Source organism: Clarias gariepinus, chromosome 5 (assembly GCF_024256425.1).
Source record: "Clarias gariepinus isolate MV-2021 ecotype Netherlands chromosome 5, CGAR_prim_01v2, whole genome shotgun sequence".
NCBI classification, from domain to species: Eukaryota; Metazoa; Chordata; class Actinopteri; order Siluriformes; family Clariidae; genus Clarias; species Clarias gariepinus.
This window is the reverse complement of record NC_071104.1, coordinates 14300171-14427940: the sequence shown is the minus strand read 5'-3', so window position 1 is coordinate 14427940 and position 127770 is coordinate 14300171. Positions and strand designations below refer to the sequence as shown.

The window sequence follows — 127770 nt, the reverse complement described above, 5'->3', positions numbered from 1 at the left end:
AAGTTTGTTTAACAAGATCTTGGAGAGTGAGAGGAATGGAGGAGAAGTGTATTGGTGCCAATTTTTAAGAACAAGGGAGATGTGCAAAGCTGTGGCAATTATAGAGGTATAAAGCTAATGAGCCAGACAATGGCTCTAATGGATCCAAGATGGCGGCGCGGCAGTAGCACGCAGCGGCCGCTCCGGAGCCAAAATGGTGCTACTTTGTTTACGTTTTGTGTGTAGCGCGTTTATTTTACTATGTGTATGGATATCGTCGCAACTGGTGTCCGTACATACAACAGCCAGACACTTTTCAACCTAAATAACCCGGTTAATGTTATCCGCGATGAGCTGCGGGAAAAGCTACGCGACCTCGGCTTGCTGCGTGAACCAGGCCTCGAAGCCTCGGCGTTGCCTGATGCAGGAGGCCGGAGGAAGGGTCATCGGAAGCGGTGCGCGAGGAAGCGGAAGCGCGGCAAGCGGGCGGGAGTCTGTGCTAGGCTAAAAACAAACCCTAGCCGGCCGGCTCTCCCGTCCATCATCTTATCCAACGTCTGCTCTCTGGACAATAAACTGGACTACATCCGACTCCAGCAGGCTACACAGCGTGAGGTTAGAGACTGCTGTGTCTTTGTTTTCACGGAGACATGGCTCAGCGACAGAGTACCGGACGCCGCTATTCAGCTAGACGGGCTAGCCTCGTTTCGCGCCGACAGGAATACAGCTCTGTGCGGTAAGACTCGCGGTGGCGGCTTATGTGTTTACATCAACACGAAATGGTGCAAGAACTCTGTGCTAGTTTCTAGTTATTGCTCATTGCTAGTGGAGTTTGTGATTGTTAGATGCAGACCTTTTTATTTACCACGAGAATTCACCACTGTTTTCATTATCGGAGTGTACATTCCACCTAGCGCTAATGCTAAGGAAGCGCTATGGGAATTGTATACTAAGATCAGTGAACTGCAAAATACACACCCGGATGGACTGTTTATTGTTGCTGGAGATTTCAACCATGCAAATCTCAAGTCAGTGCTTCCTAGATTCCATCAGTATGTGGATTTTGCAACGAGAGGGAAAAACACGCTGGATCTTGTTTACACAAACATCCCCGGCGCATATCGGGCAGAGCCCCGCCCCCACCTCGGCTACTCAGACCACATCTCTGTTATGCTAATTCCAGCATACAGACCACTCGTCAGGCGCTCAAAACCGGTTCTGAAGCAGGTGAGAACCTGGCCGGCAGGAGCCATCTCTGCTCTTCAGGACTGTTTCGAGTGCACTGACTGGAACATGTTTAGGGAGGCTGCAACTTACGGCGACTTCACTGACTTGGAGGAGTACACGTCATCAGTGACCAGCTACATCAACAAGTGCACCGATGACGTTACTGTCTCCAAGAGCATCATCTCACGACCCAACCAGAAACCGTGGATTACTGCGGAAGTGCGTGCACTTCTGAGGACCAGAGACTCTGCCTTCAAAGCGGGAGACAAGGTGGCCCTCAGAACAGCAAGGGCCAAACTTTCTCGGGCCATCAGAGAGGCAAAGCGCGCACACGCCCAGAAAATCCACAATCACTTCAGGGACAGCGGTGACACACGGCGCATGTGGCAGGGCTTACAAGCCATCACAAACTACAGGGCGACATCACCTGCCTGTGACAGTGACGGCTCCCTCCCAGATGCGCTGAACAACTTTTATGCTCGGTTTGACAGGCAGAACAACGTAGCGGCGAGGAAGACCACCCCTCCTCCGAACGACCAGGTGCTGTGTCTCACTACAGCTGAGGTGAGGAAAACTCTACGCAGAGTCAACCCACGTAAAGCTGCTGGACCAGACAACATCCCAGGCAGAGTGCTCAGAGAATGTGCTGAACAGCTGGCAGATGTTCTCACCGACATCTTTAACATCTCTCTGAGCAGCGCCGTCGTTCCCACGTGCTTCAAGGCCACCACCATCGTCCCCGTGCCCAAGAAGTCTACTGTGTCCTGTCTCAATGACTACCGTCCCGTTGCACTCACACCCACCATCATGAAGTGCTTCGAGCGGCTCGTCATGAGACACATAAAGTCCCTGCTGCCCTCCTCACTGGACCCACTGCAATTTGCGTACCGTCCTAACCGCTCAACGGACGACGCAATCTCCACTACACTCCATCTTGCCCTCACACACCTTGACAAGAAGGACACATATGTTCGAATGCTGTACATAGATTTCAGCTCAGCATTCAACACTATCATCCCCCAACAACTGATTGGGAAGCTGAACCTGTTGGGCCTGAACACCTCCCTCTGCAACTGGATCCTGGACTTTCTGACCGGTAGGCCTCAGTCAGTACGGATCGGGAACTGCACCTCCAGCACCACCACACTGAGCACTGGGGCCCCACAAGGCTGTGTGCTTAGTCCCCTGCTGTTCACACTGCTGACTCACGACTGTGTAGCAACACACAGTTCGAACCACATCATTAAGTTCGCTGATGACACGACCGTGGTGGGTCTCATTAGCAAGAACGACGAGTCAGCGTACAGAGAGGAAGTGCAGAGGCTAACAGACTGGTGTAAAGACAACAACCTGTCTCTAAATGTTGACAAGACAAAGGAGATGGTTGTTGACTTTAGGAGGACACGAGGCGACCATTCTCCGCTGAGCATCAACGGCTCCTCTGTGGGAATTGTCGAAAGCACCAAATTCCTGGGTGTCCACCTAGAGAAGGACCTCAGCTGGTCCCTCAACACCAGCTCCCTACAGAAGAAAGCCCAACAGCGTCTCTTCTTTCTGAGAAGACTGAGGAAGGCCCAGCTTCCACCACCGATCCTGACCACCTTCTATAGAGGAACTATCGAGAGCATCCTGAGCGGCTGCATCACTGTCTGGTTTGGGAATTGTGCCATATCGGATCGCAAAACCCTACAACGGATAGTGAGGACAGCGGAGAAGATCATCGGGGCCTCTCTCCCCTCTATTGAAGACATCTACACCACACGCTGCATCCGCAAAGCCACCAGCATTGTGGCTGATCGGACACACCCCTCTCACACACACTTTACACTCCTGCCATCTGGAAAAAGGTACCGAAGCATTCGGGCACACACATCCAGGCTGTGCAACAGCTTTTTTCCACAAGCCATCCGTCTCCTCAACAAAAAGGGACTGGACTGATAAACACAAACACACTCACACACACACAAACACAAACATTATCACACAGCTTAACTCAACTACCTCAAAATATTGAGACTGGACTGACTAATCAACACAAGTGCAGACACACTGACCTACACCACCAAATTATCGTACACACCAACCTGTAAATGCTTCACTGTTTTTAACAATCTTTTTGCACAATGATCATTACTGGACTACATTTTTGCACTAATTCCTCAAATCTTGCTGCTGTTTTAAGGAATGTTTACGTTTACCCACTACCTCAACACCATATTTTATGTTCTGTTATGTCGTGGTTGCGCACTGTCACTTTGTTGTTGCTCTTGTTTGCACATTTGCACGTGCACTTTATGTTGTCTGTAAAAATGTTACTTAGCTAGTTAGTTTTTGTTAATTTATGTTGTAATTTATGTTAGATCTCTCTGTCCTGTCTCTGCTAGCCAGTTAACTAGGCCTCTTGGTTAGCTAGTTTAGTGTCTCTGTTAATTTATGTTGTAAGTTTATGTTGCATGTAGCACCTTGGTCCTGGAGGAACGTTGTTTCGTTTCACTGTGTACTAACTGTATATGGTTGTAATGACAATAAAGCCTACTTGAACTTGAACTTGAACTTGATGAAGCTGTGGGAAAGAGTAGTGGAAGCTAGGTTAAGGGCAGAGGTGAGCATTTGTGAGCAGCAATATGGTTTTATGCCTAGAAAGAGTACATCAGATGCAGTATTTGCTTTGAGGATGCTGGCGGAGAAGTACAGAGAAAGTAACAGGGAGTTGCATTGTGTCTTTTTCGATGTAGAGAAAGCGTATGACAGGGTGCCAAGAGAGGAGCTGTGGTATTGTATGAGGAAGTCTGGAGTGGCAGAGAAGTATGTTAGAGTGGTGCAGGACATGTATGAGAGCTATAAGACAGTGGTAAGATGTGCTGTAGGTGTGACAGAAGAGTTTAAGGTGGAGGTGGGTCTGCATCAAGGATCAGCTCTAAGCCCCTTTTTGTTTGCTCTGGTGATGGACAGGATGACAGATGAGGTAAGACAGGAGTCCTCATGGACTATGATGTTTGCAGATGACATTGTGCTCTGTAGCGAGAGCAGGGAACAGGTGGAGGAAAATTTGGAGAGGTGGAGGTATGCCCTGGAAAGCAGAGGAATGAAGGTTAGCCGCAGCAAGACGGAATACATGTGTGTAAATGAGAGTGACCCAGGAGGATCGGTGAGGCTACAGGGAGCAGAGGTAAAGAAGGTGCAGGATTTTAAGTACTTGGGGTCAACGGTCCAGAGCAACGGGGAGTGTTCAAAGGAGGTGAAGAGGCGGGTACAGGCAGGTTGGAATGGGTGGAGAAAAGTGTCAGGTGTGTTGTGCGATAAAAGAGTATCAGCGAGAATGAAAGGAAAGGTGTACAGGACAGTGGTGAGACCAGCGATGCTCTACGGCTTAGAGACAGTGGCGATGAAGAAAAGACAGGAGGCAGAGTTGGAGGTAGCAGAGCTAAAGATGTTGAGGTTCTCTTTGGGAGTGACAAGGATGGATAGGATTAAGAATGAGTTTATCAGAGGGACAACCCACGTTAGATGTTTTGGAGATAAAGTCAGAGAGGCCAGATTGAGGTGGTTTGGGCATGTTCAGAGGAGAGATTGTGAATATATCGGTAGAAGGATGCTGAGGTTGGAACTGCCAGGCAGGAGGTCTAGAGGAAGACCAAAGAGGAGATTTATGGATGCAGTGAGAGAGGACATGAAGTTAGTTGGTGTGAGAGAAGAGGATGCAGAGGATAGGGTTAGATGGAGGCAGATGATTCGCTGTGGTGACCCCTGAAAGGGAACAGCCGAAAGACAAAGATCTTATGCTTATCTTAATTCCCAGAGGACATCGGGTCGAAGACTAGGAATCACGGTGGTCTATATGGATATTATATTATCTATTAAAAGCAGCTGTCATTATTGTCTTTTTACAGATTTGAGCTAAACTTATTCAAGCTTGGCCGTTTTCACACAATGTTGTGTGGAGTGCTTTATCGTCCACCCAAGTATAATAAAGACTTTTTAATTGACTTCTGGCCAAAGACTTTTTAAGCTTAATCGATTCGTTTGGTTTTGAGCAGTCAGTCTGGCCCCACACAGGAGCAAGGGCACACCACTGATCTGGTTTTATCTTACGGATTATCTGTTTCTAATATTAAAGTCTGAGATCCAGTATTTTCTGATCATATGCCAGTTTTGTTTGGTTCGTTTAATGCAATTCTTAATGGTCCCCAATTGTTAGTTTCAACAGCTTTAATGCAGTGTGTGAACTTTCTCTAGTTTTTTATTGATAAGGTTTCTTCTACAAGAGTGCTTATTACTGTACATCTCCTGCATGTGACACATCAATCTCAATTTCTGTCTCTAGCTGTTTTTTTTAGCCTATTTCTCTTTCTTTTCTGTCAAAGATTGTTGATATTATAAATCCTGCAGGTTCTCCTGCTGATCAAGTTCCTCCACATCTTTTTAAAGAGTTGGCTCCCATTCTAGGTCGTATAGTTTTAAATATTATAAATAGCAGCTTGGGATCTGGGGTGGTACCCAGAAATTTGTTAAAGAAACCTAATCTTGACCCTGAATAAATTTCGCTATGATCGTATAGTGGTTAGTACTTGGCGTTGTCGGCAGCATTCAGGTTTGAGGAAGGCATTGGAGAATCTCATTGATAAAACATTTTCTGTTAGCCTTGAAGATCTAGAGTCCTCATCAGCTCCTCTGACATATGGGGACCCACAGGGTTCCATCCTTGCACCCCTTCTTTACTTATTGTATTTGTTTCCGCTCGGCTATATCCTGATAAAACATGGCATCTCCTTTCACTGCTATGCAGATGATAGTCAGCTTTATCTCCTTCAGTACTCTATCAAGGCTCATAAAGACAGTTAGCCATGATTTGTTAAATTTTGATGATAAAAAGAGGTTTTGGTGTTTATCCTGGTTGCCAGGGGTAAAGTTCCACCTCTGGATTTGGAAACTTTGGAGCAATATGTTAAACACACAGCATCAAATTTAGGTGTTGGGCTAATAGTTTGACCTTTCTAAAATAGTGAATTTTTTTTGACCAGTCATTGTATTCTCTGTTATTATTATTATTATTATTATTATTATTATTAATTAATTTATTTATTTCCCTGAAACACATGAAGGCTACTTTCTACCATTCAGCCAGGAGGGCCAAGGGCTATCATGTGTTTCCTCCGAACCACATGACACCGTTGGGGCGGCATAACACACTCGGAGGACAGTGCTATCCGCTCCTTCCACGTGCACAAGCTCACAGATGCCCCGAATGGGGTAGAGCCGTGATTAATGTGGGAGCACTAAGTACCTCTCATCCCTCCCCAATTCAATTGGGTGAAGGGACCCAATTAATCAGGGCTAGAGTTTATGAGAAACAGTTTTCAGGGGAATATCTTGGACGGAGAGCGTGACTCTCTGCCCCACCCTGTACTTAGGGGCCTGAGAGCGCCTGCCGTCTGCTTGTTCCTTGTACCTCTTGCCGACCTGCAATTGCGTTTTTCTTGCTTGCAGCCAGGTCTTTTTTCAGTGTTGGTTGAAGTCTTGGACAGATGGGATGTTGAACTTCTCATCCTAGGATGGAAAAAAAAATGGCTGAAAACCTAAACAGTACTGGAAGGGTGACAGGCCGGTTGATGACGAGACCTGGGAGTTGACCATGATGCAGGCGTGACCGTTAGACGCGGGTAACCCTGTGACGAAGTCCTAAGCAATGTTGAACCATCGGTGGTGTGGAATAGGCAGGGTAGAGCCATGTTGGCATGTTTGGACCTCACACAGATGCACGTACCACCACAAATTTGAAAACGTTATCCTTGAGTGTGGGCCACTAAATCCGCTGCTGGGTCTGCGCGAGAGTGCGGGTCGCGCCAGGGTGACAGGAGAGTTTAGAGATGTGGGACTACCCCAGGACCTAATGATTCATTGGGAGAGGAACGATGAGGAGGAGCATTGCTAGGCCCCAGCACATGGGTCAGGACTCGCTTAACCTTTGTGTTGAAAGATCGTCTGGCTTGGAGTTTTTGGATCCTGGGCAATGGGAGACAGTGAAGTCAAATCTACTTAAGAACAAGGGGCATCAAGCCTGGCAGCCATTGAGCGGGAGTGGGCCAGCATGCGACAGCTTGGAGCTTGGTAGGTTCCATCTTGATGCCTTTGGGGCCAATAAAAAAACCCAAGGAACGTGGTAGACGTGGTGTGGAACTCGCATTTCTCTGCTTTTATGAACAGATTGTTCTCCAGCAGTCTCTGCAGCACCTGCCGAACGTGGTGTTGGTGTTTCTCTAGGTCCCGAGAAAAGATCAAAATGTCATCAAGGTAAACAACAACTGAGAAATCGAGGAAGTCCCTGAGGACATTGTTAATAAGGGCCTGGAAGACATTAGTCGGGCATTAGTCAGGCCAAAGGGGACCACCAGGTATTCATATGTCCAGTTGGAGTGTTGAAGACCGTCTTCCATTCATTTCCCTCTCAAATGCGGACGAGGAAATACATGTGGTTTAAATCCAGTTGTGAATCCAGAGTCAAATCCAGAGTGAAAATCTTGGCTCCCTGGAGGAGTTCAAAGGCAGTGGCTACAGTATTAATGGGAGAGGGTATCGGTTCTTAACTGTGATGTCATTCATGTCCATATAATATATGCAAGGATGAAGGGAACCATCTTTTTTGCCCAAGAAGAACCCAGGCCTCCGCTGGGGAGGAGAAAGGGCGAATGATCTCTGCTGCGAGAGACTTCATGATGTATTGGTTCATTGCCTCATGTTTCATGGGTGACAGTTATTCAGGTTACAGTCCAAGCCTGAGTCAACCCATACCTGCACCGGGTGGGGGCACTGTTCATGAATAAGAAAGATAGGGAGCAGGCAGCATTGGTCTGGAAGCCTTCTTACATTTACATTTACATTTAGGCATTTGGCAGATGCTCTTATCCAGAGCGACTTACAAAAAGTGCTTTAATGTTTACAACATTGGATACATACTTACACTGGGTTAACTAGGTTAATAACTAAGTACCATTAGTCCAACACATCTGAGAAGGGGGGGGGGGGGTTAGTCCAAGTACTGGAGAAACAGATGCGTCTTGAGTCGTCGTTTAAAGATAGTCAAAGTCTCTGATGTACGGACATCTAGAGGAAGTTCATTCCACCACCTAGGTGCCAGAACAGAAAAGAGCCTGGATGAATGCCGCCCTCGATCCCTGAGAGATGGTGGGATGAGGCGAGCAGTGCTGGAGGATCGGAGGGAACGTGGTGCAGTGCGTGGTGTAATTAGCGCAGAGAGGTAAGTGGGTGCTGGGCCATTTTTAGCTTTGTAGGCAAGCATCAGTGTTTTGAATTTGATGCGGGCAGCTACAGGAAGCCAGTGCAGGGAGCGGAGGAGTTGGGTGGTGTGGGAGAACTTGGGAAGGTTAAAAACGAGTCGTGCTGCTGCATTCTGGATCAGTTGCAGAGGACGAATCGTGGACAAGGGCAGGCCTGCCAGGAGTGAGTTGCAGTAGTCCAGTCTTGAAATAACAAGGGACTGAACAAGCACCTGAGTAGCCTGTGAAGAAAGAAATGGGCGAATTCTTCTGATATTGTAAAGAAGAAATCGACAAGAGCGAGTAAGGTTAGCGATGTGTGGGGAAAATGACAGATGATTGTCCACGGTTACCCCAAGATTGCGGGCAGTGGTTGAGGGAGTGATTTGGTTGTTGTCCATGGATATCACAAGGTCTTGACCTGGAGATGAGTCACAAGGGATAAACAACAGTTCGGTTTTACTGAGATTGAGCTTCAGCTGATGAGCAGCCATCCAAAATGAGATGTCTGCCAGACATGCTGAGATCCGGGTGGAAACCTGAGTGTCAGAGGGAGGAAAGGAGAGAACAAGTTGGGTGTCGTCTGCATAACAGTGGTATGAGAATCCATGCGTGCGATGATATGACCTTACCAAGAGACCGGGTATAGAGAGAGAACAGAAGAGGACCAAGTACTGAGCCCTGCGGGACACCAGTAGAGAGTCTACGTGGGGCAGATGTAGATCCCCTCCATGTTACCTCATATGACCTATCTTTTAGGTAAGAAGCAAACCATTGCCACGCTGTTCCACAAATTCCAAGGCTTGTAAGAATAGATAATAAAATCTTGTGGTTTACGGTGTCAAATGCAGCTGACAGGTCCAGGAGGATGAGGACAGATGAAAGTTTAGCAGATCTAGCAGCATGGAGCTTCTCAGTGACTGACAGAAGGGCAGTCTCTGTGGAATGTGCCACTTTGAATCCAGATTGGTTTGGGTCATTAAGGTTGTTCTGTGAGAGATAAAGAGACATTTGATTATAAACCGTTCTTTTAAGAATTTTGGAAATAAAAGAGAGCAGTGATACCGGGCGATAGTTGTTAACTTCTGATGGGTCCAGGCAGGGTTTCTTGAGGATGGGAATAACCCTCGCCTTATTAAAAGCGGCAGGAACATGACCAGATGATATGGATTGGTTGATGATGGCTGTGGTGAAGGGAAGGAGGTCTCGTGAGATGGCCTGGAGCATTGTGGAAGGGATTGGGTCTAATGAACAGGTGGTGGGGTTAGATGACGAGATGATCTGTTGAATCTCGTCAGATGACAAGTTGGAAAATTCTGCTAAAGGAGGGAAGGAAAGGTCCTGAGGTTCTGCCGTAGGAGTTTGGTTGAGAGCGAAGGACTGGCGAGGGAGACTGAAGAGGACTGAAGAGGGAGAAGGAAAGAGGATTGGAGTTTATCAGATGGAAGGTTGAAATCTCCTAGAACAGTGAGAGGAGTGTTAGCAGAAGGAAAAAGACTAAGAAGTATGTCCATTTCATCTAGAAAGTTTCCTAGAGAGCCAGGAGGACAGTAAATAACTAAGATGTGGAGGTTAATTGGAGAGGTTACCTTAACTGCATGAAATTCAAATGATGAAAAACTGAGATGAGACAGGGTGATGGGCGAGAAGGACCATCTCTTGGACAAGAGGAGACCCGTACCACCACCTCTGCCAGTTTCTCGTGGAGTGTGAGAAAATACATAGGCAGAGGATAGGCAGCCGGTGTAGCTGAGTTCTGAGAAGATATCCAGGTCTCAGTTAGTGCCAGAAAGTCAAAAGAGTAATGAGTAGCTAGGGCAGAGATAAAGTCTGCTTTCTTTACAGCAGATTGGCAGTTCCAGAGCCCACCTACCACCAGTGCAGGACAATGAGACAGTACTGGAGGGTAGATGAGGTTTCTGGGAGATCTGCCTCTGCTGTGTGAGTAAAAGCATCTTGGTCTGTGAGAACTGACAGAGATAGGTTGAAGACACATGCTAGACTGAGGTAACTGTCTTAAACTCTTGTTTGCCAAGAAGTTACAAGTTTTTATAATCAATTCTCTGTGCACTACCTTTGTTGCAGGATATTCTTATTAACCGCTACAGACACAAGCGGAGACACCTTCAATATATGTAGCTAAGCCCTGCCCACAATTCACACCTTAAGGAAGCCTGAAACTACTCTTGATTAATTACCTGAGAACTAATTGCTTTAGACCTACTTCAATCACACTGCAATCAACACTACCAAACAGCAAAAACTAGGTACAGTATACAGTATGAACTAATTGTGTTTTCAAAAACAGTACAAAAGTTAAAAACCTACCTTACCAGTGGAGAAGAATCCAATTTAGAAAACTAAAGCACACACTTCTTGGAGTCACGCCCTCTAGTGCTCCCGGCTGAACTAGAGGGCGCCTCCTTTTACTAGACAGTCTTTAAGTACTGTGGGTGATTTCCCGGACTAAAAACAGGCCCCTTCAACTTGACGGTGTCATCGCTCCTCCGGGGAGATGCGGGTTCTGTCTAGTTGCATGAGTTCATCTTGAAGGTCAGCTAGTGGAGAGGAGGGTCAAGGCAAACAAATCCGAATCGAGAGACTGAAGGCGGACAAACAAGTAACAAAGCGAGCTTGGCAACGTGAGCATAAAGAAATGAAAATGTGGTACAATACACACAATAATCCAGCAGTTTCAATATCCGGGGTTAAACAGGAAGGGGTAAGCAAACTCAAGAGCATCCTTATTAAGAATTTCGAAGGAGAGTCATCCGGTGTGCTACCGTAACGGAATGACAGACTCGACAGACTAGATTGAGAAAAAACCCGAACGGGCATTTTATTAGCAGTTTTAAAAAATGGAAGAATGGAAATGAGAAACCGGGTTGGCTTAGCTGTGAGGTTGAAGCTGGTGGACGAGATGACAAACAGGGGAGACACAGAACGAGGAGCAGACACTGGACTGTAGACAAGACAGACAACACAGAATGGTGGTGTGTAAAATAACCCTGGTGGTGAGGAAGGTGAAGAGAACAAAGGCAGAGCAGAGGACAAAGTGGTGGAAGCTAAAAAAGAATTAATGTTGTGTAGTCTTTAGGGTGGAGTTGAGACAGGCTATGGGTGGTCAGGAGGTGCTTTCAGTTGACTGAACAACTACAGCCAATGTGATCAGGCAGACAGGTAGAAGGGCACTTGGTGTATCATCAGGTAAGGGGAAAGTGGACAAGGAGACTTGGTGGTGAAATGAGGAAGTCCAGGAGTCTATACAGGAAAAGAGGCTAGCTAAGAAGAAGTGGGATACTGAGAGGACTGAAGAGAGTAGACAGGAGTACAGGGAAATGTACAGTAAGGTAAAGGTAGAGGTGGCAAAGGCCAAACAAAGAGCATATGAGGACTTGTATGCTAGGCTAGACAGTAAGGAGGGAGAGGTGGATCTGTACAGGTTGGCAAGGCAGAGAAATAGAGATGGGAATGATGTGCAGCAGGTTAGAGTGATTAAAGATAAAGATGGAAATGAGGGTGATGGGAAGATGGAAGGAGTACTTGGGAGTTGATGAATGAAAAAAACAAAAGAGAACAAATAGTAGAAGAGGTGACTTGTGGAACAGGGAGTAGCAAATATTAGTAGTGAGGTGAGAAGGGCGTTGAAGAGGATGAAGAGTGGAAAGGCTGTTGGTCCTGATGACATACCTGTGGAGGTATGGAAGTGCTTAGGAAAGGTGGCAGTAGAGTTTCTGACTAGTTTGTTTAACAATATTTTGGAGAGTGAGAGGATTCCAGAGGAATGGAGGAGAAGTGTATTGGTGCCAATTTTTAAGAACAAGGGAGATGGGCAAAGCTGTGGCAATTATAGAGGTATAAAGCTAATGAGCCAGACAATGAAGCTGGGGGAAAGAGTAGTGGAAGCTAGGTTAAGGGCAGATGTGAGCATTTGTGAGCAGCAATATGGTTTTATGCCTATAAAGAGTACATCAGATGCAGTATTTGCTTTGAGGATGCTGGCGGAGAAGTACAGAGAAGGTAACAGGGAGTTGCATTGTGTCCTTTTAGATTTAGAGAAAGCGTACGACAGGGTGCCAAGAGAGGAGCTGTGGTATTGTATGAGAAGGTCTGGAGTGGCAGATAAGTATGTTAGAGTTCTGCAGGATATGTATGAGAGCTGTAAGACAGTGGTGAGATGTGCTTTAGGGGTGACAGAAGAGTTCAAGGTGGGTCTGCATCAAGGATCGGCTCTAAGCCCCTTTTTGTTTGCTCTGATGATAGACAGGATGACAGATGAGGTAAGACAGGAGTCTCCATGGACTATAATGTTTGCAGATGACATTGTGCTTTGTAGCGAGAGCAGGGAACAGGTGGAGGAAAATTTGGAAAGGTGGAGGTATGCTCTGGAAAGCAGAGGAATGAAGGTTAGCTGCAGCAAGACAGAATACATGTGTGTAAATGAGAGGGAACCAAGAGGATCGGTGAGGCTACAGGGAGCAGAGGTAAAAAAGGTGCAGGATTTTAAGTACTTGGGGTCAATGGTCCAGAGCAACGGAGAGTGTTCAAAGGAGGTGAAGAGGCAGGTACAGGCAGGTTGGAATGGGTGAAGAAAAGTGTCAGGAGTGTTGCGCGATAAAAGAGTATCAGCAAAGGAAAGGAAAGGTGTACAGGACAGTGTTGAGACCAGCAATGTTCTACGGCTTAGAGACAGTGGCGCTGAAGAAAAGACAGGAGGCAGAGTTGGAGGTAGCAGAGCTGAAGATGTTGAGGTTCTCTTTCGAAGTGACAAGGATGGATGGGATCAAGAATGAATTCATCAGAGGGACAACCCACGTTAGATGTTTTGGAGATAAAGTCAGAGAGGCCAGATTGAGGTGGTTTGGACATGTTCAGAGGAGAGATTGTGAATATATTGGTAGAAGGATGCTGAGGTTGGAACTGCCAGGCAGGAGGTCCAGAGGAAGACCAAAGAGGAGATTTGTTGGTGTGTTTGTGTATGTGCGTGTAGCTAAAGTAAGAGGAGACTCTTACTTTCAGCCCTCCCATCTCCCCCTTCTCATCTTACACAGTGAACCCTTCTCCTCTCCTATTTGAATTTCACACACACACACACACACACACACACACACACTACATATATATTATATATATATATATATATATATATATATATATATATATATATATATATTCCTTAATGTTTTGTAGATAGTGTACAATAAAAGTAATGTAACCAGTATAAGGTGCCAAGGTGCCATATAGGGTTTAAGCAGTTAGTAGTATAACCTATATGTATGTGTGACTGTTTCATATAAGTGTATGCAAGTGTTTTATGTATGTGCATGAGTAAAGTTTGATCCACACAAATTCTGATTAGCCATAACATTAAAATCCCTAAAGCTTGCTCAGTTTTGCCTGTGCTTGATGGGTTTCCTCCTGTTAATCCTGTTTTCTCCCATGGTCCAAAAACATGCCAATTCGGCTAACTGAAATTTTACAAATTGCCCATAGTGTGTAAGTGAGTGTGTGAATGAATCTGGGCTTGTGCCCCCATCCATGGTGTATTCTGTCTATAAATTAATGTGGTTTGCTTCTTTTCAGCATTAGATGTCATCAGGTATAGGCGACAACTTTGTCTACGTCTATTGCAAGAAAGTGACCTTTTATGATTCTATTTCTAGTTATAAGTTACCTTACCTGATCCTGTAACAGTACAGTATATATGTACAGTTCCAGTCAAAAGTATGGACATGCCTTCAATGTTTTTGCTTTGTGATTTACTTTGTACAATATAGAACAATAGGGGATATTTCAAAACATCTATTATTAGGGAATTAAGTAACAACAACATTCTAAAATTGTTCTTAGTAGCCCTATAAATAGTATTTTAATAGTATTTATTTATTTATGAATAATTTTTTTATACACACTTCAGAAAATAATATATTATAATCAGTGCCGGCTAGCGCAAAATGTTTTTTTGGGGAGGGTGCAAGCTAAATTAAATTTTAACTTTTAATAATCACCTGTAAAAAGCCATAGGAAGTGCTGGAAAAGCACAGAGTGTAAGCTCGGCCGCGATTCACTTAACTGCTGCTTAATTAGAAGATCAGGTCGATCTGGTCCAAGCTCTTTAACTTTTTTTCTTTCCTCGTCCAAACACCTTGCGAATGGGTATTTTAGCAAAAAAATGACAGAATTTTCTCTCATATTTACGTGCCTACATAGACAATAGAGTTGAGAAACCTGGATCTATTTGCGGATTTTGAATCTCTCGAGGCCCTACTTGAGTCAGTAGTGATTCTGACTGCTTTTCCGAATCCACAAAATACTTGGACTCATGAATCACACACTGAGTCCCTCGATTTCGGCTGTTTCACTACGTGCTACGAGTCACCTATAGTACCTGTATAGCATTTTGAGTCTCTTTGGTTTCTGACCATAAAAACATAAATGACAAAGAATCAAGAATTATCAATGCCAGATGTTTAATGACAAATTCAGAAATAGGAAATTAGTTTAGACAACAAATAACAAACTGCAAAAAGTACAAATAATTCAGAATTTGGCCTGTAGGCTAATGTGGATATGTCAAATATGACAAAAATTGCCTTTTATTTTAAACAAATGTAAAAAAGCTTTTAAAATAAAATATGATGATATGCATATTGTAAAATTTTATTTAAATGTATATGAAAATATGAAAATAAGAAAAAGGACTAATTAACTATATACACAGACTGATATGCAAGCCTGGTGTGCTTTATTCAGTGTGTTGGTCACAGGTTTGCATTCAGGAAGCTTAGCACCCGCACTGTAGAAGGGTTAAAAGTGCTAGTCCTGTTAGCAACAATCTGGTCTGCTTTAGAAAAGATTCTTTTACATGCAAAAGACGTGGCCACAATGCACAGCCTAGTCTTCATAACGGTGTCTAATTTTTTGTACATAAGGGCTCGAAATCTCCATTATTCCAATAGGTCAGCGGTGCGAGGGATCAGCTGTTCAGCCAAGAAGACCTTGACCTCCAGCATAGCCTCAGTGATGGGATTTTAGGTCCTTGGTCAAAAACCTGTGACACTCTCTTCAAAACCTGCCCACACTTGAGGCACAGGTTCACTTGGAGCAGCTCCACTTTCTTCTTACTCTTCTTCTGTGTTTTGTCCTCTGGGGTGTCTGTCTGTGTAGCTGCACTCACCACTCTTGCAATGGCATCCTCTGCATTTCTATCATTTACAAATACATGCTTTTTAAAACAAGGAACGGTTACTCTCTCCACTGCCCCAAACCGTTTGTCCAAATCAGCATCCAGAAAATCAACCATCTTACAGACAGTTCCATAGGTAGAGGGGTTTCTTTGTCTGTGGGCAATAATTCTTTGGAGCAATGATACTATATATGACAACCAACACAGCATGTATTTTTAAGGAAACGTACTGTATTTGACAATCACACACTCATCTCCAGTGTGACCTCCTCAAAAGGATTTAGGATTTTTCAGGTCTTCCTCACAATGTCCCATTTATTTAATGATAATGTTGCCAGCTGAGGATTAACCAGTGGGAGTGTAGAGAAGAGGGGTTCTTTGATCTCAAGAAAGTACTGTAGCATGTAAAATGTAGAGTTCCAGTGTGTTGCTACAGTACATCCTGTTTAGGCTTCAACTGGGCCTGTCCCATTTATTGTTGTATATCCTGGAGCTTTTCTGAGGCCACTGTCCTTGTCGAACATATTCAATAATTGTTTTTCACTTTCTAAATAATTAACTGAATGTCAGGTAACTGTAATGAATTTTTTACAGTTAGGTTCAGCAAGTGTGCGAAGCATCTGATGTGAGTTCACCTGAGATTTTCACTCACAGCCATTACTATATTCCTAGCATTGTCTGTGACACAAGCTTCAATTTTGTTTCTGATACCTCACTCCTTTTACAACTCTAAAATGTCAGAGGTGTGCTGCTTTGTGACCACAAAGCAGTCCAACAAATTTGACGTCAGTAACATAATGACATGTCACTGACATAGTGTCTGGTCCAGATGTCTGTTGTGAGGCATATCGCAAAATACGGATTCTTCCTTGTTTTCCCATGGTCCCTCCACTGGGGGCACTAAATGAATTCTTAAAAACCATCGAAACCTTACGGTGGCCCTAAAGTGCGAAACAAATTAACAAAATAACAAAACCCAAAACAAAATAACAAATTCAAAACCAAATTAACAAAATGGAAAATAAAATAACTAATATCAGACTGGCCGAAAAGTGCAATACAATTAACAAAACGGAAAACAAATTAACAAATTCAAAACCAAATAACAAAACCCAAAACTTTTTTTTTGGGGGGGGGGGAAGGCAGTCTGATACAAACCGGAAAAGGTAGGTATAGTTTGCGAATGGACGAGACATCTGTCACTCAAGATATACATGAATTACTGTAGTAGCGGTAGATTCGTGTGTGTATGAATGTGCAAACATTATTGTGGTTTCAAATATGGCGTTCTTACGGTGGCCCTGAAGTCAGTTTTGTTAATTTGTTTTGCACTTTACGGCCATCATAGTTTAAACTGAAACAGAACCCACAAGAAACAAAGATAGAGAAACAAGTTCCTACTTATATCTTGAGTGTCTTTTATGTTAGTTCGGTTACTATAACCGTTGAGCTAAAGTATCAATCACACGAATCTGAATTAATTACTCATTGAAAACTTTATTTCAAGCCATTATTAACTCCATCACAAAAATGTCCAGTTACTGAAATAGGTTTGCCAGGAGTAAACTGCATTAATGTTATTTACAACATAACAGTCCAAAATGTAACAAATATTTTTTTTGTTAATAAAGGCAGATTATAAAGTGCTCTACAATATTCTGCCTTGTTTTGCCATGGTCCCTCCTCTAGGGGCACTAAATAAATTTAGAAACCACCGAATCCTTGGACCCAACATGAGTCCCTCGGATTTGGATGTTTCACTCCGTATTGCGAGTCTGACGGCTCGCTGAACCCCTTCCGGTTTATACGAATCAGTACTCGCGATTTTGAGTCTTTAATGTTTCTGACCATGTAGGAAGTTTTCTAAACAACTTTGTCATCTCCCTCCCCCGCCCACAGTTACTAGCTAACAACCAAAAAACAACTGAATGGTGTAATATATAATCTGTATTTTTTTTTTTAGCAACAAGCTAACTTATGACTCAATTGATCCGCAAAATGAAAAGTAGGATTCAGAAATCATGACTCATATAAAGGATCAGGTTATTTAACTGGGATGAATCTGGATTCGCTTATCTCTAATAGACACTCGTTTGTCCAGAAAACCGCATACACGAACACTAATGAACGTTTTTTTTTCTTTTTTTTCTTGTAAATAAATTATATAACGAAATACACTGGAATATTGTGACTAAATGACTTTATTTTATTATTAAAATAAAAGAAAATATTATGTTAAATAATCACATGTTAAAGTAGCATTCTTCTCTGCCTAACTTTAAGGTGGTGGCGCCCTAACGCCCCTTATTGACAGGTGTTATGCTCTAAAGTGCCCCCCCCCTGCCACGGATTGCCCCCCTACATAATCTCTTTTAAGTATTACATAAGAACAAATTCATAGGTTTATGGTTCACAAGTTACACGAAACGAATTTGATTATAAAAAAAGCACTATAAAAAACATATTGTATAGGGGACAAATCTGTCTGTATACAATACAATATAATATATAGTAAAAGCGTGCAAGTCCCAGAAATTAAATATATAAAATAGTTTAGCTGAGTGATCACTGCCATCTACTGTGCAGAAACCCATACAGACTGGATGTTCTGGATGCCACAGAGGGTGGAGTTTCTCAAAAGTCAGTATTAAAGTGAATGCACTGTTCAGGTATTTTAAAACTACATAAGAGTCTCCTACTCCACTTTGGAACTGTAGACAGCAGTTTTAAATTAAGATGGCAGGAGTAACAAGTAGAGGAATACTTTTAAGCTCTGTAAGTACTTATGGGCTTCAACTAGGCTAAACTATAACCAACTATCTTAAATAAAATTTTAAAATAACATGTGAATAGGTTTCACAGGTCTAATTTTTTGGCTATAGTTTGTTTATTGATTACAATCTTCAGCACTTTGACATCAAGATAATATACTTGAGCTAATTAATGATAAATGAGCAGCTTTCATGAAGTGAAATTGTTTGGTACCTGTTTCATTTCCCTGAATTCTATTACTTTGTTTTAACTGTAAGATAACTTTCACTTTCATTTAATCATTACTGAGAGTGTGGTTGTTGTTCAGACAGGGTAGGCTTTTAATGTCTAGAAGCAGGATTTATACAATGTAATCTGCAGTGTAGCCCTACCCCAGATCATCTAGGGCTTCTTTGTACCTACAAACATCTGAGCCACAGATTTTTAATTTTTTTTATTTTAGTTGAGATGTGAAACAGATAACTGTCTGATCTTAGCTTTTTTTATGTACAATTTTTTTTTTATTGTTCTGAGGTAACGCTGCTTTCATTAACTGCAGAGATTTGCTTTTAAAAGTTTAGCTTTTTGTTTGAAATTAATGTTCTAAGTCTGAATTCCAACCGGCACAAAAAGAGTGTGCCAGGCGGTTTAAATTTATGAGATTAAAAATAAAGATGTTACAGTCAGCGTATGGTGCTTGGAAGTCTCTCTTCTGTCAATTAGAAGAACAGACATTAGCTCATCATGGACATACTGTGTAGTATGTTAGAAAATGAGAGACCACACATTTTTTTTGTGAATTTTTTTTAATGATGTTCTAGGATTCTAGAACTTGAATGTTTTTGACATCCAAAATGACATTTGCAACTACCTTCCTTACACCATCTCTCATATGATTAGAAAGTGGGTGAGATTGGTAGAAAAAAAATAACTTGCTTTTGAAATTATTGTGTCAGTCTTTTTTTTTTGCCAATTTAGTTTATATGTTCTTCTCAGAACATTGTATTGATTTATTGATTTAGATATTGAGTTACTGATTGCCCTTTCATGTATCACAGTACTTGTTTTTCATATTGTTTTCCCCCTAAAGCTTAGTCCACAATATCTGCACTCAAACTCCACTAGCCACACCTGGCCCTTTAGTGCTATAGCAGAACTGATCGGTAAGTCAATACTGCTTCTTATTTTTATTTGGCTTTCATGGCACTGTATACTGGAGAATTTTCCCTAAGAACAGTTAAAATCTTTTACATTCTAAACTTTACACAATAATTTAACTGCCTAAAAAAAAACTGTTCTAGATTAACCCTTATAAATCACACACACCTACACACAGACCCAGGCCAAAGAAGGAAATATATGAAAATGATGCCTTCTAATTACAGTTCAGCATTCAACACTATACTTTTTTTAAACTCACCAGCAAGTTAAGGCTCTGGGACTTCCTGTTTCTGTGTCAGGGGTCCAAGTTTCAGGCAAACCACAAGCATTATGGGCTGGCAGACTCACCCTTCTTCAATCTCAGCACCGCAGAGCGGTACCTTGGTGTTAAAATTATACAGGTCCTTTCCTGGTCTTGTTACAATAATGCAACGGTGAAGAAAACACCATTAGTGTCCTTACTGCTTTAGGTGTTTGAAGGACTTTAAACTATTATTTAAGATGCTAAGAAACTTCTATGTCTGGACCCTAGAGATCTTCCAGGATAAAACTATGCATCTGCCACTACCCTTGACCAGAATAAAGAGGTTACTACTGTGCATATTAAATGGATTCTTTTTTTTCTACAGGCTACCTGAGGTTTTTTTTTTTTTTTTTTTTAGCTGACTAAGAATGTAAACACTCCTAAAAAACATGAAACATTCAAATGTATGATCAGATTTTTCCCCCTGTATTTTCCTAATGACAGATAATGCTTATGACCCTGATGTCAGTGCAAAACAGTTCTGGATTAATAAAACAGTATTCAAAGAACAGGACTGCCTCATCTTTATGGATAATGGAAAAGGCATGGATTATGACAAGATGCACAAAATGCTCAGGTATGGGTGTGTTAATGCATTGAGGGTGCAATTTGATCATCCAAATCATCTCTCTCTCTCTCTCTCTCCCCCAGTTTTGGATTCAGTGATAAGCAAACAATAAGAGGCCATGTTCCAGTGGGTCTTTATGGTAATGGCTTTAAGTCAGGCTCAATGCGCTTGGGGAAGGATGCCATTGTGTTCTCCAAGAAAGCCAGCACCATGTGTGTCGGTCTCCTGTCACAGACTTACCTTGAGAAGATTGGAGCACAGAATATCATGGTGCCTATTGTCATGTTTACCAAGACAGGACAGACTGATATCCTTTACCTAGACACAAAGAGATTAACTTAATAGGAATGTTGATTAGAAATATAAAATATAAAAATATAAAATATAAGAAGATATAATAGAAAAAATTACTATATATATATATATATATATATATATATATATATATATACAGGTCCTTCTCAAAAAATTAGCATATTGTGATAAAGTTCATTATTTTCTGTAATGTACTGATAAACATTAGACTTTCATATATTTTAGATTCATTACACACAACTGAAGTAGTTCAAGCCTTTTAATTATTTTAATATTGATGATTTTGGCATACAGCTCATGAAAACCCAAAATTCCTATCTAAAAAAATTAGCATATCATGAAAAGGTTCTCTAAACGAGCTATTAACCTAATCATCTGAATCAACTAATTAACTCTAAACACCTGCAAAAGATTCCTGAGGCTTTTAAAAACTCCCAGCCTGGTTCATTACTCAAAACCGCAATCATGGGTAAGACTGCCGACCTGACTGCTGTCCAGAAGGCCATCTATGACACCCTCAAGCAAGAGGGTGAGACACAGAAAGAAATTTCTGAACGAATAGGCTGTTCCCAGAGTGCTGTATCAAGGCACCTCAATGGGAAGTCTGTGGGAAGGAAAAAGTGTGGCAGAAAACGCTGCACAACGAGAAGAGGTGACCGGACCCTGAGGAAGATTGTGGAGAAGGACCGATTCCAGACCTTGGGGGATCTGCGGAAGCAGTGGACTGAGTCTGGAGTAGAAACATCCAGAGCCACCGTGTACAGGTGTGTGCAGGAAATGGGCTACAGGTGCCGCATTCCCCAGGTCAAGCCACTTTTGAACCAGAAACAGCGGCAGAAGCACCTGACCTGGGCTACAGAGAAGCAGCACTGGACTGTTGCTCAGTGGTCCAAAGTACTTTTTTCGGATGAAAGCAAATTTTGCATGTCATTCGGAAATCAAGGTGCCAGAGTCTGGAGGAAGACTGGGGAGAGGGAAATGCCAAAATGCCTGAAGTCCAGTGTCAGGTACCCACAGTCAGTGATGGTCTGGGGTGCCATGTCAGCTGCTGGTGTTGGTCCACTGTGTTTTATCAAGGGCAGGGTCAATGCAGCTAGCTATCAGGAGATTTTGGGGCACTTCATGCTTTCATCTGCTGAAAAGCTTTATGGAGATGAAGATTTCATTTTTCAGCACGACCTGGCACCTGCTCACAGTGCCAAAACCACTGGTAAATGGTTTACTGACCATGGTATTACTGTGCTCAATTGGCCTGCCAACTCTCCTGAAATGAACCCCATAGATAATCTGTGAGATATTGTGCAGAGAAAGTTGAGAGACGCAAGACCCAACACCCTGGATGAGCTTAAGGCCGCTATCGAAGCATCCTGACCTTAATCATCCTCCATAACACCTCAGCAGTGCCACAGGCTGATTGCCTCCATGCCACGCCGCATTGAAGCAGTCATTTCTGCAAAAGGATTCCCGACCAAGTATTGAGTGCATAACTGAACATAATTATTTGAAGGTTGACTTTTTTTGTATTAAAAACACTTTTCTTTTATTGGTCGGATGAAATATGCTAATTTTTTGAGATAGGAATTTCGGGTTTTTATGAGCTGTATGCCAAAATCATCAATATTAAAACAATTAAAAGGCTTGAACTACTTCAGTTGTGTGTAATGAATCTGAAATATATGAAAGTCTAATGTTTATCAGTACATTACAGAAAATAATGAACTTTATCACAATATGCTAATTTTTTGAGAAGGACCTGTATATATATATATATATATATATATATATATATATATATATATATATATATATATATACTGTAAATGTTATAGAAATTAGCAAGTGACCCCAAACTTTTAAACAGTTGTATATAATTAGGTTATTATGTAACAACAAAAAGAAACAACAGTTGGTTGTTATTTTAAGAAACAGAGGTCTGTAATAGTTCTTGCAAGAACAGTATTGTCAAGTGCATTTGCAAAATCCGTCAAGCACCATAATGAAACTGGCTCTCATGAAGGCCATCCCAGGAGGGCGAGACCAAAACCTACCTCTGCTGCAGACGAGAAGTTCATTTAGAGTTATCAGCCTGAAAAATGACCAATTAACAGCACCTCAGATTAGAGGTGTTATGATGTTTTTACAGAGCATAAGTAGCAGACACATCTCACCATTAACTGTTCAAAGGAGATTAATGCATTTTTTGGATGCTTTCAGCATTCCTTTACAATGTAAAAAGAAGAAATAAAAATGAGGAATGATCATGGAGTTAGAAACCCAAACTTTTGAACGGTAGTGTATATATATACAGTATATATATATATATATATATATATATATATATATATATATATATATATATATATATAATACAAGCCTTAGCTAACCACCACTTACACATAGTTCTCTAGTTTATTCATATATTTATGTATATTAAGTAAATACTATGAATAATTTAGTTTATATACTTAAACTGATAGGAATATGCGTTATGGAATAAGGTCTGAAGCTGTGTATAATAAATGTGCTGTGTCTGCCAGTGAGAAGAGAGCTAGATATATGTTTGGTCCTTAAGTTCAGTGTTTACTCAGTGCTGCACCGGAGCATGCAGAAAGTCTTTATGATATCCTGACACACTCTCTTTTTAACACCAAGGAAGAACTGATTTCAGAGTTTAGTGTCATTGATAGGTTTTGCACCAGCCCAAGTGGAACCCGCATCATCATCTGGAACCTACAGAGGTGAGCATGCAGAGTTTGATTACAGTTTTATATGGGAGCTCGGTTTAGATTAATGGTGTGATGGAATATGGTTCGACATTTTAATATTAGGGAAGTATCATATACAGTAGTTAATACTGTAAATGTTATGTTATTATGTAATAGCATTATGATTAATAATATAAACACGAAATGCCACTGGACATTTTTTAGACAGGGTAACTTACCTAACTAAATGGCTCAACAAGAGCAATATTGTAAACATTGAAATGTAAAAAATGATAAAATTCTACCTTTAACTGTTTTACTTCAGAACACCTTCAGGAGAATTGGAATATAACTTCAGGGACCCCAACGACATCCAGCTCCCTGTTGATGTGTACAAGGGCTCCAGGGAGAAGTTCAGGCGGCAGGCATGGGGTGGCATGTCAGTGCCTGAGAGTGAATATTCACTGCGAGTGAGAATTTACCCTACAAATATTATATGAATATTGAATTGTTGGAGCACTGGTGGAGTCACTGAGGTTTTCATTTTAGAAAACAAAGTTTCATTACAAATACAATAACCCGATTGCATGAGTGCATACCCTTTTAGAAATGAGCATTTTACAGTGCTCAGAATGAACCAATCCTATTTAAACTCGTAAAATAAAAAAAATTATTATCATACAATGTAGTCAATTAAGTAATTCCGACTAAATTTGAGATAACATTTTTTTGGTTTAATTTGACTTAAGGTGCATAATAAGTCATTACCTGTATGTACAGACAGCTTACGAGACATATATGGGTTATGAAATTGCATTGATCAGGAGAAGGGTATAAAACAATTTTTTAAACATTAGCTGTATCATAAAACACTGTCATCAATAAGAAAATGGGTCACAGCAGTTACATTAGTAATAACCATATGTAAATCCAAATGAGATGCAAAATGATTCAGATAGGCTACAGATAAATCCACAAAAACATGACCTTTCATACAGGAAAATGTGGAAAACACAGATCAAAGGTAGAGTTTTGGGCATAATTTTAAAGGACATTTTTAAACAAGACAATTTTGACCTTAATCATCCTTTGGGAGTGTTTCTCTTCAACTGGAATTGAAGGTGTATCTAAGGTAATAATTGAGCTATCAAACAAAGAAGCTATATTGGTAGCTATATCAGATTGCTTAGGATAAAAGTAGTAGTAGTAGTAGTAGTAGTAGTAGTAGTTTTTTAAGTAAAAAAAAATAAAAAACTTGTTCCTCCAGCTGAACTTAAACTAGATAAATTGTGAAGTAGTCCAATTAGTCTGTGTTGGTTTTCCTTAGCCAAATGTTAAAAATGATTTTTTTTTCAGGCCATATTTTTGATTGCCATGATTTTTTACCCAAACTGTTTTCCAATTTGATAAAAAAAATGAGTTAGCTAGGACCCAGGAGCAAAGTGGTTTGACACAGGTACCAAACAGATCCTCATAACTTAGAATGCCTAGACACAGTAAAAAGTTTTATATAAATTCTGGTGGGGATGCATGCCAAATTGATGGTTATATGACCTGCCTACACTCAAAGTAAAAAAAACAATACATTTGTAAAAACCATGAGTTAGATTCCCTAGAAAAGTTCCCCAATCCCTCCACTGTTCTAACCCACATTAATTTCCAAAGTTTTTTACAGCTCCAAGTCAACAAGGGGACATTTTGCAATGAACCAGTCAAACTCCAAGCCTAATGTCTATCAAAAACCTGTGGAATTATTTAAAGAGGGCAACGCCTCCACATTTTGTTAGATTAGAAACATTTTTGCAATGAACAGGGGAAATAGTTGCAAAATAAAGTTGGTAGACTCTTATCCAAAATGACTGATTGCTGCTTTACAAGTAGAAAGTGTTTTAACAATGTATTAATACAGCGTGTGCAAAATTAGGTTACTGGTTATGGTCACACTTATTTTTATAAAACTTAGTTTTTTTTTATATTAAATTAAAGGTGAAAATGGGAAGGTATAAGTAGACTTTCCAAATATATTTTACACAACGATATACAGTACAGTAGTGAGACATGCACGCATGATTCAATATGCAGCTACGGAACAATATCTGAATCAAATTAAATTAAGGTTTGGCAACAGCTCTTCCTGAAATCCTTAGGTGCAGTTTAACTAAGGAGTCAAGATTAAATTACCACTGATATAGACTGTTTGTTTATTTGTCTCTTTATTTAGGCATACTGTAGTATCCTGTACCTGAAGCCACGAATGCAGATTATACTTCAAGGACTGAAGGTGGAAACTCAGTATGTTGAAAAAACTCTAGCAAAAGTCTTTACTGACACATACAAACCTGTTTGTCTTACTTCCATTGTATCCTTTCGCAAAAATGGCAGAACAGGATGTAAAAATATAGCTATTGATGCATAAGAGCTATGTTTTTAAATGATTCAAATATTTTCTTTTAAGATCCTTAAGCCTTTGTTTTAGAAAAAAGCAATAACGATCACATTTGGCTACAACACAAAGAGTAAAGAGCACTACGGATTGATGATGTACCACAAAAATCGCCTCATTAAAGCCTATGAGCGTGTTGCCTGTCAGCGTGGGGTAAGAATCATCCAATTTATTTTATGTTTAATTTCTGTTTTTTTTTCCAGTCCTCTCTGTACAGAAACAAAGAAGGGAATAAGATTTTTTCATTTATTTACAATTGGAACAAAACAAAAGGTTATAGAACATTTTAAAACAAAGAAAATAAATGTTAAATTTAGAAGATTCAATACTCAAATTCCCTTTTTTCAAATTTTCATGTCCCCTTTTTAAAATGCAAACAAACATAAGCATTTATGGCTGAGGGCTCGATTACCTCCTTGGGTCTGTGTGAGTGAGAGTTTGCACATTCTCTCTGTGCTTGCTGGGTTTCTTCCCACAGTCCAAAAACAAGCAGAGTAGGCTAATTGGCATTTCCAAATTTCCACTTTCCTGACCCTGTGTAGGATAAGCAGGAGAGAGTAAGTTTTATTTTCTGCAACTGTTAATGCAGAGTTACATTATATAAGATAAATGTCAAAAACAGAAAAAAAATATTTTGTTGCATAGTAGTATTTTAGTAAGGTAATAATCCTGAACTGAATTGCAAAAATTATATGCATTCAGTCAACTGGACCTAAAGCTTTGCACACATCTTGTGGTACCATTTGACCTCATATCACATATTCTTTCTTTTGACAAGCTATTTATCTGCTACAATGAAAATACATATTCTGCTACCCTCGCTAAGCAGAAAGTGCCCCAATGCACAAACTGCTATCCATTTCGCCCAAATGAGAATGGGCTGCCTGTTGAGTCTGGTTCCTCTCAAGGTTTCTTCTTATTACCATCTCAGGGAGTCTTTCCTTGCCACTGTCGTCCTTGACTTGCTCATCAGGGTCTTATCATTGTGATTCATACACATTCACATCTTATACAAACTTAAATAGTTCTTTTGATTGTGTAAAGCTGCTTTTACAACAATGTCAATTGGTAAAAGTGCTATACAAATAAAATTTCATTGAATTAAACATACTAGAAGTAAGAAGCTTTTGTGGTGGTGTTTTTCACTTATAAGCCTTTTTCATTCAATGGATTTGAAACGTTACTGGCTTAATCAATCCACAAAAATATGTCTTTCTGTCATTCAGACATATCTTACATTTATGTAAATGTTTCTCATGGCTTCATGCAGACATGTGCATTACCATGGGGGACAAAGTAAGAAAATGCATGCAATATTTGCCATTCTCATGAGATTCTACAGTACATCAAATCACATATAACATAACCCAGGTTTGCCAGATCAAATTCACAACATTCATCCAGGTAATAATGAAACCTGAACAGTTTCTTTAAAAAAAGAAAATTAACCAAATCTGGAAAAAAACTTGTTGAAGCATTCTGAAAGGCCAATCTAATGCAATATCTTCTTTAATGAAATAAGTGCATTCAGGCATAAAGCCAATCACATAAAATGCCCTGAGATTTATGGGAAAATGTTTATGTCCAAAAAAAGGCTATAACAGACTTAACTTGGGCCCACCCAGGTATCTTAATAGCTGGCTACCCAATTTTTATTATTACATGGTAAATATACAGGTGTGCTTCAGTCAAATTAGGTCTTTTGATTCACCAAGCAGAAGGTGGTTCATTGGTGATTATTGGTAAATATCAGGACACAGTTATAATAGTAATTCAGTTACTTGTCACTTGTAACTTAAAGCACAGTGAAAATATTTTTTCGCAATTCCCAGTTACCACTACCCTGGAGTAAAACCTACCTTTATTTCTCTTTAAAATGACCTGCAATAACGCCCATTTTTCTGCAATTTTCATCATGCAAGAGATTACATAATCCGATTCTGTACATGGGTAAGATTATAAAATAAATAATCCAAAAATGTGTTTTGTTCATAGTTTTTATAGTGTTTGTTCTCTTACTAGGGAAACAACAGGGGAGAAGGAATTATTGGGGTGATAGTGTGTAACCACCTCACACCAATTCACAACAAGCAGGACTTTGAGAAAAATGAAGAATACTGGTATGTTTAAGTAACATCAACTTTTAGTATTAAATAGTACAGTATACAGTCTGCATTATTTACATTCAGTCCCAAACCATTTTGTGTCTGTGCAGGAGAACCATGTCTAGTGTAGGAAAAAAGCTTGAGGAATATTGGAAGCAAGTCCATTTTATACATGACACAAAATGCAATGGACGTTTGGAGGATACCGTGTAAGTTTAAAAGTGCCCCCTTCATTCTCTCTCTCTCTCTCTCTCTCTCCCACACACAAATTAACATAGGAGTATATTGACCTACACATTCATACATGATTTTTTGGACTTACAGGGAACAACCAGATCAACAGTGGGTTCAGTGTGATGCCTGTCTAAAGTGGCGAAAACTTCCAGATGGCGTTGATCCTAAAAAGCTTCCTAAAAGGTGGCTCTGCCTCATGAACCCTGACCCAAAATACAGGTGTGTTTGTTCCTCTTTCTGTTTGTGCGTGTGCATGCCTGTGTATGTTTATGTTTGTGTGTTATTTTTTTTTTGTGTGTGTGTGTGTGTGTGTGTGTGTGTGCGTGCGTGTGTGTGTGTGTGCGCGTGCATTGATATGAAAGCTTGTTTCTCTCAGGAGTTGTACAGATGAAGAAGAACCTGAGGATTCTAATGATGGACAACACAGATACCAGAAAACCTATAAACAGCAGTGAGCAATAAATCTTGTCATTTTCAATCAATATTTACTTTAACATAATTTTTTTTTGTGTTATACAGCAAGGTCCAAACATTTTGCATGCTGACAAAGTTACTGTGATTATAGCTGAATATTACAATATGTTAGAGGTGAATTTAGGTAATGATTATATGTCTTAAGTAAGTGTTGACTGTCTTAGCCAGGTATATATACCAATACAATTTTTGCAGTTGATTTCAAATGTGGCATCTGAATTTTGAATCTGCTGCTTTTATATCTCGCTATGAAATCCAAAGAGCTATGACAGCCAGAGATGTAAGCCATCATTAGCCTGAAAAATAAAAACAAACCTATCAAAGCATATTTACAGAAATAAAAGAAAAATTAGAAAAATGCAAGGAAAAATGTGTAAATAAGTATAAATTTGTCCTTGATAAGCCAGGCAGGGGTGACGTGCAAGGAAAAACTCTGGAAGATGACTGGAAGAAACATATTAGGCACATGCAAGACAAACAACAGCATATAATTGTTTTTGCAATTGTTTATTTAACAGAAATGACCAAAAAAGATCAAACATGGGCAATACTAAGTACCTCCATGATTCAATAGGTTCCCCATTTGCCAGTAATAACTTGAAGTAATTGTTTCCTGTGTGATCAGTCTTTCACATCATTACAGACTATCACATGGTTAATTAAAAATTCTATATGCTGTGGTGGATTGCTTATATTAATATTAATAATAATAATAATAATAATAATAATAACAACAATAACAATAATAATAATTATAATAATAATAATTATTATTATTATTTTTATTATTATAACAATCACTGTTTAAATATGTCAGAAAATTGGACAATTTGGACCAGACAGCATATAAAATCTTGTGTTTGGTCTTACAAACAGTGAGCAAGCCCAGAAGTTCCAGCAGAGACAGCAGGAAAAGAGACAGCAGGTAAGGTGAATGCTTTCCAAGTCAGTTCCCAGTGGTCAGTTGATTAATATTGTAATGAACGTAGTAATATTAAATACAGTTAAATATTAAAGTGACTGTCATTGTGTAAACAGAATGTGGAATGTGAGAGAAAGGGATGTTAGAAATGTACTTTGACACTTTTTATGCAGAAACATAAGCAGACAGTGTTTTCCTTCATTTTTTTTCTCTCAGCAAAGCACACTTTCATCCATTCAAACTACATTCCACCATTCTGGTAATACCTCAGCGAACACTCTTCACTCCTCTGTCTTAACTGTCCCTAAAAGGTACTATCATCACTCCATCATTACAATGGCATTGTGTTAAGAACACCTGAATGAGTTTATTTCACTTTTAATTCAGGAAGAAGAAAGCCTTGGACTTGGGTTGTGAAAACCCAGAGAAAAAGAAAGCCAGAAGAAAAGGGTTTGATGAAAGCATCCCAGATTTATCTACTTGTTTACCTCTTATGTTCAACGATGATAGTGATGCTAGTGAGTTGGAAAGTAACAATATTAAAACAGCACTGACAGATGAGGGTGTTGAGGTGATTAAGAGCATGGAGAAGAAGGAGGAGAGCAATCAAATGCCTCAGACCAGCTCTGAGGACCAGCAGGACTACAAAATGCTGTACTTGCAGGTCATACAGGCAATAAAGCATAATAAGCTTATAGAGCTCAAAAAAGATTTAAACAAAGAGGTGAGTGTCTAAATTGTCTATTTTTGGGTTGGGAAAAGTTTAGGGTAAACATTTATGAATGCTAGAGAATAAATAAATAATGGAATAAATTGCATTAATAATTATGTAATAAGCATGTCATATTACTGTAATTCCCATATTGTCTTTTACCTTATTCACAAAGGGAGTGGACACAAAGATGAACAGTCTAGAATATGAGAAGTGCAGGTTGTCAACCTGCCATGAGAGCCTGCAAAAAGATCTAGAAAAAATAAATACAAAAAGTAAAAACATGGAGCTCAGTGCAAAAGATTGTGCAGCACCTTCAACACAAGTCTCCAAACCAGGAGGTGAAAGATACTTACAACTTCAAATATGTGAAGATGAGACACAGGACAAATCAGGGAGTGAGAAAGGACACACAGAGATAAAAATGCCATCACAGTAAGAGCTCTACTACTGAAATCTAGTTTGAGTCACAAAAATCAGACATGATCAGTTTAATATGTAATATGATAGTTTGTAAAGTTTATAAAATACTGTAAATAACATACTATACATTATAAAAGTTATAGTCATGACATGCTTTGCAACTTGATAACATAAATGTAGTGTCACCTATGATTTTATTTTATTTTTTTTTACTTTTTAGCCTCAGGTTAATAGAATTAAGGCAAAGAGTGGATCATCTCTTGGTCAACTTCATTCCAGCTGTAGACCGTAAGCAGGTCACTGATGACCTTTTCAACCAGTTTATAGATGTGATCTCCCCTGAAGTGGAAGTGATGTTGACAAAAGAAACAGAAATTCAAGAGGCACATTTACCATCAGGTTGGTAAATTGAATAACCTCTTAATAAGCTGATATATTACTGTTTTGAACCTTTTAATTGAAGATATGGAAAGTCTGGTATGTTCTACTGCATTTAAGTACAAAAAACATTCAAATGTAAAGTTAAAGCAACGATTTCCACATTGGGAAATTTTTTATATTTCCCAATTATTCCTTATTAGCAATATTTACTTTTGATTAATTTTTGTGTGTTCGTTTTGTTGACACCATCTTGTCTGACTTGTTTTTTGGGGTCCCATCAGATCTCATTTCACAATTATTCTTTATTTTCCTGTGAAAATATTTATTACATTTTCTATTGATTATTGAAACACTAAGCTTGCATATTTTAGATATTTTATATTTATAGTCCAGTAATTTTTTTTCTCACACTCCATTCAAGCACTTTTAGCTTTGATTACAGCACACAATATGGTGATCTGGTGATATGTGTAAAAATTATTCCTCATGCTCCCAGAATCACTCTTAACATTGCCTCTGAAGGCTTGTAAATGGCATATACCGTTTACAGTATGCTTGCTTGCAAATTGAAGCCTTCTCCTGATTAGCCTCACTAACAAGTCTCTTAAGACTACACAAATGTTTAGTCCCAATCCTGTGAGTTTAGTTTCAATCATTGTGTGCATATGGAAATGCTCTTACTTTCACTATTAAACATACAGTATTTATGGGTTTTAATGTTGATTTTTCACCATGCAACTTCAACAAGTGTTTATGTAATCTTCATTCATGATTCTTCTTGTTGATGATTCTGATGTTGATGGTTTAGCACTATCATTCCAGGTTTTTGATAATGTGTCTTAACCTAGGTCCAATAATTTTAAATCCCTTTAGTTGCTTTCTTAGCTTGACGCAGCACAATAATCTTAAATTTTTTGAATAGTGACCTTTTTTTGGTCAGGCAATGTATAATGTAAAACAAAATTAGAAGTTATGTTTGAAGTCTACATAAAAATTTTGTGTCAACTACAATTAATTACAAAATAATTATGCTTAAACAATTTATGCCATTTGTTGGTCACCTTTATTGCATGACAGCTACCAGCCAGGAAGGGTATAGGCTATTACATTTTTAAACTGAGGAAACCAGAGGAAACCCACATATACACAGGAAGAAGATAGAAGATGACAAAAACACATAGTGTAACCCAAGCTCATGATAAAATATGTTTCTGTGTTTTGTTTTTCTTTGTATGTCGATTTTTATAGAAAGTAAAGAAGACGACAACTTCTCAATATCTACTCAACCCTCTTACACCAGACATGTAAGAAATGTTCACAATGACAGTGAGGACACATAATATCCCATAATTAAAGTTAATAGTGTCAGCATAAAGTTTTTAAATATTGATACTTGTTATTTTGATTCATAACCTATATTTTCTGATATTTTATGTACAGTTGAAGCCAGAATATTATGTATACAGAGGATAAGGATATTTACATTTGGCAGACGCTTTTATCCAGAGTGACTTACATTTTTTTTTTTTTTATATATCTCATTACACATCTGAGCAGTTGATGGTTAAGGGCCCTGCTCAAGGGCCCAACAGTGGCAACTTGGTGGTTGTGGGGTTTGAACCTGGGATCTTCCGAACCACAGTCCAATGCCTTAACCACTGAGCTACCCCTGGCCCCCTTGAGATATTCAATCTCAGTTTTTCATACAGTGCAGTACATGTCACAATGATTTTATTAGGGTATCTGTTTTTTTACTTCTAAGATCAAATTAATACATTGGACACAGGTCAATTTTTATTTACTATTGCAAAATTTAGTTGTTGTTTTTTTATGTTTATACACCCCAAGCTGTAAGAAATTAATTGGTGGCATCTGGGACTCTTAAAGGAACTTCCCTTAACATTTTCTTTTTGAAACCATGGACAATCATAGCAAAAAGAAGTCCAGTTCCTCCATAGTTGCAATTTTCAAACAAATGAAAGGACCATGACACCAAGGTCAAGGGTTCTGTTATTGCCTTGGGTCTTTGTGAGTGGAGATTGCATGTTCTCCCTGTGCTTGGCAGGTTTCCTTCAACAGTGCAAAGACATGCAGATTAGTGATGCGCGGGTCGGGTATTTTTCCAACCCGCGGGTCCCACTTTCATAAAATTATTGGGCCCGCCCCAGCCCGCACCGCACCACTGTTTCTATTTTTACAACCCGCCCCGCACCCGGGACCATTAAATAGACATACTAGGCATTGTAATTCAAATAAAAACAGCCTGTTTTTCAGCCTGAAAGTGCTTGGAAACATCGCCCTGTAAACTGGCAACGAACGATAAATCAGGTCATATTAATAACAAGATAATGATACACATTTTAAACATTTACAAAGCAGTGTTTGTAATCTAGACTATAGGGCAGGCCTACAGTTTACAGCCTGCGCTAAATAACCAGACTTTTTTTTTTTCATTTATCACACGGAAATGTTTATTTAGCGTTTTTACGTTCGCTATGCAAAAAAAGAATGCTAAAACATTTTATATTTAGCAGCCTGACCTTTTTTTCTTTAATGATGTAAAGTCCCGACCTCAATTTCTCCGGCACCTCGTCTTCCATCTTCACTTTTATTTCTTTGTTTTTGTTGTGACTGGCAGCGGTAGCTGCTTAGCGCTTTTGTGACTTGTCACGTCACGTAACCTTATCAAAGAACTTAATAAAATATGAAAATAGATATTCCCAAATATTTAATATAGGCTATAGGGAATTGCACGCAACATACATGGATTTTTTATTTAATTTTGTTTTTAATGACCCGCCCCAACCCGAGGGTCCACGGGTTACCAGACGACCCGCCCATCACTAATGCAGATTAGGCTAACCAACAAAATTCCACGTTTGTGTGTGTGATTGTGTGCCGTGCCATTGATTGTCTCTGCATCCAGGGTGTAACCCACTTACTGCCCTAAGTTCCTGGGATAAGCTTCTCAAAACGCTGTACAGGATAAGCAGTATAGAGAACGAGTAAGAGGTTGAGTAAATGTAGCACAAAAATCAATGCAAATAATAACACATAACAACATGTACCGTTAACAAATTAATAGCAATTATACTGTATACCAGTAAACTGGTAGTAGGATGACCAAAGGATAGCCTATTCATTCTGATCCCACAGAAAGGTGTAAAATAGTCATTTGCTTACCATAAAAGAAAAAAACACCAGAACACTCACAACACGCAGGCCGCCACGTAAAGGGCACAGCAGGCAAAGTGCCCAAGGCTGCCGACCCGGCATCTAAACTTTCCGATTCTGATTGAGCAGCCATGGGAAGAGGTGGGTAACCTGTTTCCCCAGGTTAGAAGTCAAGTTTTTAAGTCCTGATATGTCTGGCTGTTTTGACACTGTATTATAAAGCAGTTTTTTTGCACTGGGTGTAAGCAAATCATTCTTTGTATACTTTGGGGCCAATGATGTTCATCCTCTTCTGTTGTAGCATTGTAAACACAACACATTTTACAGTGTGTGGTCATGTGACCACAGTAAATGTGGTTATTGTTATTGTGGTTGATTGGTGAAACACAGTCATTTGGTAGATCCACTGGCTGCATTTCTCTGGCAAAAATGAAGAATATCTAATGTATAGAGTAAATTGTTAGAAAAGTAATGAGTCGTGTGTAGCCAAATAGAGAGGAGTAAGAGTAGCGTTTCTTCTTCGCAAATCTATTTAAGAGAAAGTAGAATGTATGGTGCAAAAAGTTACTTAAATTAATGTAACAGAGTAAATTTTACTCATTACTACCCACCTCTTGCCATTGGATGCACTGGGCAAACAAGTTAGACCAATGGCGACACCACCCCACAACCCTCAGCATCCAAAGAATCCAAGAATGTTTTAATGTCATGACCGATCAGTGTACAGTATATGCTAATATACAAATCATAGGTTGAAGTTTGACTGACACTTGTAGGTGATCACCAGAGTATTAAAGCATGTTCTGGTCACACAAGAATTACTGTTTGGCAGTAAAAAATAACACTGTATATGAAATAATATAGGTAAGACTTTTAAAACAAATAATACAATAATTTTTAAGAAACATGGAGTGGGCCATATCATGTTGTGAGGTGTTTTCTGGAAATTATAGTAATACAATAATTGACTTAACATATGAAATGTTTAGTTTAAATGTATTTAGCCTACATTAATAATGTACATTTGGTCTCTACTGTACTATAATTGAGTCCTCACATATTCAGGCCCACTGACTGCAACAAATAATTTTTTATTTGTGTTCTTTAACCTTCTGCAATATTCTTGTAAATAGATGCTGCAATGCAGATTTCTTGTGTGTTTCTTCTCTTTAATAGCACTCAGCAGATGTATTCATTCCAGAACCAGTTAAACAGAGTGCCAACAGCGGTGCATATAGGTATCACATGTGCTTATTTTTTGCTGTTCGTTACAAAAAAAAATCGCGCCAGATTTTCTTGTGGTCACTGTCCTTTATGTCTTTTGTGTGACAGGTTTCTGTGCTCTCATACTGGGCAGTTTCACTGTAAATTAACCAACCTTATATTTGAGATGAAAGGTAGTGGAGAAGTGACCTATACAGTAGTGCCTTGGGATAAGAGTCAGCTGCAGGTCATGGGCCAGTTCCAGCCTGCAGGACCCCTGTACAACATCAAGTGCTCTAAAGATTCAATTCTTCATCTGCACATCCCACACTGCGAGATAGCTACTGGTAAGGTTTAGGTTAATGTTTTATGATTATAATAAGCCTAAGGCATACGCTTACACAGACCTCTAAAAAAGATCTGTGGCATTTGACATCAAAATGTCAGTAAGTGATACTTTAAATCTTGTCAGCTATAAGAATCTTGTCAGTAAATCTAATTACAGTATACAGTATACAGTACCAAGTCAAACCAGGACATTTGCAAAATAAAAGAACACAGCTGTGGGAGTAAAAATTACTTTTATTTCTCTATATAATCCCCTGCTACATTCATGTACTTATCCCAGCATTTCACTAGCGCTTGAATACTATTATGGCAAAAAGTTTTTTTTAATTACACTGTAGCCATGATCAGATTGCCTGCTTTACATCTGAAATGTTGGCCTCCCAGGAATCTTCATGTAGTGGCCCAAACATGTGGAAATGTTTTGGAGGGAGGTCAGGACTATAGGGGGGATTTGTCAAGTTCTTGCAAGTGGTGTTAATGTTAATGATTGTGTGTACACTACAGACAGATATGTCAATTCCATAAGTTATCCATCACTTTTTAAGGATCAGGCATTCTCCTCTCTAAATGGTTAGGCAATGACTTTAGTAGTCTATGAGCCTTCCCGACCAGGATTATCATTCACGAGCGTATGGGATTCTTTAAAACATTTGCACTATTCGAATGTTTTTCCGTGGCCAACAGTCTAATCACCATACCGTGCTTAACATCTTCTGTAAATGCCAACTGGTTTTATGCCTTTATTCACAAGAAATTTCATCACATGTCCTGGTTTGGCTTGAACGCCTCTCGTAATTGTGAAAAGTACCACTACTAAGCACTACTGCATATATTCCAGATAACAACCAGATTGAACTGGCTGTGGCACATTTTGGTGAGGATAATGTGGAGATCCTTCAGCCACTGAAAATAAAAAACACACATGTGATCTTAAAATTTCAAGGACTCTCCATATTTGGCTTGTTAAAAAAATGGATGTTTGTTGAAAGACCCATCAGTGCCCAAGTCCTTCTTTTCTACAAAGAAATAATTGAAAACCAACGAATGAGAACGCTGCACATTCACTTGTTGCCAGGAAATGTGCCAGTTGAAGAGGTAATCTACTAATCTATATTAATCAGTTTATTTAAAATAGCATTTTAATTACTGTACTATCAATTATGGAATTTTTTACCTTATTATAATTTTTCAAATATTCTTCACTTGACCATGAAGGTGCAGAAACAACATCAGGGAAGCACATATCTTCAGTGCAGCTCCATAGGTCCACTGACCCCTGGTAAAAAATACAAACCACTCTGTGAGCCTCATGTATTCCAGCCAAAGGTAAACCACAGTTTCATGTGGAAAGTAGATTTATGAAATATTAAAATAGTGTATTTAATTATTCTTGTTGTTTTTGTTTTTTAGGTTGAGGCATTTGGCTGTGACTTTGGCCCCTACTATTACTCCACATTTAAGGTGATCCTTAATACAGAGGTTGAAGACCTCACATTGGGGCTTTTGGATGAAACTGGCCAGGTGGTGTGGGAGCCTCGTCAGGTCTCTCTTATAGGTAGCCAAGAGTTAATTTTTGTATTCCTATTTTACAGAAACTATTGGTGTAACTTTAAGCCTATCATAGCAAACCCAGAACTCCAAGCATTTATAGTTCACACTTACATACACCACTGATTTATAAGTTTTGAAATGCTCACATACTGTACATAAGTTTAAGGTTAGTTCTGTATAATATTAGTTGGGGCCAAAATATAGTTTCATAGCACTGAATCTTGGTTTCTGTCTTATTGCCTTAGCTGATAAGGAAGCAATTCCATCTGAAACAGATTAAGGTAAGCCTTTCTAACTGGAATAAAATGTAAATAATAATAATAATAATAATAATAATAATAATAATGTCCCTGCATCTTTTTGTGTATTCTATATTTTTTAAACTCTTATAAATATTATAACAAACTTTTTAAATATTGTGTAAAATATGGTTACAAATAAAAACCATTTCCAGTGCATGATACTGGCATTTAAATAAAACATTTTGATTTGAAATTCTTTTGAGTCCAGCGGTGCACACTGATATAATTTAAGGTTTATCTACAGTGGTGTGAAAAACTATTTGCCCCCTTCCTAATTTCTTATTCTTTTGCATGTTTGTCACACAAAATGTTTCTTATCATTAAACACATTTAACTATTAGTCAAAGATAACACAAGTAAACACAAAATGCATTTTTTAAATCATGGTTTTTATTATTTAGGGAGAAAAAAAATTCAAACCCACATGGCCCTGTGTGAAAAAGTAATTGCCCCCTGAACCTAATAACTGGTTGGGCCACCCTTAGCAGCAATAACTGCAATCAAGCGTTTGCGATAACTTGCAACAAGTCTTTTACAGCGCTTTGGAGGAATTTTGGCCCACTTATCTTTGCAGAATTGTTGTAATTCAGCTTTATTTGAGGGTTTTCCAGCATTAACCGCCTTTTTAAGGTCATGCCACAACATCTCAATAGGATTCAGGTCAGGACTTTGACTAGGCCACTCCAAAGTCTTCATTTTGTTTTTCTTCAGCCATTCAGAGGTGGATTTGCTGGTGTGTTTCAGCTGGAGTTGACGAACAGATGGCCGGACATTCTCCTTCAGGATTTTTTGGTAGACAGTAGAATTCATGGTTCCATCTATCACAGCAAGCCTTCCAGGTCCTGAAGCAACAAAACAACCCCAGACCATCACACTACCACCACCATATTTTACTGTTGGTATGATGTTCTTTTTCTGAAATGCTGTGTTACTTTTACGCCAGATGTAACGGGACACGCACCTTCCAAAAGGTTCAACTTTTGTCTCGTCGGTCCACAAGGTATTTTCCCAAAAGTCTTGGCAATCATTGAGATGTTTTTTAGCTAAATTGAGACGAGCCTTAATGTTCTTTTTGCTTAAAAATGGTTTGCGCCTTGGAAATCTGCCTTGCAGGCCGTTTTTGCCCAGTCTCTTTCTTATGGTGGAGTCGTGAACACTGACCTTAATTGAGGCAAGTGAGGTCTGCAGTTCTTTAGATGTTGTCCTGGGGTCTTTTGTGGCCTCTCGGATGAGTTATCTCTGCGCTCTTGGGGTAATTTTGGTCGGCCGGCCACTCCTGGGAAGGTTCACCACTGTTCCATGTTTTTGCCATTTGTGGATAATGGCTCTCACTGTGGTTCGCTGGAGTCCCAAAGCTTTAGAAATGGCTTTATAACCTTTACCAGACTAATAGATCTCAATTACTTTTGTTCTCATTTGTTCCTGAATTTCTTTGGATCTTGGCATGATGTCTAGCTTTTGAGGTGCTTTTGGTCTACTTCTCTGTGTCAGGTAGCTCCTATTTAAGTGATTTCTTGATTGAAACAGGTGTGGCAGTAATCAGGCCTGGGGGTGATTACAGAAATTGCACTCAGGTGTGATAAACCACAGATAGGTTATTTTTTAACAAGGGGGGCAATCACTTTTTCACATAGGGCCATGTAGATTTGGAGTTTTTTTTTCTCCCTTAATAACGTAAACCTTCATTTAAAAACTGCATTTTGTGTTCAATTATGTTATCTTTGACTAATAGTTAACGGTTTTTAATGAGAAACATTTAAGTGTGACAAACATGCAAAAGAATAAGAAATCAGGAAGGGGGCAAATAGTTTTTCACACCACTGTATATTTTAGGTCCTGGATTTGTGTATAAACACACAGACAAAATCCTACAGAGTTTCATCAGTAACAGAAAGAACAGATACTAAACTAAATTCAACTGGATACAAATTTCTCAACTCAGAAGGAAGAAAAGTAAAAACAGAAATATATAATGTATATTTAATATACTGTATATATAAGTTCTTAAGAAGAACTCTCAAAGGAGATTTTAACACACAATAAAATCTAAGTAAAGATTAATAGAAGCACATAATTTCATAGATTAACTTTTATAGATTGGAACATTTGTTTAAATAATTTAAACAAATATTTTGTTAACACAAAAGTGAAATTAGACAATTGCATGCTATTATATTTTATAAAGTTTTATTTTATTTAAGTAAACTATCAAAGCATTTTAAAAACTTTCTTTAACTTGATGCTCTGTATTTTGTGATTTTTGTGCCCTGTAAGCTATTATACTGTACAATAATGTACTGTATCTAACAAACTGTATGTCTCTATCTTTGTAGGACGTAAATAAAATATCTTCAGGAAATTACTAATTTAAATTGTTATAAATTTCAGGTTTCTTGCTATTTGTTGATAATTATGTCATATTTAACTCTACTGTTCTATAATTTAACTCTATCATTTAACATTTTTTCAACAAAAATGGTACAAAAATATTCATATTCAATTCTTTTATTAAATAATTAATGTTCTCAGACATTTTAATTACATTACTTTTATGAATCATGTTATTACCTTAAACAGACTTTAGCCCTTATATAATTAAATAATTAATTTAACTGCATTACTGATAAAGCAGATGCACAGCAACTTCTCAAAGCCTTTGCTAAATTTCAAATAATAACTAGTATTTGCTAAACTGCTTGTGTAATGAATAAATAAGCCCCTTACTGCCTTACTCATTCCCGGGGCAACAAATATTTATTAATTATTCATATTGTAAACACTGAATACTGTGGGATACAATTTTGGGACTTGAGTTCTCCACGACCCCTCTGTGTGCCAAAAAGCTGTTTCACATTAATTTTAAGACAAAAAGACATACCAAAACAGCAAGCTCTACATATCCCAACTAGTGCAGTTGAATATCAAAAATCATTCACTTTGTATAACAGCACTAAATGTGCAAGGCATCAATGTGTTGTTCCAGTATTAATAAAAAGCATACCTACTTTTGGAAAGATTTTTCTTCCTTTTTTTTGCCAGCTTAAAATTGTTGGTTAGACTTTTAGCCTTTGCCATTTAATGTATGTTGGATTCTAGGATTCCAGTGCTGCATAGAGTGCATATAAAAAAAGAAAATTGCTATGCGGTATATGCTGATACTTAGTCCTGGTGTAAAGAGTTTAAGTCCTGGGTTGAGTCTATCTATCTGTCTATCTATCTGTCTATCTATCTGTCTGTCTGTCTATCTATCTATCTATCTATCTATCTATCTATCTATCTATCTATCTATCTGTCTATCTGTCTATCTGTCTATCTATCTATCTATTTATCTACCTATCTATCTATCTATCTATTGATCTGATTTGTCTGTCTGTGTCTGTCTTTTTGTCTGTCTTCCTTTAGGCAGTACTATGTGCTGATATTAGCAGACAAGAAACATGTCTAATTTCTACTAATACAGCATCAGCAAAAGCATGAGCACCTTTCTGTTTCAACCAAGATCATGGACCAGTCAAAAATAGCTGTGTGATGGGATTTTAATGTCTAGTCATTTATCATCTGATGATAAAGATGATTGATGATAGATGAAGATGAATGATTGATCATGATAAAGAAGATAATGTGGAATTGTTCATTTTGTTAACAAATGTGTACATTTGTTGCTATTAATTTTTGAAGTTGCGTCGTTGGATAGGTAAGTCGCTCAGTCTGTCCTCTGCACCTCGATTAGCTTACCGGGAGCGTTAGTACCTTAAGAAGATCCACATTTAACCTGTGGAAAACTTAAACTTTGTGTATTGTCTATTTGCTGATTATTGGAAAAAGACAATTAATGTTTGCCTGACCTATTGTATGTAATTTATACTTGCTTGGAGAGGCACAAGCCTAAGCAAAGTATTGCATCTGAGTTTTCCTTCAGAGCTTCCTGTCTGTAACCGCTAGATCTTACTGCAAGGTGATTGCCCTACCCATTTCCTGCACTCACGTGAGAAGCATGATTTATAAAAATGCAGGTAGCATGCTATGCAGATAGCAGCCCCTTTTTTTAAACTTTAAACTGTAAGTTTTCAATGAGGTAGTTTTTTTTTCTCACTAAAATGCTCTGTACTGGTGAATATGCAATGTAGATTGAGCATTATAATTTTATAGGATGCGTGATTTATGATGACATTCACCAGGTACTATTAAAGTTATTTGAATGTCTAAATATTTTATTGTGTAACAGGTATTATATCCAAGTGAAACTTTAATGTACAAGTGGCTGTTTTCTCTATGATTTTTTATATTCGGTTTAAAATTTGTGTATGAATAAATGCTCTCAAAAATATGCTCTCATATAAATGCAAAAAATGTCTGATTATGCCCTGGGCAGTGTCTTATCTACTAAAAACATTTAGGATACCGCGATAATGAAGTATCTCGGTACACTCTCTATGAAACTGTGCCTTCTTCACTTTTTCAGTTATGTTAGTTGTCCATGTGCAATCCTCATTATATATGTTCCCAAAAACTTAGCTAAAGACCCTTTGATTTTCTCACTGATCTTCTTCTTTGTCTTTCGGCTGTTCCCTTTCAGGGGTCGCCACAGCGAATCATCTGCCTCCATCTAACCCTATCCTCTGCATCCTCTTCTCTCACACCAACTAACTTCATGTCCTCTCTCACTGCATCCATAAATCTCCTCTTTGGTCTTCCTCTAGACCTCCTGCCTGGCAGTTTTAACCTCAGCATCCTTCTACCGATATATTCACAATCTCTCCTCTGAACATGCCCAAACCACCTCAATCTGGCCTCTCTGACTTTATCTCCAAAACATCTAACGTGGGTTGTCCCTCTGATAAACTCATTCTTAATCCTATCCATCCTTGTCACTCCCAAAGAGAACCTCAACATCTTCAGCTCTGCTACCTCCAACTCTGCCTCCTGTCTTTTCTTCAGCGCCACTGTCTCTAAGCCGTAGAGCATCGCTGGTCTCACCACTGTCCTGTACACCTTTCCTTTCATTCTCGCTGATACTCTTTTATCGCACAACACACCTGACACTTTTCTCCACCCATTCCAACCTGCCTGTACCCGCCTCTTCACCTCCTTTTCACACTCTCCGTTGCTCTGGATCGTTGACCCTAAGTACTTAAAATCCTGCACCTTCTTTACCTCTGCTCCCTGTAGCCTCACCGATCCTCCTGGGTCCCTCTCATTTACACACATGTATTCTGTCTTGCTGCGGCTAACCTTCATTCCTCTGCTTTCCAGAGCATACCTCCACCTCTCCAAATTTTCCTCCACCTGTTCCCTGCTCTCGCTACAGAGCACAATGTCATCTGCAAACATCATAGTCCATGGGTACTCCTGTCTTACCTCATCTGTCATCCTGTCCATCACCAGAGCAAACAAAAAGGGGCTTAGAGCCGATCCTTGATGCAGACCCACCTCCACCTTAAACTCTTCTGTCACACCTACAGCACATCTTACCACTGTCTTACAGCTCTCATACATGTCCTGCACCACTCTAACATACTTCTCTGCCACTCCAGACTTCCTCATACAATACCACAGCTCCTCTCTTGGCACCCTGTCATACGCTTTCTCTAAATCTAAAAAGACACAATGCAACTCCCTGTTACCTTCTCTGTACTTCTCCGCCAGCATCCTCAAAGCAAATACTGCATCTGATGTACTCTTTCTAGGCATAAAACCATATTGCTGCTCACATATGCTCACCTCTGCCCTTAACCTAGCTTCCACTACTCTTTCCCACAGCTTCATTGTCTGGCTCATTAGCTTTATAAAAATTGGCACCAATACACTTCTCCTCCATTCCTCTGGAATCCTCTCACTCTCCAAGATCTTGTTAAACAAACTTGTCAAAAACTCTACTGCCACCTCTCCTAAGCACTTCCATACCTCCACAGGTATGTCATCAGGACCAACAGCCTTTCCACTCTTCATCCTCTTCAACGCCCTTCTCACCTCACTTCTACCAATATTTGCTACTTCCTGTTCCACAACAGTCACCTCTTCTACTCTTTGTTCTCTTTCGTTTTCCTCATTCATCAACTCCTTAAAGTACTCCTTCCATCTTCCCATCACCCTCCTGGCGTCTGTCAGTACATTTCCATCTCTATCTTTAATCACTCTAACCTGCTGCACATCCTTCCCATCTCTATCTCTCTGCCTTGCCAACCTGTACAGATCCACCTCTCCCTCCTTACTGTCAAGCCTAGCATACAAGTCCTCGTATGCTCTTTGTTTGGCCTTTGCCACCTCTACCTTCACCTTACTCTGCATCTCCCTGTACTTCTGTCTACTCTCTTCAGTCCTCTCAGTGTCCCACTTCTTCTTAGCTAGCCTCTTTCCCTGTATACACTCCTGGACTTCCTCATTCCACCACCAAGTCTCCTTGTCCACTTTCCCCTTACCTGATGATACTACCTGTCTCCCTGATCACATTGGCTGTAGTTGTCCAGTCAACTGAAAGCACCTCCTGACCACCCAAAGCCTGTCTCAACTCCTCCCTAAAGACTTCACAATATTCTTCCTTTCTCAGCTTCCACCACTTTGTCCTCTGCTCTGCCTTTGTCCTCTTCGCCTTCCTTACCACCAGGGTTATTTTACACACCACCATTCTGTGTTGTCTGGCTACACTCTCCCCTACTTTGCAGTCACTGATCTCTTTCAGGTTACAGCGTCGACACAAGATGTAGTCGACCTGAGTGCTTCTGCCTCCACTCTTATATGTCACCCTATGTTCCTGCCTCTTCTGGAAGAAAGTATTTACTACTGCCATTTCCATCCTCTTGGCAAAGTCCACCACCATCTGTCCTTCTACATTCCTGTCCTGAAGACCAAACCTTTGATTTTCTCACTGATGTTCAGAGAAAAGAGGGTCCACGATATTTCTTGAAATAAATCATAGTGAATCTTTAAATATATATTTTTTAATATATTTCATTCTGAAATGTTAAAAAAAAGGTCCAAATTCATTTTTGGCACATGTTCTTAATCCATATAATTCAGATATTTAAATGAAGGACATCAAAGTATCATGAAGTGTAAAGTGAGGGTCTGCCAATCTGTCTAGTGGCTAAGACTGGGACTGCAAACTATTCAGATTGTAGAAATTTTAGCACTTGTGTAAAGCATACAGTGGAACCTAGAGAGTCCTTGTAAAATAATGTAAATCTGTTCACTTATTTAAATAAAGTGTTCATTTGTATAAACTGTTGATCTTTGAAACATATGTGGTAAAGGATGTGTGCATATACCAATCAGCCATACTGTACCAATATTCCAACATAATCAGTGTTAATGTTTTAATGTTATTTTATATACCAACTTGTGAAATAATCAAGGGCACCCAAGGCTCACCCATGCCCACAGGAATCTGCTCTCAGAGTCAACACGACAAAAATGTAAAAAGTCAATGCTGGCAATGATAAAAAGGACCCGGAACACCTACAGTAGTGCACTAGACTGCACATGCTTCCCAGCAAGCAAAGAGCCCAAGGCTGTCGACCTGGCCTTAAAACTCCCCAGATTACAATTTGATTAAGCAACTATGAGAACACCACACAAACAAGTCTGAACCACCCTGCAACCCACAGCACCAAAAGATCTGCCTTTACTCTGGCTGCAGACAGATACCACAGCATGCCACTGGGGCCACTACACTTTGTGCAAAATGTTATAAAAAAAGGACAATTTTCCAACAACCCTACTGTATTAGTAAGTACCTTTTTGTGTCAACAGTGGCTGGTTAGTATGGGTTGTGGCAACCCACTGACAGCAGTATCTGAGGAACCCAGATCCTCAAATGCCAAATCCACAACCAGAGCTTTAGCCACCTGAGCCACTATTCTAGCTGCATCATTGTTACTACTCAGTACAATTAAATTAATTAATGAAAACTAAGTAAAATAAAATAGTTTGGATCATTCTATTTAATACCAACTAAAACAAATCTCTTGGATGACAGTACTGTATCTGAACTTTATTGGCTCGTTTTTTTGGAAGAATAATTTTTCTTTTTTTATCTTTTTATTAGTTTTATTTCATCATGAATATATTAGGGCAGAATGATTTCTATCTATCTAGCTATCTATCCATCCATCCATCCATCCATACAGTACTTCCATACAGTACATACAGTGGGTACGGAAAGTATTGAGAGCCTCTTAAATTTTTCACTCTTTGTTATATTGCAGCCATTTGCTAAAATCATTTAAGTTTATTTTTCCCCCCTCATTAATGTACACACTGCACCCCATATTGACAGAAACACACAGAATTGTTGAAATTTCTGCAGATTTATTAAAAGGTATTATTCTTAGGAAGTTTAAGTCCAACAGAATTTTTTTGTAACCATGGTCAGATCTGTGCCTTGCCACAATTCTGTCTCTGAGCTCTTCAGGCAGTTCCTTTAACCTCATGATTCTAATTTGCTCTGACACGCATTGTGAGCTGTAAGGTCTTATATAGAAAGATGTGTGGCTTTCCTAATTAAGTCCAATCAGTATAAACACAGCTAGACTCAAATGAAGGTGTTAGAAAGAAATGGACAGCACCTGAGTTAAATATATGAGTGTCACAGCAAAAGGTCTGAATACTTAGGACCATGTGATATTTCAGCTTTTCTTTTTTAATAAATTAGCAAAAATCTCAAAAATTCTGTGTTTTTCTGTCAATATGGGGTGCTGTGTGTACATTAATGAGGGGGAAAATAAACTTAAATGATTTTAGCAAATGGCTGCAATATAACAAAGAGTGAAAAATTTAAGAGGGTCTGAATGCTTTCCATACCCACTGTACATAAATACATACATACATACAGTACATACATACATAATTTATCTTCTTGCCTATTTCTGTGCAGGTGCCATTGTCATTTGTGTGCCATTTGTAGCTATAAAGTTTTAAAGTTGCGGTGTTGAATAAGTGAGCCTGTCCTCTACACCTTAATAAGCTTACTGGGAGCGTTAGTACCATAAGATTAGATGCAAAAGGAAACAGGAAAGTAGTAGCATGGAAGATTTAAAATGGCAATTTTAGATCCATGATGAAGAGAGTAGAATTCTCTTTCATATTAGAACAAAAATCTCTTACAGTAGCAATGGGCCTTTATATAAAATCTGGATTTAATGAGTCTAATGGCTCATAATTAATAAAAAAAAATTATAAGACCAACATTTAACCTGTGAACTTAAAGAGAAAATGAACTTAAACTTTAATGTGTATTGCCCATGTGCTGCTTATTGGGGAAAAAAATTGTGTGTGCCTGCTCTTTTTTTGTGTAATGTGTAAGTATTGTATCTGAGTTTTCCTTCACAGCTTCCTGTCTGTAACCGTTGAGACTGCAAGGTGATTGCCCTACCCATTTCCTGCACTCGCGTGAGAAGCATGATTTATATATACAGTGTATATATACCCATATATGTATATATATATAATGCAAGTAGCGTGCTATGCAAATAGCCCCCTTTTCTTTATCCTCTAAACGGTAAGTTTTCAACAAGGTATTTTTTTCACTAAAATGCTCTGAACTAGTAAATATACAATGTAGATTGAGCATGATAATTTAGGAGGCATAATTTTAAGCAGGTTATTTGAATGTGTAAATATTTTTAAATATTTTATTGTGTAGGAGGCAAAATATTCAAGTGCAATTCTGATGTAGGGTTAGAGTTAACTCTAGTTAAGTGGCTGTTGCATGTATGCTTTTCTATATTAGGGTTTAAAAACTGTGTATGAATAAATGTTGTTTTTATCAGCAGATTATCATTATAGTAAATACTGTGAGATTGCATTAATCCTTCCCACTCAACTTAAAAACATGTCATGGCCTCTTTTTTACTACGATAATAGTGATGGAAAGTGACTTGATTTAAATTGATCGCACACACATCTTGGGGTGAATAATCCCTATATTGTGAATTATACCTCTCAATGTAGCAAATGAGTTTTACTTAATGAGTCTTTTACTGTAGTGGAGTTTCTACTGAATGGAACAAGACACTCACATAAATGAATGTACAGTAGTCTGCTTCTTTTTAGCTTCAGATATCACAATTGTGTTGTGGGCAGCACTGTATGCAGAAAAAGCAGACAACTAACTAAACAAGTAAATCATTGAATGTAGAAGTAGTATTACTCTCCATGATTGATTCACAATGGGTGGGGTTTCCATAATCAGTATAAGTCTTGTTGTTACTATACTTCAAAACAGCAAAATAATATCTTTTTTTTTCATTAGAAACTCACTTGGGAACTACAGGTAGCAGTCATAAATGGAAATGGCAGCATTTATACATAAAGGAATACCTTTAAGTTTGGTAAGTACCTGAAAATATAACATAAGTCAGGATCTGGTCTCCACACGTGTCAGGAAACTGCCCATGCGCTTAGAGCTCCATTCACATGCTTCACAAGTTCTATGTAAATGGCTCTATTCAGATGTAAATAAATGCAAATTGCTGGGTTGTTTGCGGGGAAGTGACGTGCTGATGCATGCCCGTGTCCAACAGAATAAAAAGGGTTTGAAAGAAGTAAGAAAATCTTCAATATCTATGTATCGATCTCCAGGAAAATGATTAATCGAATGAATCCACACGAAAAACGGAGGATTTTTTTTTAAACAATACTAATCATTATGGGTTTTTGCTCTTTGTGTTCAGCACTGAAAAATTATTTGACCATGATTGGCTGGAATATGGGTGTGAATTTATGATTGAAATTAAGCCGTGCACATTGGCATTCGCTTTGATGTTGCCAAAGGCAGCTTTTTGAACAAAAGGCAGATGAAATCGTGTGCCATTATGAACATCTTTATTTCAGTCATAAAAAGTCCATTAAAGCATTTTACACAAATTAGAGCAGCTAATTTAGCGTGCACTTTCACTTTGCACAAGGCAGTATTTTGATCAAAAGGCAGATAAAAGTGTGTGCTGATATGAGAAGCTTTATCAATAAAAATCAATAATAGTACCCCAAAAAAGCACAAATATATATTCTGTAAATAAACAGTGCCTTTTGCAATCTGCCTCTGCCAATCAGCAGCCTTATTTCAGTCATAATTGTCAGGAACTAACCAGAGTTGACCAGAAGACGTAGCAGTTAGGAGTTAGCCCTTTGTAGCGTGGATTTTAACCCTAAACGGGGAAATAGCACAAGTAGGCAGGATAACCACGAGTTATTTTAAGAACTCTCTCCGATTAAGAGCAAGGGAAAAACACAATTTAACCCGCATCCTATTGACACACACTTAATCTGGAAGTTAACCCAAGAAAATAAGTACTTATGAAAAAGCTGGTGAACCGTCAGAAACAACATGGGCGAATTCAATGACTGAGCGATGTGTCGCGCCATCTTGTCTCCTTTTATGCTTCCTGGTTCGCCAACATATTACTTTCGGGTCCTAGTGACGGTTCTCCTGATGGTCCTGGGGTGGAGGATACCCAGTGACGGTAGTCCCGAATGAGCTCGGGGTCGAGGATAGAGGGTGGGGGTCGACGGCGATGTAATTGGTGTTGGATAGCGGTGTTGGCCTCAGCCCACAGTTGTGGACACCTACGGACCAAGTGTTGGGCTGATGGTACGTCAACCTCTGGTTCTTGATGGTCGAACATTGGAGGTTGGAAACCATGGCACTACTTTAAATGGGCTTAAGTTAGTGGCGGAGGAGACGTGGAGGTTATGGGATAGTTCCGCCCAGAGGATCTGGTTCTGTGTCCAAGAGATGAGGGGGTCGTGTTTGAGTACCCAAGGGTAGCCAAGTATGATTGGAGGTAATAAGATGGAGGTGAGGTGAAGTTCACGATGTTGGTCAATGTTGTTCTTTTACCTCCAGTTCTTTGGCATAAGTAGAGTCAATGAAGTTACATGCAGCACCAGAATCGATGAATGCAGTGCTTCTGACCGGTTTGTGGCCAAACTGGAGGGATACCTGAACCATGAGACGGGAGATGGTGTTGGTGATCGTGGTGGAGAGTTGGAGCGGGCCCGATGAGTTTCTCTCCCCTCTCACCGGGTCTGAGCGTTTCCCGGCCGGAGGGGGCAAATCGCTCTGTGATGTGCCGCCAACCCGCAATAGGCACAAAGACCCTCTTGGAAGCGGCATTCACGTTCTGCTACGGTTAGGGAGGCGCATCCTAATTGCATGGGTTCCTCGGCTCCAGTGTCAACCACGGCAGGAGGTGGAGATCCGACAGATTCGGCGATGGCGGTGGTAAAGGCTGTCGGTGGTCGAGTTGCTGTGTAGGAGAACGTGGGCGTTGGCGGCAGGGTCCTCGGGGCTGGCTTTGGACGAGAGAGTAGGAACTGATCTATATGGAGGGCGAGCTGGATCAGTCTTTCCAGGGTGGCGGGAAACTCCCGTCTGGCAAGTTCGTCCTTAATTCGAGAAGCCAGTCCCTCGTAGTAGGTCGTCCGGAGCGCGGCGTCTCCCCAGGAGGTCTGCACAGCGAGAGTGCAGAAGTCAGCTGTGTAGCGGCTCATAGACAATCCTCCCTGCCGCAGGTGATACAGTTTGGTTACAATTTGGTTGAATTAAACTTGAACACCAAATCTAATGCTGTTAGAAAAACACTACATTTCCTGTCCGTGCCATCCCATTTATCAGGTAATAAAAGGAAAACATCAGATGGGGGGGTGCAGTGCTGCAGCCGGCTAGCCAGTTCTCCTGCCGAAGCTCCACCACCTTGCAGCGCAAGGTGAAGTGTCGCAATCTCCCCGGTTAGGTTATCAATTAGCTCGGCATGCCGGTTTACTACGTCGCAGAGGTGTGAGTAATCCGCTGGGTTCACCGCTCTGGGCTCAGTCATTCTGTCAGGAACTAACCGGAGTTGACCAGAAGATGTAGCAGTTAGCAGTTAGCCCTTTGTAGCGTGGATGGGAAACCCAAATGCGGAAATAGCACGAGTAGGCAGGATAACTACGCAAGTTATTTTAAAGGGGTTATACAGGCCTACATGCACTTTTTTAAGCTGTTTGGACTGAACTGTGTGTTAGGAGAGTGCGTACACAACCACTCTACGATGATAAAGAGCCGCTCAGTGGTTTTCTTTTCATTTATTACAATAACATGCCCCTTCTAAAATCAGGCCAATCGCAAATGCCTGTCACTGTGACGCCACACCACAAGAGGCCGCTCCTGCACTAGTTGATTGACACTGGTGTTTTAGCAAAGACCCGCCCCGAGTGAGAAGAAGCTGTCGGCCATTGTTTTTCGCTGATGGAGCAAAATGGCGCCACCCATTAATAGTGAACATAGCAGTCGTCATTTACTACCGACATCTGAGCCGCTGATTCAGCAGTGGCTGAATTTAGTTTTTAAAGCTAACGTCCCCGAGGATTTACCTAAATGCGTTCATGTTTGCGCTAATCATTTTTCACCTGACTGCTTTATAAACGCGGGTCAATATAAAGCTGGTTTTACTAGGAAGCTGCTCCTATAAATGGATCTGTACTAACGCTTCGTGTTCCTGCTTCATCTTCTCCAGGCTCAGTGAGTATTTTCTTTTTCTATGAATCTTTGCAGATTGCCTTTTCTAATAATAACGATGAATGCGGAGTGTAAGTTACTGTAACTTATACTCTCATAGAACATGGTTACCTTTGTTACGTTAGATGGTTTATAACGATGTCTGTCAAAGATTAAGAAGTCATGTAAACACATCAGTAAACACATTGCGTTCGTATCTCTTTCAGTAAGCTTCTCCGCTTTATGTTGTTGCTTGCGGCAGCATAACAGCCCGTTAATTCATGCCCATGCAGTGATGAGAAAGACAAATTGAGTCGTAGGTACAAACTTCCGCGTAGGTTCCGTACTTAAATCAAACCAAAAACTACTTAAGAAAACAGGCTCAGGCTCTATATTCCAGCGTTTTCCAGTTTGGACTGCATTACCCACAAAGCACTGCGTTTTGGGTGTTGTGAAGACACGCCTCACAGAACTGGGGGGGCGGGCTCAGCAGAGATCATAAGCATTTAAAGGAACATGCACTGAAATAGGTTGCTGAGAACAGAGCTAGTTTTTACCAGTTAAAAGTAGTGTTTTTTTACACAACCATTGAGAATTTTTAATTAAATATATTACAAACTTTTCATTAGGACCCTAAAGATCATATTAACATTTAATGAAAAATGTTTCTGGATGATCCCTTTAAAGACTCTCTCCGATTAAGAGCAAGGAAAAAACACAACTTAACCCGTGTCCTATTGACACACACTCAATCTGGAAGTAAACCCAAGAAAGTGAGTACTTACGAAATAGCTGGCGAACCGTCAGAAACGACATGGGCGAACTCAATGACTGAGCGATGTGTTGCGCCATCTTGTCTTCTTTTATGCTTCCTGGTTCGCGACCGTATTATTTCCGGGTCCTATCGGCAATCAGCTCTCTCTAGGCCTCCAGCTGTGGGAGGTAACAGCATCACCCAGGAACCAGCGATCTCCGGGTGATAGGGCGAGCACTTTACCACTGCGCCACTCAGAGGCCCCGCTATGTAGTATTTTTAAGTGTGCATAAGAATTTTTATTTCAGTGTATGTTTTAGAAACATCTATGCTCTCCCTGGCCTAAGTGTACCCTATTTTTAGTTGAGGAAACTGAATGTATAGGTGTGATCAGTTAAACATCAATAGGACTCCTGAGGATACCTGGAGTCACCTAAGACAGGTGTCATTAGGCCTTACATGTTCATTAAAAGTCAACAATGATTTAGTGAAACAGAGGCGCTGCCAAAAAATACTTTAAATAAAAGGTCTTTCTGAGTGTAATAATGTAGTTGATTTGCTATGGGCACACATTTAAGATTTTCATGAACTCTCATATTAAAACAATATGTGAGGTTTGTTTATTCTTTATTTTCACTGTTTTCTGCTTGAGTTTGAAATTGTATTTTCGTGTACGTGTACTATGACACAAGTTACACGCACAGGAATCTAGCATATTCACATCAGCCACATTATAAAAGTGTAGCAACGTGGGTCTCCTGAGGGGCAGATCTGTGAGGAACAAGGTGTTCAAAACATGCAGATTCCCGGTCACCCTCATGTGTGACTGCTAGATGTTGCTGCCGTGGTGTGTCTATTGAGGTTGCACATTTTAAGACACTGGTGGCTCAGTGGTAGATGTTTCGCCTGCTGAAAGGCCTGTCCTTTTATGGCTATAAATCTAAGATCAGAAAATATATTCATTTTTGAAGCAGTATATGTCAAGGATTTTTATATTGTTTCTTTTAAAAGATTGCTCCACGGTTCCTGCATTCAAACTCCACTAGCCACACCTGGCCCTTTAGTGCTATAGCAGAACTGATCGGTAAGTCAAAACTATGTCTTTATTGTTTTCTTTCTTTATCCAAATGATTATTAAACTATTTTTCATAAACAGTTGAGACAGGCAGTTCCAGAATAACTATCAGCAACAATCGAAAACAATCACTCACCTCTTACACCTCCCTCTCCTTGGCTCTTCTCACAGTACTGTAGCTACATTACCAATATCTTGTTACAATGGCAGCTGAAGTGGGTGGGATATATTAGGCAGCAAGTGAACCTTTTTTTTCCCTAAAGATGGTGTGTTGGGAACAAAAACAATGGGCAAGCATAAGAATGTAAGAGACTTTGACAAGGGCCAAATTATGATGGTTAAACTACTGGGTCAGAGCAACTCAAAAACTGAAGCTCTTGTGGGATGTTCCTGGTCTGCAGTGGTCAGGACCCACCAAAAATGATACAAGGAAGGAAAACTGTTGAACTTGCGACAGGGTCATCAGTGGCCAAGGCACACTGATGCATATGGGGAGCAAAGGAAGACCTGTAAAGTCATATCCAACAGAAGCTATAATGTAGATCAAATTAATGTGGATCCAATGGAAATGGTTAATTGCTGGTTATGATAGAAAGGTGCCAGAAACCACAGTGCATAACTGTTATGCTGGCAAAAAGGGGGACCTACTCAATATTATGCAGGTGGTCATAACATTATGGCTGATTAGTGTATAGTATCAGATTCCTTTTTTTTTCTATTGACAGACAATGCTTATGACCCAGATGTTAGTGCAAAACAATTCTGGATTAATAAATCAAATATCAAACACCAGGACTGCCTCACCTTCACAGATAATGGAAAGGGCATGGACTATGAAAAGATGCACAAAATGCTCAGGTAGGAGTGCATTGAGCACGCATTATCCTTCAGAGGACATTTAGATCATCCAGCAATTCACTTTAACTATAGAGAGTGGATAGTAAGGATATAAACAATATAAAGTTTCTTGATTTGTTCTCTCTCTCTCTCTCCCTCTCTTCCTCTCTCTCCCTCTTGCAGTTTTGGCTTCAGTGATAAACAGACTCTAAGGGGGCATGCTCCTGTGGGTCTGTATGGTAATGGATTTAAATCAGGCTCCATGCGCTTGGGAAAGGATGCCATTGTGTTCTCCAAGAAAGATAACACCATGTGTGTGGGTTTCCTATCACAGACTTACCTGGAGAATATAAAGGCACAGAATGTCATAGTACCTATTGCCATGTTTACCAAAACAGGACAGAATGATATCCTTTATCTAAAAATATTGTACATTAGGCTTGCATTACGAGGAAATTTATAACTGCAAGTGACAAGATGATTATAAAAAATATATATAAAACATAATATAGCCAACCACTTAGCTGCATAAATAGCCACACTGTTTTTAGTTTATTCATTTTATATCAAAATATATTATGCCCATCATGCATATATTATTTATATTATATAAATATAATCAAAAAGGTAAATAAATGCTTTCTGAGAGTTGAGAGGTACCTCTGTGCAGTTTGGTCCTTAATTTTACTTTGAACTCAGTGCTGTTGCAGAACATGCAGACAGCCTTAATGAGATCCTGAGACATTCTATGTTTAACACTGAGGAAGAACTGCTGTCTGAATTTGGGATCATTGCATCAAGTGGAACCCGAATCATCATCTGGAACCTAGTCAAGTAGGATTGCAGGAAGTTTTATTTTATTTGGTCTAATAGAGTTTTATATTCAAGTTCATTTTGGAATACTGGTATGAAGTCTTACTAAAATAAGGAACTCTTATATACTGTTATTAATATGCATTAGTGTTATAGATAATGATATAAACATAAAACTGTATGAAATTTGCTACAAACCTTATTTAAATGGTGCTGTCTTATTTTGCTACAATCCCAAGGGCTAACAGCAATATTGTGGGTTATAAGAAATAATACCATCATTTCTTACATTGTTTCCACCCTCCAACTATTCTGCTGCAGAAGGTCTCCAAAAGAATTAGAATTTGACTTTATAAAAGATGACATCCGGATTCCCATTGACATGTACAAGGGCTCCAGGGAGGAGTACAGGCGGCAGGCATGGGGTGACATGCCAGTGCCTGAAAGTGAATATTCACTACGGGTAAGAATTTAAGCTGCAAATACTATATAGAAATTGAGTTGTTGAAATTTACTGGCTAACTTTTACTGAGGTAAAAAAGGGTCATTTTAGAAAGAAGGGTTTCAGACTTTTTCGTTTTAAAAAGTTTGTAATAAATATGGCTGATTTAATTTTGAAATACTTATGTCCAATTGGACCTACAAATCTAAATTCAAATTGTTAAGTAATAGTAATTAAATTACGAGGCAAACTGTATTAAGACAGAGGTTCAACATTAACCAACAAAACATGTCATGACCCGCCAAGCCACAGCTCTGCCATACAGTACTTACATGAGCACTCCTGTTCCATCAAGATCTGCGACCCATAACAGTATAATCTGGCCAAAAAATGGATCCAGCAAAGGCGGCTCGTTTGAGAGGGGCACTAGAGAGCCACGGAACCCTCCTAGGCACTCGCCAACAAGAGATCAGGCAGATCACCTCCACGCTCCAAACCTTCAGTTGGCCCTTTAGTTAATTTCATACCCCAGCTTCCACATTTACCACTTCTGAGTCACTTCCTGAACCCATGCAGATAGGTTGCGCACATATTTCGCCAGGGGAGCGTCGGCGCCAGAGGGATGATCAGGCCTGCTTTTACTGTGGCTAGGTGCGCCATTTAGTGGGCCTGTCCACTAAAAGGTCGGGCCCCCCGACCTTTCAAGCATCACGCATTGCACCTTTCCCATTACCTTACAGTTTTCAGGCAATCATATTTAGACCATTACTTTTCTCACTGTCCACAACACTCAGCACTCATTGTCTTGGGCCTCCCCTGGATAAGGTTGCATAACCCCCACATAGATTGGCTGAAACACAGGATCCTGGGTTGGAGCCCCACTTGCCTCTGGTCATGCCTACGCTGTTCCACCAAAGGGCGAACCTTTCCCACCTTTTAAGAGGAGATCCCCAACCTGACCAAAGTGCCCACTGGCTCTCGAGGAATGGAGGCACTGCCTGGAGGGAGCAGAACACCTTTTGCTTGTATGGACGGACCACAAGAATCTTGAGTGTTTAAAGACAGCCAAAAGACTTAATTCTTGCCAGGTGCGGTGGTCACTTTTCTTTTCCCGCTTTCATTTCACACTATCATACCAGCCAGGTTCAAAAAATGTCAAATCCGACACCCTCTCCTGGCAGTTCTCCACCTCCAAGCACACACACACAGGAAAACCTGGTCCAGAGATCCCTCAAACAGGAACCAGGCCCAAGTAATGTTTCCCCAGGATGCTCTACGTCCCTGCATCAGTGAGACCCCAAGTACTTGACTGAGCCCACAGCTCTAGCTTGGCTTGTCACCCTGGGGTGACACGCACACTTTTACTCCTGCAACAACAGTTCCAGTGGTCTACAATGAAGGAAGACATTAAGGAGCTTGTAGCCACATGTGATGTTTGTTCAAGGAACAAAATGACTAGCTGCCTCCCTGAGGGATTCCTAAGACCCCTTTCCATTCCCCATCGTGCCTGGTCTCACATTTTTATTGATTTTGTCATTGGACTACCACCATCTGAAAATAACACCTGCATCTTAACCGTTGTAGATCGGTTCTCCAAATCAGCCCATTTCATGCTGCTAGCCAAACTTCTGTCGGCCAAAGAAACTGCAGAGCTTCTCATTTACCACGTTTTTCGTCTTCATGGATTTCCGCTGGACATTGTTTCTGACAGAGGACCTCAATTCTCACCTAGGCTCTGGAAGGCCTTTTGTCGCATTATTGGTGCCACCTCCAGCCTCTCATCTGGTTTTTACCGCGAGACCAATAGACAAACTAAATGCATGAACCAGGAACTGGAGAAAGCATTAAGGTGCATGGTTCTCGGGATGCAGCCTCCTGGAGTCACTTGCTGCTATGGCAGAAAGTTCTGCCATACAGAAAGACATGTATGTGGTTTTCAACCTGAAATGTAATTGTATCGTTGATTACATTAAAGCTGATTAGCTTATTTTTAGATTTTACCTTTAAACAATTTCTTAAACTTTTTCCCACAATTTCACAAACTTTTTTCGACAGGAATATGTATTTTTATATGCACTGTACAGTATATGGTTGTGAAACACACTTGATTCAATACGCAAGGGAGTGAGAATGTTGGAACTCAATTAAATTGAGGTTTAGCAGCAGCTACTCACCAAATCTAGAGATGAAGTTTAACACATCTCATATCTAGATTATGTTTAACAACGAATGTGAACAGAAGTTAAGTCTGTTTATTTTTCATTCGGTTTAGGAATATTGTAGTATCCTGTACCTAAACCCAAGAATGGATATTATCCTTCAAGGGCTGAAAGTGGAAATTCAGGCTATCACAGAAACTCTGTCAAACATCTATCAGTACACATACAAACCTGCTTGTCTTGTATCCTTGTGCCAAATATTAGAGCACCAGAATGGAAAAAGTAACTATTGCAAAAGTAAAAGCTATTTAATAAACTATTAATATATTTGAAATGCCATGATCCTTAAGTCATTGTTTTAGAAAAAGGAAATTACTGTCAACATTGGAATCAACACAAAGAGCAAAGAGCACTATGGATTGATGATGTATCACAACAACCGTCTTATCAAAGCCTATGAGCGTGTCCCCTGTCAGCGCAAGGTAAGGATCATACAGTTTCATTAATGCTTATGAATGCTCTTTTTTATCATCTGTATACAGGAACAAAATGGTGAGGATGTGCATATGCAACAGCTAAATGTATTATTTAGAAGCCATTTGTATTTATCTAGGCTAACAGCAAATAATAGTGCAAATTATTCTGGTAAGAGGATGCTTGCTAATATTTATTTAGCACCTCCTAAATTTAAATTATATATATATATATATATATATATATATATATATATATATATATATATATATATATATAAATTCTAACTACTATACCTGTAATAAATTGTACCCATTATTAGTTAGATTGTTGCACTGGTCTGTTTTGTGATTTCGATTTTTAGGTATTTAATTTTGGAGCAAACATTTTTAAAAATGATCTTTTATTATGTATAATTACTTTATATTTCACAAACTTCACATTAAAAGTGAAAATACTAACATATCAGTTGTACATGTGCTAAAATGAACACCCACTGCACTAAAGCACCTTAGGGCATAGTGGTAGAGATTTAAATCCAGGACATTAAAGTTGCACATACTGTAATTATAAAGAATTATTATTATTATTATTTTTATTTTTTTTTACAAATCTGAAAAGTGTTGCATGCATTTGTATTCATCCCCCCCCCCCAATATGTCAAATGTGTGTGGCAGTTTTGCACATCTAGAGTGTGACATTTCCACCCTTATTTTGCAAAATATCTCAAGCTCAGTCAAATTGGATGGAGAGTATTTGTGAACAGTCATTTTTAAATCTTGCCACAGGTTCTCAATTAGAATTAGATCTGGACTTTGGTTTAAACCATTCCATTGTAGCTCTGTCTGTATGTTAAAGGTCATTATCCTGCCTAACCTAGGTTTTCTTCTAAGATTGCCCTGTATTAGGCTCCATCCATCTTCTCATCAAATCTGACCAGCTTCTTTGTCCCAGCTGATGGAAAGCATTAACACAACTACAGTAGATGCTGCAACCACCATGCACAGTGTTAGTTTTCTGCCACACATACCGTAGCATTTGGCATTTAGGCCAAAAAGTTAAATTTTGGCCTCATCTGACCAAAGCACCTTCTTCAACATGTTTGCTGTGTCCGCCACATGGCTTACGGAAAAAATGCAAATGGGGCTTCTCATGGCTTTCTTTCAACAATTGCTTTCATCTTGCCACTGTCCCTTAAGGACAAATTTGTGAAGTGCACGACTAATAGTCTTTTAATTTTTGAAGAATGCATCGAACAGTGCTATGTGAGCTTGTTCAAATACATTTTTTTTTAAAACATATAAATTCTATTGCTTTAAACTTCTCTAAAACTTTATCCCTGACCTGCCTGGTTTGTTCCTTGCGTGTTTGTTCACTAATGTTCTCTAACACACCTCTGAGAGCTTCATAAAACAGCTGTAGTAAAACTGAGATTTTTCTTCTTTATATTTAAAAATAATTCTGTCTATACGACATACATTTTAAAATTTCTTTCACCACATGAAAACACAAAACAGCCTGTTAAGTGCTGTTAGGAGCATTCTTAATCACAAGGGGGCCAAACAGTAGCCTTCTCTGTGTACATCCGTCTCTATATAATCCCTAATCGCCCGTTTATAATAAACAATGCATTAAGGTAAAACTAGTCGGAAAACTATATTATGCTTAACTTTGTAACGTTAGATGGTTTATAACGATGTCTGTCAAAGATTAAGAAGTCATGAAAACACATCAGTAAACACATCACGTTTGTATCTCTCTCAGTAAGCCTCTCTGCTTTTGTTGTTGTTGCTCGCGGCAGCGTAACAGCCCGTTAATTCATGCCCATGCAGTGATGAGAAGGACAAATCGAGTCGATGCATGTCCATTCTTTTAATTTAAAACAGGCTCAGACTCTATATTCCAGCGTTTTTCAGTTTTGACTGCATTTCCCACAAAGCATTGCCGAATTGCGTTGTGGGCAATGCTTTGTGGGTAATGCAGTCCAAAGCATTGCCCGCACTGGAGTACACTCCCGTGGCTATACCCCACGTGTGTTGTGAAGACACGCCCCACAGAACTGGGGGGGCGGGCTCAGCAGAGATTATAAGCATTTAAAGGAGCATGTACTGAAACAGGTTGCAGAGAACAGAGCTAGTTTTTACCAGTTAAAAGTAGTGTTTTTTTACACAACCATTGAGAATTTTTATTTAAATATATTACAAACTTTTCATTAGGACCCTAAAGATCATATTAACATTTAATGAAAAATGTGTCTGGATGACCCCTTTAAAGTCCTGTCTGCGGAGTCTGTGTCGTCAGAGTTTTGTACAACATGTAACAGTTTGTAGTTTTGTACAGTATGTAGCAGCAGTGAGCTTAGTTATTCATTAACATAATGTGTGAGTAACTGCGCGTGTATGTACACGCATGTAAAAAGTCCAGTATGCAATGTTAACACAGTCACTTGTTTACTTTACATACTACCGTTGCACAAAATATCCTTATAAACAAAGATGACATCAAATCAAGGAGACTGGCACACAGACAATTACATCATCGGCACAGGGTGACGTTACAACAAGCCAAAATCTCAGTTTCCCCTTTCTACACAACACTACTGAAAATGAAGTTTTGGAAAATTTTCACTTTGGACGGAGGTTTCCAAAAGCTCCGTTTTCAATGACAAAAACTGCATTTGCGTGTGGATGAAAGGCAAAAACTAAAAAAAATAAAATTCTCACATTAAAAACACCTGGCTACGTGTGGACATTTCTACAGAGTAAAGAATGCTGAATAAAAAATGCATACCACACTCTTCAGATTTTTATTTGTAAATTGTAAATAGTTTATTATTTTCCTTCCACTTCACCATTACGTATGTCACTTTTTGTTGATCTATCACATAAAATCCCAATAAAATACATTTACGTTTGTGGTTGTCACGTGAAAAATCGAGTAAAAGTGACTGTGAATTAGATAACTGTGATTGAGCATGTGTAGCCCAACAAGACACAGACACTGCTTATATTAAGGGACTTTCATCTTGCAAAAAAAAATAAAATAAAATAAAAAAAATATATATATATATATATATATATATATATATATATATATATTAGATCAATAGGAATTTTATGAAATAAACAAAACACAATACTCTTTTATTTAGGATGTTTACAGTGTTTATGTTTTGCTACCAGGCCAACTGCATAGGAGTGCGAGTTATTGGGGTGATAGAGTGTAACTATCTCACGCCAATTCACAACAAGCAAGACTTTGATAGTACTGAAGAGTACAGGTGTGTTTGAGTAACATGTTCTAATGATCTATGATTACAGTAGTGTCTAAAACATGTGGTTGAATTTAGTGCAGTATAAATATGAGTGTTGTCTCAAGTTATTATTATTTTGTTAAACATTGCTTTAAGGCTGATATTTTGTGCCTATGCAGGAATACCTTGATTGGTGTAGGTAAAAAAGTGGAGAAGTATTCACATGAATTTAAATATTTAATTGAACAAAAAACAGACTGCACTAAACCTTTTCAGGATACTGAGTAAGTTTAAAACTGGATTCTCCCTCTCTCTCTCTTACTCTCACACACACACACACACACACACACACACACACACACACACACACACACACAGTGCCAGGAATTAGACTGCCAAAATGCCAAAAAATTGTAATAGCTGGCCATTTACAGGGATTAAACAATAAAACTGAAACGTTTGTTTTAGACCACAATAATTCATTCGTATGGTGTAGGGCCTCTATTTGCAGCCAATACAGCATCAATTCGTCTTGGGGATGACAGATAAAAGTTCTGCCAGAGTGGCCAGAGGGATTTTAAACCATTTTTCTTGCAGAATAGTGGCCAGGTCACTATGTGATGCTGGTGGAGAAAAATGTTTCCTGAGTCGCTCCCTCAAAACACCCCAAAGTGGCTAAAAATATTTAGATCTGGTGATTGTGCAGGCCATGGGAGATGTATAACTTCACTTTCATGTTTATCAAACCACTCTGTTACCAGTCTTGCTGTGTGTATTGGTGTGCATTATCATCCTGATACACAGCACCACCTTCAGGATACAATGTTTAAACCATTGGGTGCACATGGTTCTCCAGAATGGTTCGGTAGTTCTTGGCAGTGACACGCCCATCTAGCACAAGTATTGGGCCTAGGAATGCCATGATATTGCAGCCCAAACCATCAATGATCCACCCCATGCTTCACCCTGGGCATGGAACAGTCTGGGTGGTATGCTTCTTTGGGGCTTCTCCACACTGTAACTCTCCTGGATGTGGAAAAGTCTGGGTGGTACGCTTCTTTGGGCTTCTCCACACCATAACTCTCCTGGGTGTTGGAAAAGACAGTGAAGTGGACTCATTAGAGGACAATACTTATTTTACATTGTCATAAGATTACATAAGATTTTTGCTGCTGGCACCATTGAAACCGATGTTTGGCATTGGAATGAGTGACCAAAGGTTAGGGTATAGCAGCCCGGCCATGTACATTGACCCTGTGGAGCTCCCAACAAACAGTTTTGGTGGAAACAGGAGAGTTGAAGTGCACATTTAATTCTGCAGTGGGTTGGGCAGCTGTGGTTTTATGTTTTTGGATATAATCCTGGCTAACACCTGGACATCCCTTTCAGATAGTTTCCTCTTGCGTCCATAGTTACTCCTGTTGAATGTGGTTCATCCTTATTGGTGGTAGACTAACATTATCCATATACCATGGCTCTTAATACATCACAAGGACTTGCTGTCTTGGTCACAGATGCGCCAGCGAGACGCGCATCAACAATTTGTCCTCTTTTGAACTCTGATATGTCACCCATAATGTTGTGTGCATTCTGAACACTTCACACATGTACAATCAATGGAGATTGGTCACCAGGCTGGTCAAATTTAATACATTTTTAAAACCATCCGACACTAAATTGGCTAGTGTTTCAGTTTCATTGTCTGTATTCTATAGAGAAAAAAGAGGCAGTTGGATATAAAAGCAAAAAAAAAAAATATATATATATATATATATATATAAGCTGGTAAGCTTTGGACCTACAGTGGGGCAAAAAAGTACATAGTCAGCCACCAATTGTGCAAGTTCTCCCACTTAAGAATGTAATTTTCATCATTGGTATACCTCAACTATGAGAGACAAAATAAGAAAAGAAAATCCAGAAAATCACATTGTAAGATTTTTAATAAATGAATTGGTAAATTCCTCTGTAAAATAAGTATTTGGTCACCTACAAACAAGCAAGATTTCTGGCATTCACAGCCCTGTAACTTCTTCTTAAATAGGATCCTCTGTCCTTCACTTATTACCTCTATTAATGGCATCTTTTTGAACTTGTTATCAGTATCACCTGTCCACAACCTCAAACAGTCACACTTCAAACTCCACTATGGCCAAGACCAAAGAGCTTGTCAAAGGATACCAGAAACAAAATTGTAGACCTGCACCAGGCTGGGAAGACTGAATCTGCAATAGGTAAGCATCTTGGTGTGAAGAAATCAACTATGGGAGCAATTATTAGAAAATGGAAGACATACAAGACCACTGATAATCTCCCTCGATCTGGGGCTCCATGCAAGATCTCACCCAGTGGGGTCAAAATGATCACAAGAACTGTGAGCAAAAATCCCAGAACCACACGGGGGGACCTAGTGAATGACCTGCAGAGAGCTGGGACCAAAGTAACAAAGACAACCATCAGGAACACACTGCGCCGCCAGGGACTCAAATACTGCAGTGCAGACATGTTCTCCTGCTTAAGCCAGTACATGTCCAGGCCAATGTCCAAGTTTGCTAGAGAGCATTTGGATGATCCAGAAGAGGATTGGGAGAACGTCCTATGGTCGTAAACTCAACTTGTCGTGTTTGGAGGAGAAAGAATGCTGAGTTCCATCCAAAGAACACCATACCTACTGCGAATGCTTTGGGGCTGTTTTTCTGCAAAGGGACCAGGACGACTAATCCGTGTAAAAGAAATAAAGAATAGGGCCTTGTATTGTGAGATTTGGAGTAAAAAACCTCCTCCTGGTTCTGGTGAGAGTAAGCTGTGAGCGTTTTGCTGCCGCTTCTTGCTTAAATGTTTGTCGTGTTTTGTTTTGTTTTCTTTGTTTAAGTATGTTTGTTGAACGTTTGCATGTTTTTGTTTTGCCGCGTTCTGCTTCCCGGCTATTGTTTCCTCTCCTCTTCTAAATAACTGGATTGCTGGATTGTTTATGACTCTACAGTTGTTATTTCACTGTGGATCATAGCTCTGATTGAATCGCTCTGCTTCCTGTCTATTGCTACATCTCCTCTCCTGGACACCTGACTTTGCTGAATTATTGTTTATTACTCTACTGTTGTTCTTTCACTGTGGGTTATTCTTCGACTGCGTTACATTCATTGTTCCGGTAGCTACTACCTATTATCGCTGACATTCTCGTCTATTCCTTTTATTTGGTCTAACCGTTCGGATATACGCTATTCTATGCTGCCGGCCAACCACCGTGGTATCAATCCTACTGCATTAATTACTGTCTCTGTCACTATCTGCTCTACATACACGCAATGATTGTGCGCTTTGTCCTGCATTAGCGCTGTTTAACTGTCGTTCAATTACAGTACTAACAAGGTTACTGTGCTCTCCACACTGTTAACTGAAAAATACCTGGGCTTCCTGCTGCTTACTGAAACATTGCAAATATCTTCTCACCCCCTCTGGTTACAGCTACCTGGCCAAACCAAATCTGACATCTAGGGGTGGCAGTCTGGCTGCCATCTATCATAGTAACATTCCTGTTAAAACCATTGACTTTCATGCAACTTCAACCTAAATACCTAGTTCTCAAAATCTTCGGTACATTCTCTATGATTGCAATTCTCTTGTATTGTCCACCTAAATTAATGTCAAATTTTTTCACTGAACTGCTTGAACTATTAACCCTTACTTGTGCGATGTCTTCTTCTGTTATCTTATTTGGTGATTTCAACATACAGTACATGTTAATATGGATTGTGCCCCGAGAACTTATGTCAGTTTTTGAATCTTGTACAGCACATTCACTTTCCTACACATCTAAAAGGTCACACACTGGATTTGATTTGTACTACTGGTTTACGCAATTTCTGTGTATGGATCTCAGATTGGACTTTCTGATTACCTTCTCACCTAATTCAGTTGTGAAATGCCTCTCCCCTGCCTTAGGGTAAAATTAACCATTACTTTTCTAAAAAAAATAAAATCTGTTGATCATTCACTGTTTACTGATTCTGTACAGGCACATCTTTCAGATATTACTGAACACAGCTTAGCTCTTAATATTCTTGCCAAATTACTACTGCCATTAATATACACCCCCCCCTCAAATGCAGAATTGTACCTTCTACACAAACATCACCCTGGTTTACCCCCTCACTTTGCAAGTTAAAAACTACTGGTCGTCGCCTGGAATGCCTTTACAGGAAAACTGGCTTGACCGTGCATCTTATTGCATACTAGGATCATATTTAGCTATATAAAATGGCTTTAAATACTGCACGCTCCAGCTATTATTCTGCACTCATCACAAATGCAGCTTCCCGTCCTAAAACACTGTTTTTTTGTAGTTAACAAACTCACTAGCCCTCCTGCCCCTGTTACGACCAACTCTGTAGACCTCTGAGAGTCATTCTTACATTACTTTTAAAATAAAATTAATTTTATATTCTTTCTTTTTAACAGTGTACTCCCCTATCCAATTAAATAACTTTCCTACCGACTTTGCAACTGGTACTCTTACTGATTTAGATCCTCCAACGCATGCTTTTATTTCTGAGTTACTCAGTAAAGCCAATCCTTCTTTCTGTCATTTTGATCCTGCCTCTACATCTTTGCTCAAATACTCTGCACCTGTTTCTTCACTGCCTATTTCACTTTTTGTTTCTAAAATCTTGAGCACTGATGTTGTTCCTCTTGAATTAAAAACTGTAGTTGTCATACCAGTCTTAAAGAAACCCGGCCTTGACCCTTCTGATATGGCCAACTACCGACCAATTTCAAATCTTCCGCTACTTTTAAAAATACTTGAAAAAGTTGATGCTGTTCAACTACAGTCATATTTGTCATCTCATAATCTGTATAAATGTTTTCAATCCGGGTTTACTCTCACCACAGCACCGAGACAACACTTCTTAAGGTTGTCAATGACCACCTTATGTCCGCTGATTCTGGCTCTGCTAGCATTTTGATTCTTTTAGATCTTTCTTCTGCATTTGATACTGTCTCGTCTCATTTCATGACTCTCTGCTCTTTTTATTTCTGGAACTGCCTTAGCTTGGTTCACTTCTTATCTGTCTAAACATCAACATTATATTACTATTCACCAGGGTATATCCTCTACTGCTCCTGTCTCTGATGGTGTTTCTTAGGGTTCTGTTCTTGGCTCTCTACTGTTCATCATCTACATGCTTCCTCTAGGTAAAATCATCCACCATCATGGTTTTAATTTCCACTGCTATGCAGATGACATTTTCTGCTACATAGCTCATTTGCGTCCCCTCTTAGACATTAAGAAGACTGAGACACTGTTTCACGCTTTCATTACTTCTCAACTTGACTACTGTAATTCTCTTTTTTATGGTCTACCAAACACAACATTAAATAAGCTTCAATACATCCAGAACTCTGCTGCTAGGGTCCTCACTTATTTAAAGAAATCCTTACACATCACTCCTATCCTACACAGACTTCATTGGCTACCATACTTATTCCTCAGTTCACACACTCTGATTTGAAGACAATGGTCTACTGTCAATTTCTCACTTTAGATTAGCATTTAGCATTTCTGCCCCTACACTCTGGAATTCTATTCCCAAACCCATCCGTGATCTTTCTTCACTGCAGGATTTCAAAACCCACCTTAAAACATATGTTTTCTACTCCTGTTTTCCGGATCTTTGAACGTATAATTGAAAGTTTGCTATTGATTTCATGTTTATTTGTATTCTGTTTTTGTTGTTTTCAGTTGTCTCTTGCTATGCATAAACATTTTTTTGTTATTGTAAAACGACCTTGAGTTTCTAAAAAGACTATATAAAATAAATTTATTATTATCATTATTATTATTAGTAGTAGTAGTAGTAGTCGTAGTAGTAGTAGTATTTCTTCAGCAAGGGCATTAAAGATGAAACGTGGCTGGGTCTTTCATCATGACAATGATCCCAAACACTCTGTCCCGGTAACGAAGGATTTCAAGGTCCTGGAGTGGCCTAGACAGTCTCCAGATCTCAATCCCATAGAAAATCTTTGGAAAGAGTTGAAAGTCTTTATTGCCCAGCAGAAGCCCCTAAACATCACTGCTCTAGAAGAGATCTGCATGGAGGAATGGGCCAAAATACCAGCAACAGTGTGTGAAAACCTTGTGAAGACTTACAGAAAACGTTTGACCTCTGTCATTGCCAAGGATATATAACAAAGTATTGAGATAAAATTTTGTTATTGACCAAATACTTATTTTTCACCATAATTTGCAAATAAATAATGAAAAAAAATCCTACAATGTGATTTTCTGGATTTTTTTTCTTATTTTGTCTCTCATACAGTACTACGATGAAAAAAACAGGAGTGGGAGAATGTGCACAATTGGTGGCTGACTAAATACTTTTTTTTGCCCCACTATAGTGTATGGCAGAATTGTTTGCTCCCTGGAGAATAAAAAACATTCCTTTACAACAGATTCCTTTACAATACAAAAAAAAAACATTCGTTTACAATACAATAAAAAGAAGGCTTCAGCAAAATGAATACAGTTTAACACAGCTTCTACACTATTTACCAGATTCGGATGCAAACATTCTCAAATTTACCCTAAAAATGTGCACCTTAAACTTATTTTTTATTTTAAATCCTATAGACTGTGATTATATTTATAGACCTGTCAGTATATCATTATGATTGATGTTTTAAATGTAATGTGATAAATGTGATGGATGTTTTTAAACAGTGAGCAACACTTGAAGCTGAAACAGAAGAACAGCCAGCAGGTGATGTCATAATGTTCTAACAAGCTCTATTAGATTGGTGTAATGTTTTATTCCCTTTTTCCATAAACCGTTTGAAGCAAAAAAGAGTGACTCTGGATGTTTCATACTGATCAGCCATAACAGTAAAATCACCTGCCTAATATTGTGTAGGTAATTCTTGTGTCACAAAAAAAAATGGTTCTGATGTTTACATGCCAATTGTAAGAACTTTAACAGGTGACAGGGGTTTGTGGTACGCAGCCCCATACACAACAGCTTGTGATGCACTGTGTTGTGATGCACTGTGTTTTGATACCTTCCTATAATACAAAGAAATAACTTGTTGAGCAAACCAGCTATCCTTTGCTTCTGATGTGAATTAATTAGCCTTCCATGCTTAGATTTGTCAATTTTTCTAAGAGAACTAAGTGTTCATTTATGGCCTACTATGTCCCACTCCATAACAGGTGTCAATACAGTGGGGGAAAAAATTGATTTGTAATTTTGCCTACTTCTAAGAAATAAAGGGTCTATAATTTTTATCATAGGTTTATTTAAAATGTTGAACCAGAATATCAATAAAAAAAATCATAAAAAAACACATTATATAAATGTTATAAATCAATTTGCATTTCATTGAGAAAAAATAAATATTTGATCCCCTACCAACCAACAATAATTCTAGTTTCCACAAACTGGTTATGTGCTTATGTGGTATGCAGATTCATTTTAAAAAAGTGTTCTACAATCAGCCTCGGTCTGGAGCTCCATGCAAGATTTCACCTCATGGGGTAAAGATAATCATAAAAAAAAGTGAAGGATCAGCCTTGAACCACACTCAGGGAGATTGTGAATGATCTCAAAGCAGTTGGTCTCACAGTCACTAAACAAAATACTGGTAACACAATACGTTACCAATGGAATACACGGATTGAAATCCTTTAGCGCTGCAAGGACTTCTCAAGAAGGCACATGTACAGGCCCGTATGAATTTTTCCAATGAATAGAAAAAGATTGGGAGAAAGTGCCGATTGAGCATTTTGGAATTAACTTGACTCTTTAATTTATACTGTGTATTTAAACAGTTTATACTTTTAAGTTAAGATTTTAGAATTTACATTCTTTTCTGGTGGGATTTGCCTCTTTTTATATTCTTATTCTCACCTTTCCTTTTAGGTTACAAACATAAGTGTAAGCATTTCAATAAATTTCACTGCATATCTTACTGTGTATGGTTGTACTGTAGGTACAAATAAAAAAGTTATTTTAGTTTTACATAATTTGGAATCATCATGCCTTGGGGCTGTTTCTCTGTAAAGACACAAGCTGATTTTGCTGCATTGAGTGGCCCATGAATATGGCCATGCTTTTTATTTTGATGGAAATGTTGTCTTTATCTTCTAAAATAAAACTATAGCCCCCTCATTTCTTTGTAAGGGGGCAAACTTAAAAAATCTGCAGGAGATCAATTAATCTTTTTCTCCACTGTATAAGGTGATAATCAATGTTATCCACTTCACCTCTCAGTGCTTTAAATGTTACTGTATGGCTGAACGATGTACAGTATGTGTTATGTGATTCCAGAGCTATTCATAGCTTTTTTTGTTATGTGAAACAAAATAATGAGCTTTAGGTCTCAATTATATTTAGCTATTGTATTTATTTAAATGTTTGAGAAGGGTATGCTTATTACTTTAAACTATTAGATAATATATGCAATGCTTTAATTTCGATACTAATCATTGGGGTTGTTGTGTGGGTTGCTGTGCATTGATTTTATAATATGAGCCTTAGAATTCATTTTCTCTATTAAGTCAGCTCTCATTGGTCAGTTAATAGGTCAGTTGTCATTCTTATTAATGTTGTGGTGATGTGCAGTGAACTGAAACTCTGAATGAGTGGGATGTTTCTGTGTTGAGAAAAGCACATAAGTATTAGCATTTTTAAACAGTGTGTTGTTCCTATGTTAGCTAGACCATAAATATGTAAATACAGGTAAACATTGTCATTGTGTAAATTGTTTCTTGCCTTTATCTTTTATTCATATATTGTTTTTGTTTGTTTGTTTGTTAATTTATATTTCTCTCAAAAGACTTCTACTGCTACACATAAAAGGTAATGTCACTCCTTCTGTGTCATCTTCCTTCACAATAGCACGCCATTATCAAAACTAAATGATTTCATTTTACCTTTATTTCAGAAAGAAGTCTCTGGATTTGGGTAATGAGAACCTAGGAAAGAAGAAAGTTAGAGGAAAAGGGTATGATGACAACTTAGCAGATTTATTAACATGTTTACCTTGTACTGTATGTTCAGCCATGCTACTGATGCTGGTGAAACAGAATGAAAAGACATTAAAATATAATTAAAGGTTGAGGTTGATGATGTGATTGACAGGAGCATGGTGAAGAAGGAGGAGAGCGATATTTCCCATTTCGGTTGTGATGACAAGAAGAACTACAAAATTAAGTATTGGCAAGTCTTAGAGGCAATAGGGCATCTCCAAGATAAGCTTATAAAGCTCAGAAAAGAATTAAAGAAAGAGGTGAGTGTCTAAATCGCCTGCATTTTGTGCTGTGGTAAAGCCTTTACTTATAAATATAAAACCTTGTCAAATGCAATAACTAAATTAAATTTATAACAGTGCAATAAGTATGTCAAGTTTTCTATTACTATATTGACTATTCTTATATTGTCATTTACTCCATGCACAAAGGGAGTGGACACAATGATTGACAGTCTAAAATATAATGGCATGTTATCAGACTGCTATGAGAACATGGGAAAAGATTTGGAGGAAATAAAGACAAAAAGTGAAAATGTGGAGCTCAGTGTAAAAGATGCAGCACCTTTAACAGAAGCATCTAAACTAGGAGGAAACGATTCACAATTTCAAATATGGAGGCATGAAACAGAGGACAAATCAGGGTGCGAAAAAGTACACAGATATTATAACATGTAATCACAATCACAGTAAGACCCCTGTTATTGAAATCCAGTTTAAATTTCAAACATGATGAGTGTAATATTTTATATGATGATACAATTAGTTTTGTTAATATAATGTACTGCATATAACATACTGCTCATTACCTGGCAGGTGAGACAGGAGCATTAGTCTCACCTGAATTCCTGAATTGCAACATGATAACTTATTTGTAGTGACTCATAGTTTCTTTTCTTTTAGCCTCAAGGTAAAAGAACTCAAAGAAAGATTGGCACATCTCCTGGTCACCTTCTTCCCAGCTCTGGACCGTGAACAGGTCACCGATGAGATTCTGACTCAGGTTATAGATGTGATCTCCCCTACAGAGACCAAGAATAAAGGAAAAGAATTTAATCAGCAGGAGGCACATTTACCACTTGGTTGGTTCTTTGAGACATTATTTGTTTGAAGTTACCAGCTGTAAGTTATACTTGGGATCTACCTTAAGATTTTCTAAATGTCCTAAATGGCTGCTTGAAGAGATGGGGCCAAGACTTTGTTCAAGATGTGTGTTCTTTCTCCCTCTTTCTCTCTCTATCTCTCTCTCTCTCTCTCTCTCTCTCTTTCTCTCTCTTTCTCTCTCTGAATATGCATATGCGTCCAGGAGACTAGGTGGAAAGGTAGCAAGGCTATAAGCTTAGGAGCAGGGTTCAGGTTGTTTTATCATGGTGTGGATAGGAAAATAAATGGAGTAGGAGTTATTTTGAAAGAGGAGTTTGTAAGGAATGCTCTAGAGGTAAAGAGAGAGTATCGGATAGGGTGATGAGTCTAAAGCTGGAAATTGAAGGGGTGATGTTCAATGTTGTTAGGGGTTATGCTCCACAGGTAGGATGTGAGTTAGAAGAGAAGGAGAAATTCTGGAGTGAGTTAGATCAAGTGATGCAGAGCATCCCCAGAGGTAAGAGAGTGGTGATTGATGCAGACTTCAATGGACATGTTGGGGAAGGGAACAGAGGTGATGAAAATGTGATAAGCAGGTTTGGTCTTCAGGACAGGAATGTGGAAGGACAGATGGTGGTGGACTTTGCAAAGTGAATGGAAATAGCAGTAGTAAATACTTTCTTCCAGAAGAGGCAGGAACAAAGGGTGACATATAAGAGTGGAGACAGAAGCATTCAGGTGGACTACATTTGTGTCTGAAAGAGATCAGTCATTGCAAAGTGTTGGTAGGGGAGAGTGTATCCAGAAAACACAGAATGGTGGTATGTAAAATTACCCTGTTGGTGAGGATGGTGAAGAGGACAATAGCAGAGCAGAGGACAAAGTGGTTGAAGTTGAAAAAGGAAGAATGTTGTGTAGTCTTCAGGGAGGAGTTAAGACAGGCTATGGGTGGTCAGGTGGTGCTTTCAGTTGACTGGACAACTACAGCCAATGTGATCAGGGAGACAGGTAGGAGGGTACAGTACTTGGTGTATCATCAGGTAAGGGAAAAGTGGACAAGGAGACTTGGTGGTGGAACGAGGAAGTCTAGGAGTATATGAGGGGAAAGAGGCTGGCTAAGAAGAAGTGAGACGCTGAGAGGACTGAAGAGAGTAGACTTGAGTACAGGGATATGCAGCAGAAAGTGAAGGTAGAGGTGGCAAAGGCCAAACACAGAGCATATGAGGACTTGTATGCTAAGCTGGACAGTAAGGAGGGAGAGGTGGATCTGTACAGGTTGGCAAGGCAGAGAGATAGAGATGGATATGATGTGCAGAATGTTAGAGTGATTAAAAATAGAGATGGAAATGTACTGCAAGATGCCAGGAGGGTGATGGGAAGATGGAAGGAGTACTTCAAAGAGTTGATGAATGAGGAAAACGAAAGAGAACAAAGCGTAGAAGAGGTGACTGTTGTAGAGCAGAAAGTAGCAAATATTAGTAAAAGTAAGGTGAAAAGGGCATTGAAGAGGTTGAAGAGTGGAAAGGCTTTTGGTCCTGATGACATACCTGTGGAGGTATGGAAGTGCTTAGGAGAGGTGGCAGTAGAGTTTCTGACTAGTTTGTTTAATGAAATCTTAGAGAGTGAGAGGATTCCGAAGGAATGGAGGAAAAGTGTATTGGTGCCGATTTTTAAGAACAGGGTGATGTGCAGAAATGTGGCAACTACACAGGAATAAAGCTGATGAGCCATACAATGAAGCTGTGGGATGGAATAGTGGAAGCTAGGTTAAGGGCAGAGGTGAACATTTGTAAGCAGCAATATGATTTCATACCATAGAGGAGAGATTGTGATTATATCGGTAGAAGGATGCTGACAGGCAGGAGGTCTAGAGGAAGACCAAAGAGGAGATTTATGGATGCAGTGAGAGAGGACATGATGCATAGAATAGGGTTAGATGGAGGCAGATGATTTGCCGTGGAAACCCCTAAAAAGGAACACCCAAAGGGCAAAAAAGAAGATTATATATATATATATATATATATATATATATATATATATATATATATATATATATATATATATATATCTTCATATGGCAAACCCATCCATATATTAAGGATAAAATGTGAAAAACCAAAACTCAGGGTAATTATGTTTATGTGCTCTGATTTCTTTGCATATGAACTTTTATAGGGAGTGAAGAAGATGACAAATGCTCAACATCTACTCAGCCCACACACACCAGCCATGTAAGAATTGTTCATGATGACACTGAGGACACACAATTTCCCAAGTTTAAATATAAAATTGAATAACATTAATTATTAAATAACATTACCTGTTAAATAATATATTAAATATTAATCATTAAATAATATTACTTGTTAGATTTATAATGTTCATGTTACTGTTAGTTGAGCCCAAAAGTTTACATGCACTTAGGCTAAAGATAGTTTTATTGGTGTATCTTTGCTTTCACCACAGACATCAACTGAAAATAGGTAATAGACAAATTTTTATTTACCATTTTAGAATTTTAGGAGACTTAGGGATTTTTAGAAACAATAAAACTTCAAACAAATAATACCCCCATTGTAGAGAAGCATGGAGTGGTCAGCATCATGTTGTGGAGTACGGAAAAAGACACTTTTAAGAATATATACCATCATTATCAGAAAAAGACTGAAGCAACTTCTCAAGGCAGAAAGTTAAAACTTTCCAGTTATTGATCCTAAGGACATTTGTAGACTGAATTGAAATTATGTGTCTGAGCAAAGGGCCCATAGATGTAACTGAGGTATACCACCTCTGTCAAAAGGAATGAGACATCTTATGGGAAGCTTTTTGATGGGGTCAAATTCAAGCACTTTCAAGGGCAAACCCATCAAATACTAGCAAAGTTCATGTAAACTCTGGACATTGACATTTTAAAAAGTTTGACTATCTTTAGCCTTTATAGGAGAATGGATATTTTTGGCCTCAACTGCACTGTAATATAAGTCTTATATAAACTATAGGTCCCCACATGTTTAGATTTACTGACTCCTTACAACAAACACATTTTTACTTGTGTTCTTTGTGCTTCTGTTTTCTTATTAATAATATATTTGTATGTTTCATCTGTTCAGCAGGTCTCAGCAGTCACAGATGTACTCCTTCCTGAATCAGTTAAATACAGTGCTGACAGTGGTGCATACAGGTGCCGCCGGCTTATGCTCACAACACTTTTAACTATACAGTACCTTGATTTATTGTTATTTTTTTGGTAATATTGCCAAATTAAGACAGAGTTTTATTTTAATCAGTCTCTTTTATGTATTTTGCTCTGCAGTTTTTTGTGTTCTCATGCTGGTCGGTTTTACTGTAAATTGACCAACCTTGTCTTTGAGATGAAAGGGAGTGGGAAAGTGCTATATACATTTGTGTCCTGGGATAAGAGTCAGTTGCAGGGCATGGGCCAGTTCCAGCCTGCAGGACCCCTGTACAACATCACATGCATTGAAGATTCAATTCTTTATTTGCACCTCCCACACTGTGAGATACATACTGGTAAGATTATTTTGTGTTACCATGATATAAATAAAGTGAAACTATTAAAAATTTGTTTCGTGATGCGTGAGAAATAACTTGAGATGTATGTGTCACAGAAATCTAACTGAAACCTAATTTGCACATGCGTTAAACATTTAATGCTGAAAAGCTTTTTAAAAACCAAACAAACAAACTAACAAACAGGGTTTAATATTTAAAAATCATATATACACATGTTCTTTATTCAACCAACAATGCCATAAAATATGCCAGTGAGCGAAAACACTGAGGTCTAGACATTAAAAGATCTCTGAATAAGTTTTACTGTATTTCATTTGGCACCAAGACATAAGCAACAGATCCCTAAACATTTCATAAGCTACAGTATGAGGTGAAATAGCCACATGTTAAACTCCTTGTTCCAGGATCTCATGAATCCTGAATCATAAAATTTCGGGAATTTGGAGGCCTTGGCAGCACCATGTTCTTCAAACCATTCCTGAACATTGTGTAATTGTGAATTGTCTATAAAGATCCTCTGACATAGTCATCTGGCCATACTGATTTGACCATTGTCACTTTGTACTGTACCCTATAATTTCCTTCCTATTAATTTTGTTGAACATGAAAACTGACTGCGTGCTTGTCATCTAATACATCCACACTTTATGTTTTTATTTAATTTTTTGGTTAGTGTTTATAATGTTTTTGCTTATCAGTATATGTAATGACAATGTATACTATAATAATAGCAAAAAAAAAAAACTTGCATATGGATATTTGGGTTTGTCTGCTAGATTTTGGATCATGCCTTTCACTTCTGGCACCATTGTGTATATTCCAGAAAACAATCAGATAGAACTTGCTGTGGCACATATTACTGATGATAATGTGGAGATCCTTCAGCCCCTAAAAATAACAAACACACATGTGATCTTAGAAGTCCCTGGTCTCTCCATATTTGGCTTGTTAAGAAAATGGTTTTTTAAAGAACCCATCAATGCCCAAGTCCTTCTCTTCTACAAAGAAAATATTGGAACACAAAGGAAGAGAAAACTGCACATTCACTTGTTGCCAGGAAATGTGTCAGTTAAACAGGTATTCTCTTAAGCTACTCTAATTGGTTTATTTACATTAGCATTTTAATATTTTATCCTAGTTGTTCATACATGTAAGATTTTAAACATTATTATTTGTTTTCCAATATTCTTTATTCCCATTAAGGTGCAGCAGCAACATCAGGGAAACACATATATTCCATGCAGCTCCATATGTCAACTGATCCCTGGTAAAAAATACAAACCACTCTGTAAGCCTTATGTATCCCAGCCAAAGGTAAACCACAGTTTCATATGCATAGAAATAACATTTTTTAATACAGTACAAGCAATTGTATATGTATGTATTTCTTGATACACGGAATTGTATTCTGTGTATTTGTTTTTCTTAGGTTGAAACATTTGGCTGTGACTTTGGCCCTAACTATCACCCCACATTTGAGGTGATCCTTAATACAGAGGTTGAAGACCTCACATTGGGTCTTTTGGATGAAACTGACAAGGAGGTGTGGGAGCCTCGTCATGTTATTCTTACAGGTAGCCAAGAGTTCGTTTTTGTATTCTAATTTTAAAGAAACCATTAGTGTATCTTTCAGTCTATCATAGCAAATCCAAAACTTCATACTTTAAAGTTCAGAGTGACCTACCCCACTGATTTATAAGTCCTGTGATGCTTGCAAACATGTAGTACTGAAATGATGAGTTCACTGTAATATTAGTTAAGATAACAGTATCAAAGCACTGAATCTTGTTTTCTGTCTTATTATCTCAGCTGATAAGAGAGAAGCAGATGCATCTGAATTTATTGAAGGTAAGACTTTTTGTCTGAAATTTGCTTTAAATTTATTTTAAATACTTGTTTATATGATCTCTTCCAGGAAAGCAAAATGTGCATTAGAACATTTCAGTTGGAATTTAGTTTTTGATTAGGATTATCAAATTTTAAAAATGTGAAATGAGTTCTGTCCCTGCAGTTTTCTTATTTATTATACACCTTGAAACCCTTATAAATATTTTATTAAACGATTTAAATATTGTTTACATTTTTGTTTATTTGGAATTCATTTGATTTGACAAAATAAATATATTTATAATGAACTTGATGAGAAGAGTCCAGCAGTAAACATTGTTATAATTTTAATATAATTTGGAATTCATTTGATTTGACAAAATAAATATATTTATAATGAACTTGATGAGAAGAGTCAAGCAGTAAACATTGTTATAATTTATGCTAATCTGTTTTTTAGGTGCTGAATTTCTAGATAAACACAGTGATAAGCTCATACAGAGAGCTTCATCAGTAATGGAAATAGCAGACACTCTAAAAACCAAAGAAATCATCTCAGACGAAATGTACAGCGAAATCGGGGCAGAAAATACAAACCAGCACAAAATGAGAAAATTGTACGAATTTCTCCATTCAGCAGGAAAAACTGCAAAAGCAGAGTTCTATGCTGTCCTTAAGGAGAAGCAGTCGTGTTTAGTGCATGACCTGGAGAATGAATAATGAATGACATAGAATATGCCTAGGTATCTGTAGGACCTAAATAAACTATCTGCAGTATATTACAATTTCAGCATTTTGTTTATTATTTATGTAATATTTTATTCAACCATGCTATGATTTCACATAAAAACAATGTTACAATGAAAATGCATAATTCAATAAATTTTTTATACACAATGGTGTCTGTGTTTTTTTACATTACTTAATAATTACTTAATTATTACATAATTACATTACTTTAATAAATCATTTTATTAGCAGACTTCAGTCTATCCTCTCTCATATTCAGTTGAGGTTAACCCTATACAGCAAACAAACACAAGATAATCCACAAAAAGTCAGAATATCACTGACATAAGTGCATATTTGGTACATTATAAAATAGTTCTGAAATCATTTATTTAAAGGCAGCGCTGACAAAGCAGAACCAAAAATATAGTCTATGCATATTGTACATCTCGTTTAAGACAGATAAAAAGATAATTATGAATATTGTAAACACACAGTTATAGAAGATTATGTAGAGGTCCATGAACAATACTTTGTTCTTGAGCTGAGGATATAGGCGGAATGTTTGTATGAAAGGGTGCAGTGCTCTACGGAAATCAAAGAAATTAATAATGTAGTGTAGAATAGATTCTACCAGAAAGCAACAGAGCAAAGAAATGGTTTGCAGGGTATATTTTGTCCATCAAAAAGGTTCTGGTTCTTTATATCCAGTGTAATCTAATAATATTCTCCTATGAAATGTCTGAATATGCCTGGAGCAGTGTCTTGTCCCAGCTGCTGTCCCAAGCCCGGATAAAAAATGGGAGGGTTGCGTCAGGAAGAGCATCCGGCGTAAAACCTGTGCCAAGTTGTAGTGCGGACTGGGTATTTCGCTATGCCAACCCATTGCCGAGAGCAGCCGAAAGACCAACAACACCAGTGTCTTATTAGCTGCTGAAGTTTTAGTATTTGAGTCTGTAATGCAAGCTCTTGGTACTCTTTCTATGGAATAGTAATAGGAAGACACAAGCAGCTTTTTAAAATGTTCTTAGAAAATAAAGTTGCCTTTCTTCATGTCTCATTTGTCTCAAAGCATGCAAAGATTATATTAATTTGTGGTCAGTAGACCAGAGCCTTGTGATGCTTGCAGGTTTAGTTGTTTATAAAGTTAAAGCATAGTTTAAGCAAAGTTTAAGCATATTCCTGATCACCCAATTTACAAGGTACATGTTTTATCGCCTGCCCTTGAGTGTAATTGGTACCTAAGCACTTCCAGTGGTCTTTTCTGCTGCTGGAGTGGTGTGATGGGGAGAGACAACATTAGTGTATAGCAAGAACATGCAGCAATACAGTGAGAGGCTGCATCAGGTTTTTATTAGGTTGAAAGAGAAACAGCTGACCCTGAATGATGTGAGGAGAGTTACAGGGTGACCAGTTTTATGGGTCATTTTTTACCTAATTTTGTACCATATACCTGCTGACTGCTCTGTGAAAAGAATAAATAAGCTTTAAATGGATTAGGATACGGATATGCTTTGCACATATACTGCTTCTAGGCGTTAGACACCTATATCATAGCTTCTGATGATTGCTCATGACTGAACGACAGCCACACTGCCTAAGTAAAGTTCTGATGAAATGAAAGTAAAAGTTACCTGCAACCTGACAGTGACACTTCGGTTAATTAGTTCAAACTATTAATCTACAGTCTACTGTCAATCTACAGAAAATGCATTTATTCATCATTAATTTACTCAATAATTTATCTTCATGCCATAGTGCTTAAGTTTTAAAAATCTCAAATTTGTAAAGTCTAATGTGAAATAACTAAATAACCAATACATGGCTATAAAACGTACACCTGTGACATCTATTTACAGTACATTGTTCCCTTGGAATTATACGTTTCTATCTGACGTTAAAGGCGGGACAGAAGTGAAAATCTAAGTTAAACTTTTCAGCAGGTTCTACAATTACCAACTGCAGACCCTTGCAGGGTCTGATGCCCTAAGACTCCTGGAATAGGCTCCAGGCAACCTGTGATCCTGAGTACAGGATAATGCGGTATAGACGATGAATGAGTGAGTAAGTGGTGAACACTTGCTAAGATTTGGTATTCACTCGCTGTCTACTGCATGTACAGGCTTGAAGAGGTCTAAACAACATGAACATTCAATACTACCTACAGTAACAGAACATTTTCCCCCTCAGGCTCTTCCTTTTACTGTGGTGGAGTTGTTGCTGAGACACCCATAAATTAATGGTTTGCTTCTTTTTAACTTTAGATCTCACCATATTTCTAAGTTATTACAAAAATACAACTACGATTTATTAATTTGTTATTTGTTTGCTTTTGTTTCTAGAGAAATTATTTAAAGTTTCGTATTTAATTTTCCCAATTCAGATGGTTAAAGATTTAATTCATATTTTCATCAGATGTGTTGGCTTAGGGTTAGATATGAAATTTTCAGTATCTCTATACAGGGGAGTTGGAACCTCTTTTCAGAAATCAAATAAATGTGGCATAGATCTGATTAAAGGCTGCCATATGCTGTACAGGGAAAAAAATCCTACATAGCCTGAAAACTAAAGCAAAATATGAAAACCAACCAATCACTAAATCAAACCAAGAAACAAGAAGTATACAAAATATAGCTGAGACATAAAATTAACTGGCGATAATTAAATGCAGGTAAATCTAGGTTATGTGATTGTAGAACCAGTATGCACTCTGTGGTGAGTCACAAAGGGTGGAGTTTAAAGTCAGTATAAAATGTAATGTTCCTGAATTTCTAAACAGTAGAAGACACTCCTGCTCATTCCTAAGACACTCACTTTGGAACAGCAGTTTTAAATAAATATGGCAGCTCTAACAAGTAGAGGAATACCTTCAAGCTCCGTAAGTACTCATGGGCTCTATCTCGGCTAAGTCATAACTAGCCACTGTTTTGTATACAGTAGCAATGAATGTAAAAAATATTTAATATAAAATTATATATGGTTCCCTTGGAATTATAAGGTTCCATCTGCAGTGTGAGGGTTTTTTAAATAATTAAATATTTTTGCACTTTATAAAGCAAAAATGTGCTGTGGCTTTTTCCAAATGAAGAGTACAAAAATGTATATCACTTAAACACCCAATATTATGTTACTAAATCGTCACAGACTATAAATGTGAATAACTCAGTTTTTACAAAAACGTCAGATAGAAACGTATAATTCCAATGGAACAATGTAATGTAATTAGATGTCACAGGTGTACCTTTGACTTTACAAATTTGAGATTTTGAAAACTTAAGCACTATGGCATCAAGTTAAAGAATTGAGTAAATTAATGATAAATGAATGCATTTTCTGAAGATTGACAGTAGACTGTAGATTAATAGAACTAATTAACCGAAGTGTCACTGTCAGGTTGCAGGTAACTTTTACTTTCATTTCATCAGGACTTTACTCAGGCAGTGTGGCTGTCGTTCAGTCATGAGCAATCATCAGAAGCTATGTTATAGGTGTCTAACGCCTAGAAGCAGTATATGTGCAAAGCATATCTGTATCCTAATCAATTTAAAGCTTTCAAAGCCAACAAAACTGTCTACTATAATTAACTGAAGCTAATGAATGGAATCTTAAATTTAGAATTATATATATATGTGTGTGTGTGTGTGTGTGTGTGTGTGTGTGTGTGTGTGTGTGTGTGTGTGTGTGTGTGTTATAAAAACTTTGCTTCTGGTTATTGTCCTGAGTCGAAGCTGACTTCAACAATTGCAGTGATATGATTTGTTTTTTAAATGATTTTTCTTAAATAAAAATGATTCTAAACCTTACTCCTGAATGGCATAACAAAACCATGTTTGTCCTGTTATGTAGAAATCCTCAGAAGACTTTAAATTGTAAAGATGCTACAGTCCTAAACCTTTTTTTCTTTCAACCACACTGATGCTAACTAATTATGGACATGTGTGGATGTGAGCTGTGTAGCAAAAGAGCAAAAGAGGGAAGCATTAATTTTCAAACAGTGTGTTTTTTTGTCCTATGGTGCAACATAGTTCAAAGAATATGTTTTTTTTTTTTTTAAACTTCATGTGTCTTGAAGAAAGCACGTGGTAGCCTCCTCCATCTAGGTTGGTAGTTGTTGTGTCATGGGTGGGATTTGTAAAGTGATCATTTTTAGATGACTTCAACAACTTTTAGAAAAAATAATAGAAGAATATAACCCAACTTTATCTGCATGGCATTGGCATAAAGTGCATAAGACCCCAACTTTTAAAAAGTAAATTTTCATAGCATGATTTTCATGTTTTGTTTTTATTTAAATTTCGAAAAAATATTCATCCATCAGGAAGTGAACATTTCCATAGATTTGTGTTAAAAGCTTTCCTTTTATTGGGGGGTAAATGGTTTTAAGTGTTAAACAAGCAATATTTATTTATTTTTATAGCAGGCTTATGCGTCATCATACTGTACTTGAACATCATATTGGTTTTCTCCTAAAGGTTAGTCCACAATATCTGCACTCAAACTCCACTAGCCACACTTGGCCCTTTAGTGCTATAGCAGAACTAATCGGTGAGTTAAAATTTATTTTTTTATCTTTTTTTTTCCTTCTGTCATCCAACTGATTTGTCTGTGTGTGTAAAAGAGAGAGAGAGAGAGAGAGGGCTTTTTAATTTTTTTTTTTTTTTTGCTTTTTAGAGCAACATTCTGCATGATATTATGAAAGATAGTTTTCTTTAAAAATATTTTTTAAAGTTTTCTTTATTCACAGATAATGCTTATGACCCAGATGTCAATGCAAAACAATTGTGGATCAATAAAACATCTGTCAAAAAACAGGACTGCCTCATCTTTATGGATAATGGAGAAGGCATGGATTATGACAAAATGTTCAGAATGCTTAGGTACGGCTGTGTTAATACTGAAGTCATTTTACTATTTGTGGTACAGGCTGTGTTCCATTACACATTGTACTCCCTGCTCCCTGTGTATAGAATGTCAGTTAAGGGGAATTTCCCTTGACAAAATTCAAGCATCCAGAACACATTGCAATGTCAAAAATGCAGACATCACATTCTTTATATATATATATATATATATATATATATATATATATATACAAAATATACACAAAATATACAAAATATATACAAATGTATTTGCTTATATATACAAAAGCAAACTCTAAACCTCACAGCAGTGTAAAGTAATATATAGCACACGCCTGTCTGAATTTACCAAGACTTAGAGGCATTTATTGAAATTCTGCCTTTTATTCTGCATATTCTATGCTTGTTTATGTATTTGGACTTTTGTCAAATGTTGCTTGTGTTTATACATCGCCTGAACCAGCCTGTTTTCCAAATCTCTGTCTCACTTTCCTTCTCTCTTCCTCTCTTGCTCTCAGTTTTGGCTTCAGTGATAAGCAGACAGTAAAAGGCCATGTCCCAGTTGGTCTTTATGGGAATGGTTTTAAGTCAGGTTCCATGCGCTTGGGGAAGGATGCCATCGTATTCTCAAAGAAAGCAGGAACCATGTGCGTGGGTCTCCTGTCACAGACTTACCTCGAGAAGATAGGAGCAAAGACTGTCAAAGTGCCTATTGTCACGTTCACTAAGACTGGACGGACTTATATCCTTTTATATTTAGAAACGGAGAGAAAGGTTGCTAGGTTTAATTGAAAAGGTGCACAGAATATCTAAATTTCTATTAGGGAAACTTTTAGAACTTCAGGAGATGAGGTAAAAAACATTAACTTGGTACTGTATATGTAAGAAGCTCGTATCACAAAAATATTTATGTGACACATAGCCAAAAAGTAACTTTACTGTAAAAGTAAAGTGTACATTTCAGGCCTGCTCTGTTACTTAAAGTGCAAACAAAACAAATACTGCCCTAAACCAGTCTTCCTGATAGCACTATGAACTTTTATGTTTGAAGACTGAGTTAGGTTTCTAGGACTTGGATTATCTACACATGCAAAACAAATTGGTACAGTGGTGAATCTTCCTAGAAGTTCCAGCTCGCCCAGGAGCTCATGAAAGGACCCAGAACAACATTAAAGAACTGCGGGCCACTTGCCTCTTTTTAAACTCCGTTCATGATTCATGAAAAATGGCATCCATGGGAAAGTCCCAAGGCGAAAGCCCCTGCTGACCAAAAATGCTACATCTACAGGTTACATCTGGCCTAAAACTAAAACAGGATTTCATAAAAAGAACATCATCTGTGATTGTCTTTGCAGCTTCAGGACCTGTGTTTTACCAGAAACTCCTAAAGGAGAATGTCTGCCCATCGGTTACTGACTTGGGTTATGCAGCAGGACAATGATCCAAAACACACCAGCAGGTGCATTACAAAATGACTAGACTAAGCTTAGTCAAAGTTCAGAACTAAATCAGAATAAAATCCTTAAACAAGCTGTTCATGCTCAAAAATGCTCAATGTCCCTAAATTAAAACAATTCTGCAAAGAAGAGTCTGCCAAAATTGCTTTATGATCTAAAAAACTAATTGCCAGTTTTCTTATATTAATTATAAAGAAATGGACAAGCAACTTTAAGAGCTATGGATGAATAATCCAATATAGCAGGTATTGTGCAGTGTTCCCAAAATGCAGTAGATAATAACTAACAAAAAAGTGGTCCATATAAGGGCAATTAATGAACTGAATCCTCTGTCAGGTGTTTATTCACCAAGGTTTGTTAGCACACAAATATATAACACATATTACAACATATTATAACACACATATTATAACACATAATGCGCTAAAAATTTTTTAAAAATTGTGGGCTTGCAAGTGACACAGAAGGAGAAGCAAATGATTTCTGACCCTCCCCATGTGCAGTTTGTTCCTTAATTCTGTGCTTTACCCAGTCATGCTATTTGTCTGCGTGATATCTTGACACATTCACTGTTTAACACGGTGGAAGAATTACTTGCTGAGTTCAGTGTCATTGACAGTTTATGTGGAACCCGTATCATCATCTGGAACCTACGCAGGTAAAACACACAAACCTTCCTTTCTCTATTCACCTGTCAGTGGTCATAATGTTACGGTTAAACTTTGGAGCAATAAATCATTAACAAATAAGCACATCAGGGTAAGAAAAGAAGCTGATAAAGCAATGCATCCCTCATGCACCCAGTGTTACGATCAGGGCTAAATCATTGTCACAACTTGTCAGCACATCGTGTGCTGTAATAAAAGCTAAAGACCGCAAGCGAAATATAAATGTGTGTGACTTTTTTGTCTTGGCAGTCCAGTTTTCTGGTTTCTCTTATGCTCTAAGACAATAGATAATAATATGCATAGTGTACAGAGGTGAAAATATGATGTTACACTTTGCGTTGGATATCCGAAGGAAAAAAAGAGTTTATAGCCGAGAATAACGTTCAGCACAAAACCTTTATCAGTCTCTTTCGGCGTCACAAAATTATAATACAAATCGTAAAGAAAAGGGTAAAGGAATAGAGCGTTTCTTGGGGGGGGGTAAGGGGGGGACAGCACACCTGAGCTCCTACTCGTTCTCTCCTTCTCACACACACACACACAGGGAGAGGGGCGGCAACTCTTAAACAGCAACATACATACTGTAATGTGGTCTACAACCTAGTAGTGGCCGTTATAATGGTTTTCTTCATTAGAACTTGATAACATTTTGCTTTTAGCTGGGTCTGCATCACTGGCATCTGTTTTGTCCGGAGTGCTATTTTTTTACTTCCCCATTGCATTATTTTTATGATTTTTCATTTTCATTCATTTATTGTTTTACTCAGTAGCGCATATGATTTCAAATGTAGCAAAGTACAATACTTTAAACAAAACATAAGTAAAAGTAAAATTACAGACTTTAAAAACTAATTTAAAAAGTAGAAGTACACAAAAAACTACTCAATTACAGTAACACAAGTAAATGTATTCTACTTTCCACCTCTGATAGTGTATCTCATTAAAATATGTTACAAAAAGATGGACAGTCAACTTTTTATAGATCAAATATTGGAAAAGAGAATATTAGAAAACTGGATTTGTGCCACATATGTTTTGCTTGTACAGTTATTTTAGAATTTCTTTCTTTAATTCTACTTAAAATGATTCTGCTGCAGAACATCTTCAGGCAAATTAGAATTTGACTTCAAGACAGACATTTATGACATCAGAGTTCCTCTTGATGTGTATGAGGACACCAGGAAGCTAAACAAGCAACAACCTGAGGGTGACATGTCACTTCCTGAGAGTGAATATTCCCTGCGGGTGAGACTTAAAAAAAAATGTAAATTAATAAATCAGTTCTTATCAAAGTCGGATTTGTCAGGAGACATTTTGGTTTCGTGGATTTCAAAAGTACAAATTAGACTCAGCATGAACGAGCACATTTAGTCAACCTGAGACAGCTAACCGTAATCTGGGTTTTAAAAAAAAACTATTCTAGCTGCAGGATTTGGTTCATTTATCTCTAATTTAGAAATGAATTAAAGTTGGTTTCTTTAATTTACTGTACATGTCCATTTTTTTTGAGTCAGGCATACTGCAGTATCCTATACTTGAAGCCAAGAATGCAGATTATCATTCAAGGACAGAAGGTGGAAGCTCAGTTTGTCACCAAAAGTCTAGCAAAAGTCTTCAAGGACACATACAAGCCTGCCTGTCTAGTATCCTTGTGCAAATACTAAAATAAGGGAAAATGTAAAATATCGATGTTCAATTATTCAAAATCTGTTATCCTTAAAATTTTCTCCTAGAAAAAAGGAATGACAATCACTTTTGGCTACAACACAAAGAGCAAAGAGCACTATGGCATCATGATGTACAACAAAAACCGACTTATCAAAGCCTATGAGCGTGTTGCTTGTCAGCGCAAGGTAAGAATCATACAGTTTGTATGCGTTCAACTTTCTTTGTATTAGCATACAGGAAAAAAACTATGGAAGAACCAAACATAAATAAGTAGAGAGACCATGATACTAAAACATTAAAATAATTTTATATATGGTGAATTAGGAAGCCTAAAAGCACACAATTTTCTATAACATCTTTGTCTGCTGTAAAATTAAGATTTAACTTTATTGGAGTTATGCCCTCTGCTCAAACATATGGTTTGCAATTTCTGCAAAATCTTTCTGTACAGCAGAATGTGCCTAACTTATTAATGAAAAGGAATAAAATTTTGTAAGGTTGAGTTTCTTACGTATTGTTTACATTAAACTGTACTACTTTCATCGTCAGCCACATTCACTCCCAATTCAGTAATCGGAGAGTGAATCACAGATAAGAAACATTTTGTCTTAAAGCGACTCCAGGGTGTTAAAATCCACTTCAAACTATTAACTAATCCCAACTATTAACTAATTAACTAACTAATAATTAGAAAAGCTAAATATTCAGTTTAGCTTTTCTAATTATTATCTTATTGTTTACAGTGAGCAAGTAGCTTATAAGTTGCTTTTTTTTAAAGTAGATTATTAAATCTGCCACGTAACTGTTCGCAACATCGCTTTTACTCAACATTTTGATTTCACTTATGGTGCGGGTTAAACTCTAGGCAGATATCTAAGTATTACAAAATGTAATTTAATTCTGTCCAGCGGTCAAGTTAAGACACACCCACACTTTGACACATGCACAGTACGCTTTTAAAAGTTGCAGTTTACAATCTGGTACAAAACTTTAATTCTACTAAACATTTTGATTTCGTTTATGGTGCAGGTTTAACTTCATGCAAATACAGAAGGACTGGCAAAGTGTATGGTAAAGTGTAAACTAGCCAGTTTAATATAAAGGTGTGACAAATCTGGATGGACAGACAGACATACATACATACAGACAGACCAACAGACAGACAGAAAAAAGAAAAAATTCTGTTTTGGGCCCTCCAAATGTATGAAACAAATACAGCATATCATTTAGAAAGTGAGTTCTGAAGAATATACAAATTAAACCTCTTTTATTTATATAGATAGAAATCAGAGAAGGAAAGAGTAATAACATTTTGTACTTAAGTAAAAGTACTGTTACTTCAGTGAACTTTTACTGAAAAAGTAAAAAAAAGATTAAAGTTACCCTTATAAAAATCTACTCAAGTAAAAGTAAAAAGTAGCTCATTAAAAATTTATTTAGAGTAAAAGTTACTGAGTTTTTTTTTTTTTTTTTACAGCGGGGGTGGGATGGGGGATGAAACACCCTTGTATAATAAATCTGTTCCCTTTGTTGTGCTTGAAATCAAAGTGGTCGCTTAAATATGACCAGGGGTTTGCTTCATAAGAATTTGTTGGCATTTCACTTTTACAGTAGCTGTGTCTGCATCACTGGCATCTGATTTGTCCGTCTCCATCGTTCTTGTGAATTTAGCACGTTTTTTTTCCACGTCCATCAATCAATGAGTGCAGTAGTTTCTGGGGTGCATTTTTTCCCTTCCCCGTTGTATTATTTGTATTATTTTTCATTTTCATGCATTTATTTTTTAATCAATAGTGAATATGATTTCAAATGTAGTGAAGTACAATACTTTAAACAAAACATACTTAAGTAAGTAAAATTACAGATTTTAAAAACTACTTTAAAAAGTAGAAGTACACAAAAAATATACTCAATTAAAGTAATGCGAGTAAATGTAATTTATTATTTCCCCCCTCTGATAGAAATGTAAATATAGTATGGGTATGACAAGAGAAGGATGATTTGAAATAGGGGGTATGAAATTATATAAGATGTGTGTCAGCAGTAGCATGATTGTCCATGGCCAAAAGTGTAAGACGTAAATAAGCAGTATGACCACAACAAATGTACAGCGTAAGAGAAATGTGCGACTTCATGATTCTGGTGTGTTAGCAGGTACTTTATAGGCTGTGTGTGTATTGTTTTAAGAAAAAAATATCCAACCAATTTAGTCATTTAGAACTCTGGATAAACCTTCTAGGACACCACTGCAATGTCCTTCTATGTCAACTAATATCACTGTCCCTCCATTAAGATTCTTATTGATGTCCACACAAGCAGTTTCTGGGATGCTTTGTGTGCTATTTTGAAGCCTTGTCTTAGTGCTTACTGTGTTCTCTTGCCAGGCTAAAAGCACAGGGGTTGGAGTTATTGGGGTGATAGAGTGCAACTACCTCAATCCAACTCACAACAAGCAGAACTTTGAAGATACAGAAGAGTACAGGTGTGTTTGAGTTACTGTAAATTAATACATGTTTTAATATCTACAGTATAATGTCCCGGAAACAGTGTTTCAAACTTAGCAAAAATGCATTAAACCACTTTTAAGGCAAATGTCTTCACCCCTGTGTATGGACCGTTTTAGGGAACTCTATGGCAATATACAGAGTATACTGATGAGCCAAAAATTTTATACTTCTGCCTCATATTCTGTTAGTCCTTCATGATCTGCCACAAAACCTGGACTTTATAAGCCATCTGAAGTTGCCCCATGGTATCTGGCATCTGTGTGTTAGCAGCAGATGCTTTTTTTTTTTTAATTAGTGATGTAAAGCTGACATGGACAAATTGTTTCAGCTCATCAAACACACTTTTGGAATGAGATCTAAGGAAATCGCCCTTAGTTCTCAGTCTTTAAATTGTGGAGATACCTCCAGAAAGACGAAGAAAAAAAAGAAAATTGGAGAAAAATGACAGGGGAATTAGTTGTCATACAAGAGCAATATAAAAGAAGTAAAAAAAAAAAAAAAAAAACAGTTGGGTACAGGGATGATTTTTGCGTCGCCTGTGAGTGACCATAATGGTTTGGATCATTGGGTATAAGAATGAATGTATACAGTATGTTTAGTTTCTCAAGACCGCTGACATTTTACACTGATTTTTATAACCACTCTGATTAACAGCAGTTTTGTTATGTGTAGAGTGTGTTTAAGCAAAGTTTGTCCCTTTGCAGGAAAACCATGCTGAATGTAGGTTACAAGCTTGAGGACTACTGGAAGGAAGTGCGTTACAGACACCAGAAAAACAACACTGAATGTTTTGAAGATATTGTGTAAGCCTAAAAATGCTCCCTCAAACACACAATCACACTCACACAAAAAGCAAGCCTCATGTATTTTATTTCTTGACTTTCTTGACATTTATTTTTTTGAGTCACAAATATGCTATTGATTGGTTTAATAAGAAAGTACTTTTAGAATAGCATCGGCCAAAATATGGCATTAGTAATAAAAAGTGTTTCACTTAAGTGTAGTGTCCAAAAACTTTGTTGAATTTATCTTAATTGTCATTCAAATAAAACGTGACAGATTTAGATTTTACATTAAAAGACAAACCTGAAAAAGATTATTATTCTGAAATGCAAAATTATTAAGATGTTGCAATAAAATTACACAAGGTTACGGACACTACAGGTTTTTTGGGAGTAAAAATGCTTTGCAACAATTTTTACAGGTCATATGCTTTTAGAAGCTTACACCAATTTTTGTATTAATACATTAAAGTATATGAATAATATGTTTTAAATTATTATTGTTTGGAGAAGACACTATAACACCATAATATAAAACTATAATGGCCATTTTGGGGCACATACTGTTTCATCTCTCCAAAATGGCTGATTGGTGAACTCGTGCCCGCCCCACCAACCGCACCCGGTAAAAGACATCGGAGAGCCGAGCAATTACCGTACAGGGGCCCACCCAGTGAGACATAAGCTTGGCCGAGAGCCCCCTCTTCCTTCCGGAGGAACACACCCATACTTGCTCTCCAGCAGCAAAATCTCGCCCCTGGCTGTGAGTGTCCATGCCCATACGCCCCATAGGTGCTCCCACCCGAAAGTCTTGCAGTGGTGCCCGCGAGCGCTGGGTGGGGCCCTTCTGCTTGGCGATGAGCGGATCACGGTTTAGCTGTGACACCGGCGAAGCGACTGCGGGTGACGCTCTGGGTGATGCAGTAACTCGGCTGCACGCTGGCTCAGACGGCTGATCACCGCCGGAGAGCCTGGAGAACTGCACAGGGAGAATGTTCGTCGTCGAGGGTTCTTTGTCACCACGGCACTCCACTCGCTCGCAGTACCGACCACCAGTACCGAGTAGGTTTCCCCCTCGGTCTGCTACCGGAAGTTCCGCCCCCCGGGTGTGTGCTACTAACCTGTAGTTTGGGTCCTAGCTGTGGTCTGGGTCCTAGCAACCTGGCTACCCTGAAGTTACCACACAGAGTTCCGTTAGCCAAGTTCAGCACCACACCCCATCTCTCCAAAATGTCCAACCCCAAAATGCAGTCCTCCTTGACACTCCCCACTAAGAATTCGTGTGCATAAGCTCGACCACCCACCAGAATTCGCACCGTGCGACATGCCCGTACCATGACGTAGCCCCCAGGAACGGTGCGGATGTTGAAGGCGGGGTCAGGCTGTCTGCAAACACGCATGCTTTGGCCTCGGAGACTTGCTCTTTGCCTAGGCGTGATGGGTAACCCTGTCCCCCTCAGCACGCTTGGCAACACCCTTCTCCAACATGGTGAACACACCGACATGCTGGTCGCAAGGCATGCTGGTCGTCAGCCGTCGCCCCGCCCACGCCACAATATGTATAACATAAAAAAATTAAATCACCACTAATATTGTGTCATAATAGTCATATGCAAAAAAAAATTTTAAGATGAGCTTCACCTAATCCAAATCTTTAAGAAATTTTTAATAATCTATAAGTACAACACCATTAAAAATACTTAAATCTATACAAATCAGGTTTGTGGGATATGTGTATTAAAAAAATGCAACATTGCATGTGTTTATTTTTTTTATTTTATTGATTTATTTTCAGTTTATGCAGACAGAACTCTAGGGTAACTTCTTGGAAGTTATTAGAACTGTTTTGGGTTCATGTGTTCATGTTTTGTATATTTCGATATTTTGGGAATTACCAGAAGCCCGGATTTTTGCAATCTTAAATATGCATAAAAACTATAATGTGTAATGTGTATATATGTAAAACTGTCAATATTAACACATAAATGCATGTGATTAATCTAGAAATTTTAATGGGGTAATATTTCTTTAACGCAAATTAGCAAGTTACACGGCGATGTGGGATAATTGCATGTTTAACACAAATAATCCAATGACTGAGGAAACATCAGCAGGTGTGCTGAATGGCAAGTTTTATTATAAAAACCTACTAGAGTAGAATGCTTTCAATATAAGACACTGAAAAAGAATTTTTAAGCCCCATTTAAAATTTTGGCCTCCGAGTGGCGCAATGGTAAAGCGCTCGCCCTATCATCCGGAGATCGCTGGTTCGAACCCCAGGTGATGCTGTTTTCCTCTCACAGCCGGAGGCACAAAGAGAGCTGATTGGCCGAGCACTCTCAGAGGGGAGGGATGAGAGGTACTTGCGCTCCCACATTAATCACGGCTCTACAGCACCCCCCCTCAAAAAAAAACGTTTAAACATTTTCGAAATTTTAAACCAATAGAGCTGTTACGTATGGATTCATGTGTCCCATGGCCTACTTTGTTTAATGTTCTTGCTTTATTTGCTGGTGAAGTTTAGTGGTTGATTGCTTAAAGGATTTTAGTGTTTGTGTGCACTTATAGGAATCGACCAGATCAAAACTGGGTTCAATGTGATGATTGTCTGAAGTGGCGAAAACTTCCAGACTGTGTTGACCCTAAAAATCTCCCTAAAGAGTGGTTTTGTCATATGAACCCTGACCCTCAATTCAGGTGTGTTTAAGTGTGTGTCTCTCTCTTTCTTTCTTTCTTGCATGCACACATGCTTACTAATATAAGTATCTGATACCCTCAGGAGTTGTAAAGTTGAAGAAGAGCCTGAAGATCCTGAGGATGAAAAACCGGGATATCAGAAAACCTACAAGGAGCAGTAAGCACTAAATCATGTTAATCATGTAATTAAATAAATAATATATTAATATAATAATAATAAAATCGAATATAATAAGATTTTTTTTGATGAAATACTTAATATTGTGTGTGTTTTAAAACAGTGAGAGAAATCAGTGGCAGGATAAGAAGAACAGACTGCAGGTAATCATGCTATTTTAAAATGGTTTAAACAAATGGTATATTTTTCGATTCTTTTAAGGCCAGATTTAGAAAAAACACTGCTCAGTCATTTAGAGATGCATTTTGTATATAAGCTACTGGAACTAGGCACTGCACCATGTAACAAAGAAAAGGAATTTCATGAGTTAAAGAAGAAAAATCACATGTGTTTTTTCATTGTTTTTGATAAATAGCATTACACAGTATTTATTAGCATGTTATATTGTTCCGGATTTTTTTTTAAAGTAAAACATCCAATTGATCCATACAATCCACTATTGATGTCTAAATATAGAACTATTTATATAATATAGAATTATGCGGGTTTGCTGCACATTGCCTTAGGTAGTTCATCAATAATATTATTAATTTAGCTTTTGTAACCACTTTATACTGGTCAGTGTGTATACAATGGATGAGATGTCTGAAATTCACACCTATTAGTAATTTAGAGTCCTCATATCAGGGACTCAGGATTGAACCTAGATTGGATAGGATCAAAGATTAGCATCTTTTTCTTTAAAGACATACCATGTAGATCTAGAATGTGGCATGATTTAAGCATAAAGGGAGATAGAAATATGCAGTTCAGTTTTATTTATATAACGCTTTTAACAATGGTCATTGTCTCAAAGCAGCTCCACAAAATGGAAAAAAAATATATGTATGAGTGAGAAACAAAATGTGTTTAAATAATAATAAGGTTGTGAGATTGTACCTGATGAGCAAGCCGAGGGCAACGGTGACAAGAAAAAAACTTTCCGAGATGGCAATAGAAAGAAACCTTGAGAGGAACCAGACTCAACAGGTAACCCATCCTCATTTGGGGGATAACAGATATCAGAAATTATATAATGACATCATGTGTTAGACTGCTGGAAGTTCAGTATATCAAAAGTTGTCCAATTTATCATGGAGTCCAGTTCAGAACAGGGATGAGTCAGCAGGTGCAGAGGACAGAGTGGGCTCTGGATCACTAGAAGCTCAGGAGCAGCATGTGTAGCTCCAAACCATCATGAAGCAGAATCCAGCTGGAGGTGTTTTTCTCTGGATGTCTCAAGATCTCCGCAGGGTTGGCCTCTGCCTACTGGAGCTGGCACAATCTCCAGATGCCTCGGAATAGGAAGAGAAAGGAAGAACAGGTGGAAAAGGATTAGCGTAGATGCCGTTCAGGATATTACAGTAGCAGCACTAGATAGAGGTGTGCATTTAGATGTACTGGAGTACAAGGTTTATGTGATAAATTATGCGTCTGCCAGATTAAAGAGATGTGTCTTGAGTCTTCATTTAAACTGAAAGACTGAGCCCCAAACACTGTCTGGAAGGCCATTCCAAAGCTTAGGAGCTAAATAAGAGAACGCTGTACCCCTTTTGTAGATTTTGATATTCTGGGATCTAACAGAAGTCTGGAGTTTTGCCATCTGAAATATGAATAAAAACTATAATGTGTAATGTGTATATATGTAAAACTGTCATATTAACGCATGTGACTAATCTAGAAATTTTTATGGGGTAATATTTCTTTAACGCAAATTAAGCAAATTATCAAAAATGACCCATAATTGCAGCACCATTACCTGGGTATGTGCCATAATTGCACATTTAACATGAATAATACAATGACTGAGGAAACATTAGCAGGTGTGTAGAATGCTTTTAATGTAAGACACTGAAAAATAATTTTCAGGCCCCACTTATCAACAAAATGATAATGAAATTGATTTAAAATTTATGCTGAAAACAACATTGCACAGAGATAAGATGTGGCGAAGGGCAGAAGAATGCTCACAGCCCTCTGGTCGATGAGTGGATGCGCTCTTTCCACTCCCAACCAAAATTCACTTAGAATTTAGTCTCAGGTTGGAATCAGATTTCATCTCAATGAATTGTTCCTGTTCATAGAGCTGAAATCAGCAAGTGCTGCACATAAAATAGAAGTAAATACTTTAAAATTGCATATTAAAGACAAAGAACTCCAGTTAGTACAGTAGGTATCATACAAAACAAATAAAATATATGTAAAATATATGAGCATAATAAATGTTATAGTCATAGTCAGTCAATAAAATAAAATAAAGTGGGGCAAAAAAGTATTTAGTCAACCACCAATTGTAAAAATTCTTCCACTTAAAAAGATGAGAGAGGCCTGTAATTTTCATCATAGGTATACCTCATATGAGAGACAAAATAAGAAAAAAATCCAGAAAATCACATAGTAGGATTTTTAAATAATTTATTTGCAAATTATGGTGAAAAAAAAAGTATTTGGTCACCTACAAACAAGCAAGATTTCTGGATCTTACAGACCTGTAACATTTGCTTTAAGAGCCTCGTCTGTTCTCCACTTGTTACTTGCATTAATTATTTGTTATCAGTATAAAAGACACCTGTCCACAACCTCAAACTCCAAACTCCACTATGGCCAAGATCAAAGAGCTGTTAAAGGACACCAGAAACAAAATTGTAGACCTGCACCAGGCTGGAAAGACTGAATCTGAGATAGGTAAGCAGCTTAGTGTGAAGAAATCAACTGTGGGTACAATAGATAGATAGGTAGATAGATACATACATACATAGATACTGAATTGCGAATTAGTTGGTATTGGGAGAGAGGGAGGGGTGCACGCAGGAGGGGGTTGGAGGTACAGTGCTCTGAGGTGTCAATGAGTTTGAGTGGTCAAACCTATTGAAAAAGTTGTTAAACTGGTTTGCTCTCCCCACATCTCCCTTAATGGTTTCACGCCGTTTGGAACGGCACCCATTTCCTAATTCACACCTCCTTCATACTGTTGTTCTGTAGTTTCTGCTCCAGCTTCTTGTACTGATATTTTGTCCCCCTGAGCTGAACCTTAAGTTCCTTCTGCACATGCTTAATCTCCTGCTGATCACCACTTTGGAAAGCTTTCTTTTTTTTATTCAGGAGAGCTTTGGTGTCACTTGTGATCCACAGCTTGTTGTTTACAAAGCAGCATACTGTTCTTACAGAAACAGCAACATCCATGCAAAAAATTATGTAATCCGTTGTGCAGTGTACAATGTCCTTAATATTCTCACTGTGTGACCCTTCTAGCACATCCCAGTCTGTAGTTTCAAAGCAGTCTCTGAGCGTGTTCTGACTCAGGAGACCACTTCCTGAATGAACAGACGGTTGTGGGTAGCCTCATAACTTTTGGTTTGTAGTGAGGCTTAAGCAGAATGAGGCTGTGATCTGATTTCCCCAGTGGAGGAAGTGGAGTGGCACTGTATGCATCCTTAACATTTGCATACAGTAAGTCTATAGTTTTATTTCCCCTAGTGTTACAGTCCACATACTGGGTGAAAGAAGGTAACGTTGTGTCTAGAGTTACATGGTTAAAATCTCCAGAGATTAACACAAGCGCTTCAGGGTGTTGAGTTTGTAGCTTTGCAGCTGCGGAGTGGATGACGTCACTCGATAACTGCCCTCTCTGTAGATATTGATGTTTTTCACCAGCCCGGCCAGTTCATCGATCTTGTTAGGTAGTGAGTTTACGTTTCTCATGATCACAGAAGGCACAGCTCATATCACCACTTTCTTGCTAGCTGCTTAGCCTTTAGCATAGCGCCCCGCTTTGCAGCCACGATACGGCCTCCTCACCTTATCAGGTAATCGGAGGACCACCAGCAGAGGACTTTGTTCTCCATTATTAGAAAATGAAAGACACTCAAGACCACTGATAATCTCCCTCAATCTGGGTCTCCACCAGATCACAAGAACTGAGCAAAAATCTCAGAACCACACGAGGGGACCAAGTGAATGACCTGCAGCGAGCTGGGACCAAAGTAACAAAGGCTACCATCAGTAATAAACTGCGCCGCCAGGGACTCAAATCCTGCACTGCAAGTCCGTGTTGCCCAGCAACAGCCCTAAAACATAAACAGGAATAGGCCAAAATACCAGCAACAGTGAGTGAAAACAATGTGAAAACTTACAGAAAAGGTTTTAACTCTGTAATTGCCAACAAAGGGTATACGAGATGAAATTTTGTAATTGACAAAATACTTATTTCCCAGAATAATTTGCAAATCCTACATTGTGATTTTCTGTATTTTTTTTCTTATCTTGTCTCTCACAGTACTGTGTCAGGGATAACCTCTAAAAGGCGCTTAGTGCCCAGAGACTTGTGTGGTTTTATGCGTTAGTTAAGTTGGGGAACCACATGTCCCAGAATGCACCTCGGTCAGGTGATGGAAGTGCTCTTCTGAACCGAGGTGACTCATTAGTTGGATCCTTATAAATACCCTGTTTAAGTTCAGCATTTTATCTAGCATTTGTTGTTATGGTTGTTATTAATATAGTTGTTTTTTTGTCTTATAAAAGTAAAATCTTCTGTAGTGCTCAAGTTTATTTGTGTTTTTCTTGTGTTAATTCTTATTAAAAGAACATTAAAACCATCACTTTTGCCTCTGCAATTATGCCACCCAAATCCAGACTACCCAAACGTGACATACTGTATATACCTATAATGAAAATTACAGGCCTCTCTTACCTTTTTAAGTGGAAGAACTTGCACAATTGGTGGCTGACTAAATACTTTTTTGCCCACTGTACCAAAATACACCAAACTGCTGCACTGAATGGCTCCATAACCTAGTTGTACTGAGCACTGTTGTTTGGGAAGTATTTTTGAAATAACCCTCTAAGGGAAGAGATGTGTTTCAGTCAATGACTGTGATTAAATATATATTCATGATTCCTGACTCTCTGCAAACACTGGTGCGTCTAGTTGTGTATTGCTTTGCTTGTATTCTTTGCAGTCTGATTTTTTTATGTATTTTAGTTTATGTAGTAAACTACTACATAATTATTTATTAGTTACCTAGATTTTTAGATACTGAGTCTGTGGTACTAGTCTCAGTATTAATAACCTACGGTGGAACACTGTTTGTATAGTGTGTCCATTATTGGACTGGGTGAATCTGTGAATTTACCTTAATTGTCACGAACGGGGTGTTGTGGCAGGTGTTGAACGCCGTGAAGGAGCAGGCATAGAGGCAGAGGGGTTAGGTAATCAAAAAGAGTCTTTTAATAATAGTTAAACACAAAGTATAAATAAAGACACAAACAAAGGAACAAACAAACTCAAACAATACTTAACTCTGTGCTAACAGGGGCTCTCTGGCAAGACACAGGCAAAAGAGACGCATAACACGCCCAGTGACGAGACACAGGCAGGGGGACAAACACATAACAGGACACAAACGATGCGTTGAGCTGGGAGGGAGACACTAGAGGGGAGGGAGACACTAGAGGGGAGGGAGACACTAGTGGGAAACACTAGAGAGGAGGGAGACACTAGAGGGAAACACTAGAGAGGAGGGAAACACTAGAGGGAAGGGAGACACTAGAGGGAAACACTAGAGGGAAGGGAGACACTAGAGGGAAACACTAGAGGGAAACACTAGAGGGAAGGGAGACACTAGAGGGAAACACTAGAGGGAAACACTAGAGGGAAGGGAGACACTAGAGGGAAACACTAGAGGGAAGGGAGACACTAGAGGGAAACACTAGAGAGAAGGGAGACACTAGAGGGAAACACTAGAGAGAAGGGAGACACTAGAGGGAAACACTAGAGAGAAGGGAGACACTAGAGGGAAACACTAGAGAGAAGGAAGACACGTAGAGACTAGAGATGAGAGACCAAGAGAGGGACGGGACGAGGGCTAAAGACATGTCAATCAGCTAGGCATGGCTTTTAGCTAAACATGGTTAAGCAGTGCTTAACCATGGCAGTTAGCTACACATACACCCAGCTAAGCATGTCTTTAGCCCCAACATGCACTAAGCTACACTTACCTAATAGCTTAACACACACTAGGGAATGGGGGCACAGAAACAGACAGAGGATACCCAGTGGCTAGGCGAGGCAGCCCTCCAAGACTAAGCGAGGCGGCACTAACAAGCTAGTCGGTACTCCAAAGCTAGGAGGGGCGGCACTCTAAAGCTAGGCGCACTGGGACACTAGGGGGAGAGGTAACACGACAGCTAGAGACACAAAGGGGCTATGGCTAGAAGCATGCTAGTTACTGTAACTCCACATAGATCTTAGCTAAACACGCTCCTAGCCAAACACACACCTAACTACTTACCTGCTCTAGCTAAACACAAGAACACAGGAGGACAGGACTGAATCAGCTCCACTAACACAGACACACAAGATACACAGAAACATTGCCAATAAGAGAGCCCAAGTCAACACAACTAAAATCAAAGTACAAACTAAACAAATAACAGAACAGAACAGAACAGAACAGAACAGAACAAAATGCCCACACAAATGACAGTGGTGTTACCAAAAATGCTCGACCCAGTTTCCCAGTCTAAACAGCTATTTGATTCAATTCAATTCAATTCAATTTTATTTGTATAGCGCTTTTAACGATTTACATCATTACAAAGCAGCTTTACACAATCAAAAGAACTAAGTTTGTATGAAATGTGAATGTGTATGAATCAAAATGATATCATTGTCCCTGATTGTCCCTGATGAGCAAGCCTAGGACGACGGCGACAGTGGCAAGGAAAAACTCCCTGAGATGGTAATAGGAAGAAACCTTAAGAGGAACCAGACTCAACAGGGAACCCATCCTCATCTGGGTGAAAACAGATAGCAGGGATTGATGTGCATAATAATATGCGAGACTGGAAGTTCAATATAAGAGGAGATGTGTAAGATTAAAGTCCAGTTTGTTCCTGGAGGCTCAGGTAGACTGTGAAAAATTTCAGTCCTGAACTATTGAGCGACTGAAGTCACAGGTCCTCAGAGAACAGCAGTCTGCATCAGTCGAGGACAGGACCACCTTCATGGAAAAGTGGAACCAACCCCAGTCACCACACGCATTCCAGGCAGACCACACGGGGGCATCCATGTGATAAGATCTCCAACCAGAAGCAGGACTCCAGGATGAGTTAGAGAGGTCCAGCGGGCAGAGGGGGTCTGGATCACTGGCAGCTCAGGAGCGACATGTATAGCTCGACAGAGAGATAGGTAGAGGAAATAGGAGAGAGGGAGAGAGAGAAAGAGAGAGGAGAGAGCAGAAAAGGAGAGAGCAAAGAGAGGTAGAAATAACAGTTAGGTATGGTCACAGTTGAACAATGTAAAATGTGAATGTATATTTAGTGCAGAAAGCAGAGACTCTGGCAGGACTAACTATGACAGCATAACTAAAAAGGGAGAGCCAGAAGGAAACACAAACATGAGGGCTTCCAGAGATGTAAGGCAACCAATCACCTCACCGTCAACAAACCTGAGTGATCAATGAGAGTGGGGAAGACAGCATCCAAACATACCAGTTCACCTAATACTCTACGTCCATGAGTCCCCCAGATCTGCTCCTTTACCTAAGGATATTCTTTTTATAAAAATGCTTGGCTAAATAAATAGGTTTTTAGCCTGGACTTAAACACTGAGACTGTGTCTGAGTCCCGAACACTATTTGGAAGACTATTCCATAACTTTGGGGCTTTGTAAGAAAAAGCTCTGCCCCCTGCTGTAGTTTTAATAATACGCGGTACTGACAAGCAGCCTGCATCCTTTGATCGAAGTAGGCGTGGCGGATTGTAAGACACTAGCAGTTCACTCAGATACTGCGGCGCGAGACCATTTAATGCTTTATACGTCAAGAGTAGTATTTTAAAATCGATGCGAAATTTCACAGGAAGCCAATGCAATCTAGATAAGATAGGGGTTATGTGCTAATATCTTCTGGTTCAAATGAGGACTCTCGCTGCTGCATTCTGGACTAATTGAAGCTTGTTTAAGCACCTAATTGAACAACCAGACAGTAAGGCGTTACAATAATCCAACCTAGATGTGATAAAAGCATGAACTAGTTTTTCTGCATCGTTTAGTGACAATATATTTCTTATCTAATCTTATTTATAGATTGATTGATGGCTACCTCGGTAAAGGTGTGCACTCGCATCACCTGACCGAGGTGCCTGCTGGGAAACTGAGTCGGCCAACAAAACGTACAAAATAAAAACAGTGACCTCTAGTGGCGGACCCTTACATTAATGTTGTGTTTGGATGTTACATTGTCAAAATGTTTGGTGCTGGTTTGGTTTAATTCCTGGGCACTTCTAAACTTATATCTTGGTTTACTTTGCTCATTTTGCTGTTTACTGTTCTGACTCACCTGAAGAACTTTGAATATATCAAATAAGAGTTAACTACGAGCATCCTGCATAGCTACTGCAGGATGCTGAAATCCTATGAAGACTGTGAATCTCATCGTGGTTTCCATTTCAATGGACCTGGACCTGGGAACAGACCTATGAGGACAGCTGAATACCATCATCAGGGGTTTGGACTTGTGCTCTTTTACTGATAAGAGCCCATTGATCAGCGATTTCCCGGTTGATCACGGGGACATTTCCTGTCTCACAGAGACATGACGACACTCCAATGACGTTTTTCCACCTGAACCAAGCTGCTCCACTAGGTTATTTTTACATGTCCAAACCTTGTTGTACTTATAAACTTTGTGCACAATGTCAAGTAATCTTGTACTGTTGGGTGATTTAAATGTACACAACATTTTCTTCAGTGCAATGTTGGACTGCTTTTCTCTTACTCAGTATGTGGATTTTTTTAACTCATTCTAAAAATCACATCCTGGCCCTAGTTTGCTGTTCAGACTCGATCAATATAACTAAATTGCCTATTTTAAAATCACAAGATGGTGCTATTTTCCATCCCACTGATACTTACAAAACCTCTGTTACAGAACAGTTTCTTTTATTCATTACGCTTCCTGGTTTATACCTGAACTCTGCAAACTTAACCCCAGGTCGGCGTTTGGAGCGATTGTAAAAAAAGACTGGTCTCACAGTTCATAAAGAAATGTTTTCTGAACACATAAATCAGTATAAAGAAAGCTATGTCTGCTGCTAAAACATCATACTATGCCCACATTCAGTGAAGGAAAAGACAATATCAGATCTCTGTTTTTCACTGTAAATAGGTTATTTAAACTTCTAAATCCAATAATCCAAGAAATCCATGAAATTATTATAAAAGCTAATCCCACTATTTGTCAGCTTGACCCTGCCACAACAAACTTTTTAAAGTCTTGTCTTTTATCCTTACTTCCGTAGTTAATGCTTCTTTCGGTTTAGGTATAGCTCCACAGTCACTGAAATTGGCCGTTTCTAATTTCAGATTCAAATTTTATTTGTCACATACACAGTCATACACAGTACGAAATGCAGTAAAAAGCTAATATGACTGCAAGTGACCTTAAAAAATAAAAACTTATACATAAGAAATAAATATGAATAAAAGATATACGTTAGAAATAAAATTAACTAGTAAAATATACTGTACAAAGTAAAATATACTGTAATAAAAGAAATATGTTAGAAAATAAAATTAACTTGTGAAATATACTGTACAAAGTAAAATATACTTTAAAAATAAGAACAAAATATTAATATAGCAAATATATAGAAAAAGAAAATACAAATTTGTCAAAAACAGAAATTTAGAAATGGCTGGGGTGTGCAAATATGCATAAAAAGTGACTTCTTAAAGTGTCTTATTATAGTGATTTGTGCAGTGTAGATGAAAATATAAATATGTAGTGCATGAATGTGTCCAAAGTGGCCATGAATGCCCAGTCAGTGTTGGATGTTAAAAAGATGGCATTAGCCCTGTGTTGTGGTGTGGTTAAGAGACCTTATCGCCTGCGGGAAGAAGCTCCTCCTCAGTCTCTCTGTGTTGGCCTTCAGGAAGCGGAATCGCTTCCGAGACCGCAACAGAGAAAACAGTCCATTGTTGGAATGGCTAAAGTCCTTCACTATCTTCCTGGTCTCGGTTCAGCACCGCTTGCTGTAGATCGAGTGCAGGTCAGGGAGCTAAGTGCGGATGATGCGCTTAACTGAACGCACCACCCTCTGTAGAGCTCCCCTGTCCTGCATGGTGCTGTTTCTAAACCAGGTCGTGATGTTTCCCGTCAGGATGCTCTCTATGATGCAGTAGTAAATGTTCCTGAGCATCTTGAAGGGGAGTCTGAAGTCTCTCAAGCGTCTGAGAGACGCTGCCGGGCCTTATTCACCACGGTGTTGATGTGACAGGACCATGGCAAGTCCTGCGTGATGTGAACACCGAGGTATCGAAAGCTATCCACTTTCTCCACTGGGCTCCTGTTGATGACTGGGGTCCGGTAGTTCCTCTTCTGCTTTGTACAAAAGTCCACTATCAGCTTCTTTGTCTTGCTGACGTTCAGGAGGAGATTGTTCCTCTGGCACCATTTCTCCAGATTTCCAATCTCCTCTAGGTAGGCGGTCTCATCATTGTTCGTGATCAGGCCCACCACGTCAGTGTCGTCAGCAAACTTGATGACGGCGGTGGAGGCTGAGACATGTCCGCCCATCCTTACTGCCTGTGGTCTGCCAGTTAAGAATTTGGAGATCCACTGACACATAGATGAGCTGAGTTCCAGGTTCTCCAGCTTGGTGGTGAGTGTGGAGGGAATAATTGTATAAATGCAGAGCTGCAGTCGATGAAGAGCATTTTAACATAATTCCCCTTCCAAATGTCCAGGTGAGTAAGTGATGTGTGGAGGAGATGAAAGATTGCATTGTCTGTTCAAAGGCGTTTAAAGCACTTTATCACTACTGAGGTGAGGGCTACAGGGCGATGGTCATTGAGAGAAGCAGGTAAAAGCTTAATTTACCATTTCTGGCTAAGAAAATGGAAGTTGCTTTTTAACTGCAGAGTTATCTAAGAAAAAAAAGGATCTCTATGAGCCTTTCCAATATAGATTCCGGACAGGACATAGCACAGAAGCATTCCAAAACAACTAATGTAAAGGACTTAACTGCTGCTTTTGACATGAATATCCCATTCAGTTCTTTTAATTTCTTACAAGAGACAGTCCATCAACAGTTCACTTCTTATCCTACCGGCATGACTTAATCTGTTCAGATATGTGGTTATCAGTTTAAGATCTCACTAAAGGAGTGTCTCAGGGTTCTGTAGTGAGACCACATGTTTATTACTTATATTTTACCCTTACAAACTATTTTCCCATATTACAATGTCCAATTCCACTGCTATGCTGACGATACCTAGCTTTATATGAATCTTAAGCCCTCAGATCCTATCCCGCAGTGACCTGTATTCTGGACATCAGCACCTGGATGTCGAATAACTATCTTACAGTAAATTAAATGCTTAAAAGGTAGAGATGCTGATTGTAATTATTCACTTAGCATAGTTTTTCCATGTTAAAAAAAAAGAAGATTCTTGGCATTATTTTAGATTGCACTTTGTTTTTTAATGCACACATTAACAGTATGCGAAACATTGCAAGGTTGCGTCATTGTCTCTCTTGGGTGAGGACTTACTTTAGGTCCTTGTCATTGGTCTCATTACATCTCACATCAACTACTGTAACTGTATTTTCCCAACCAGCATTTACAGCAGTTTCAGATTATTTAGAATTCTGCAGCAATAATTATTATGCAATCTAAAAGAACCTAGAACCATTGGCTTCCAGTATCTAATCATGCTCGGTTTCAAATTCTTTCATTTACATTTAAAGCTTTATATAACTTTGCTTCAGTGTATCTGACTGAACTGATTACAAAATATGTTACTGATCGTCATTATTAACTGCCTCAGCTGCCCTTAAGTACCAGACAATAATCTTAAAACAATGCGTACTGGAGCATTCTCTTTGATGGTGCAAAAGCACTGTAATGACCTTCCCTTGACATTCAACACTGTAAATCTTTTTCTGAGTTTAAGGCAGCTATCAAAACTCACTCACTCTCACTCATCATCTATAGCACTTAATCCTGTATTCAGGGTTGCAGGGGGCCTGGAGCCTATCCCAGGAGACTTACTGTAGGGCAGAAGTCGGGATACACTATGGGCAGGGTGTGAATCCACACTCTCACACTTATTAACACACTACAGGTAATTTGGGAATGTCAGTTAACCTAACCTACATGTCTTTGGACTGTGGGAGGAAACCGGAGTACCCGGAGGAAACCCACCAAGCACGGGAAGAACATGCAAACTCCATGCACACAGAGATGGGAATCGAACCTGGCCGGGAATCAAGCCCGGACCCTGGAGGTGCAAGGCAACAGTGCTAACCACTACACCACCATGCTGCCTAATTGATTACTATTTTCTTCTTCTTTTTCTTCTTCTTATAATGATTCTAATATCATTTCCTTAGTAATTACTTCAGGTTCACCCCTTTTATGTCAAATGTAATGGGTCGTTGGGTTCTTGAAAGGCGCTTATGAATAAAGTGTATATTAATGTGTTAAGGACAAAGATTTAGTGATTCATAAATATAGACTCTATGCAATACAGTATAAGAACTGCTTGTATAATCAACATTTTTAGTTTTTAGTGTCTTTAGCCATCATTCACATCTGTTTCCCTCTCAGCAGAACCTATCTACAACCAGGACATCCTCCCAAACAATACACAGTGCTTGTAAGTACCAATTATATCGGTGCACATACATCTGCATTTATTATTTATAAGTTTTTGTAACCTGTGTTTTAACTTCAGATTCCAGGTCTTCAGCTGACTCCCAGGACACTCCTCTTCATATTACTCGTACAATGTGCTGTCATCATTCTCGCCCTCCCTTTGTTTCATAGACATTAACAATGGAATGATATTAAGAGCACTGGAATGATTCAAGTTCACCTTTATTTCAGGAACAAGAGAGTCCTGTGCCAGGGTCAAGAGATCACACAGATGAAGAAATCTAGACTAAAAGATTATGATAACAGTGTACTAAATAGTCCATCAACATCCACAGCCTTACCTAACAGCACCTCACCTGGCATGCACATGGCTGTTAAAGATGCAAATAAAGCACAAAGAGTAGCCACCAAAAAAGCATCAAAAGACAATGGTGATGTGATTCAAAAGAACGCGGTGCAAAGCAATAACATCCCTGAGAACCAGCAGAACTACAAAGGGGTGTACCTTAATGCCATGGAGGAGATGAAAAAGGGGAACTACAAAGGGGTGTACCTCCATGCCATGGAGGAGATAAAGCAGCTCCAACATAAGCTCAGCAAGCAAGAAAAAACAGAAGAAGAGCTTAAAAGAAAAGTAAGTGTCTGTTGAATAGAGATAAGGGTTACAACTTACACTATAAATGTTAAAAAGAAAAATGCAACCTCAATGAACTAACTGGTTCAAAATCATATTGATTGAAAGACAGTTTGTTTCAAATCTTGTTAGTACGATTCTCATCCTATGGTTCCATCTCTGTACATACTCCTCATGCACAGGTGGATGGTCTAGAATCTGAGAAATATAGTTTGTTATTATGCTGTGAGAGCCTGAAGAAAGATTTGGAGGAGATAAAAAGAGAAAGTAAAAAAAGGAAGGTAAATAAAAATCCAGGTGACCAGGCGAAACAGGAAAATCTGGAGTTTTACAGGTAAGATCTCAAGTTTTAGAATCATTGAAGCAAGTGCATTGTTTTTGAAAGAATATCACTATTTCTAAAATAAAAATAGCTTTTAATTAATTTGATATACTGTACCGTCTAGACACTGTTGATGTACAGTAAATGACACTACAATATTTTTTTAATGAATATCGGCATATACAAAGGCACACTTTCAGCACCTATTCAATGGCACATGATGTTAGCAAATTTTATTATGTTAAAAGGTATGTTTATATTTGGCAAAACCCTTGTGCAGTGATCTTTAGCACAGATGAAACAGGGGTTCACATGTCCTTAGCTAGCAATTTTAATAAATAGTACCCATATAAGACAAAACACTGGACAGATGATGACTGGAAAAGGTGTTATTGACAAAAATATGTTTAAAGGTTTAAGGTATAGCGATGACATGGAAGAACATTTGTAAGGTGATGCACCAAAAAAAAAGCAGTGAAGAAGTGCCAGAAGGTAGTAGTCAAGCATGATATAAGTGGCAAGGTTATACAGGTGAATGTACAATTAGTATTGGAAAATGAGGTTATTTCTACCTGATGCAGTTTGTACAGTTTACTGTATATGAAAACACTGTAAATTATCTGTCATTTGAAACAGAAGCTAATCGCTGTAACACAATAAGTTGTAAGCAGTTTCTCCTCTTTTAGCCTCAGATTAACAGAACTCAGACAAAAAGTGGCATGTCTCCTGGTCACCATTGTCCCTGATCTGGATCTTCAGCAAATTAACTACAATTCTGCAGTCATTGATGAGATTCTTACTCAGGTTGTCAATGAGATCTCCTCTACAACAGCAGCTTCTACATAGAAACAGTGGTGACAAAAAGAGAACTAGGAAGTAATTGCTCGATATGCCGGAGTCTTTCAAATCTTGTTTTTATTTTTCTTCATGACAAGACATAAAATGTATCTATCGTTTCCAGTGTGTTTGGGGAGCCAAAACAACTAAGTAAGGTTTTAGGCACCTAATGCAGTGCTTTTCACATTGTCACATTTTTCTTATTACACATTTATGGTATAAAAATTTAACAATTTTGTATGAAGCATGTTATAAAATAATTATATACACACATACACAATATATTATTTGATGACTTCTTTAGATCGTAGCAACAAATGTAGCTTAATGTTGACTCTTAGGCTTCTATTTTAATAAATCTTATTTATTATTTTGGTCATATTTGAAATGAAATAAAAATGGAAAAAAATTCTTGGGGTTGCCAGTATCAACTTACTTTGTACACTTATCCTCACTGTATTGTGTTTTCTCATCATTACTCTCACTCTCACTCACTCACTCACTCAAATTCTATACCACTTCATCCTGTCTCATCATTACTCTTCCCTGTTATTATTATTATTATTTTTTTCTTGCCTGTTGATTAATGCATCCAACAGCTGGTAAATTCTTAAAGTGTTACTGTGTCCAGTTTACTGTAGAGTACATTGTTTATTCTGAAGTCTGAAGAAAGAATAAGAGAAAATGGCCTAAAACGTAAAAGTGTGATTCCTCCTTGCAAAGACTTAAAAAGTCAGTTAGTGGTTTCACACTATCTCCATCCACTATCTCCAGGAAGTCAAAGTCGTAACAGTATTTCCTTTAGGTTTCTCTTTATTTTAGCAAAATTCCAGCCAAATGCAGTAAGACAAACATAGAGGTAAATGTAGTTTGCTTTTTAAAACCTTAAAACCTTATCAATTTGATAATTAAATGTATGATGTCTGCTTCTGCTCTATCTGCTCTGTAAAGTACATCTCTTTGTAGTACTTTTACATTAAGACAGTTAGGACTTGATATCAGAGAAGAAAACAGAAGTCATAGATCTGTTAATGAAATTGTTCATCCACAGTGAACCCTTGGATTACGAGCATACTGCAATTCATTCCGGAAGCGGGCTCGTATTTTAAAACAATCGTAAATCGAATTTCCCCATAAGAAATGATAGAAACTTAAATTATTCATTCCACAGCCCAAAAAAATGTGTACATAAAAATAATTAATACAAAATATAAAGTTGTGTGTTTGTGTATGTGTGTGAAGCTAAAGTAAGAAGAGAGGGATCCAGCCCCTCCCCTCCTCCCTCTTCTCATCTTACACAGGAAACCCCCCCCCCCCCCTCCTCTCTTATTTGAGTTTCACACACACACACACACACACGGGCGTAAATCCTGGGGGGGACGAAGGGGACATGTCCCACCCAATCCAAATTTTTTTTTTAATCGCACTCTCTATTGTAAAACATATATGTATGTATACCTAAGATAATTGTGTACATAGAAAAAAAAACCCGCAAAAAATTTTCTTGCAGTTAGAAACAGTTCAGTTCCCCCTTCCCTTCCTCACAGTGGTTTGGCCCACTGCCTGCTTTCCCAGTGCAAGTCAGGTGTGTGGCTGCGGCTCAATTAATGTTGAACTCCAGTAAGTAGGGTATTTTATTTACTTTAAATAAAGCGATTCTCTTTAATGTAGTTGATGCAGACTCATTCATAAATTAGTTGTGGCAAAAATGCTGATTACTGATGTAATTTTCCATGAATCTGCTATATTGGCGATTAAATTATTACTTATCTAGTTCACTTTAGCTTGTTTACAATAGCTTGTTGCATAGTGCACTGCAACTAACACGACAAACGCCGTTTCCCATGCATTGTTTTATTTGTGAGGACTTGGCATAATGTTAACTTAACATTAATGGCCACAATTAACATATTGTTTAGCTGTGCATTAACTAAATGAGCACTGTACTATGTCCAAACTGACACCACTGTATTTTTTTGTATAATCCATATCCATTCTGTTCTAAGTGTCTTAATTAATTTTAAATACAATTTTAAACCTTTTTTTAATTCCTTGTTTTTATTGTTGTGATTATTTTTTATTATATATTTTATTATATTATTTTATTTATTATATATATATTTTTACTTTCTTTATGTAAAGCAATTTGAATTACCATTATGCTACAGTATAAATAAACTTGCCTTGCCTTGCAGTGTCATAAATAAAATGACAGAGAAAAGAAAAATGGACATAATAATACACAATAATAATGATAGAAGCAAAGTTTTTCACTGTGGGGACATATCTTTATAAGTACAATTTGACTGTATTATTTGTATCCCTGTCAAATAAAATGTATGCCTCTGCACAAATACACACACGCACACACACACACACACTAATGGAAAGACTGTTTTATCGGAACAATTAACAAGGAACATTGCTAATGACACTCACGTGAGCACATACTGAAGTAAAGTAAAAATAAAACAAATTAACCTGTACTTTACCTTTGAAAAGAATCGTGACAGAGCAGTGCTTCCATTAGAGAAAGAAAGAGAGTGTGTGTGTGTGTTTGTGTGTGTGAAGGCGAGAGAAGGAGGAGTGTGTGTGTGTGTGTGTGTGTGTGTGTGTGTGTAATGGAAAGAGGAGGATGGGGGGTGCAATCCAGTGTCTTCTTGTGCCAGTCCCAAGTCTGAATAAATGCAGAGGGTTGTGTCAGGAAGGGCATCCGACGTAAAACATGTGCCAAATCAATGATCTGAATCACAAATCTCACTTCCATATCGGATCGGTTGTGGCCCGGGTTAACAACGACCGCCACCGGTGCTGTTGATCTACTGTACAGGGTGCCGGTGGAAATTGGTCTACTGTAGGTCGAAAAAGGAGAGGAGAAAGGCGTGTTCAAAAGCAGAGAGAAAAAAGGAAAGGCAAGAGTTTAGGAGTGATAATAGTGACTTCAAATGTTGGGACTATGATAGGGAAGGCAAGAGAGTTGGTTGATATGATGCAGAGAAAGAAGGTTGATAGACTGTGTGTTCAGGAGACCAGGTGGAGAGGTGGCTAAAAGCTATTGAGCAGGGTTCAAATTGTTTAACCATGGTGTGGGTAGAAAAAGAAATGGAGTAGGATTTATTTTAAAAGAGGAGTTTGTAAGGAATGTTTTAGAGGTGAAAAGAGTATCAACCAGAGTGATGAGTCTAAAGCTGGAAATTGAACGGGTGATGTTCAATGTTGTAAGTGGTTATGCCCCAGAGGTAGGATGTCAGTTAGAAAAGAAGGAGAAATTCTGGAGTGAGTTAGAAGAAGTGATGCAAAGCATCCCCAGAGGTGAGAGAGTGGTGATTGGTGCAGACTTCAATGGACATGTTGGGGAAGGGAACAAAGGTGATGGAAATGTAATGGGCGGGTTTGGTCTTCAGGACAGGAATGTAGAAGGACAGATGGTGGTGGACTTTGCAAAAAGGATGGAAATGGCAGTAGTAAATACTTTCTTCCAGAAGAGGCAGGAACATAGGATGACATTTAAGAGTGAAGGCAGAAGCACTCAGGTGGACTACATCTTGTGTCGATGTTGTAATCTGAAAGAGATCAGTGCCTAAAAGTGTTGGTAGGGGAGAGTGTTGCCAGACAACACAGAATGGTGGTGTGTAAAATAACCCTGGTACTGAGGAAGGTGAAGAGGTCAGGGAAGAGGACCAGCCACTAGGACAAAGTGGTGGAAGCTGAGAAAGGAAGAATGTTGTGTAGTCTTCAGGGAGGAGTTAAGACAGGCTCTGGGTGGTCAGGAGGTGCTTCCAGTTGACTGGACAACTACAGCTAAGGTGATCAGAGAGACAGGTAGGAGGGTACTTGATGTATCATCAGGTAAGAGAAAAGTAGAGAGGGAGACTTGGTGGTGGAACGAGTAAGCCCAGGAGTGTGTACAGGGAAAGAGGCTAGCTAAGAAGTGGGACACTGAAAGGACTGAAGAGAGTAGACAGGAGTACAGGGATAATGCAAGGTGAAAAGGTGTAAGGTGAAGGTAGATGTGGCAAAGGCGAAACAAAGAGCATATGAGGACTCGTATGCTAGATTGGATAGTAAGGAGGGTGAGGTGGATCTGTACAGGTTGGCGAAGCAGAAAGATAGAGATGGGAAGGATGTGCAGCAGGTTAGAGTGATTAAAGATAGAGATGGAAATGTACTGACAGAGGTCAGCATTTTTGAGCAGCAATATGGTTTTATGCCTAGAAAGAATACATCAAATGCAGTATTTGCTTTGAGGATGCTGATGGAGAAGTACAGGGAAGGTAGTAAAGAGTTGCATTGTGTCTTTGTAGATTTTAGTAACCCGGCAGAGTTGGTGTATTACCTTGGGAGTCAGTGACCTCAGTACTCTGCTTAACTACACCAGCACGAACCTAACTTGACAACACTTCACACCTGCACTAACTAGATCTGGCTCCAGAGCTGTTCCCTTTCTGACCACATTACAAATGGATATACACCCACCAAACTCTTCATCATCTCTAGCCTGTAGCTGCTCCCCTGCTAATGGCTGCCTAGAGAGGGTGTCAGCTGCAGTGTTACATCGGCCAGGCCGATACTGAACTTCAAAGTCAAAAGGAGCTAACTGAGCAACCCAGCGTTGTTCAATTGCCCCGAGTTTTGCTGAGTTGAGGTGACACAAAGGGTTATTGTCCATTATTACAGTAAACTTAGACCCTAACAAGTAACCCTGAAATTTCTCTGATACAGCCCACTTGAGTGCAAGTAGCTCCAGTTTCATGCTGCTGTAATTCCTGTCATTTTTCTCAGCATTTCTCAACCTCCTACTCGCATAAGCTATAACACATTTTTTGCCTCCCTGGTACTGGTAGAGAACCGCACCAAACTGCTGGCATCAGTCTCAACAACGGATGGTCACATGGATGCCCCATGTGTCTGGGGATGGTTTCACTTTACCATAAAGACGGATCTGGCCTCGACTGGTGTTGACAGCTGTTTCTCTGAGGACTTGACTTGGCTGCGGTTGCTTGATAGTTCAAGATTGCAATTGTCTCCAATAACTACCTGAAGTCCATATTTACATCAATTAACATCAACTGTTATAGCTGAACTACCTGCCACCTTACACACTGTATAAATGCAGATCAATTCCTGCTTTCTGTTTCACCCAAATGAGGATGGGTTCCCTGTTAAGTCTGGTTCCTCTTAAGGTTTCTTCCTATTACCAGCTCAGGGAGATTTTCCTTGCCACTGTCGCTTGCGGCTTGCTCACCAGGGACAATCTGCTCATCTTGATTCATGCACACTTACATTCCATACAGACTTAAATAATTCTTTTAATTGTGTAAAGCTGATTCGCGACAATGACAATTGTTAAAAGTGCTATACAAATAAAATGGAATTGAATTGAATGGGAGGGAAAAGTCTGCATAAGCAAGTAGAGGAGCACTGGTGAGTCTCTCCTTCAGTTGGTTGAATGACTCTTCACATGTTGGTGTCCAAAGGCATTTAAACAGGCTCTTGGACCTACCAGGGCTGCCAGTTGGAAAAACCCCTGCATAAACCTCCGGTAGTAGCTGCAAAATCCCAAGAATGATCTTAAGTCTTTGACTGTAGCAGGGCCTCAGTCCTGTAGGTATTGGCCACTGCTTCACTGCTGCTACCTTGTCGGGGTCTGTGCCAATGCCGTCAGCTGAGATCTGGATACCAAGAAAACATACACTGGGCTGAAGAAAATTGCATTTCTCTACCTTGACCTTCAAACCTGTTTCTTTGAGTCTCTGCAAAACTGTCTGTAGTCGGACTAGGTGGTCCTCAAAGGTTGGTGAATAGACTAATATACCATCCAAGTATGCAAGCATTACCTGGAAGACCAAGTCACTCATGGTGGCCTGCATGAGCCTTTGGAAGGTTGCCGGCCCATTGCCAAATGGAAGTCGGGTGTACTCAAATAGTCCAAAAGGGGTCGTAAAGGCAGTCTTGTGTCGGTCCCTCTCATGCACAGACATCTGGTGATAACCACTAGCAAGGTCTATGGTCGAGAAATACTTTGCCCCATGCAACGCATCAAAGCACTCATCGATGCGTGGCAGAGGAAAAGCGTCACGTCTGGTCTTTGAGTTTAGTCGCCTGTAATCCACACACAACCTTTAGTTGTTATCTGCCTTTCTCACAAGTACAATAGTTGAAGCATAAGCACTAGTGCTCTCTTTACTGGCACCCTTTTTTAGCAGTTCTAACCTCTCTAACCTCTTTGTACTGAGTTGGTGGTATTCGTCTATAAGGCTGAGTGACTGGGACATCATCCATTAGATTTATCTCATGCTTGACCTTGTCGGTGTAACCCAAGTCCTCATCTTTAAATACGAAAACATCGGCACACTGGGCCAACAGGGCTGCTAACTCAGCTTGTTGATCTGGTGAATCACCCATATTCAGCTGACCTATTAATGATTGCAGCTTACCATCTGTTTTCATCTTCTTTGTGCCTATAGACACTTGCTAATGGTCAGCAGATATGCAATTGAAGTGTACCTCCACTGCTTCCTCAACACACTCAACCACACTGAGAACACCAAATCTCATTCAGGACGGTAACCACAAATCTTCCTGTAAGAGAGTTTGTTACCTGTTTGTTAGCCTCTACCAGAGTGGGGACCACCACAAGACCATTGGGTAACGGTGCATTATTAATCTCTAATAGCATCAAAGTCTGGTCATTCAGACCCCTCTTGAGCACCTTTGCATACACCGTAGCAACTGAAGCTGCAGGTACATGTACAGTGTTTTTACCAGCTATCCTGTCTGCTGATGTCTTTCCCACTAGGTCCCGTGTTTGTACTCCCTGAAACACTTCTCTCCCAACAGAGTTTAGACCACCACCAAAGACAGAGTCGAAACTGACAATAGCCAACTTTCTACATCGCTTAATCACATTCATTCCTATAAGTACTGGGGGTGATTTTTCAGGCTTGGACGATTCTTTCATCCTCTGCTGGTCTGCACCCGTCCTTTCTGCCCTAGAATCTCCTAAAACTAAGTCTCCTGGGGCTGAATCCCGGACTACCAAAAACCCACACACTGGTACAGTTAACCCCATAACTCGCACACCCAACTCAATATAGCCTATAAAAGGATTAGCAAGGAGTTAGCGGCAGTTAGCTTTAACCATTTGGCTGTAGGGGATATGTCCTCATTCTCACCAAGCAAGTTTTGTCAGAAAAATGACTCAGAGATGGTGCTTACCTGGCTTCCTGTATCCAACAGGGCTTTAGCCTTAGCTCCACGCACCTTAACTTCCACGTCTGGACACCTACCAACTGCTCATTCAAAAAATCTCTTTCAGGCTTCCCTTCCTCTTTGAACTTACACCTTCAGCCAGGCCTCCCACCTTTGTCTGGCTTGTCCCGAGGAGCAACACTCTGCCTTACCACATTTACTAACTCTCCAATAGCCTTGCCTTGCTCAGTAACAACTTTAGGGATTTCATCCAGTGTAGATGCTTTATCTTGTGTGCTACCTGTACACTGACCTTTCTCCACTACACTGTCACACTACACTCCTGCTCTTGGCAACTCTGGTGTTACTTGGTCTCTCCTCAAGAGACCATGCAATAGCTTCCTGACGCACATCTAAAACTGTGGACTCTGGTTTATCCCTGACCATTTTCCGAAGCTCCCTTTTGAGTGCAGAAACCTTGACTCCCTCCACAAACTAGTCTCTAACTGCCACCTTTGCATCAGACACGGCATCTGGCTTTTGTTTAAAAGCTGAGCAAAGGATCTGGGATAGTGCGTGTGAGTATTCAAAGAAGTCTTCGCCTTCTAGTTGGTGACGGCTCTAGAATGTCGGTAAAAGCTGTGCTACGCTGCGCTTTTCACCATATGCTTCTCTGAGAAAACTGAAAATTTCATCAGGATCACTTAGCTCCTTATCCATGCCCAATCTAACCTCTTCCAGTGCCGAACCCCTGAGGAGAAAGAGAATGAAGTCAACCTGGTCACTGTCACCCAAGCCCTTAGACCTGATATAGCCCTGTGTGCCTCATCAAGAAACTCTTAAACGGAATGACCATCGACTGCAGCATCACCACTGAAAGGCTGGATCAGGCGTTCTCTGGGCAAGTACACATAAGATTTATTAGTGCTACTACTTAGAGCTGTTTTTTAAACTTTGACCAGGGGCAAGATATAAAAAGTCTCTTTCAAACTTGGTCAGCTGTTAGTCCTGATGTCCTCCACTCCTTCTCAGAAGATCTCTCTCCTCGTGGCCGTCGTTGGATGTACAGCGTCGTGGTCACTGAGCTCCAGCGGCACCCCCAATAAAGCCCCAGCGCTGTAGAACTTCTTCAACACCAGACGACGCATGTCCCTGCCACCACAGTTATTTTATTTACCCTAGCACTCTAATTAGGTTTACTTAGCTTAGATTTATAAACAAAAATCTAAATCTTATGAATCACCAATTTTGCAGAACCCCACTCCTGGTACCAGATTGCGTAGCCTGGCGAAAGTAAACCAGCACAGGACACAGTAATGCCTTTTGGGGTTTTTTATTCTGAAAATAAAAATTGGGGTTCCATAAAAATAAAATGATAGTCCCTGGGAATCCTTCCCTATAAGCACAATCACAACACATTCCGTGTTCTTTAATTAGTTCAACCTGAGAGGCTGAGCCTCAGTTCCTAGTACAAATACATTTCAAATCGGAAACTAACCAAAATTGCTAGTACCAAACAGCAACCTTTAAAATAAAAGAAAACATAATTCTGTTTATTGAACACATACAAAAATAACTGTGGTGGCTCTTCCTGATAAAACAACAGAAATGACACATTCCACTGTCAACAATCTTACATATCACAGTGTTTGTATAAAATGTACTTTATAACAATGAATGCATAAATCTTTCCAAAATACTGACTGTTCAGTGCATCCACTTATGCACAGGTTATCTGTTGGCAGACTTCTTACGAGTCATACTTTAAACATTTCTCGACGTATCTGATAAAACAATCAGATGCACCCGAAACATAACGTGCTTCAATTGCTGCAGCCGACAGTCTGACTTCCTGTGTTTTCTCTTATTTACCGTTAACGCTCAGTATCCCCAAATGTGCCCCCCCCAAATGACAGTGCCATCTAGGCTACACTAGATTTAGATGTTATATCTACATGAGTTGTCCTTTTTAAAAAAAAAAAAAAAAAAAAAGATTTCGTTTTAAATTCCGCAGTAAACAACCTGACTATTGATCCTCGTGACGTGGTATTAGAAGCCGGCTGGCAAGACGGTGAGTTTTTTCTCTTTTGTAATTGTATATATGTAGTCTGATTTATTTTTACCTTCTACAGAAATTGTTGTAGCTAAACTAAGTTTCATTATTTTTAAATTTAGAAATGTTGATTTTTAAAACAACTGAGCCGTCACGGTCTACGCCTAGGGTTATTAGTGAGTTTATCGAGATTTTTAGATGGAAAAAAAAAAACATATTAACCAAAAAAATTTTTTTAAATAACACCTATATGTTGTTTCAGAAAGTGCTGACGGTATATCGGATTACATGTCCGGTCCACACCAGCTTCAGAGACAACAGTCTGATCCTATTTACGGTGGGTTATTGTCTGTATTTACTCATTTATTCTTTTTATGTTGGTGCAATGAAAAAAAAATGAATACTCTTTCTTTCATTGTTAGTAGAAGACGCTGAACTGTTGAGCGTCCTCAACCCTGAACCCTTAGAGGTGCCAACATCAGGCGGAACGGCAGCCTCCGAGCAAACTCTGAAAGGGCCTACAGCAGGAGGAGCGGAAGCCTCCAAGCTCCTTGCCGGAACAACCCGAGTGACCGGGTGTGCTTCCTCTTCATGCTTGAGGTGAACAAGAGAGGTTAACACTAGAAGCGCCGCGTCAGTGTCACCTACTTATTACGGTTCAGCGGTCATTTGACCGCCTATTGTTTTGAATGGGAAGCTGTTGCTGACACACAATGATCGCTAGATGGTGTTTTCACCCAAAGCAAATATTTTTGCTCCAAGATCAACTTGCACTCGGACAATGCGCCATTCATTCCCGCGTTGATAATCAGCAGTATTTTTTTTTTCATATTCAACTGAGAAAACCTACTACAGAGTCTCTAAGGGGACAAAGGAAGAGGGAAAAAAAACGCAGAAGAAAAAAAAAACAAGTCATGTTTTGCATTATAACCTAAAGTTTTTGGCATTACTTTTTTTCTGCCGTTTTTTCTCCTCCTTTGTCCATTTAGGGGCTTCGTACTATAACAAAAAGGAAAGCTTTACAGAATTTTATATTGTATGGAAAAAATTTATTAGTTTGTTCATTCTATTTGAAGCTTCTGAACGTCTCAGTTGGAGCAGGAACAGCAATTTAGTTCTAAACTCGCTTCCGTGAAATTATCGCTAAAACAATATTGAATTTGAATATATCAGATCTACCACAGCAGATAATAAACTATGCTATGTCATAATCGAAGCAAACACTACGATTATGCCTCATTTCGTTAAGTGTTGCTAGGCAACAGACCACGCGCCTAATTGACAGGAACGTGGTTCACTTGGCCGCGGTGTATTATAAACCTGCGGAGTGTTTCACTGTTTATGCTCACATAAGAATCATGTAATAAAAGCGAGGGAAATGTGGAAGTGGACACTCAATGAAAACTAAACCAAAGATTTCGGTAACTACACTGAGTCTAACATCTGCATAGTGACACTAAACAGCTGAACAACTTCACTTTTCCGTTTACCTCTGAAAAAAAATTCACACACACACACACACACACACACACACCTCCCCTGAGCCCTCGGTTATGAAGGTAAAACAGTAGTAAAACCCGAGAGCTTGCAAATTCAAATGTGAGAACTTGTAAAATGAATATTTGTATTTGTAAGTTGAAATTTGTACTCACAGCTCTGATGTGAAAAGCTGCATCTATCGATTTGCACACCTGTGTTTTGAATTCGAAGTTGCAGATTAACAGGCACAATTGTGTACTACACATTTATCTTTGCGCTTTACTTCAGTTTCGCTGTACAACCACAAGTCGGCGCTCACAACCTCTCAGATCTGGCAGTACAACCTCAAATCCCAGCGCTCTGACTTTTGCTACTCATTTTGCGATATTCCTGTAGCAAAACTGACTTGTGCACTTGTAAACGCGGGGGCGGGGCTGGGGTGGAAATGAAGTCATTTTATTGGTCAATGCCTCACTAATGAACAACGCCAGCCACAATGCAAACATTTGTATGCATATGTATCTAAACGCTTGGAAATTTTATTAACTATCATTAGTTTTACTGGATCTTATATACCAGTAAAAGCTCAGCAATGTTGTTTAATTGGTTGGCATAGACAACCACCACCACCGAAACGGCGCAAGCTGCTCTGTGTAGTCTGTGACGTCATCGCGCACAAAACTTCCCACTTTATTGGATGGCTCCAACCAATTAAATGTTCATTGGTGAGGCATTGACCAATAAAATTACTTCATTTCCACCCCAGCCCCGCCCCCGCGTTTACAAGTGCACAAGTCAGTTTTGCTACAGGAATATCGCAAAATGAGTAGCAAAAGTCAGTACGCCGGGATTTGAGGTTGTACTGCCAGATCTGAGGGGTTGTGAGTGCCAACTTGTGGTTGTACAGCGAAACTGAAGTAAAGCGCAAAGATAAATGTGTAGTACACAATTGTGCCTGTTAATCTGCAACTTCGAATTCAAAACACAGGTGTGCAAATCGATAGATGCAGCTTTTCACATCAGGGCTGTGAGTACAAATTTCAACTTACAAATACAAATATTCATTTTACAAGTTCTCACATTCGAATTTGCAAGCTCTCGGGTTTTGCTACTGTTTTACCTTTATACTCGGTAAACATCCAATCAACGCCTGTATGCAAATGAGTCAAGACATAGCCTAACGTAGTGTCGTGTTGGATTTCAGCGGTCACGGAGTGGTAAGACTTTGAAGCAGTTGCAGCGTTTTTTCAGTTACAACAAGCACAGCGATGAGTCCACGTTGTTTCACTGTTTATGCCATAGTGACACTAAACTGCTGAACAACTTCACTTTTCCGTTTACCTCTGAGAAAAAAGCTGATTTTCTCTTTTTAGATACTCTTCTTTTTTTAGACTTCGATACACGCTGACCGGGCTAATCACGTCTGAAGCGAGGGCCTTAGCAGCAGTTGTTATATGAGGCTTAGCAACGCTGAAACCCTTTTTTACCAAAGGTACTATAAAACGAAACAGTCTTGAAAAAAACTGTAAGGATTTCTTGAATTTTGGTAGACCTCCTTTTGTCTACTCAGTGCTCAGCCTGTATTCTGCTTGTCCCGCCTGGTACCAGGGAACCCCTCAATGATACACACAAGTCAGTGCTCAGTGAGACGTTCAAAGTTTATTGTGAGAGACAGGAGTATATATACGCACACACACAAAGAACCAAAGAAAAGGTGGATGCAGAAGTGTTTACATCCAGTCTGGAATGCTTTTAACAGATAAGGTAAGGAAGAACATAAATTTAGGAGTAGCTCTCAATTTACGCACGTTTAACAGTTTTACGACCTTTAACATAAACTTCCATAGGATGTGTTTATTGAAAGTACAGCTTCTGTCGTGAGAACAGGAAGAAAATCACTCTGTTCTCATGCACACAGAATACAATGAAACATACTAAAAATCAAATATTCCCTACAATTCCCCCCTTTTATTCATAAGAAATATCGTTGAATAAAACTCAGAGCTTTCAAGAAGTCGCTGGCGGATAATAGGTCATCGGACGCGGCGCAGGAACATAACCTGAAACATACTTGTACAAAAGATTTTGCACACAGCGAAAAATACATGGACCTAAAAGACATAACAACAATAAAATAAACAAAACCGGTACGACAAGGGAGAGATAAGGAGCCCATTGACCAAACAAAGTATACCAAACTCCCCAACCTACTTGACCCTTTTCATCATCTTTTAACTGAGAAGCAACCTCGCGCATCTTTTCCAAAGCAGTAGAAATTTTTCCATGTTCATCATCATTAGCTGGAATGTATGTACAACAACTATCACCTACCATAGCACAAACACCCCCCTTCTCTGCGAGGATTAAATCAAGGGCCATTCTATTCTGTACCGTGGTCAGTCGAAGAGCAGTTAATTCCCCTTTAATACCTTCTACAGCAATATTAGTGGCATTAACAAAAGTAGCTAACCTGTAATGTGTTACCTCAATCTGATTCCATAACTGAGTCACACCATATTGAGGAAAAAAAGCATGCCAAAATTTAACTGCCTTAATCTGTAACTGATGATCAGGGGGAGGGAATGGATCATTATCCCGCTTAAGGCGAGTATGATGTTGGGTTCCACGTGGGTTTCGTGTGACCAGTGTAAAAGAGCCTCTAAATTGAGAAGGGGCACAAATTCCAGCCCAGTTAGCAGGGAGGAAAATGTAAACAGCCTTATCACAAACCCAATACCAATCTGAATAGTGATTAATGGTCCCACGGGGGCCAGGGTGGATTACTGAGCAATTACCTTCAGGACAAGAACGATCTGGAGAATAGGGAAAATATGCTTCACTACACATATCTAGATGCATGTTTCCAAGAAATACAGAGCCATTTCCTATAAAGCAGTAAGGATATTTAAAATTGGGCAAAGTGAAGACCTGGAAAGCAGTGACGAGAGCTCTTTTCCTCGTGCTGAAGCGGAGGAGGCTAATATCTAAAGCAGTAAGTGAATAGTCACAAGGGTTTGAGAAATTATGATCGTAGTGCATCAGTCTGCACCACCAGTCAGACCCTGTTTGATTCAAAAATAAGCTATGTGTCAGGTTAGAGTTAATATACTGAGTACCATTTCGACAGTAGGAACTAATACAAACTCGTGCAGCTACTAAGAGAGCTGATTCATTACCAGGTAGGGGTCTCAGTGACGTCTGTCCTACAGCGGAAGGGAAATGTTGGCACACATAACAAGACTCATTGGTATATTGCTTAGCGGTCCAATTAGCGAATCTCCAAAAAACATTATCATGTGGATGAGGTTGCACTATGTACAACAATCCCTTGTTCAAGATTAGGAGGACAAAAAGAAACTTCATCTCAAGGCAGGAGAGGTTTCCACTCCTAGTGCTGTTTTACAAACTCTACAGGATGAAGTGTGACCAAAAGAATACACAGAAATATAACAGGTTGAGTGCAAACTCATAAATAACTACTAGTGGTGAACTATGGCCTTTCTTGACGATACAGTGCTCAGAGTGCGGGCACGCCCAATCTGCACTCATCCCACCTTACGAGGCGCTAAGACACCACCAGAAATGCTACACTAATAGCAGAAGTAAAGTCGTTCAGTGGCAACCCCAGACGATCCCTCTGTGTCACGTCACTCTCTCTATGTCACATCACGGGTTGGACATCACTGCAGCACGTCTTTAGTCTAGGAAACAAAAATCACAGAGACAGAAAGATAATAATACACACGCATTTATTCATCCTTTGGTCTCACGCCGACAGGACATCTCTTCAGCCTAGTAGCATGGATCCACTGTGGAAAAAGATCAGTTAAGACAGCAGTACGAGTAATTGCGATTATTTCTGCTGGTCCATCATATTTACAATCTCCCAGTTTTCTGGGGGTCAAAGATTTTACCAGAACAATATCTCCCACATTAAAAGGATGTGTGGGTTTTGTTGAGGGTATTGGAGTCACATTAGCAATTTGTTCATAATGTTTAGTTAGAGTATCTATCAGAGCAGCAGAATATTCAGCAATATGTACATCAAGATCAGTTGTTCCTATCGCGGGTTTACCTTTCCTCCATGGCACGGGAAAGGGTCTGCCAAATATAATTTCATGTGGGGACATGTGCACGTCTTTTCTTGGTGTCATTCTCATTTCGGCTAGAACAGCAGGTAACAGATCAACCCAGTTTTTACTTCCCATGGTTTGCATTGCTTTAGTCAATTTTTCTTTCAGTGTCCTATTTGTTCTTTCTACTATACCTGATGACTGTGTATGATAAGGAATGTGAAAATACCAGGACAGTGAAAGATATTTACACAAATTCTGTGTTACCTGAGATGTAAAAGGTGTTCCTTTATTTGAGTCAATAGCATGAGGCACGCCATAACGAGGTATTATTTCTTTCGCTAAAACTCGGGTCACCACCTTTACATTCTCACGAGCACACGGGAAAGCTTCCACCCACCTAGAAAACTTGTCTACCAAAACCAGAATATATTTGAATGTGCCACATGCAGGCATATGCGTAAAATCAATTTGCCACTCTGCAAACGGGGCAGTAGGTAATGGAAGACTTTCGTGTTTACCTAAACCCTTTGTCACATTATTCTGAGCACACACCAAACATCTAGATATTAATAAATCAATTGTTCCAAGCATGTTGGCTATGCAAAAGAGTTTTTTCATATCTTCCTTAACCCCCATTCGCGCGCGATGTGTAACACCGTGGAACTCGCGCACGAGGAACGGAAGACAATGAGATGGCAGGCACAAACGACCATCAGCACAATACCATAAACCATCAGAAGCAACATAGGCACCTTGAGCTTGCCAAAAAGAGGAAGTCATTCGGCGTGGCTGAAGCTTGCAAAGACCATAAATCTACATCAGGAATCAAAGAGCTAGCAAGAAAGGATGTATTGATCAAATCAGAACCAGAGTCAGGAAAGAAAATCTGTTTTTGAGCTGCTTTTTTTGCAATACAATCAGCTAGAGAATTATCTCGCACTTCCATAGAGTCCCCAGAAGAATGACCCTTAGTTTTTACAATAGCGAGAGTACTAGGTAGATGGCATGCATCTATCAAATCCTGAACTAGAGAAGAATGAGAAATTGGCTTACCCTCAGCAGAACGAAAACCCCTGGATTGCCAGATGCGGCCAAAGTCATGAGCGATACCAAAAGCGTAACGAGAATCAGTGTATATAGTGACATCTTTTTTCCTCAGAAAGAACACACGCACGAGTTAGAGCAAAAAGTTCAGCTGCCTGAGCAGAGGAGAAAGGGAGAGAGTAAGCTTCAATGGTTATATCTGGCAATGCACACACAGCATAACCACAAAGAAATTTCCCATCATACGGTTTTGAACAAGAACCATCTACAAACAGAGTGTCACCAGTTGCTAATGGAGTAGAAGACAGATCAGGGCGTATACTAGTGGAGTGAATGATCTCTGAACAGCAGTCATGATCTGTATCTACTAACGTGTCGTCCTGTGCGTTGATCAAGCGTGCCAGAGCATATTCAAGGGTGTCAAAAGAAGAGGTGGATTTTATCTCTAAGTTACTTGTAGAACAAAGGATAATCTCATACCCAGACCTTCTCTGAGCCGTCATATGTTGTGTTTGAAGGTTCTGTAGCACTTGTTTAACTTGATGTGGAGAATACAAAATTAAAGGATGAGAGAGAACAATCTTCTCAGCATCTTGTACCATCACCGCACAGGCGGCCACAGCCCTGAGACAGGCAGGCAAACCTTGTGCCACAGCATCTAAAGTTTTAGATAAGAAAGCACATCGTTTAACAACACCCTGCTTGAGCAGTGAGCTTAAAATCTCATCTATTCCTGAAGCCTTGGCCTCGGAGAGTGGATATTGTTTGATGTACACAGGTTGCAAGTGTTTTAATTTAGCTTTATAAGGCACACAGTGAACTAACCCCACCTCATCCTTATGTTCAGCCCACAGACTGCTTGGCACACATTCAAGGGCAGCAGGAAGAGAGCTGTTCTGTGAAGAAAGGAAACAATTATTTACACGCATATTTGTAAGGTGGGAGAAAGAAACTGAATCAGGCACTTCAACAGTGAGTTTCGCTCCAGAAAAAGTCAGGGACATGTGTAGCCTACTCATTAAATCACGACCTAACAGATTAAAAGGACAATCAGGCATGCAAACTAAACGATGAGAAAGATGAATTCCCTTATCTAAAGGACATGTTACAGTTAACTGGGGAGTAAAATAATTCCGTTGAGCAACCCCTTCAATTCCCACAGAGCTGATACTTTTATTTGAGAGCGGCCCCTCGTAATCACGACCCAAAGACGACATTGTGGCTCCCGTATCAACCAAAAAAGAGAATACGGAACCATCTATACATAATTCTATAAAGGGCAACTCATTAACCTGAGGTGACTCGAAAGTACAAAGTAACATTGCGGGGCTGGAACTCTGCGGGCATCCCTATGCATCATATGCTCCTACCTGCATCCCTGAGAAGGGATTGGGTCTATATTGCTGTTGTTGTTGTTGTACTCGCTGTGGTGGCTGCTGGGAAGGATTAGGAGAAAACACCTCATTAGCATCATTCAATTGATTATACACATTTTGTCCACTACGTCCCTCATCTCGGGCCTTCGTGTGACATTCACGAGCCCAATGACCTTCTTTATAACAATAATAACAATAACCAGATCTACGGGGTACACTCTGACCCTGCAGACCTCCTCTACCTCTTCCACGGCCTCTTCGGCCTCCTCTACCTCCCTTTTTTCCACCTCTGTATCTTTCACTTTCCACAAACAAACATGCCACTTGTTTATTTTCTAAAATACCATCTCCTTCTAGTGTTCTCACACGCTCACCTAATTTTTTTGATAGTCATTGTAGAACGATCTGACAATTGAAACTTTAAAATTTTCACGATTTCTGGTCGACAATTATTCAAGAAGGTTGTAAGGAAAAGTGGGTTAGGGTTTTCTTCAGGGAGGGGCATACCACCCAAAAGGGTCCAGGTCTCTCGAAACCGCTCCAGAAACCTGGATGTAGTCTCACTCTTTTCTTGTCTACAATTAGTTACCTGTGACAGATCTTGACTAGCTTGTTGACATGCAAGAAGATAAGTAGTTAGCTCATCTTTTAAAAGTTTCATAGCCTCATTAGAATTACCCCAATGAAAGTCATATTCCTTCTTTTTCCGTCTTTCCCCACCCTCTACATCTTCCTGTTTCACCACTACAGTCCATGTGTCTTTTTCAGGGTCTAAGCATTTTACTGTTTTTATTAAATCAGCCTCATCGTACCCATCTCCCAAAACCGATTGCAAAATAAAGCGGTAATCCGCACCCACGAGCTGACAGTGCCTAGAAGCCTTTATCAGCATATCAACAAAATGCAAAGGTTTGTTGGGAGAAGGGAGCATCTTAATAATGTCCTTCAGCGTGCTTACGGATGGTGGAAGGATTTTTGGACCCTTTGGTCACATAGAGAAAACAAACGCAGTGTTTTCTTGTCGAGGTTTGGGGCGAGACCTCTCATCCGGACCTTCATCGTCCGAATTATTATCATCCTCACCATCAGTATCCTCGGGATCATCCGATAGAGGGCTGTCAGAGGTTCGTCCTGACACCTTCTTGGGAGTCTTTCCCTTTCCTGAGGCACACACTTCCGACGAAGGTGAGCACGGTTTTGTGGGTACAGGGGAGACAGGCACAGATGGGCAGCTCACAAAAGGATTAGTGGGATTCAAATTAGGATAGATTTTCTCAATAATTAGTTGGTTAGATGCTGACCTTACTATGTCAGCATGATATGGAGGAGGGATCGGAAAGGTTGAGTGAACAGGCGGCTTGAATTTAGTTTCAGATGTAACCTTTGGAATCTTTTTCTTCTGTATTTTAGTTTCTTTTATGTCTAAATATTTATCCCAAAGAGCTTTCATTTCTACCCATTGTTGATAACATGAACCCATATAAGGATAATCCCAACCTGGATCACCCATACCCTCATATATCTGAGAGTAAGCAGAGGCTAGATATTCAGGCTTAAAAGTACCTTCTCGTGGATAGGTTAAAAATTGAGATTGTGGTTCAGTCCACCCTGATAAATTATCAAGCCAAGGTGTGGTAAAGTAAGTAAGTCCACACCTATTCATCCAGTCACGCGGAACCTCTTCTGGGTCCGGCTTTGGATAAGTAGTTGTGTTCTTATTACCCATTTTATAAATGTGAATAAACCCACGACAGAAAAAAACAATATCTTCAACAAACAACACACAATACTTTAACAAAGACAACAACAAAGAGCTCAACAAAGACAATAACAAAGAGCGGGCAACAGAATACAGCTTCCACACTATGCTTCAGTTCAAGGAACCTTTCAGAAGCGAGCGCGCGCTAAACAGGCGTAAAAGCCCCAAGACAATCCTCCCCCGTACTGTATATGGTCCAGATACCAAAAACCAGGGAGCGTGCTTGCTCTATGCTTATAGAGAAAAAAATTTAAAAGCAGCACTCACCTGATTAGAGGTATCCCGGACAGAGCCCCCAAATTGTAGGGATTTCTTGAATTTTGGTAGACCTCCTTTTGTCTACTCAGTGCTCAGCCTGTATTCTGCTTGTCCCGCCTGGTACCAGGGAACCCCTCAATGATACACACAAGTTAGTGCTCAGTGAGACGTTCAAAGTTTATTGTGGGAGACAGGAGTATATATACGCACACACACAAAGAACCAAAGAAAAGGTGGATGCAGAAGTGTTTACATCCAGTCTGGAATGCTTTTAACAGATAAGGTAAGGAAGACCATAAATTTAGGAGTAGCTCTCAATTTACGCGCGTTTAACAGTTTTACGACCTTTAACATAAACTTCCATAGGATGTGTTTATTGAAAGTACAGCTTCTGTCGTGAGAACAGGAAGAAAATCACTCTGTTCTCATGCACACAGAATACAATGAAACATACTAAAAATCAAATATTCCCTACAAAAACGATCCAACTCCTTGTCCGTACATAACTAGGGCGCCGCTGAAATCCGGTAAACCGCCCACCTGGTTGTCATAATAAGTCACATCATTGTCTGAAGCGTGTAAGCACTACAATGAGTGAATTTGTCAGGTCCGGCCCTTGTAGGAACTCGCTATTTAATGATACTCCCTGATAGCTGGCAGCACAGTTGAAAACCACTCTTAGCTTTTTCTTTTGAGGATGATATACACCATGGTGAGGTATATACCACACTTGACCATCTTGTCGACTTAGGTGAGGTGTAGGGACCTTAACTGCATGGCCCTTTTTAAGCATGTCGTTCATGAAGTTTGCATACTCCTCGTGAAGGGAGCGGTTATTTTCGAATTTCCTTTTGAGGTTTAGTGCGCCTTTAGTGCAGCATGGCTGCACTTCGATTGTTTGACATTTGAATAGTTGCTTTCTTAAATGAAAGACCGATGTAGAAGTGATTATTGGTAAACTGCAGAGAGTTAGATACAGAGTCTAAAAACTGATAGTCCTCTTGTGACAACTCGACTTTATTATCACAATTCCGTTCAGGAAAGTTATGGTTGTACTGTTGTATTATTATTTGTTCTACACTTTCGATGAAAACTATGTTGACTGTAACGCTTGTCTGCGGGTTGTCATACATACTGTACTTTCCTCAACTGATTCACCTGCTGTTAATTACTTGCCATGGTTCTAGAAGCTTATACTCTTTGTTGCCTATGAGCATTTTAACTCTAGCATCAATCTGAGGCTATTTTACTTCACTGAGGTATGGCCACTTATCAATGTTTAACTGTTGTGGAAAGTTTTTCACTGAGACTGGGCTGCTCTTTTGTGTAAACACTTTGGAAAGTTCAACAAAGGAGTTTTCTTCCAGGCCACTAACCTCCAAGTCCGTGATCACATAGCTTTATACTTGTTTCTTTGAGTTCATGGTGCTTAACATCATGTCAACCTTTCTGCCTTGAACATTTAACCGCCTTGCTAATGACTCTGTGCAGAAAGTAGCAGAACGTGGGTCCATAAAGGCATACACTTTTACAGTCTTGTCAGTTTTTTTTAACTTTATTTTAACAGGTAATATGGAGAGTATGCAATTGTCTCCAGCCCCAGTATAGGCACTTGTTTCATGACTCACTGTGGCCGGCAAGGTATTAACTGTTTCAGTTTCATCAACTTTTACCATCACCTGAGCTGTGTCTTGTGCGGCAATGTGTACACACTAAAAAACGCTGGGTTGTTTTTTCTACTCAAGCGTTGGGTCATTTTTCTGGGTTATTTATAGAGAGTTGGGTAGTTTTTGTTTACGTTTGGTGGCCCCTTCCCCAAAGTTCAGCGGTGTATTCAGCGGCTGTCAGTCAGAGCTTTGTGTGTCTCTTGAGCTCCCACACCGCTGATGACGGTTCATTTAAGGGATGTTGAAAATGGCGTTAAATACAAGGTCTGTATACACATGTTCACTCACCTAAGTCACATATGACTAAAAAAATATTACTATATGTAAGATTTATTACTGTTACCGTGTTAAGGTTACACTTAAACTTTCAGGCTGGTCTGAGGTAAGTTAATTTAGCTG

At 39.1% G+C, this 127770-nt stretch overlaps 3 protein-coding genes across 5 annotated transcripts; all 3 read left to right on the top strand.

The window, feature by feature from the left end:
- The first annotated feature begins 18315 nt into the window (after positions 1 to 18315).
- On the top strand, positions 18316 to 42069 carry LOC128524325 (MORC family CW-type zinc finger protein 3-like). The gene is made up of 25 exons (XM_053496848.1): positions 18316 to 18441; positions 19508 to 19580; positions 20327 to 20459; positions 20534 to 20757; positions 23350 to 23503; positions 23796 to 23940; positions 25692 to 25829; positions 25947 to 26066; positions 27936 to 28033; positions 28129 to 28227; positions 28343 to 28471; positions 28629 to 28703; positions 29603 to 29651; positions 29865 to 29959; positions 30036 to 30372; positions 30536 to 30795; positions 31004 to 31182; positions 32413 to 32468; positions 35515 to 35576; positions 35671 to 35888; positions 36728 to 36984; positions 37105 to 37215; positions 37300 to 37444; positions 37686 to 37721; positions 41145 to 42069. Exons 1-24 carry the CDS (start codon positions 18403 to 18405, stop codon positions 37718 to 37720), a joined length of 3231 nt encoding a protein of 1076 aa, XP_053352823.1. The 5' UTR covers positions 18316 to 18402; the 3' UTR covers position 37721; positions 41145 to 42069.
- A 4359-nt stretch (positions 42070 to 46428) lies between these two features.
- On the top strand, positions 46429 to 77353 carry LOC128524327 (uncharacterized). Of its 3 annotated transcripts, none has more exons than XM_053496853.1 (25): positions 46429 to 47238; positions 47992 to 48070; positions 52982 to 53054; positions 53771 to 53903; positions 54066 to 54289; positions 54578 to 54716; positions 55017 to 55158; positions 57410 to 57538; positions 57659 to 57778; positions 60953 to 61050; positions 61203 to 61307; positions 67742 to 67781; positions 69853 to 69875; positions 69961 to 70020; positions 70158 to 70305; positions 70477 to 70688; positions 70948 to 71126; positions 73303 to 73358; positions 74241 to 74308; positions 74441 to 74658; positions 75485 to 75738; positions 75865 to 75975; positions 76091 to 76235; positions 76471 to 76509; positions 76949 to 77353. In XM_053496853.1, the coding sequence occupies exons 2-25, from the start codon at positions 48026 to 48028 to the stop codon at positions 77206 to 77208; spliced, it is 3021 nt and encodes a 1006-aa protein (XP_053352828.1). In that variant the 5' UTR covers positions 46429 to 47238; positions 47992 to 48025; the 3' UTR covers positions 77209 to 77353. The 3 variants fall into 3 exon arrangements, with proteins under 3 accessions (XP_053352828.1, XP_053352825.1, XP_053352827.1); XM_053496850.1 differs by having other exon boundaries at positions 74238 to 74308; XM_053496852.1 differs by lacking the exon at positions 46429 to 47238 and having other exon boundaries at positions 47939 to 48070; positions 74238 to 74308.
- A 2658-nt stretch (positions 77354 to 80011) lies between these two features.
- LOC128524332 (MORC family CW-type zinc finger protein 3-like) lies at positions 80012 to 106637 on the top strand. Its single transcript, XM_053496863.1, has 18 exons — positions 80012 to 80095; positions 81690 to 81762; positions 81962 to 82094; positions 82598 to 82833; positions 84065 to 84194; positions 85302 to 85449; positions 85719 to 85847; positions 85938 to 86057; positions 88257 to 88354; positions 89084 to 89182; positions 91730 to 91858; positions 91941 to 92015; positions 92140 to 92179; positions 104628 to 104676; positions 104755 to 104809; positions 104907 to 105309; positions 105492 to 105643; positions 106318 to 106637. The coding sequence occupies exons 1-18, from the start codon at positions 80057 to 80059 to the stop codon at positions 106475 to 106477; spliced, it is 2268 nt and encodes a 755-aa protein (XP_053352838.1). The 5' UTR covers positions 80012 to 80056; the 3' UTR covers positions 106478 to 106637.
- The last annotated feature ends 21133 nt before the right edge of the window (positions 106638 to 127770 follow it).

Bases quoted from the DNA above. Each gene is read 5' to 3' on its own strand.
- LOC128524332 (XM_053496863.1), top strand. From the start codon at position 80,057: ATGGCAGCTCTAACAAGTAGAGGAATACCTTCAAGCTCC. The intron at 81,763-81,961 runs GTGAGTTAAAAT...CTTTATTCACAG, and splicing joins TGCTATAGCAGAACTAATCG to ATAATGCTTATGACCCAGAT. The intron at 82,095-82,597 runs GTACGGCTGTGT...TCTTGCTCTCAG, and splicing joins AAAATGTTCAGAATGCTTAG to TTTTGGCTTCAGTGATAAGC.
- LOC128524325 (XM_053496848.1), top strand. From the start codon at position 18,403: ATGGCAGGAGTAACAAGTAGAGGAATACTTTTAAGCTCT. The intron at 18,442-19,507 runs GTAAGTACTTAT...TTCCCCCTAAAG, and splicing joins GAGGAATACTTTTAAGCTCT to CTTAGTCCACAATATCTGCA. The intron at 28,472-28,628 runs GTGTGTTTGTTC...TGTTTCTCTCAG, and splicing joins AACCCTGACCCAAAATACAG to GAGTTGTACAGATGAAGAAG.
- LOC128524327 (XM_053496850.1), top strand. From the start codon at position 48,026: ATGGAAATGGCAGCATTTATACATAAAGGAATACCTTTAAGTTTG. The intron at 61,051-61,202 runs GTGTGTTTGAGT...GTGCCTATGCAG, and splicing joins GATAGTACTGAAGAGTACAG to GAATACCTTGATTGGTGTAG. The intron at 61,308-67,741 runs GTAAGTTTAAAA...GTTTTTAAACAG, and splicing joins AAACCTTTTCAGGATACTGA to TGAGCAACACTTGAAGCTGA.